This window comes from Squalius cephalus (assembly GCF_949319135.1).
Source record: "Squalius cephalus genome assembly, chromosome: 10".
Taxonomy (NCBI): Eukaryota; Metazoa; Chordata; class Actinopteri; order Cypriniformes; family Leuciscidae; genus Squalius; species Squalius cephalus.
The window spans coordinates 4,285,244-4,429,422 of NC_137131.1; the positions used below are offsets into that span (position 1 = coordinate 4,285,244).

Consider the following 144,179-nt stretch of genomic DNA (forward strand, 5'->3'; position numbering starts at 1 on the left):
AAGGAAAGAGAGTGCTTATGTGTATAGTGTAACGGTCACCAGCTGGAGTGCCCTTGAGAGCCACCAGAGGGCACTCCACACCAGACACTCACAGACTACATCTCCCATTATTCTCTGCCTGGACTCATCAGCACTCATTATCACATTCACCTGTATCTCATCTTCTTGTTTAGTTCACCCCATATAAGCCTGGTTCACCCCTTCACTCACTGCGAAGTTTTGTATGTTGTTGCACTGCACTTCTGAGTGTGTTCCCTGGTTTTCTTGTCTCTTGGTTTTTTGGATTTCTTGCCTGTCCCGTGGATTACTCTTGTGCCTCTGACCCCTGCCTGTTTTGGTTTGTTTGTTTGTTTGTTTGTTTGGACTGTCTTCCTCTGCTTGTTGGATTACGATTCTGGATAACCCCTTTAATAAAAGCTGCATTTGGATCCTCTACCCTCGTGTCTCGGAGCAGTTCGTAACATATAGGGAGCTGTGTGCTGACCACACATTTTTCACAAAATAAAATATTTGTCAATGACGCTTACGATCTGTTGCGCACCATATTCTCCGCCATGGCACCATCATCTTGTCAGTCATCTCTCCTTATGCACGGCACACATTGTACGATTTTGGGCTGTCCCAGACAAAAGATGACAAATCTTGGCAATTTCTGTGGTCGTGGCTCCTAAACGTTAGTACTACGTCAGTGTGAGAGGTTCAAAGACGGCCATTGTTTCGCTCTTGCGACCAAAGATAGCCTGCGATAATTTTCTAATGTCAAACTCGCAGTGTGTTTGCTGCTACGACCTACGTCCACTGAATAGCCAATAAAAATGCAACATGAAATGGCTTATTGATCAACGTGACATGACGTTAAATCTTAAACCTAATTACCTCAAGCTCCATTTGCAAAATTGGCATGCCAAGTTGGCCTCTTTTCCCTAGCCATGACTGTGTCCATATTCTCTTTTGCCACCTCTTTTTTTTCAGCACACATAAAAACCACAATTGCCAAAGTGCGATTCATCTTGCTCTATTTGTTCACCATTAGGGCATGCTGATGTTTTATTCATCTATACTTACTTGTAGGGCTGTCACTAATGATTAATTTGGTAATCGAGTTATCGTCTATTATTTTGATGATTAATCGAGTAATCAAATTATTTTTTCTGGTAATAAAAATAGACCTAAGGCGAACAATAGCCTTTAAAATTACTTAAAATGCATATAACAATGGAGCAATCAAAAACAAGAAATCATATGGTTTTGAACAACACCACTAAAATACATAATGTAATATACATAATAGATAAAATCCTTGTTTAGTATTGGTCAAACAACATTTCATTCAAATGTCCACTTAATATTTAGTATTGGGCCACTTCTTTACAATAGAAATGCCACAGCCACTGTAATTTCTTGAACAAGAATATGTGGACATCAAAACATGCAAACTCAGAGTGAGGGTTTAAACTTTTGCTTTGAAATCGCAATGAAAGAATTGGAATAAGCCACTTCCGATATTTTGCGGTTACTCAACACAGGTAAATTGCAATCAAAGTTTTTTTTAAATTGAGTACTCGAATTTAATCGAGGAATTGCATCATAGCCTATGATTCAATGTGTCATCAGCGTACAATCTGCGTACATACATGTTGTACCCATATTTATTAGATCCATGTTGTCACAGTGTGATTTGTAACGATCTTAAATGATTGCCAAAATCGCACAGTCTGTAGCAGGGATTACTCTCGTCACGTGATTCACGAGTTCACACTTGTTCACACGAGTTCACACATGTAATTAAGTGGAGTAAAGGTTATGCGTATTTGGCGTGCTGTCCGGGGGGAGCACTCCGAGCTCTGAATTTTTGCCCGAACCCAGAGTACACCGGTTGTTGTAAGAGTAGTTGGGACTAGAAGTGAGGAGATGGGGTGGTGGATGGATGCTGTTAAACTATTGACGAACAGAGGTAAGTGCTCCTCTTGAGTTAATTTAGGTTAATTATCTGAACATGCTCCTCCGGAACTTTGTTAATAAAACATAATTTCACAAGTTCACACTTACATGTAATTAAGTGGAGTAAAGATTATGCGTATTTGGCGTGCTGTCCGGGGGGAGGGCTCCGAGCTCGGAATTTTTGCCCAAACCCAGTGTACCCCCCCAAAAGCAAGAAGAGCAAAGGACAGCCTCCAGACTAAAGACCCCCCACCCCCCAAAGATTTGGTGGCTCATGCACCGGGCAGACGGGCCTTGCTGGGGAGCAGCCTTAATTTGGGCTCGCACCATTTCATGCATATTTTTGTAGATGTGTCCAAAAAATATGCATATCTTTTTACGTTTTCACATGATTGTTTTAAACCCGTGTTTAGACCCGTGTTTATCCCATGTCCGACCCGACCCGCGGGTACCTGAACCCGTGCAGGACTCTGGCACTGTGCTGCGACTCTGCAGAATCTTTCAGTTTATAATTGTAGCGTCCATTGTCAAACAGAACTAAATGGGTTTTATTTAACCAAGTAGTAGTCAGTAACAGATCCGCACACCGAATAAGCTCCCATTCAAAAAATGTTTTATTAGTGACGTTTCGGGCCTCACATGGCCCTTCCTCAGACTAACGTTAGTCTGAGGAAGGGCCATGTGAGGCCCGAAATGTCACTAATAAAACATTTTTTGAATGGGAGCTTATTCGGTGTGCGGATCTGTTACTGACTACATGGATTATACTTGTGATCCAGTACCCGTAATGAAAATAAGATGTGCGTGATTTACTCCTGTGGATTTTATTTAACCAAAACAACAGCGGGGGCGGTGCCACAGTGGGAAAGTAACCCGTGTACGGCCAAAAACTGTGTTATACTGGTAACACCTACTACCGCAGCATTTTCTACTGCAAATACATAGACACGCTACTGTGAGCATGTAAGACATGCTGCTGCTGCACAATGTAGCATACATGAATTACCCATAGCAGATCTACACAGGTGGAGCTGGGGAAGGTGGGGGGTTTCTGAAAGCGTGCTGCAAACTGCTAGTACAAACAATGAACAAATATTTTAAAGCATATAATGCAACACGGACCAATCAGCTGTGCCCTGAGAATGATGCGATTGCTAGCAGATTGAGTTAAGGACTTATCAGTCTGCGCCATCTTGTGTTTCATAACAGAACTTTGTATTTCATAACAATTCTCTGAGTGAGTATGGCAATGGGATTGAGAATTTCTAGAAAATTAGAATCTTTCTAGCCCCGAAAGAATTTAGTCTAGCCCCGAATGTTTGTTTTTTTTTCTTTGTTTTTTTTCGTGGAACTGGCAGGAAGTTTAGTTGAAATGATATACTGTACATGACACCTGTCACGTATAGGTCCGATGAAGATGACAAAGATGCAAAATGTTCCAAAACAAAAGTATTTATTAAATAACACATACTCCAGTAATCCACAGGTACAAAGAAGGCAATGAAACAGCATGTTGACTTGACAATACCGGACAACTTAACTGAGAACAAATAGGAACTTAAACCCCATATCATTTTTAGCTGGAGTGTAAAAAGTTTTTTTTAATCTGTGTTCCCAGAAAAGTAGTGAACCCATGAAAAAGCACCACACTCACTAGCTGAGCTACAGGCTTAAATAAACAATAAACAATAAAACTAAGAATTTTTCATGTTTGTATATAATTGTAGGATAAACACAAGATTACAGTCCCTTCCAAAATTTTCTGTAATGTATTATGACTGCACAAAAACATACAGTATGTAAGCATTAACAAAGATGGCTAATATCAGTATTTCTGCAGAGTAAGCAAGTAACAAGAGTAAAGAAAACAAACTAGCAAGATAAAGTCATTTTTGCTTAATATTTGGTTGATTCAACCTTTGCATTAGGTAATTTACATGAAAAAAGTCCCTTTATATGTTTATAAAAATGTTTATCCCGTACACCATAAATCAGAGGTGTAAGAAGTCTTGGTACAATGTTTGTTAAAAGATAATTGAAAAAGAAGATTTTCTTCTGCTGATCAGTAACAATTTGGAGAAAAATTTTGTCTAACACAGGAGTAATGTAGGACAACATACAGAGCAGAAGCTGTGCTCCATGTAACAGGATGGTGCTTTGGGCCTTTTTTGCTGAGGATTTATCAGTGGTGGCTCTTCTGGCCGCAATAAGCACTCGACAATATGTGAATACAAGAATTACCCACACAACAGATGTATAAAGCCCATTCATAAATTTGCTTAGTTCTCCATGATACGCTGTGTTATAAAGAGATGCTGAACTACAGAATGTACCTGTTGTAAAGATAGATAAAGGACGAACAATTGAAAGGAGAATCAATTCAGCCAATCCAGGTAAAACTCCTACACCCCAAATCAGAGAGATAAGGATGTACGTCCTGCGCACTGTGCAAATCTGATGGTGATGCAGTGGTTTGCAGATGGCAACGTAACGTTCAACGGCCATACCGGCCAAAGTCAGAGGAGTGTTCTTATGAGCTGTTGAGGCTATTATTAGCAGTGTAACACAGAACGGGAGAGGTACAGTTTGCCATGCAAAAGTCATGACAAATAGAATTACACTGAAACAAACCATGAGCATATCATTGATAACCAAGTGAATGTATAATATATATCTCGGATCATTGTAGAAAATTGAACTCCTAAAGAATATGAATACAAACATTCCATTTATGGAGATAATTATGACTGCAAGAAAAACAATGGTAAAATTTTTTGCAAAAGCATCTGCATATCTTTCTTGTAGACTATATAAAAGCATTGTAGAGTTCATTGCGCTTTTGCACTGGTGTCAAGCTCAGTTTAATATAAGTGACAGTCCTTTTTTCTTGGGAAGTAAGATTTTTGACAGTTGTTGTTTTCCCTTTTCTTTTCCTTAAAAATATCTTTATGGCTGTCCAAAGAACATCAAGCTGTAATACAATCTTTTTTATCCTGAGGATTTTTCCATTTATTTAATCTGATAGGAAAATTAAATGAGAAAGAAAATTGCAGGTTAACAATTAAATGAAGAATATAAATACAAAATTAAAGACATTGCTGAAAGAGTGAACTTACCGTTTGCTTAGTAAATTGTTTTGGGTCCAGATGTAAACGGACAAGTTTATATGCTCACTTAAGATATAAAAGCGGGAGGAGCAAAAAAGAGGGGATGGGAGTGATGATGAAAGAAAGAATGATGGGAGTGAGAGAAAGAAAGAAAGAAAGTACATTTTTATTACAGTATATTGCTCTCATGGTGTAATTATGGGTCCATCTGATTTTAATACAGCATTTAGATTTTGATGTGACATGGAAAAGAATTTATGGTAAAGTAGTAAAGTATGGTCTCCACAACCTCGGCCCCTCAGAGGCCAAACCAACAGGTTCCAGAGCAATCGGGGGAAAAGCGTACAGACGGAGCCTCAGCCAAATCTGTACCATAATGTCCAGCCCCAAGAGAGCTGGGTTTGTCATATCCTGAGGTGCAGACAGATCCCCTTACGCTTGGCCAAAAAAAACTCCCATATACACTTCACCACCTCGGGGTGAAGTCTCTATTCCCCTGGCCTCAACCCCTGCCTGGATAGGATGTCTGCTCCTAAGTTTTGGTATCCTGTAATGTATACTGCTCTCAGGGTTAGCTGTTTTCCTTGGGACCACAGGAGGATCTGGTGTGCCAGTTTGCATAGCGGGCACGGACACAGACCCCCTAATGCTTTATAGAAGAGACCACTGATGTGTTGTCTGTGCGAACAAGTACATGATGGCCTCTCAGGCCTGGGAGGAAATGCTTCAATGCTGTGAAGACAGCCATCATTTCCAGGCAATTTATGTGCCACGAGAGATGATGACTCCTCCACAGACCCTGAGCTGAGTGGCCTTCCATAACTGCTCCCCAGCCCTTGAGGGAAGAATTTGTCGTGAGCATGAAGCAATGACAATGGGCTCCTAACATGGGACCTTGGAACAAGAACCAAGGCTTCCTCCATATCATCAAGGTGCAAAGACCTTGATCATGTGGAGTGGGTTCCCCTCTGGGAAAACCCCATTGGTCTTGAGCCACCACTGCAAGGGTCTCTTGTACAGCGGGCCAAAAGATATCGCTTTTGGGTCTGATGGCAGCTGTGTCCAAAGTCTCAGAAAATGTTTGACAGTGAGTGACTGGCCTAGCTTTATCTTGTTTATGGCAGTGAGAATCAAATCGATACGTGCAGGAGACAGACGTGCCTGCATCGTCGTTGAGTCCCACACCACGCCTAGAAAAGTGGTTCTCTGTGCCGGAGAAAGCACACTCTTCTTGGCATTCAGCCTTCACCCTAACTCTTTCATAATGGCGAGGATGACATCTCGATGCCGAACCACCATCCGTTCAGATTGTGCTGAGATTAGCCGATTGTCAACATAGTTTAACACGTGGATGCCCGGAGTCGCATCGGAGCTAGTGCTGCATCCACGCATTTCATGAAAGTGCAAGGTGATAGAGCTAGACTGAAGGGAAGAACCCGATATTGGTACGCTTGCCCCCGAAAACGAAGCTCAGGAATTTCCTGTTCTTTGGAAGGATGGATACATGGAATTATGCCTCCTAAGATCTACCATGACAAACCAGTCCTCAGATTTTATTTGAGTCACAATCTGCCTGCAATATAGATGGTGCAGATGTAAAAACCGCAATCCGCCTCGGGAGGAGGAACACATTATGTCCCAACGACACAATGTCAAGGGACTGTCTCAGATGCACAGAAGCAATGTCTTTGAAGGCTGTGCATAGCAGTACAAGGTCCTTCCCTACGGGTTGTCGCTGTCACTTCGTGTCTTTACCAAAGTCGCTGAGGGCACCCTTGCCCCTTTAAGGGTAGCAGGCATTCGCATCCTCAACTATCTTACCACTGGCTAATTTTAGCACACTTTTGAGAGTTGTTGTGTGTACATAGGGACATGGTGCACAAGCACCTAGTCCGACTGGGCCTTCAGGTCAACTGGGAGAAGAGCAAGCTCTCCCCTCTGCAGAGACTCCCTTATCTCAGTGTAAAGTTGGACTCGGTCACAATGACAGCACGTCTTTGGTGGTTGATGTAAGCCAACGGTGATAGATACCATTACTTTAGCCAGAGCCCCCTCAACGAGGCGGTTGTATGCTTTAAAGTGGCACCTTTTTGTCGCTTGGTATTCTTTCTGAGGAGAAGACCCACGGAGATATGGTATTGGGTCAGTGCTGTCCTTCCTCCAAGAGGGTTTGGAGAGACACTTATCTGCCTCCACCTTGAAGGTATATGTGGCTGCAATAGCAGCCAATCACAACACGTTGATGGCAGGTCAGTGGGGAAGCACAACCTAATTATTAGGTTCCTAAGAGGCACTCTTGGGATCTCTTAGTGGTTTTATAGGTCTTACAGAAAGATCCATTTGAGCTTTTACAGTCAGTCGAGCTTAGTGCCGTCTCTATGAAGACGTCCCTCCTGACTGCGCTCACTTCGGTCAAGAGGGTGGGGGACCTTCAAGCCCTCTCTGTTGATGATACAAGCCTTGAGTTCAGACCAGTAGACTCTCACATGGTCGTGAGACCCTGGCGCGGCTATGTGCCTAAGGTTCACACTACCCATTTCAAGGATCAAGTGATAACCTTGCAAGCATTCCCTCCTAATAAGGGAGATCCAGTCCTATCTCTGTTGTCCAGTGTGCACTTTGCACATTTATCTGGATAGCTTTAGAAAATCAGATCAGCTCTTTGTCTGCTTTGGAGGACAGCAGAAGGTAAAGGCTGTCTCCAAACAAAGAATGGGCCACTGGATTGTGGATGCATTTCTCCTGGCTTCTCAAGGCTCACCATTTCCCCTGGGAAAGAGGGCTCACTCCACCAAGGGTGTCGCTGCTTTTTCGGTTTTGCGAACGGTGCCTCACTAGTAGACATCTTTAAAGCTGCAGGCTGGGCTACACCCAACACCTTTGCAATATTTTATAATCAACGCATGGAACCAGTTCCATCCAGTGTTCTGGGAACTCAGACGACTGGTAGGGTGTAGTTCTTACATCAGCGCCTTTCCCTTTGCTAAGGCAATATCATGCATGTTTAGGTTTAAGCTAAAGTTTCCTATAATGTTGAAACTTGGACCAACCTTGCATCATTTAAGCACATTTCGGTAGATGAGTTTGGAGGAGGAACTAATCACCAGACCCATTACCTGTGGTATGCCCCTTTCAGGTGAGCCCTTGAATTTGGGTTAGTGCTCCATATGTAGTGACTCCCTAATGGTGGACCCATATGTGTATTCTCCACTGTTCGGTTCCCTGGCTTGAACCCTGTGTCTTCCCCTGGACAGAGCTTCGTCACCAGTCACTGTGATTTCTCCCCCTTAGGTGGAGCATTACACAGAGACTTCTCTAAGTTGTACTACCTCCGGTAAATCTATAGGATGTATTCTTCACATACGGACCTCCCAGTCGGGTAGGATGTGTTTCCTTTGCATTGAGAAGGAGAATGCTTCTCAACGTAAACAACCAGGTCAAGTCAAGTCAAGTCATCTTCATTTATATAGCGCTTTTAACAATGTAGATTGTTCCAAAGCAGCTTTACATTGATAATAGGAAATTAAAGTAAAGTGTTTTGGCTTTATAGCAGCTCTAGAATAAAGCTATTGTCCAGCTAATGTTAGTTTGATTGATTCACTTCCAACGCAATGATCATTAGTTATTAACTTAGGGGCCGCTAACACGACACCGTTTTAACAGAAAACTCTTAAGTTCTTTCTGCGCAAACTTCAAAAACGCGAAGCAGTGAAAACGCCGATGGCGTGCACATGCGTATTACGAGTTCAGTCTACAGGCATGTGCGCTTGAACACATGTGCGCAGGCGCGCAGTCCCTCCCCACAAATCAACTCTCAACATACTACATGTCTGGCCTTAAAATAAGTAATACAGAATTTTTATCGCTTCCACGTAGCCACGCGAACCGGAATTATCCCGACAACACTTTATCTATAGATAGGTAAAGGGAGGGGAGGGACGCCTTCACAGGGAAGAGCCTAGTTGACATTTCAGCACTGCACTGTCATCGCGTCCAGGCGCAGGTCCTTCATCAGATCTGGATACAGCCTGGATCCGGCGGACTGTGGTAAACCTCGGAATAAACAGAGAGACTAATATTAGCGTAGATGCCATTCTTCTTATGATGTAAAGAGTACATCAGGATTTATGGGAAGTGTTCCCGGTTCCGGCTGACCTAATCTATGCAGCCAAACATTGAATTATAAAAGTCTATAATGTGTTATGTGTATGCTAGGTCAAAGAGATGTGTTTTTAGTCTAGCTTTGAACTGACAGAGTGTGTCTGCTTCCCGGACAATGTTAGGAAGACTGTTCCAAAGTTTTGGTGCTAAATAGGAAAAGGATCTACTGCCAGTAGTTGATTTTGATATTCTAGGTATTATCAACTGGCCAGAATTTTGAGATCGCAATAGACGTGAAGGACTATAATGCGTTAAGAGCTCGCTCAAGTACTGTGGAGCTAAACCATTTAGTGCTTTGTAAGTAATCAGCAATATTTTAAAGTTTATACAATGTTTAATAGGGAGCCAGTGCAGTGTTGACAGAAATGGGCTAATATGGTCATACTTCCTGGTTCTTGCTGCGTTTTGGACCAGCTGTAATTTGTTTATTAAGCATGCAGGGCAACCACCCATAATAGCATTACAATAATCTAGCCTTGATGTCATGAACGCATGGACTAATTGTTCCGCATTTGTCAATGAGAGCATATGACATCATTTAGATATATTTTTAAGATGGAAAAATGCGGTTTTACAGATACTAGACACGTGACTTTCAAATGAAAGATTGGTATCAAAGAGCACACCCAGGTTCCTAACCGACGACGAAGACTTGACAGAGCAGCCAAGTGTTAGACAGTATTCTAGATTATTACGTGAGTAAGTTTTTTGTCCTATAATTAGAATCTCTGTTTTTTCAGAATTAAGTAGTAGGAAATTACTAGTCATCTAATTTTTTATATCACCTATACATTCCGTTATTTTTGTGATCTGGTAAGTTTCGTCAGGGCGTGAAGAAATATAGAGCTGAGTATCATCGGCATAACAGTGAAAACTAATTCCATGCTTCCTAATGTTATCTCCCAAGGGTAGCATGTACAGAGTGAACAGCAACGGTCCTAGTACTGAGCCTTGTAGTACGCTTTAACTTGTGATCGATGAGACATCTCTTCATTTACTGCTACAAACTGATAACGGTCAGATAAGTATGATTTAAACTATTGCCAACATAATTTTCGAGTCTATCTGGGCTTCTTCGTATTATAGTCACACTTAGCTTCCTCCCGCCCGAAAACGGGCGAAGCCTTAAAATCTTACTTTACTTTGTCCCAGGATAACCAATCAAATATATTTTTGTTCTATAATGTTTTCTGATTATTATTTAGAATTTTTGGAATTTTTTATGATATTTTGCATTAATTATATAATTTTTATGAGCTATTTTTTCCATTAGAATTAATATATTATTTTTTATTTTTTTTATTTTTTTTTATTTTTCAATAAATGCAACATTTCACATCAAAATAGAGTGCAGGCCTAAAAAAAAAAATTTTTCAACTGAGAAGAGCGCCATCTAGTGGCTTCAAAATGTATTAATTTGTGTCATGTCCTATAACCGCCTATAGGCGGCCTATAGCTTTTTTATTTATTTATTTGATTTATTCCCATTCGGAAAGAAAAAAAATATTACTAAGCAACCACTGAATGGAACAACACAAATTATATATCATTTTAAAGCTTAGGATCTCAGCTTTTTAATGCATCTAATTACATTTATTAACTCCTAACGAGTGCTGAGTAATCCGAGTGTACCGCCAGCAGGCGCCACCTAGCTGCGAAAATATTCTTTACCATATTTTTTAAAAATCTTGCCTTGATTAACACAAAGTTGATGTCATTTGAAAGCTTAGAGTCTGAACTTTACAGTGAATGTATCCACTTTGAAAAACTCTTAAGTATTGCTGAGTTATTTGCTGATAAATAGAATTTCTTTTTTTTTCATAATCTATAAAATAATGTACTGCAATGTGTCAAAAACATCATACAGCTCATGAAACATTCTCAGATAATTGAAAATGGCACTTCATTTTTTACAGCATATTATTACAATTAAAATGAGCCCAAAATTAACATAATCTATTGCTTTTATGACAAGATATTCTTCATGAAGAAAAAATTGCCCATGAGGGGGTATCAAAGACTGTACAAAAAGGCTATCTCTTTTCCAAATGCTGTAACTTTTGATTCTTTTGTCCAAAAATTATTATTTTTTTATCCAGATGCAGCTAACATGTAGGGGGACTTCACTAAAAAAGAATTTTCCTCCTACCTTATTTCCTTCCTGAGTTATTCCATGACAAATAAGAAAGATATGCAAAATCATAATAAAAATTATATATATATATATTGTCTTTTATCCGCTGTTTCTTGGCAGGACAATGTCCAAATGTAATGTAATTTATATTTTCAAAAAATTTAAAAAGAGTTCTTTCAAACGATACCTACCTTTTGACTCTCCTTGCTATAGTTTTGGAGTTATTATGATTATATCATTTTTATATAGTTTGGGGCAAAATTTGCTGTTTCAGTCTTACCAGTTCATTTCTCTCTCTGTGTGTGTGTGTTTGTGTGTGTAGGTGTGTGTGGGGGGGGGGGGGAGGGTGTCTTATTTGCACTCTTGATGTTCTAGAGTGTCACCCCTTCATTGCTGTACACTTTTTTTAAGCACAGTGGCTGATCTGGAGCTTGTACCACCAAAAGTTTCTCTGAGTTTTCCTATTTTTTCGTATTTCCCATTCATTTCCTATGTCGCCCGTTTTCGGGCGGGAGGAAGCTAAGTGTGACTTTTTTTTTTACGACCCTTTAACATATCAGAATCATCTCCTTGATTTTTTTGTGTGTTCATATAGGTAATAAAACAAAAGTCACCAAGTTTCACCCCCATCCGATGAAGCAAAAAAATTAAACAATTCGAAACGTTCAAGTTTTCGCCCGTTTTCGGGCGAAGAAGCCCAGAGGGTTAAAAGAATGTTGTGGTCAATAGTATCAAATGCAGCACTAAGATCAAGTAACACTAATAGCAAGATACAACCACGATCGGATGATAAGAGCAAATCATTTGTGACTCTAATGAGTCTCAGTGCTATGGTACGGTCTAAATCCTGACTGAAAATCCTCACAGATATCATTTCTTTCTAAAAAGGAACATAGTTGTGAGGAATACCGCCTTTTCTAGTATCTTTGACAGAAAAGGTAGATTCGAGATCGGCCTGTAATTGACTAATTCTGTATGATCAATTTGCGTTTTTTTAACAAGCGGTTTAATCATAGCCAGCTTAAAAGTTTTTGGACCTCTGGAAGCATCTCTTTCAGTAGCTTAGTCGGTATAGGGTCTAACATACGATGATTTAATGAGTTTAACGAATTCTTCCTCTTCTATAGCAATGATTGAATCAAATTTTTCCTTAGGGACACTACAACGCACTGCCTGATGCGATACTGTAGTAGACGGTTGCATAGTTATAATTTTCTCCCTGATATTATCAATCTTATAAGTGAAGACGTTCATAAAGTCATTACTGCTGTGCTGCTTGGAAACTTCTGGGCTTGAAGCTTTATTTTTCGTTAGTTTAGCCACTGTTTCAAATAAATACCTAGGGTTTTGTTTATTTTCTTCTAATAGGGTTGAAAAATAAGCAGATCTAGCAGCTTTTAAGGCCTCTCTTTATGCAATCGAGCTCTCCTTCCATGAAATGAAAAATACCTCTAGTTTTGTTTTCTTCCAGTTGTGCTCCATTTTTCTGGCTGCTCTCTTAAAGGCTCGAGTGTGCTTGTTGTACCACGGCATTGGACTATTTTCTTTAATCTTCTTTAAGCGCAGCGGAACAACTGTGTCTAAAGTGCTGGAAAAGAGAGAGTTAAAAGTTTCTGTCGCAATATCGAGTTCTTCTAAGCTATCTGGGATGCTGAGATGATGAAACTGATCAGGAAGATTATTAATAAAGCAATCTTTAGTGGCAGAAGTGATAGGTCTAACATATTTGTAACACGGAGTCGGCTTTGCAGCCTTGGCTAGCTGAAGTTTACACAAGACTAGATAATGATCTGAGATGTCATCGCTCTGCTGCAGAATTTCAACGGCATCAACATTGATTCCGGATAATAATATGAGATATGATTACGACAATGAGTAGGTCCTGACACATGTTGTCTAACTCCAAAAGAGTTAAGAATGTCTTTAAATGCCAGTCCCAATGCATCTTTTTCGTTATCTACATGTATATTAAAATCACCAACAATTATGACTTTATCTGCAACCAGCACTAACTCTGATAGAAAGTCAGCAAAATCTTTCATAAAGTCTGTATACGGTGCCCCGGTGGTCTGTATACAGTAGCCAGCACAAATCTCAAATGTGATTTATCATTTACACTATATATTGCTATATTAAGCACCAACACTTCAAAAGAATTATAGTTGAAACTAGACTTCTTAGTAATTCTAAAAATATTACTATAAATTACAGCTACACCTCCCCCTTTGCCTTTCAGACGAGGTTCATGTTTATAACGGTAATCTTGCGGGGTGGTCTCATTTAAAGTAATGTAATCGTTTGGTTTTAGCCAGGTTTCTGTCAAACACAGCACATCTAGATTATAGTCTGTAATCATATCATTAACAATAAGAGCATTTTAAGTAAGGGATCTAATATTCAGCAACCCAAGCTTTATCATTTGCTCATTTGTATTATATCATGTTTTTTATTTGTTGAACATCAATTACATTTTTACCCTTAGGTTTGGAATTTTTTGTATGTCCTAATTCAGGGAACAGACACAGTCTCTATATGATGATATCTAGGTGAAAGAGGCTCTATGTGATGGGATTTATCAGACCTTGGTGACGTGAGACAGCTAGCAGACGGTCGGTTTAGCCAGTCTGTCTGCTTCCTGACCTGAGCCCCAGATTGTCATGTTTGAGCTCTAAGACTATGTGCCATATTACTAGAGAGAAGAGCATCACCATCCCAGGAGGGATGAATACCATCTCTTTTCAAAAGATCAGGTCTGCCCCAAAAACTTTTCCAATTGTCTATGAATTCTATATTATTTTGCGGACACCACTTAGACAACCAGCCATTGAGTGAGGACAATCTACTATCTCATCACTCCTGCGAACAGGAAGGGGGCCAGAGCAAATTACAGGTGTCCTCAGCTGTACATAAATATTCAGCAGAAAAGGCAGCTGAAGTGACCTTCATTGTATGGTAAGTCTGTCTTGAAGGAAGACTGGAGGCCACGCCCCCTGGTCGTTGGAAGGTTGCAAGTGGGTTGAGTACATTGGTCACTGGCACACTTTAATTTTGTCAATTCGTGACAGAAAAGCATGACAGTATTTTTTTAATTAACATTCATTCACTTGACATACACTTTCATTTAAAGTAAATTCCAGTGTATTCAAGATTTACATTTATTTAATATTTTATTACATTTATTATTGTTTGCGCTACACTTGAGGTACAGTAATTATGCCATATCATCAAGTCTAAACTTTGCATCAAGTGTTGCAAATCATTCATCTAAGTGCAATACACTTACATTAACAATTTACAAAGTTTCTATTATGTATTATAGTATATAATCAGTTCCCTATCGAGGGAACTCAGCTCCCTTAGCGTGCGCCTCTGAAGTATGAATGAAACTAATCCAATCCTGATTGGTGTTGCGTCATGACGTAACATGTGACGCCATAACTGGATGCATAAAAGTGACGCCGGTACACACACACATTAGCTTTCGCTCTTCAGCAAGCGTTCTCTGTGAAACTGTCTGTCTTATTTGGTGTTGTTTGTCTGTTGCAAAAAAAATCAGTATGGCGAGTGAACAATACACGAAGTGTGTGCACCCTTGCCCTAGAAATATCATGGGTGGGGACATGCATCAGTTGTGTGTGTATTGTTTAGGGGCGCAGCACGCACAGGCAGCTCTCGAGGGGGCTCGATAGCCCGTGTTGCGGCTTCTTCTGCCTGCGACGAGTGCCCGATGCTCGAGCTGTCTGCTTCTGAGGAAGTGCATGTGCTCAGCATCGGAAGCGAGGAACATGAGTCATACTTGCCGGCTCATGTTCCCGCTTATGAGGAGCTAGTGGAGGTTGTGACACGTGCTGTGGCCAGACTCAACATCAGCTGGCCACAAAATAAGCAGGATGATCCTTGTCAAAGCAAGCTAGACGAGAGATTCCTGCAGCACCGTTCACAACCTCAGCGCCGGGGTTTGCCGTTTTTCCCAGATCTTCATAAAGAGATCTCCAAATCCTGGGAAAAACCCTCTTTTCGCATCTCATCACCTACTTTATATAATTACAATAATGTGGTGGGTGCGAGAGAGATGGATATGGCAAGATGCCGCCGATGGAGGAAGCTTTAGCGAGCTGTCTTTCTCCTGAAGCGGCATCTTCGCTTATAGCCCCGATGCTGCCCAGCAAACCGTGCAGGGACACTTCTGCACTGGTTGGCCGGGCTTATATGGTGGCTGGTCAGGCTGGTACGTGTCTGCACTCAATGGCGATTTTGCAGGCATACCAGGCTGACCTCCTTATAGACCTGGATAAGGGTGAGGGACCGACTCCTGCAGATATTGCAGAATTAAGAAGAGCCACAGATTTATCTCTCCGGGCCACTAAAGAGACTGCACGCGTTATCGGCCGCTCTATGGCAGCTATGGTGGCCACGGAGAGACATCTGTGGCTGAATCTGTATAAGTGCGGGTATAAAAGAAAAAGATAAATCTTTTCTGCTGGACGCACCTCTATTGCCTTCTGGCCTGTTCGGCGACGCAGTCACCACTGTCGTCGACAGGTTTCAGGAGGCAAAAAAGCAATCAGCGGCGTTCCAGCAGTATCTCCCTTGCCGCTCAAAATCTGGGTCTAGGAGGGCTGGTCCAAGCGGCCAGCCCCAGCCGTCAAATAGCTCCTCCCACTGCCAGGAACAGAGAGAGAGCGATGCCTCTAGAGCCCCTCCTGCGGGAGTTTGGCAACAGAGGAAACGCTCTCAATCGAAGTCCTCTAACCAGAAGGGCGACCTGAGGCCCGTCCTTCAGGTGAAGAGGGCTTCGGGAAAGAGGTCCTAACCGAAGTGGTAGGACCTCTGAGGGCTGCCCCTGCCCCCCCCCCCCTGTTGTGGAGCAATCAAGGTTGTTCTCACAACGGAACCCTCTGGAAAAAGATGTTCTCCCGCCGTCCTGGACGCTTCGGGCTGCATCGATTTCGCCCCAAAAGCTTGCAAAAGAGCACCGACTATGGTCACAAAATCCTTCTCGACTTTTTCCTGCCGGTCCTCCGTTTCAGGAGGTCGAGAACAGTGCTCGAAAAACACCCGAGGCCAGTCTCGAGAGGCTGGTTCCCTTAGTAGATTTTGTGAAATAATGGCAGCGCCTTCCGAATATATCTTTGTGGGTCCTGAATATAATAAAAAATGGGTACAGACTGCAGTTCGGTCACCGACCCCCCCAAGTTCGCTGGGGTGGTACCGACTGCAGTGGTTCCAGAACAGGCTCGGGTTATGGAACAAGAGGTACAGACTCTACTGGTCAAAAGGGCCATAGAAAGTGTTCCCCTACCAGACAGGGAGTCCGGGTTTTACAGCCGGTACTTTATAGTTCCAAAGAAGGATGGCAGGCTGAGGCCGATTTTAGATCTGAGGCAGTTGAATCGTTCTCTGAGGAGATTCAGGTTCAAGATGCTCACTATTCCCATCATCGTGAATCAAATCAGATCCGAGGATTGGTTTGTCACGATAGATCTAAAAGACGCCTATTTTCATGTCTCCATCCTTCCATGTCACAGGAAGTTCTTGAGGTTCGCTTTCGGGGGTGAATCGAGATGTCGTCCTTGGCCACATTCAGAACCTGGGGTTGAGACTCAACACGAAGAAAAGCGTGTTGGAACCAGCTCAGAAAACTTACTTGGTTACCTAACGTAACCTCGGTTCTCTCTAGAAGAGGGAACAAGTATTGCGCAAGTTGCTTACGCTACGGGTAAAGTTGTCTTTTCTCGAGATCTGAAGCCAAAAATGATCCTTAATTTTGTATTTATTGTCAGCGCAGTGCGGCAGCCAGCAGACTATAGCAGGCTGTATAAGCGTGCTCATTGGCTGTCCTGCGGCAACTGCAGCAGCCTACCCGTGAGCCCTGTGTGACGTCACGCCCAATGAGGGCGCTTCGCGCCCTCCACGTGTCACAGCCCACCTGAATGGGTGTGGCTAGCGTGTATAAATGAAGCGCTCACAGGCTGAAACTCTGGTTTTCATAGACTGAAGCGAATAAGCTCGTGGCGCGGCACGGCAGGTTATGCAATACTCGTTCCCTCTTCTAGAGAGAACCGAGGTTACGTTAGGTAACCGAGTACGTTCTCTTATTACGTAAGTTGCTTACGCTACGGGAACCCCTTGTCAACGCTGTGCACGCCGAGCATCCACCTCATGAGTCCCAGGGGAAGCCCGGGGAACACAAACATGCGGGAACAGGCGGCCAGCAACGCGGGCCAGCACATGTAATAAGCACTTCATAGGAATACAGAGCGGCTCTGCCGGTCTATGTATAAACATGTGGAGAAGGCGGCCAGCAGCGAGGGCCAGCACAGTACATAAGCACATCATAGGGAGAATACAGAGCGGCTCCGCTGGTCTATGTATAGAGAGTATCAACCCCTTGCGCAGCTGTGTGGAGAATAGGCGGCCAGCAACACGGGCCAGCACAAGTGCACAAGCGCATGACGGGGAAAATACAGAGCGGCTCCGCTGGTCTGTATATAGAGAATCTCACCCCTTGGTGCAGCTCACCAGAAGAGCTAGCAGTACATGAGAGTAGTCTGCACATGAACAACTGGGCAGAACATACATATCACTTAGACTGATAACAGTTTAGCCTGCAAGATGGGAACTTCCAGGTTATAAAATCTCACGAATGTAGAGGGGGAGGCCCAGCCTGCCGCCATACAAATGTTGTGGATAGAAATCCCGCTGGACCAAGCCCACGATGAAGCCATGCCTCTCGTGGAATGGGCTCTGATGCCCATAGGGCACTGCAGGTGTTTGGACGCATAAGCTGCTGCGATAGCATCCACTATCCATCTGGACAGGCTATGTTTCGAGGTGGCGAGACCCTTGGTGCGCCCACCAAACGAAACAAAGAGCTGCTCAGAACGCCTGAAGGCGGTGGAGCGTGTGATGTAAACTCTCAGCGCCCTGACGGGGCATAGGAGGTTATCACTGTCCTCGCTATCGGATGCTGGCAGAGCCGATAGGGAGATGATCTGCGCCCTAAAGGGAGTGCCAATCGCCTTGGGGATGTAACCGTGTCTCGGTTTGAGGATGACTTTGGAGTCATTTGGTCCGAACTCGAGACATGCGGGGCTAACAGATAGCGCGTGTAGATCCCCCACGCGTTTTACTGAAGACAGAGCTATCAGAAAAACGGTTTTGAGCGAAAGGTATTTCAGATCCACAGATTCTAACGGTTCAAAGGGAAACCCCACACGTGCGTGGATCCAGGCTCTTATTAGCGCACCATTTGGAGAACAGTGACCATTTAGACGCGTAGAGTCTTCTCGTAGAAGGAGCTCTAGACTGCGTGATCGTGTTCACGACCCCTTCTGGCAAATCAACAGGTAACCGTTGATTATCCACGCATGCAGAGACCAGCGCTCTGAATGGGGATGCCAAATTGATCCACCGGCTTGAGAGAGAAGATCTTTCCTCACCGGGATCGGCCATGGGGCTGAGTGCGACAGCCTCACTAGCTCTGGGTACCAGATTTGGTTCTCCCATCGCGGGGCTATGAGGAGCACTGAGTGGCGCGTTTCCCTGATCCTCTTGATTACCTGTGATAACAGCAAGATTGGAGGGAAAGCATACAGTGGGCAGCGGGAAAGCATAGCGCATTCTCGACCGCTATCATCTCCAAACAGTTTATATGGAGGCATTTCATCCCGGTCTGACCACAGGCCAAAGACCGGTTTGCCCTCGAAAAGAGCGCCCCAACCTAAGTTGGAGGCGTCCGTCGAGATAACTTTTCGGTGCGAGACAGCTCCCATTGTCACTCCCCGCTGGTACCAGTCGGCCGCTAACCAGGGCTTCAGTGCTGAAACGCAGCTCTGAGTCACTCTGATTCGTATGCCGCCGGACGCCCAGGCTCGGTGAGGCACTCGAGCGTTTAACCAGCGTTGTAGCGGGCGCATACGGAGTAGACCCAGCTGAAGCACTGCTGCAGCTGATGCCATACAACCCAGCATCCTCTGAAATGTTTTTAGAGGTAAGGCGCTGCCCATCTGGAAAGACGCGGCCAGGCGTTGAACACGGCGCGCGCGCTGTGTCGACAGCTGGGCCGTCATTGCCACAGAGTCCAATTCTAAACCCAGAAAAGAGGCTGACTGACTGGGCAGTAATGAGCTCTTGGTCCAGTTGACCGTGAGACCCAGGCTTTCCAGGTGGCTGAGAAGCACTGCTCTGTGAGAGATAAGTTCTTCCTCTGACTGTGCTAGAATCAGCCAATCGTCCAAATAGTTCAAAATCTGCATGCCCTGACTTCTCAGGGGAGCGAGAGCCGTGTCCATGCACTTCGTGAATGTACGGGGTGCCAAAGACAGGCCGAACGGCAGGACGGTGTACTGATATACCTGACCATCGAAGGTGAATCTCAAGAATGGCCTGTGACGGGGTACTATCTGAATCTGAAAGTAAGCGTCTTTCAGATCGAGGGAAATAAACCAGTCTCTCGGGCGAATCTGCGCGAGGATCTGCCTGGTTGTGAGCATTTTGAATGGTCTTTTCAGCTCCGTCCTTCTTGGGCACGAGGAAGTAACGGCTGTAAAAGCCTGACTCGCTCAGAGAAGGAGGTACCGGTTCTATGGCCCCTTTGCACAGAAGTTTCACTATTTCTGCACGAAGTAGGTGTGCTACTTCCCCATTCACTCTCGTCTCGGTTCGCGCTTGAAAGCGCGGGGGACGGCACAGAAAGCGCAGATCAGGTGGCGGTCTCTGTTGCTGAGCGGGAAACGCTGTACTCTGTTGCTGAAAACGCCTCGCGCTCTTTTAGACAGAGAGAAGTGTGTGTCGCGACGGCGAACACACACGGCAGAAAAGGATATGTCGCCGGATGGCGTAGCAGGCACGGATGGCTGAAGGCGGCGAAGGCGGCCGGCTTCCTCAGACACTTCCTAGGCTTGCTGGTCGCTAGATTCAACGGCGGCGGCTCTCAAGATCCAGCGATGCGAAGAGCTTCGCTGAAGACATGAAAATCAGAGTTTCAGCCTGTGAGTCCTTCATTTATACACGCTAGCCACACCCATTCTGGCGGGCTGTGACGCGTGGAGGGCGCGACGTCACACAGGGCTCACCGGTAGGCTGCTGCAGTTGCCGCAGGACTGCCAATGAGCACGCTTATACAGCCTGCTATAGTCTGCTGGCTGCCGCACTGCGTTGACAATAAATACAAAATTAAGGAGAATTTTTGGCTTCAGATCTCGAGAAAAGACAACTTTACCCGTAGCGTAAGCAACTTACGCAATACGAGAGAACCTCTCGTAAGAGAACTACGTTTCTGGGCTTGGTATGGAATTCGGTTACGATGCGGGCACAAATGTCTCCAGCACGTGTCGAATCAATCCTGGCCATGGTGTCCGGGATAAAGCTAGGCCAGGCCATCACTGTAAAGCAATTTCAAAGACTGCTGGGCCTCATGGCAGCGGCATCCAACATAATATCTTTGGGCCTTCTACACATGAGGCCCCTTCAGTGGTGGCTGAAAGCCAAGGGGTTTTCCCCGAGGGGAAATCCGTTCTGTACAATCAGGGTCACGCGCAGATACCTTCGTTTCCTATTAATATGGAAGAGACCTTGGTTCCTGTCCCAAAGGGCCAGTGTTAGGAGCGTCATGTCGCCGGAAAACCGTTTCGACAGACGCCTCCCTCACTGGCTGGGGCGCGGTCATGGACGGCCGCTTTGCCAGGGGTCTGTGGCAGGACCATCATCATTCTTGGCATATAAATTGCCTAGATATGTTGGCTGTGTTCAGGGCTCTGAGGAGCTTCCTCCCAGACATCAAGGGTTACAACGTCCTGATACGTTTGGACAATACATCAGTGGTAGCTTATCTGAACTGACAAGGGGGACTCAGATCGCGCCCTCTATCCAGACTGGCGCATCAGACTATTCTATGGTCCCAGGAGAGAATATTATCTATCTGGGGCCGTATTCACAAAGCATTTTATCTTACCACTAGGAGTACTCCTAAATCGCACTAAAAGATTTTAGCTAGGAGTTTTCTCTTAAAAGTTATTCACAACGCCTTTCAGACCTACTCTTAGTAAAGAAAAATGACAACTCCTAAACTAAGAGTGAGTCTTCATTGCTATGGATGACGTCATTACTCATGCACGAGCTTGAATGAAGTGACCACCTTGATTGGCTGATGATTGTAACGCGGGAATGATTCCAAACACCTCCCCTACGATGATGAGTGACAGGTGACAGGTCTGAGAATGCGTGCGCTACACAAGTAGTGCGAAGGATGGAAGATGATGAATAACTGAATAAATAGCCTAAATGAATAAAGAGTAAGGCAAAACAAATAGCCTAGTAGCCTAATGAAACATATGGATTGATGCAATATCTTTGCAACATTATTGAATTAATCTGTCACTATATGACGTATATATACCCGAATAACCCGAGACGTTTTTTTTTTTTTTTAGAAACTTCATAATTTATGATTGCAGTAAAAATATGTTTCCAAAGATGTTTAATATTCAAGAAATTAAAATAGCATTGTTTTTCAGCAGAGTAAATGAAGAAAACAAACAGCAAGATTGAGGTTTTTTTTTTTTTTTTGCTCATTGTTTGGTTGATTCAACCCTTACAATTAGTCATTTTCATGCAAAAAGCCCCTTCATGTGATTGTAAAAAAGTTTATCTCGAACACCATAAATCAGTGGGGTAAGCAGTCGTGGTTATAAGTTTGTTAGAAGATAATTATTAAAGGTAACTTTTGTCTGATCAGCTAGGAAAAATTTAGCAAAGATCCTGTCAGTGACACCAGTAATGTAGGACAACATACAGAACAGAAGCTGTGCTCCATGTAACAGGATGGTGCTTATATAATTGATAACCAAGTGAATATAATATATATCTCGGATCATTGTAAAAACTCCTAAAAAATGTAAACACAAATACTCCACTGATTGAGTTAAATGTGATCCCAAAAAGAACAAGGATGAAATTTCTAACCAAAGCGTCCATATATCTGTCTTACAAAAACAAAATTAATAAAATTAATAAAAAAAATGTTTTTCGGCATTTTTATTTATGTTGTAAGAGTTACAGAGAAGAAAATTAGCCTGAATTGATTTGCAAATGAAAATATAATTCCTACTGAGACCATACAATAAATTATGGATAAACTATTTTTTATGTATCAAAAAAAGTGATATACAGTAAAATAACAAATAAAGCACTCAGATGTAATTTCACAATTGTAATATATTCCATAAAACATAAGTCTGTATTTGAGCGACTATGCATGTGTTTATTTGTAAAATGTACAACAGTTTTTTAAATGCTACAAACATGATTTTTTTCCTCTAAATTCCACTTTGCCAAGAAGTTATAATTACAAAATCAGAATAAGAAAATAACTAAGAGAAAAGCACTTATTAAAAATATATTTTGCATAGTGAGAATAATAAAATAATTACTAATGATGCTTATATGATGATACCTTTTTAGCTCACTGCTTAGTTGTTTCAACTTTTACATTAAGTAACCTACATGAAAAAAGTCCTTTCATGTATTTAAAAAATTGTTTATCTCGAACACCATAAATAAGGGGGCTAAGTAGTCTTGGTAATAAGTTTGTAAGAAGATAATTGAAAAAGGTGATTTTTGACCGTAGAGTAGGTACAAGTTGGCTATAAATCTTGTCTATGATAGGAGTAATGATGGACAACATACAGATCAGAAGCTGTGCTCCATGTAACAAGATGGTGCTTTGGGCCTTTTTTGCTGAGGATTTATCAGTGGAGGCTCTTCTGGCCGCAATCAGCACTCGACAATATGTGAATATAAGAATTACCCACACAACAGATGAATAAAGCCCATACATAACTTTGCTCAGTTCTTCATGGTATGGTGTGCTATAAACATTTGTTGAGCTACAGACAGAACCTGTTGTAAAGATAAATAAAGGACGAACAATTGAAAGGAGAATCAATTCAGCCAATCCAGGTAAAACTCCTACACCCCAAATCAGAGAGATAAGGATGTACGTCCTGCGCACTGTGCAAATCTGATGATGATGCAGTGGTTTGCAGATGGCAACGTAACGCTCAACGGCCATACCAGCCAAAGTCAGAGGAGTGTTCATATGAGTTGTTGAGACTATTATTAGCAGTGTAACACAGAATGGGAAAGGAACCTTTGGCCATGCATAAGCCATCACAGAAAGACTTACACTGAAAAAAACCATGAGCATATCATTGATAACCATGTGAATATATAATATATATCTCGGATCATTGTAGAAAACTGAACTCTTGAAGAACGTGAAAACAAATATTCCATTGACGCAGTTAACTATGAGCCCAACAAGAACAGTGGTGAAAGTTTTTGCAAAAGCTTCTTCATATCTGTCTTTGGTGTACTGAACCATTGTAGAATTCATTATTCTTTTGTACTGGCATAAAGGTCTGTGACTCTTGTGTGTGAAAATATTTTTTCTTGGCTTTTTGGTTGTTTTTGTTTTTCCTCCAAATGATGTCCACAACTTTCTGTCCATCAAGGAGTGAGATGAATATTTTCCATCTGTGTCATCTAATCTGAAAATAAAATAGATACACTTTTAACAGAATATTTAAGAGTGAGAAGCTATTAGCAACACATGAACACAACATATTATGTATATTAAAACATGTGTTAAACAAAGAGTGCTTACCTGTCCACCTTGTATGATCGACTGATTTGCCTCAAGATGTAAAAACTGACAAGTTTAAATACTTTAGATGTGGAAGAGGAGACAGTCAGGGAGTAAGAAAGGGAGTGGGGAGTGGGAGGGAGAAAGAAATGGAGTGGGGAGGGAGAGGGAGAAAGAGCGAGCAGCTGGTAATATTGAGAGAGGCATAAAACAGGAATACAGTGAAATTATGGTGAAAAGTAGTTTTTTTAAATAATCTCAAATATTTAACAAACGATTTGATTGAGAGTAGTAGCTTTTGAGTCAAAGTTGTTCAGAACGAGGAGCTCTAACATATGATATGAATATTGTGTGTATGTGTGAAACACAGTATGATATATGAGGCTTAAAACCCTATAGCGCCACCTGTTGGCTGATTTCTTTCAAATTTTGCACAGACCTCTATGTCCATGAGTCAAACAGGCCCACTGAGTTTTGTTCCGATTGGTCTCCTTTGACCTTGTCCGATATGTGCACAAACTTCATTGGCTGACGGCGGCAGTGTTTTTCGAGATCCACGAATGTCCTCATAGACAGTCACGGCACCTTGGACAGAAATTACACCTTTCACCTGAATGTTGTTTAGCTATAACCGTTTTCGTGTTTGTTTGTTCATTTTATTGTGCCACCAACTGGCCAGTCGCCACTTTTCCTCCTTTTCCTTGCGACCACAGACTGAGCCTGTACATAGGTGTATTGAGTTTTGTGAAATTAGCTCATTCTGTTCAAGCGTGATAGCCATTTTAATAAAAGTAGCCTCGACCACTTCTGGATCCAATCGTGGATGTGAATCAGTTTCTCTTTTTTCTTTTTTTGATAATTATTAACAATCAGACTCAAGAGAATCTTTATGCGCTGGTTTGGTTCCGGTCGGGTGAAAACCCTAGGACTAGTTCACAAAAGTAGGTTTTTCAAAAAGTCCAAAATACCCCAAAATTCCACCAACGTGCGTTTTGTTCATCTTGAACCAAGGACGATATAAGACACTTGAGTCTGTGACTAACAGTTTAGCTGTTAGCGATTTCATACTGTTGATCGCTGGGGCGACCTCGGTGACGTTATAGATGGCAGTGGCAGCTCATCAGGGGAGGCAAGGGAGGCCCAGCCTGTATACCCAACATTTTGAAGGACAATCTAATGTTAATAAAATTCCCAGTTATTCATTTCATGTCTCAGAATGTATATTTATTGTTAGTACATTCACCTCTGTAAGTGTAACCACCGTGCTCTTCCTCGAATGTGCCAAATCTGCGAAACGCGAGTCTGTGCTTCCGTTGGTAAACATTTTTTTGCCAATCACCATCGAGTATTTCATTTCAGCAATTAGGAGTGTTGAGAAAAGTAACATGGCAGAGGAGGCTATCTTCCCTTGGTATATCAACCAATCATCGACGAGACGTAAATTACATGATATTAGTTTGAACTGCTACCGCTGATGTAACTATGGAGAGTGGAGATATTAAATATTTGATTGCAAACTAATTTACTAAACTACCATTCAAACAACAGCTACAAATTAAAAATGAAGGAAGACCCCATGCCTAAGTTGGATATAGGCTATACAGCAATCAGCTTCACGGCCGGACATTTAAAAGGATAGAAGAATGGATTTTGGATTTTGCTTCAAGTGATCGGCTAGAACTAGGTGAGTGAACTTATATTTATATTGTCTTGATGTATGTGTCATTTTCTATGAATATTCTGCCTATAAGTGACCAAAAAAGCAATAAAAAAAACCCCAACAGCTAAATTTGTGTGTGCCTCCTCTATTTTAAAGGGGTGGTATAATGCCGCTTTTTACAGGATGTAAAATAAGTCTCTGATGTCCCCAGGGTGTGTATGTGCAAGTTTAGCTAAAAATACCTCACAGATAATTTTTGATAGCGTGTTAAAATTGTCCTTTTTTGAGGGTGAACAAAAATGCGTTGTTTTTTGTGTGGGCTCTATAAATGCAAATAAGCAGCTGCTCCCGGCACAGAGGGCGGAGCTTCAACATCTCTTTCTTAGCAGAGCAATTTATGGCCCTATTTTAACGATCTGAAACGCAAGTATCAAACGTGAAACGCAAGTAACTTTGTGGGCGCTGTTGCTATTATACCGGCGGGATAAATTACTCTTGCGCCCGACACAAACGGGCGTAATGTGAAATAAACCAATCAGAACATCATCTCACATTCCCTTTAAGAGCAGGCGCGCTTGTTCCAATGGCGGATTGCTATTATAACGGCGAATTTGCCAGACGCACGCTAGGAGCGGTTCACAGCCGAGGAGACCGTGTTGAGCACACACTACATTATGGCCAAGCATGCGCCCTTAAAATAGCATCTGAACGCACCAATGAAAACGCGCCACTGACTTTAGACAAGGTTTTTTCTGGTCTGTGGCGGAATTGTTTTCTGGAACTGGAACTGGAACTGGACTTTGAACTTCCATCCCTCAAAGTTTAAAGTCTCTACGATTTACTATTTGGTCTACCCAATCACTTTTAGGGCAGAATGCTGATCTTTGAAAATCCTATCAAATACAATAGGGTTTCCGCGTTACACGCTTGAACACCTGGAAATCTTCCTGTGATCCAAAGGACCTTTTAAAATAAGTTCACATGTTGGCAAGCCAACAATAGTGTACAGCATGGAAGCTACAGCACTGACTCAAAGACAAGCAGATGTCTATGCACTTTCTTTAAATGCAACACCTTTATATATTCTGAACTATGGTTGTCCGTTCAGTTTGAGGCAGGGGCGTTTCCTCCGAGGTGGAAAGGGAGGCAGTGCCTCCTCCAAAAAATTGGGAGAGATTTATTTTACATCTTGTGAAAAGGGCATTATACCACCTCTTTAATAATACCATACCATACCATACCATCTTCTTCTGCTTATCCGGGGCCGGGTCGCGGGGGCAGCAGTCTAAGCAGAGATGCCCAGACTTCCCTCTCCCTAGACACTTCCTCCAGCTCTTCCGGGGGGACACCGAGGCGTTCCCAGGCCAGCCGGGAGACATAGTCTCTCCAGCGTGTCCTAGGTCTTCCCCGGGGTCTCCTCCCAGTGGGACGCGCCCAGAACACCTTCCCGGGAAGGCGTCCAGGAGGCATCCGAAACAGATGCCCGAGCCACCTCAGCTGACCCCTCTCGATGTGAAGGAGCAGCGGCTCTACTCTGAGCTCCTCCCGAGTGACCGAGCTTCTCACCCTATCTCTAAGGGATCGCCCAGCCACCCTGCGGAGAAAGCTCATTTCGGCCGCCTGTATCCAGGATCTTGTCCTTTCGGTCATGACCCACAGCTCATGACCATAGGTGAGAGTAGGAACGTAGATTGACCGGTAAATCGAGAGCTTCGCCTTGCGGCTCAGCTCTTTCTTCACCACAACAGACCGGTACATCGACCGCATTACTGCAGAAGCTGCACCGATCCGTCTGTCAATCTCCCGTTCCATCCTTCCCTCACTCGTGAACAAAACCCCAAGATACTTAAACTCCTCCACTTGAGGCAGGAACTCTCCACCAACCTGAAGTGGGCAAGCCACCCTTTTCCGACTGAGGACCATGGCCTCGGATTTGGAGGTGCTGATTCTCATCCCAGCCGCTTCACACTCGGCTGCAAACCGTCCCAGTGCAAACCGTCCCAGTGCCCTTAGTAAAGGACCCCGGACCCCATACTCCCGGAGCACCCTCCACAGGCCGCCGCAAGGGACACAGTCGAATGCCTTCTCCAAATCCACAAAGCACATGTGGACTGGTTGGGCAAACTCCCATGAACCCTCTGTAGAGGGTATAGAGCTGGTCCAGTGTTCCACGGCCTGGACGAAAACCACACTGTTCCTCCTGAATCCGAGGTTCTACTATCGGCCGTATTCTCCTCTCCAGTACCCTGGCATAGACTTTCCCAGGGAGGCTGAGAAGTGTGATCCCCCTGTAGTTGGAACACACCCTCCGGTCCCCCTTCTTAAAAAGAGGGACCACCACCCCGGTCTGCCATCCCAGAGGCACTGTTCCCAACCGCCACGCGATGCTGCAGAGGCGTGTCAGCCAAGACAGCCCCATAACATCCAGAGACTTGAGGTACTCAGGGCGGATCTCATCCACCCCCGGTGCCTTGCCACTGAGGAGTTTCTTGACTACCTCGGTGACTTCAGCTTGGGTGATGGACGAGTCCACCTCTGAGCCCTCAGCCTCTGCTTCCTCAATGGAAGACGTGATGGCGGGATTGAGGAGATCCTCGACGTATTCCTTCCACCGTCCAACAACATCCCCAGTTGAGGTCAACAGCTCCCCACCTCTACTGTAGACAGCGTTGGTAGGGCACTGCTTCCCTCTCCTGAGGCGCCGGACGGTTTGCCAGAATCTCTTTGAGGCCAGCCGATAGTCCTTCTCCATGGCCTCACCGAACTCGTCCCAGGCCCGAGTTTTTGCCTCCACAACCACCCGGGCTGTAGTTTGCTTGGCCTGCCGATTCCCGTCAGCTGCCTCAGGAGTCCCGCAAGCCAACCAGGCCCGATAGGACTCCTTCTTCAGCTTGACGGCATCCCTTACTTCCGGTGTCCACCACCAGGTTCGGGGATTGCCGCCTCGACAGGCACCGGAGACCTTACGGCCACAGCTTAGAAGACCCATGGAGATGTGGTTTTGGGTCAGTGCTGTCCTTCCTCCAAGAGGGTCTGGAGAGACACCTATCCGCCTCCACCTTGAAGGTGTATGTCACAACACGTCTATGGCAGGTCAGTGGGGAAGCACATCCTAATTATTAGGTTTCTCAAGGCTCACTATATCCCCTGGGAAAGAAGGCTACTCCACCAAGGGTGTCACTGCTTTTTCGACTTTAGCGAACATTGCCTCACTAGTAGACATCTTTAAAGCTGCGGGCTGGGCTACACCCAACACCTTTGCAATATTTTATAATCGACGCATGGAACCAGTTCCGTCCAGTGTTCTGGGAACTCAGACGAACTGGTAGGGTGTAGTTCTTACATCAGCGCTTTTCCCTTTGCTAAGGCGATATTGTGCATGTTTAGGTTCAAGTAAAATTTTCCTGTAATGTTGAACCTTGGACCAACCTTGCATCATTTAAACACATTTCGGTAGATGAGTTTGGAGGAGGAACTAATCACCAGACCCATTACCTGTGGTATGCCCCTTTCAGATGAGCCCTTGAATTTGAGTTAGTGCTCAATATGTGTTCCCTTTGCATTGAGAAGGAGAATGCTTCTCAACATTAACAACCAGGTGTCCTCAGCTGTACATAAATATTCAGTCGAAAATGCAGCTATTGTATGGTAAGTCTGTCTTGAAGGAAGACTGGAGGTCACGCCCCCTGGTCGTTGGAAGGTTGCAAGTGGGTTGAGTGCATTTGTCACTGGCACACTTTGGCTAAAGAACAGTAATTTTGTCAATTCGTGACAGAAAAGCATGGCAGTATTTTTTATTTATTTACATTCATTCACTTGACACACACACACACACACATATATATACTGTATATATACATTATTGTATACAAAGTGTGCATTTAATCAGGCTATTAAGGCATATGTATACAGTGTGCATACAAAAATAAAATTAATAAAAAATGTTTTTCAGCTTTTTTATTTCTGTTGTAAGAGTTACAGAGAAGAAAATTAGTCTGAATTGACTTGCAAATGAAAACATAATTCCTGCATAATTCCTGACGTCCTCTACTGAGACCATACAATAAATTATGGATAAACTATTTTTATGTATCCAAAAAAGTGATATATAGTAAAATAACAAATAAAGCCACACTCAGATGTAATTTCACAATTGTGATGTATTCCATAAAACATAAGTCTGTATTTGAGCAACAATGCATGTTTATTTGTAAAACGTACAAGTATTTAAATGCTACAAACATGATTTTTAATATTCTTTAACAATTTTTCTCTAAATTCCACTTTGCCAAGAAGTTATAATTACAAAATCAGAATAAGAAAATAACTAAGAGAAAAGCACTTATTAAAAATATATTTTGCATAGTGAGAATGATAAAATAATTACTAATAATGCTTATATGATTCTATATACCTTTTTAGCTCACTGCTTAGTTGATTCAACTTTTACATTAAGTAACCTACATGAAAAAAGTCCTTTCATGTATTTAAAAAATTGTTTATCTCGAACACCATAAATAAGGGGGCTAAGTAGTCTTGGTAATAAGTTTGTAAGAAGATAATTGAAAAAGGTGATTTTTGACCGTAGAGTAGGTACAAGTTGGCTATAAATCTTATCTATGATAGGAGTAATGATGGACAACATGCAGAGTAGAAGCTGTGCTCCATGTAACAGGATGGTGCTTTGGGCCTTTTTTGCTGTGGATTTATCAGTGGAGGCTCTTCTGGCTGCAATCAGCACTTGATAATATGTGAATACAAGAATTACCCACACAACAGATGTATAAAGCCCATGTGTTATTTTGCTTTTGTCTTCATGGTATGGCGTGCTATAAACATTTGTTGAACTACAGAGAATACTTGTAAAAATAGATAAAGGACGAACAATTGAAAGGAGAATCAAGTCAGCCAATCCAGGTAAAACTCCTACACCCCAAATCAGAGAGATAAGGATGTACGTCCTGCGCACTGTGCAAATCTGATGGTGATGCAGTGGTTTGCAGATGGCAACGTAACGCTCAACGGCCATACCGGCCAAAGTCAGAGGAGTGTTCTTATGAGCTGTTGAGGTTATTATTAGCAGTGTAACACAGAATGGGACAGGAACATTTGGCCATGCATAAGCCATCACAGAAAGACTTACACTGAAAAAAACCATGAGCATATCATTGATAACCATGTGAATATATAATATATATCTCGGATCATTGTAGAAAACTGAACTCTTGAAGAACGTGAAAACAAATATTGCATTGACGCAGTTAACTATGAGCCCGACAAGAACAATGGTGAAATTTTTTGCAAAAGCTTCTTCATATCTGTCTTTGGTGTACTGAACCATTGTAGAATTCATTATTTTTTTGCACTGGCATAAAGTTCTGTGACTCTTATGTGTGAAAATATTTTTTCTTGGCTTTTTGGTTGTTTTTGTTTTTCCTCCAAATGATGTCCACAACTTTCTGTCCATCAAGCAGTGAGATGAATATTTTCCATCTGTGTCATCTAATCTGAAAATAAAATAGATACACTTTATACAGAATATTTAAGAGTGAGAAGCTATTAGCAACACATGAACACAACATATTATGTATATTAAAACATGTGTTAAACAAAGAGTGCTTACCTGTCCACCTTGTATGATCGACTGATTTGCCTCAAGATGTAAAACCTGACAAGTTTAAATACTTTAGATGTGGAAGAGGAGACAGTCAGGGAGTAGGAAAGGGAGTGGGGAGTGGGAGGGAGAAAGAAATGGAGTGGGGAGGGAGAGGGAGAAAGAGCGAGCAGCTGGTAATATTGAGAGAGGCATAAAACAGGAATACAGTGAAATGATGGTGAAAAGTAGGTTTTTAAATAATCTCAAATATTTAACGAACAATTTGATTGAGAGTAGTAGATTTATTAGTAGATAGTAGTAGTAGTCAAAGTTGTTCAGAACGAGGAGCTCTAACATATGATATGAATATTGTGTGTATGTGTGAAACACAGAATGATATATGAGGCTTAAAACCCTATAGCTTTCAAAATTTGAAAGAATTCTGATTTCTTTCAAATTTTGCACAGACCTCTATGTCCATAAGTCAATCAGGCCCACTGAGTTTCGTTCTGATTGGCCTCTGTTGACCTTGTCAGATATGTGCACAAACTTCATTGGCTGACGGCGGCAGTATTTTTCGAGATCCACGAATGTCCTCATAGACAATCACGGCACCTTAGACAGAAACTATACCTTGCACCTGACTGTTGTTTAGCTATAACCGTTTTCGTGTTTGTTTGTTCATTTTATTGTGCCACCAACTGGCCAGTCGCCACTTTTCCTCCTTTTCCTTGCGACCACAGACTGAGCCTGTACATAGGTGTATTGAGTTTTGTGAAATTAGCTCATTCTGTTCAAGCGTGATAGCCATTTTAATAAAAGTAGCCTCGACCACTTCTTCATCCAATCGTGGATGTGAATCAGTTTTTCTTTAGTGTTTTTGATCATTATTAACAATCAGACTCCAGAGAATCTTTCTGCGCTGGTTTGGTTCCGGTCGGGTGAAAACCCTAGGACTAGTTCACAAAAGTAGGTTTTTCAAAAAGTCCAAAATACCCCAAAATTCCACCAACGTGCGTTTTGTTCGCCTTGAACCAAGAACGATATAAGACACTTGAGTCTGTGACTAACAGTTTAGCTGTTATGAGCGATTTCATACTGTTGATCGCTGGGGCGACCTCGGTGACGTTATAGATGGCAGTGGCAGCTCATCAGGGGAGGCAAGGGAGGCCCAGCCTGTATACCCAACATTTTGAAGGACAATTTAATGTTAATAAAATTCCCAGTTATTCATTTCATGTCTCAGAATGTATATATTTTAGTAATTTCACCTCTTTAAGTGTGACCACCACGCTCTTCCCCGAATGTGCCAAATCTGCAAAACGTGAGTCTGTGCTTCCGTTGGTAAATGTTTTTTTGCCAATCACCATCGAGTACTTCATTTCAGCGATTAGGACTGTTGAGAAAAGTAACATGGCAGAGGAGGCTATCTTCCCTTGGTATATCAACCAATCATCGACGAGACGTAAATTACATGATATTAGTTTGAACTGCTACCGCTGATGTAACTATGGAGATCGAGTGGAGATATTAAATATTTGATCGCAAACTAATTTACTAAACTACCATTCAAACAACAGCTACAAATTATAAATGAAGGAAGATCCATGCCTAAGTTGGATATAGGCTATAGAGCTGGTAAGTCCCGCCCATCCGTAAAACCCCACTGGACCTCTACATTGAAAAATCGTCAATGCAAGTGAATGTGAGAAAATAATTATTTTCTGGTCCCGTTTGAATTTTGCCATGTGAACATATGTTGTCTGTGAATTTTTAATATCATTTTTCGTGTGAAGAATGCTACAATTTAGCTGGTAGAAGCTTGATACGGTTAGACTTTGTGTGAGAGCACGTTGTGGACTACAAATCTTCGCTGCTTTCGACGCGTTTCTGAAGAAAGAACAGCCCATTTGGTTTGAATGGTGACATTTGGGTACAAAACACACAGGCATCTCGATCTGTCTCCATAGATTATGGCAGCATTAGCACCGTGATTTGACAAGTGGAGGGAAAATGTGTTATGGGGTGACGTCACATAGGCGACATGTAGTCTTTCTCGTTATGTCTTTTCCACAACTGCTAGCCAAAGAATCGTACAATATACTGTCAAACTCGTAACATGAAAAATTATATAAAAAATTCACAGACAACATATGTTCACATTCATGGCACAATTCAAACAGGACCAGAAAATAATTATTTTCTCACATTCACTTGCATTGACGATTTTTCAATCTAGAGGTCCAGTGGGGTTTTACGGATGGGCGGGACTTACCAGCTCTATACAGCAATCAGCTTCACGGCCGGACATTTAAAAGGATATAAAAATGGATTTTGGATTTTGCTTCAAGTGATCGGCTAGGACTAGGTGATTGAACTTATATTTATATTGTCTTGATGTATGTGTCATTTTCTATGAATATTCTGCCTATAAGTGACCAAAAAAAAAAACAAAAAAAAAAAAAACAACAGCTAAATTTGTGTGTGCGTCCTCTATTTTAAAGGGATGGTATAATGCCGCTTTTTACAGGATGTAAAATAAGTCTCTGATGTCCCCAGAGTATGTATGTGCAAGTTTAGCTAAAAATACCTCACAGATAAGTTTTTATAGCATGTTAAAATTGTCCTGTTTTGAGGGTGAACAAAAATGCGTTGTTTTATGTGTGGGCTCTTTAAATGCAAATGAGCTGCTGCTCCCGGCACAGAGGGCGGAGCTTCAACAGCTCCTTCTTAGCAGAGCAATTTAGGGCCCTATTTTAACGATCTGAAACGCAAGTATCAAATGCGAAACGCAAGTAACTTTGTGGGCGGTTCTCGGGCGCTGTTGCTATTATACCGGCGGGATAAATGACTCTTACGCCTGACGCAAATCTAAAATGGGTTGGTCTGAAGTAGCTACATTACTCATAGGTGTGGTTTGGGCGTAATGTGAAATAAACCAATCAGAACATCATCTTACATTCCCTTTAAGAGCAGGCGCGCTTGTTCCAATGGCGGATTGCCATTATAACGACGGATTTGCCAGGCGCACGCTAGGAGCGGTTCACAGCCGAGGAGACCGACGTTCTCGTCAGGGCCGTAAAACACAGAGAAGTGACATTGTATTGGGATGGAGAAACCCACCCAAATTAGCTTTGGTTAAACAGGCATATAATAATTTTGGTAAATGTGTAAGCTAGATTTATGCCTATTTTTTTTCACATCTTCATGGACACCACAATGATTTCCCTCATGTGGAATATTTTTCCTTGTAATTATGTATGGTTTGCAAAAATGGCAACTGCTGCGTCTGTGTGTAGATGAGAGAAGCAAAGTGTATGCGCGTTGTGCACACGCTACATTATGGCCAAGCATGCGCCCTTAAAATAGCATCTGAACGTGCCACTGACTTTAGACAAGTTTTTTTCTGGTCTGTGGCGGAATTGTTTTCTGGAACTGCAAAATAGCACCAGGGAACGTTTGCGCCGGAACACGCCTGCTCTTTTCACTGAACCGACCCCGGGAGCGCAAGTTCATTCCCTAATTTACCGACGTGCGTCTGTGGAGGGAAAAGTCCGCTGTGCGTCAGGTGCAAAATAGGAATGATACATGCGTCGGTCTACAAAGTCAATTGCGCTGGGTGCAAGATAGGGCCCATAGAGTCCTTTGTTGCGAGGCGGGGATTATGTAAAGTTTAGGGTTCGTGATGTCACTAACCCTGGAGGAATGTCGTGCAGTCCCTATCAGTCGTTTTTTGTAGTCCTTAAAAAGTGATTTCTGTAAAATATCTCCCTTAGCTTTGAACTTAGAGCTTTGTAACTTTGCAGATGTTGTTTATGCTCAAACAGCAACATTACACACTAACTAATGTTAAAAAATTGAAATCATAATCAATCACCCTTTTAAAACCCACCAGCCACCACTGGTAGATGGGGGTGGGTACTTCCATCCCTCAAAGTTTAAAGTCTCTACGATTTACTATTTGGTCTACCCAATCACTTTTGACCCCAATGACATATGACCCCAAACATATGACATATGACAATGACCCCAAACATACTTCAAAAAGCACCCAGAAATGGATGGCAACAAAGCGCTGGAGAGTTCTGAAGTGACCAGCAATGAGTCCTGATCTAAATCCCATTGAACACCTGTGGAGAGATCTTAAAATTGCTGTTGGGAATATATATATGAAACTTTGACAAGTTAAGGTATTTTTGTACTATAATGTTGGCACCATAATGTTGGGAAGACACATTATTGTATACAAATAGTGTATTTAATCAGGCTATTAAGGCATATGTATACAGTGTGCATACAAGAATAAAATTAATACAATTAATAAAAAATGTTTTTCAGCATTTTTATTTATGTTGTAAGAGTTACAGAGAAGAAAATTAGCCTGAATTGACTTGCAAATGAAAACTATTCCTGATGTCCACTACTGAGACCATACAATAAATTATGGATAAACTAATTTTATGTATCCAAAAAAGTGATATACAGTAAAATAACAAATAAAGCCACACTCAGATGTAATTTCACAATTGTGATGTATTCCATAAAACATAAGTCTGTATTTGAGCGACAATGCATGTTTATTTGTAAAACGTACAAGTTTTTTAAGTGCTACAAACATGATTTTTAATATTCTTTAACAATTTTTCTCTAAATTCCACTTTGCCAAGAAGTTATAATTACAAAATCAGAATAAGAAAATAACTAAGAGAAAAGCACTTAAAAAAAAAAATAAAAAAAAAAAATGCATAGTGAGAATGATAAAATAATTACTAATGATGCTTATATGATGATATATACCTTTTTAGTACTGAGAACAGGCGCGATCAACTCCCAAACCGTTTATGGGTGCAAGTTATAAAGAATTATACCTTTTTAGCTCACTGCTTAGTTGTTTCAACTTTTACATTAAGTAACTTACATGAAAAAAGTCCTTTCATGTATTTAAAAAATTGTTTATCTCGAACACCATAAATAAGGGGGCTAAGTAGTCTTGGTAATAAGTTTGTAAGAAGATAATTGAAAAAGGTGATTTTTGACCGTAGAGTAGGTACAAGTTGGCTATAAATCTTGTCTATGATAGGAGTAATGATGGACAACATACAGAGCAGAAGCTGTGCTCCATGTAACAGGATGGTGCTTTGGGCCTTTTTTGCTGAGGATTTATCAGTGGAGGCTCTTCTGGCCGCAATCAGCACTCGACAATATGTGAATACAAGAATTACCCACACAATAGATGTATAAAGCCCATTCATAAATTTGCTTTGGTCTTCATGGTATGGCGTGCTATAAACATTTGTTGTGCTACAGAGACTACTTGTAAAAATAGATAAAGGACGAACAATTGAAAGGAGAATCAAGTCCGCCAATCCAGGTAAAACTCCTACACCCCAAATCAGAGAAGTAAGGATGTACGTCCTGCGCACTGTGCAAATCTGATGATGATGCAGTGGTTTGCAGATGGCAATGTAACGCTCAATGGCCATACCGGCCAAAGTCAGAGGAGTGTTCTTATGAGTTGTTGAGGTTATTATTAGCAGTGTAACACAGAATGGGACAGGAACCTTTGGCCATGCATAAGCCATCACAGAAAGACTTACACTGAAAAAAACCATGAGCATATCATTGATAACCATGTGAATATATAATATATATCTCGGATCATTGTAGAAAATTGAACTCTTGAAGAACGTGAAAACAAATATTGCATTGACACAGTTAACTATGAGCCCGACAAGAACAGTGGTGAAAGTTTTTGCAAAAGCTTCTTCATATCTGTCTTTGGTGTACTGAACCATTGTAGAATTCATTATTCTTTTGCACTGGCATAAAGGTCTGTGACTCTTATGAGTGGAAAAAAAAATTTCTTGGCTTTTTGGTTGTTTTTGATTTTCCTCCAAATGATGTCCACAACTTTCTGTCCATCAAGCAGTGAGATGAATATTTTCCATCTGTGTCATCTAATCTGAAAATAAAATAGATACACTGTTAACAGAATATTTAAGAGTGAGAAGCTATTAGCAACACATGAACACAACATATTATGTATTAAAACATTTGTTAAGTAAGGAATAATTGACGACAGGCCGTTGAATTATTAGAAAAATAATGCACACCCGAGGTGGTAATGCGGTCACGACGCGAAGCGGAGTGGCCGTTACACCTCGGTGTGCATTATTTTTCTAATAATTCAACGGCCTGAAGTCAATTATTCCGCTTATACTACAGTTACCACACCTCGAAACATTGTTCAGATTATGTATTTCAATACGTTTGTAAAGTTGTTGTCATTAAAACGCTCTTGTATGACTAATTTCTTACGCATCTAATCCAATGCCTCCGTTGCTAATTCCAAAACGTCATTTTAGAGTTAGTAACGGAGGTTTGAGCCACTGATAGCAGACTAATGCTGAGGACACACGACTAGCTGACACATTCTCTGACTGTTTTCATCGACTGCAGCAGATTTTAAACACCGACTTTGAACACAGACTGAACGCGCTGAACACGCGTTTGGGCATGATCAGTCATATCAAATTACATTCATAACCGGCCTTAAAGTGTGTCCCCGGCTTTATTCAGTTATTAATGTATTCAGTTATTAATGCAGTTATTAGAGAGAGAAGTTGTAATAATGAGACAGAAAAGCATGTGCGTCAATATTATTATTTATTTATTAATTCAATTCGTTAATTAATTTGTTCATTCTTTTTTATATTATTGACAGATGACAGTAGACTAGCCAAATAAATGAAACACAAAACCATTTTAACAAGTAGGCCTATCAATAATTATTTATTTGTTATATATATATTATTATATATTATCTGCAATAAAAATCCGTGCTGCAGGACTATCCATTTATTTAGCCTATTATTCAGTTTAATTTTCTATTGATTATAGATAGCCTAGGACTATATACTTTATTTATTAAAATTAAACTGCATGTTTCCATTGATTGTGAAGCTAGACATTGAAAATTGCAGATCAAGCGCATGGGGCTGCATGTTTTTTCTTGTTATGAATTGTATCCTATTTTCCGTTATTACAGTTATTACAGTTATTACTACGCGAAGTGATATGGAACTGTAATGCGGGCAAGACCTGCCTGGAACTACTTTAGCTGTGCGTTTCCCTGAAAATAATGCACAACTTAGAACGTTCTTCAACCAATCAGATTCAAGCATTCAACAGCCCTGTAGTATAAACAAAGAGTGCTTACCTGTCCACCTTGTATGATCGACTGATTTGCCTCAAGATGTAAAAACTGACAAGTTTAAATACTTTATATGTGGAAGAGGAGACAGTCAGGGAGTAAGAAAGGGAGTGGGGAGTGGGAGGGAGAAAGAAATGGAGTGGGGAGGGAGAGGGAGAAAGAGCGAGCAGCTGGTAATATTGAGAGAGGCATAAAACAGGAATACAGTGAAATGATGGTGAAAAGTAGGTTTTTAAATAATCTCAAATATTTAACGAACGATTTGATTGAGAGTAGTAGCTTTTGAGACAAAGTTGTTCAGAACGAGGAGCTCTAATATATGATATGAATATTGTGTGTACTGTATGTGTGAAACACAGCATGATATATGAGGCTTAAAACCCTATAGCGCCACCTGTTGGCTGATTTCTTTCAAATTTTGCACAGACCTCTATGTCCATGAGTCAAACAGGCCCACTGAGTTTTGTTCCCGATTGGCCTCCGCTGACCTTGTCCGATATGTGCACAAACTTCATTGGCTAAAGGCAGCAGTATCTTTCGAGATCCACGAATGTCCTCATTGACAATCACGGCACCTTAGACAGAAACTATACCTTGCACCTGACTGTTTAGCTATACCGTTTTCGTGTTTGTTTGTTTTGTTTGTTCATTTTATAGTGCCAGCAAGTGGCCAGTCACCGTATCCTTTTCCACGCACCAAAGACTGAGCCTGTATGTCACATGCCTGTCCTGTCTTGTGCTGCACATGGGTGTTTTGTTATTTTGGGCCATGTGCTTGTGTCTATTATCTAGCCCCTCCCATCTTGTTATCTGATTATTGGTTAATTTGTCCCACCTGTCTGTCTTCTCGTTACCCTCCTTTGTTTGTTCCCCTATTTAGCCTCCTTGTGTTTGTAGTCTTGTGCTGGTTCGTTTGTCTGAGTTTCTCGTTCCTGGAGTTTCCTGAGTTTTTGTTTTGTACCTTGTCTGAATGTCACTAATAAATTTCCTCTGCATTTGTATCCTTGTCTCATGATCATCTATTCCATGACACTGTACATTGGTGTATTGAGCTTTGTGAAATTAGCTCATTCTGTTCAAGCGTGATAGCCATTTTAATAAAAGTGGCCTCGACCACTTCTGGATCCAATCCTGGAAGTGAATCAGTTTCTCTTTTTTTTTCTTTTTTTTCTTTTTTTTTTATAATTATTAAAAATCAGACTCCAGAGAATCTTTCTGCGCTGGTTTGGTTCCGGTCGGGTGAAAACCCTAGGACTAGTTCACAAAAGTAGGTTTTTCAAAAAGGCTAAAATACCCCAAAATTCCACCAACGTGCGTTTTGTTCATCTTGAACCAAGAACGATATAAGACACTTGAGTCTGTGACTAACAGTTTAGCTGTTATGAGCGATTTCATACTGTTGATCGCTGGGGCGACCTCGGTGACGTTATAGATGGCAGTGGCAGCTCATCAGGGGAGGCAAGGGAGGCCCAGCCTGTATACCCAACATTTTGAAGGACAATTTAATGTTAATAAAATTCCCAGTTATTAATTTCATGTCTCAGAATGTGTATTTATTGTTAGAAATTTCACCTCTGTAAGTGTAACCACTGCGCTCTTCCCCGAATGTGCCAAATCTGCGAAACATGAGTCTGAGGGGATAGAGAAAGGTAGGGGAGGCAAATCCATAGCTGGAGACTTGTGCTTCCGTTGGTAATTTTTTTTTGCCAATCACCATCGAGTATTTAATTTCAGCCATTAGGAGTGTTGAGAAAAGTAACATGGAAGAGGAGGCTATCTTCCCTTGGTATATCAACCAATCATCGACAAAACGTAAATTACGTGATATTAGTTTGAACTGCTACCGCTGATGTAACAGGAACTAAAATAAGTCTCTGATGTCCCCAGAGTGTGTATGTGCAAGTTTAGCTAAAAATACCTCACAGATAATTTTTTATATCGTGTTAAAATTGTCCTTTTTTGAGGGTGAGCAAAAATGCGTCGTTTTGTGTGTGGGCTCTTTAAATGCAAATGAGCTGCTGCTCCCGGCACAGAGGACAGAGCTTCAACAGCTCCTTCTTAGCAGAGCCATATAGAGTACTTTGTTGCGAGGCGGGGTTTATGTAAAGTTTAGGGTTCGTAATGTCACTAACCCTGGAGGAATGTCGTGTAGTCCCTATCAGTTGTTTGTTGTAGTCTTTAAAAAGTGATTTCTGTAAAATATCTCCCTTAGCTTTGAACTTTGAGCGTTGTAACTTTGCAGGTGTTGTTTATGCTCAAACAGCAACATTACACACTATCTACTGTTAGAAAAGTGAAATCATAATTAACCACCCCTTTAAAACCCACCAGCCGCCACTGGTAGATGGAGGTGGGTACTTCCATCCCTCAAAGTTTAAAGTCTCTACGTAATTTAAGTATTTCAGATCTTTGTATGACACATATTAGCCTATCTCTCCTTTATCATTTATCACATGAAACAGGGATGAGCGAGGCACACACAAACGCGGGCTAGTTGTAACACACATGGTTTAAAACTTTCCACACATGCCAGCATGACGAAATTTAGTGTATTTACTAGTTGCCATATCAAGACGATATAGATAAAAAAAATGCCAAAATAAAAAAAATCTTTGTAAGATATCACTGAACATTTATTTAACCATAGTAAAGGTAAATTTCTTACTTAAATTCATTATTCAAATCAGGTTTTTTTGTGTGTTCATTTAAATTTAGACAAATCTGATATGAATTGAATCTTATTTCTGTTTTTAACAGTTGAAATAGTTCTTTAATGCTGTAACACTGCATTACAATGTGCCCTATTAAAACTATGCTATTCTTTACTTTTATGAATTATATTGAGAAACCATGAGGAAAAAGGTGAATAAAGACTGAGAGTCCATGTTCAGAAATTATGAATTATTATTATGTTTTGAACTATGCTGGATAGCTGTTTTGTGGAGTCTTTGTTGTCAAACTCAAAAATTGTCTTTGTTGTCAAACTCAAAAATTATTTTTTATTATTAAAAATGCCATTATTTTATATGAAAAAGTTAATAATTGTGTTTTACTGACAAAATATTTTAGTTTGTCTTGTATATGTTTTGGATTAGATAACATTTTAATTTGTCATATGGTCATGTTACAATGTACCCCACATATGGGGCATGTTGTCACATTTCACGTCCATTCTTTCAGGGTAAATCAAGAAAAAGTATACACTGTATTAATGGAACAAAACCACATCATTGTACTTGGGACATGTGGGAAATTAATGTGGGAAAAAAATTATATTTTGAACCCCAAGTGGATTTACACAAACTGAGAAAGTCAAAAAGTGTTAGGTTGTGCCCCGCCCTCCTCTAAATCACGTGAAATAAAATTACTTATCAAATATAACTAATATGACCAAATATAAATATTAAACATATTCTTCTCCTAGTTTACTTCACTGGCATAATCTGTGTCCTTCTTACTTGTTTGCAACTAAAATACACTTTGACACGCTCAGCAAATTGTTTATCCCTCAACCCGTAGATCATTGGGCTTAGTAACCTTGGTAGAACATTTGACAGCAAAAACAGAATAAACAGAATAGTTGATCGACTCTGAGGAAAAAGATCTACAAGCGCTGTACTCATGAACGGGGTGATATAGGACATCATACACAGCAGAAGCTGAACTCCGTGCAGTAGTATCGTGTTCCGGGCCTTTCTAGCAGACACTTGATCTGCACTAGCAGCGCTTGCTGCGGAAAAAACCTTGAAGTAGCTGACGATCAACGTAGTCCATACAAACGACAGATACACAACATTCACCACAGTTTCTTTGACTGTGTGTTGCAAAGTGTTGTAAATAAACAACATGTGGCATAAAATGGCAGTTGAGAAAAAGCTTGCTGGTTGATTTGATAATGCGATGAATATATCACTCAGAGCTGCCGCTGCTGACGCAGTCCATATGAAACAGATGAGAATGTAGGTCCTCTGAACTGTACATATTTGCGAGTGATGTAGGGGTTTGCAAATGGCAATGTAACGCTCAATGGCCATGCAGGCCAGATTTAGTGGAGAGTTCTTGGTGACTGTACTAAGAAAAAGTAACACAACACAACAAACAGAGACATTGAAGAACCGCAAAACATACGTTGTGACTTGTAAGCACACAGAAGCTGACATCATGAGCATGTCATTGATTACCAAATGGATGTATAAAATATATCTTGGGTCACTACAAAAAATTGTATTTTTGAAGAAGACAATCACAAATGTTCCATTGATATAGTTGATGATTAGGGCAAGGACTACACTGATGAAGTTCTTGATGAGTAAGTCATAAAACTGATCCACTGGAATGGTGCTGTTCATTGTTATGATCCTGTAACCTGCAATAGTTGAAGAATTCTGGTGGTTACTTATACACTTATTTAGTTAGTACACTGACATATGTTGTAAAGTCTCAAAACTCAGTGTTAACAATTAAATTATCAGTATAAAGTTGTACAAACTCAGTTGAAGTATAGATAATAATACATAAGAATTATGAAAGCACAATTAAAAATTTATAGCTGAAGAGAAAATACATTCACATTTTGTAAGACTGTGGTAAAACTTTACAAATTTCAAGACAAAGAGTGCATAAACAAACCTGTCATATTGCTATTGCATCTGACCTCAAAGCAATGCATGATAGCCTATATATAAACTAATGATGATACAATTGCTGTGCTCTCACAGGGGCAAATTGCACAACGGAGGGGCTGAATTAATGAGCTTCTAAAAGTAATAAATCTAAATGTAATATAATGTCATGTAATGTGAGTAACCTCATATTACTTGAGAAACTGCATGGAATATTATAACTTCATTTGTTAAACTGCAGGACTATTTAAGTAAATGGTAAAAAACTTACATGAAGACTTTTGCAAGACAATGATTTTGTCAACACTTTATTTTGCCAAGTAAGACATGTTCCTGGATTAACATATTTTATTGATCCTGGAACAACATTCCTGTCTGAAAATGTAGTCCTAACCCTATCCATAACCCTACCCATAAAGTCTCCCTAAAACCAGAGGGAAATGATAGGTGAATAACACTGATGTAGAAGCACCTAACCTTGGTTGTAAGCCTAAACTTGACATAAACTGTAAACTTAAATCTGATTGGTTGATTGGAATGTTGTTTCAGGATCAAGGTCGATGTTGTACTTGGTGAAATCACATTCACCTTGTAGCAACTAAAATAGCAATATAATTTGCTCATATACAGGTACAGATGCATATAGGCCTATACATATTAACTTAAAATCGTGAATTTATGGACATGGTGTTAACTACCCGTGCAATGTTTTTTCTTATATATTCAAATCTTTAAATCAAATGTTGATGGTGCCAAAACTTTGTTCAACAGTTACACAATGTGCAGGGAACATGTTTTCTTTTCATACAGTTATTTTTCGTTACTTCAGTGCATGATTATATGTATTTGTTCCACTGAAAAATAATGTCCTTTCAATAATATCAGCCCTTTCTTCTAATGTCCTGTTGAATGTTAAAATGTCTCCTACACATGAAATCTCTCCAGAAATTGGCGTCACCCACAAATCATTCATGTGGAATATCATCCAAGCTTTTGAGCAAAATGGCTGACTGGTTTTACTCTCTGTGCTTTAGAGATAAAGAATTTGACCCAATACTTGCGAAACTTCTCATCCCTGAATCCATATATCATTGGACTGAGAAATCGTGGAATGATGTAGACCAGAAGAAAATTAACATAACGTATCTCTAGGCCATACATCGGAAACAGTTGTATGAGCGGAGCCTGCATGGACGGCACGACAAACGCCAACATGCACAATAGCAGCTGAACCCCATGGAGCAGGACTGTGTTACGGGCCTTCTTGGCCAACACCTGGTCAGTGGAGACCGCACGGGCCGTCAGCATGATCTTACAGTACGTATAAAGTAAAGACAAGAAGACAAAAGAGAAATACACACTATCAAACACGCAGTTCTTGTAATAGATCGAGCGGTCTCGGAATAGGAGCGACTGGTCGCAGAAAATGGACGTGTGGAAGAACAGTGGTGGTTCTTTGGCGACAGTGATGAGAAGATCGGTGAGCGGAGGAGTGAAGCTCAGGAGGAAGATCCCCCCGATGATCCACACGGTGCGTGTGACTGTGCAGATGTGGCTGTAGTGGAGCGGGAAGCAGATGGAGATGTAGCGCTCCAGGGCCATGCCGGCCAGGATGAGCGGTGTGGAGCGGGTGGTCATCACAGCGGTCATGATCAGCGGGCAGCAGGCCGATGCCAAGATCTTTGAGAAGGCATAACTCACCTACAACAGGAGGAAAGGGCCACAAACAATATACATATTAGACACTGACAATGTTTCATTATACACTCATTATGTATTAGCATCTTTGTTTTCATCCATTAAACTTCTACTCAGAGTTTTCAGAGTTTCAACTTGATTTTCTTCATTATTAAGTAAACTTAAACAGAAAAAAGAAGTTTTTTTCAGTTTTAATAAAATGAAAATTGTATTTAGCTTCCTAAAAACAGACAATATCAAAACAAAATAATTATTTCACAAGTTAGACAGGGTATATTCATTTTACAGACTTTTATAACATTTTTAAAAACACTTACACTAGTTTTCAAAAGTTTTGGGTAATTATGGAGTTTATTGGAAAGAAATGTATGCTTTTATTCTGCAACAATGCTTTAAATTGATTAAAAATAAATGTCAGTAAAGACATTTAATATGTTACAAAAATTTCTATTCATCAAAGAATCCTGGAAAAAAAGGCCTCACGGTTTACAGCACAACATTGATAATAATAATAAGAAATATTTCTTGAGCAGCAAATCATCATATTAGAATGAATTCTGAAGAATCATGTGACACTGAAGACTGGAGTAATGATGCTGAAAATTCAGCTTTGCATCACAGGAATAAAATACATTTTACAATATATTCAAATAAAAAACAGTTATTTTAAATTGGAATAAAACTTAAGAATATTCACAATATTTTTGACCATATAAATTCAGACTTGGTGAGTATAAGAGACTCTTTTTAATGGCAGCATACTTTAAACTGACTAAACAAAATACATGCTTTGATATTTTGCTTCCAATGCAATGACATTCAGGCATTTATAAGTGTAGCTTAAGTGTCTTAAGTGTCACATATTTAATCTTAATACTTACCACATACAAGGCGGTTACCAGTGTCAGTTGTACGGCATCATTAATGACCATGCAGATAAACATGATATAACGTGGATCTTCATAGAAGAAACTGTGCTTGCGGAAAGTGGACACCATACTGTAATTAAGGCCACTGAGCGCCAGCCATACAAGCATGGCCACAATGTTTTTAGCGAGAGCAGCGCTGAAGCTGTCCCGCGGTATGACGTTCAGGAGGAGTAAAGTAGAGTTACCATACTCTGAGACAGCACTGGAGTTCATGTTCTCAACCTGACATGATAAAGCACACATTATAGACACAGTATGTGCAACTACACTCAATATAATTAGCGATACATTCTGCATCTTTTAATCAGTAAGTAAAGCTAAATACAGAAAAAGCCATATTAGAAGACATGCATGATAATGATTTATTATAGTACCTTATAAGCAAGTATATAATACAAAAAAACATTTATATTGCTAGAGCTACTGCTGCACAATTAAATAAGAACACATAATTAGACATGTTTTTGTTTCCTGAAAGAATGAATGTTATTAGCCAGCCTTGTGGCAAAATATGTCCCTGTTTCATGGGTATTATCCAAATTGCTTCATTTTAAGAATGCTAAATAGAGTACAGCAATGTTGGTTAGTCAAGTCCCCTCTCACCTAAAACACTGCCCTTCCCTGACAGTCCCAGTCTGTGCTGAATCTTATATACTGTATGGATGTGATATACTGTAGATCAAGGTGGTTGATTGGAGAATGCCCTGGAAACTCTTCAGGGGTTTGACATTTTACTCCATAGCACTGATTTGTTTTTCCCATGCATGGGGAAAAGGATGTAAACAGAGGTGTAAACCAACACGTTAAATTAGCTTTTAAATGATTTTTTTTTTTTTTTTTTGTCTGCCAAATCAAAAAAATGTATTTATAAAGCTGTCACGATACACACACTGGGGAAGACAGATCCAAGTGCAGTTATTTATTAGGTTAATCCGTACTCACAACAGTCCAGGCAAAGGTCAAAAATCCAACAAGGCAATCCGAGGTACAAGACACAAACAAGAACTGGGTAAACACAGACATGAAGTGTGGTGACATATAACAAGGACTCCGTGACAGACACTAAACAGGCAGGGTATTTAAACACAGAAACTAACGATCATGATGGGGAACAGCTGGGTGCAATGAACAGTGATGAGAGCAGACAAGGATTGTGGGGAATGCAGTTCCTAATGTGACAGACACCGTGGGGGAAGGAGGACATCTAGTGGTGACCCAGGGAACTCAAACCAGACACTGTGACATAACCCCCCCTCTACGGAGCGGCTACCAGACGCTCCAAGACATGACAGACAAAACAAGAGTCCAGGCGGGAGGTGGACTGGTGGAGGATCAGGGGGAGGGATGGGGGGCCAGGTCCATGGAGGGAAACGGGGACAGGGAGTGACAGTTCATCGGGCGGCCAGGGCGGAGACGACAGTCCATCGGGCGGCCAGGGCGAAGCAGACTCTCCCTCGAGTGGCCAGGGCGGAGAAGGTCGTGCAGGCGGCCAGGGCTGAAACGACAGTCCATCGGACGGCCAGGGCGGAGACTCTCCCTCGGGCGGCCAGGGCGGAGACAACAGTCCATCGGACGGCCAGGGCAGAGACTCTCCCTCGGGCGGCCAGGACGGAGACTCTCCCTCGGGCGGCCAGGGCAGAGACTCTCCCTCGGGCGGCCAGGGCAGAGACTCTCCCTCGGGCGGCCAGGACGGAGACTCTCCCTCGGGCGGCCAGGACGGAGACTCTCCCTCGGGCGGCCAGGGCGGAGACGACCCCTCGGGCGGCCAGGGCGGAGACGACCCCTCGGGAGGCCAGGGCGGAGACGACCCCTCGGGAGGCCAGGGCGGAGACGACCCCTCGGGCGGCCAGGGCGGAGACGACCCCTCGGGCGGCCAGGGCGGAGACGACCCCTAGGGCAGCCACGGCGGAGACGACCCCTCGGGCGGCCACGGCACAGGAACAGACACCGGCTCAGGAACAGGAACAGACACCGGCTCAGGAACATTAACAATCACCGGTTCAGGGACAGGAACCACCGGCTCAGGAACTGGAACAGACACCACCGGCTCAGGAACAGATACCACCGGCGGCCATGGCACAGGAACAGACACCGGCTCAGGAACAGGAACAGACACCGCCGTTCAGGGACAGGAACCACCGGCTCAGGAACTGGAACAGACACCACCGGCTCAGGAACAGACACCCCCGGCTCAGGAACAGACACCACCAACTCAGGAACAGACACCACCGGCTCAGGAACAGACACCACCGGCTCAGGAACTGGAACAGACACCACCGGCTCAGGAACAGAGACCACCGGCTCAGCGGCGGCCATCTTGTCTGAAGACACAGGTTCGGCGGTCAAAGGTCAAAAATCCAACAAGGCAATCCGAGGTACAAGACACAAACAAGAACTGGGTAAACACAGACATGAAGTGTGGTGACATATAACAAGGACTCCGTGACAGACACCAAACAGGCAGGGTATTTAAACACAGAAACTAACGATCATGATGGGGAACAGCTGGGTGCAATGAACAGTGATGAGAGCAGACAAGGATTGTGGGGAATGCAGTTCCTAATGTGACAGACATCATGGGGGAAGGAGGACATCTAGTGGTGACCCAGGGAACTCAAACCAGACACTGTGACAAAAGCACAGTAGTTGACCACTGTGCCTACAGCCATACTAAAATAGACATCAAAACATTAAAACTGCATAAACACTATAAAGCACAAGAAAGAGAGAAAAGAGACATTAAAACACTGATAAGAGGACTTAACCTTAGACTATAAGAGCAGTAAAAAGCCTGGGTAAAATATTTTTTAACTTGGATTTAAATTCAGATTCTGATCAAACTATTGCACTATTGACTATTACACAGTTTTGGCCTAGCAATGGAAATGGAGCACGATCACCCCTCAGTTTTAGTCTGGAACTTGGAAGGGTTAACTTTGCTCAGATCAGACAACCTCAGAAATCTAGCAGATGTATTTGGATTAAGAAGGTCAGAGAGGTATTGAGATGCCGATCTGGTCAGAGCTTTAAATACAAAAAGTCAAATTTCTTGGAGCCAGTCAGAAGCCTGGCGGCTGCATTTTTCTCCGATTGAAGACGATCAATATTAGATTTACTTATATCGTAGTAAAAACATGGTTAATTTTCGTAAGGGACGTAATACACACATGACGACAGGAGGGTGACGGCGATGCACAAATCTAGTTACTATAACTAGATACTAGTTATACCTCTAGATACCTCTAGTTACTCTTCCCACTTCTGCTAGTTTACTGAGATATCTTATCCCGTGCGAATTGGCTATTACTATTACAGACGTCCTGTGGTAAAATTATTGTGGTAAAATTACAATTTCTCATAAGCTTAATTGAATTGGCCTCGAGAGAAAAATTATAATGACATTTTTTGTCTAAAGACTACATATAAAATAGCTACCAAAATTAATTTCGGTAACTGCAGTTTGACTAAAAGTAATGACTAAAAGTTGACAAAAAATGCAATGACTTTTCGTCAACTAAAACTAGACTAAGACCAATAAGCATTTTCGTCTGAAGACGAAGACTAAGACTAAATCAAAAATGGCTGGCATAAGGAACACTGGGTTGAAAGTCTCTTCACATCGTGATAGCAATCACCAAGTTAATAGGTCTGTCTGATTATATATATATATATATATATATATATATATATATATATATATATATATATATATATATATATGTATGTATATGTGTGTGTGTGTGTGTGTGTGTGTGTGTGTGTGTGTAAATATATCTTCTGTGGAAGGCGTAGGACCATAAACTGTTCATCAAAAACCCTATCTTTAATAAACAGTTTATAACATAAATTAGCTACTACTTCTGACTATAGAATGTGATTACACAATTTTTTAAAAATAATGTTTATTGGTTTGAAAGAATTTTCTTGGCAAATGTACAATTTACAACTTTATTGAAAAAGTTCGTTTTTTTAACATAGGCCTATATTCTATTTATAGACGATAAAACCAATGACTATTATACACTTTAAAAAGTGGTAACCTGCAGTTGTTACCTTAAACTATTCCACCTGATTTAAAACTAAAAATTTGTTTTGTTGGTATAGCTTCATGTATTTAGACTGACTCAGTGATGCTAAATAATATTTTTGACATGAATAAAATCAGTTAATATTATGTTACAATTTTAGGCTACCATTAAACAAACAAATAAATAAATAAAACCATATAGCACAAGTCGACACTTTAAAAACAAGGATGGTCTATATGCATGTCTTATTATACTATATAAATAAATGTATAAAGCTCAGATTTATTCAAAATAATTAGGAGTAAACATTTTCAGAATATCTGGGAATTGCTAAACAATACATGTGGAATCATTTAAAACAAAAAATTTGCCAAGACAGAAACACAATGCGTCACATATTAGATTCCAAACCCTTGGCACATTATAATATTAGAAAACTAACGATCCATTTAATCTTCTTCACCTTTGCATTCTACTCTTGTGTCTACAGGGTGACCACACACAAAATACATCTTTAGATACTTGCGGAACTTTTTATCTCGCATTCCATATACGATTGGACTCAAAAAGCGTGGCAAAATATAGACAATCAGATAGTTGGCAAAGCGGATTTCTAGGATGCGTCCCGGGAAGATGATGTGTAAAATGCCCTCCACACCGGGAGCCACGTAAGAGAGCAGGCACATGAGCAACTGCACCCCGTGGAGCAAGATGGTGTTGGTGGCCCGCTTGGCGGACGTTCTCTCGGTGGAGAGCGCACGAGCCGCGAACACGACCCGCAGATACGTGCACAGCAGCGTGAGGAACACCAGCGAGAAATAAATCCCATCGAACGCCTGCCGCTTATACAGCAGCACCGGGTCTTTGAACACATTCGGCCTGAGACAAAAAACAGTGGTTTGAAAGAAACTCAGAGGTTCTGTGGCTAAGGTCACGAATAGGTCAGTGATGTCAGGAACCACAGATACGAACCAAATGGCCCCTATGAGCATGTAGGCACGGCGCACGGTGCAGATCTGGGCATGGCGTAGAGGATAGCAGATAGCGATGTAGCGTTCGAGGGCCATGCCGGCCAGGTTCACAGGTGTGCTGCGGGTGGTGAACACTGCCACCAGGATAATGAAACAACACACTCCTACACTGATAGTGTACAAGGCGTAACTGACCACAAATAGAGCAATGGTTACAGTGAGCTGCACTGCGTCATTAATGACCATATGTATGAACAGAATATAGCGAGGGTCCTCGTAAAAGATTTGGTGTCTGAAGAATGTGGCCACTACACTGCCGTTGATGTAGCTGAGCAGGAACCACACCAGGACCATGATGAAGTTCTTTATGAAGGCCGTAGTGAACGTGTCTCGCACGAGTTGTTGGCCCACTGTTGAATTCATCATTCAGGGCTTGAGTCTGAAAAAAAAAAAAAAAAAACATAAACGCATGACAAGATTGCCAATCATAAAAAAAAAAGGTAAAGCCTTTTTTAACAACTTTTCATATTTCAAGATATTGTTTGTGGGGTTTTAGACATACATATTTATATTTATAAATACAAATATATTTATATTTTTAAATATAAATACTTTTTTTTTAAATGGAGTTTTTAAACAATGATTAATATTTCAAGATATTATTTGGTTTACACAATATTTATAAATACAAATATATGTGTATTTTTAAATATAAATAAACTTTTTAAACGTTTAAAAGTTTAGCAACAACCGTTGTATTGTTTGGGGGTTTTATACATAATTTACATATATTTTTCAGTTGGTTAATGCTTTTATCCAAAGTGACATTGCATGCAATATACATATTTGATCATATCTACAAGAACACACATGAATATGGTGGTGCACCAAATAAACCACTGAAAAACATATTGCATTAAAACATTCAATATTAATCTTATCACATGTTTTTAAAAAGCAGAAGAAGATGATATTCCTATAAAATTCTTGTATAAAACTCAAATAATGAATTATGCATACAGGTCATTTAAGCAAAGAATGTGCATGATTTTGTATTTTGGGTTAATGATGTAGAAAAAAAACATCAACTACATTTTTTTCTTCTGTTTTTAGTGCTTTTGAAAATAAGCAACCATCCAGAAAATAAGTAATGTAGCAGAAATCACTATTCAGTCAAGATTTCAGTAGCATATCATTCATAGTTAGCACAGAATTAATGAATAGAAATAGAGCGAATGAATGGAAAAAAGACCTGCAATTAGGTAACTAGTCAGACCCCAGTACTCACCCTTGTCCAGCACTCGCCCCTGTCTGGCAAGCACCAGCACCGGTGAAGACATGGCAGCTTTTTAAATGTTCACACACTCTGATTGTAGATAATGACATCAGTTAAGCCTTATGTCACTGGGGAAATAAAGGGGGAAAAAACACAAAGGCGTAGGAAAATGTATATTGGAAGAATTCAGACAGTTCTTTTAGTAATTCATCATGGTTTCTTCTACAGCAGGATCAAGTCAGACAGAAATAAATATCTGAATCTACTGCACTTCATATGGAATAGGCCATTTTTGCATGGCCTCCATATATAGAAAAAGGTTAAGCAGTTGGAGGATGAGAACAATATATTTGGAGGCCATGGAAAAAATGGCATAATAATTGTCACATCCTCAGTCACCAGTCCATCACCTCTGCACACTACATTTCCCAGAATCCTCCCTGCTCACCACCTGCACACACTTCACTATCACCCGCACCTGCGAGCAATCACCCTTGTTATCTCACCCATATTAGCAGTCACCATCAATACCACAGTTAAGTCGTCAGTCACTCTCCTTTAGCTCCCGTTCAGCCATCTTTAATCACATCAATATCCCTGTTATCACCCAGCTAAGTTACCTGCAAACTATCTGACTGCAGTTATACTCAACCTTCTCACTCTCCTGCTCACGCTTCCAGTTCTTGCAAAGAAAACATCTGTGTTCCGCTACTTACCTGTGTTGTCTCCTTCTGTACTACTGTGACAATAATCGGCCATTTTTCTATATCTATCTGGTCAAAAGTTTGGAAATGTTACCATTTTTAATGTTTTTGAAAGCCTCCTATGCTCATCAAGCCTGCATTTATTTGATCAGAAAACGGTAATATTGTGAAATTGTAAAACTTAAAATAATGATTTTCTATTTTAATGATGTTTTATTAACAAAGTTCGGGAGGAGCACGTTCAAATAATCAAGCAATCAATCAATCAATCAACTCATCAAACAATTACCATGTCTACCCTATCAGCATGAGAGGAAGCATATATATATATATTCACTCTGTCAACTCACCTAACTTCCTTGACAGTTTTCAGCATCCCTCCACCACCCCGACTCCTCACTCTTGGCTTGTTCTTCACAGCCAGGAATACGGGGGGAGTACTCTGGGTTCGGGCCAAATACCAAGCCCGGAGCCCTCTCCTCGGACAGCACGCCAAATACGCATTTATTCTATCTGACTTATTTGTAAGTGTGAACTCGTGAAATATACTTCAAAACATAATTTATTCCTGTGATGCAAAGCTGAATTTTTCATCAGCCATTACTCCAGTCTTCAGTGTCACATGATCCTTCAGAAAAACTTTTGACATATAACACACACACAAATGGAGGTAATATCAGCTGGGGTTTTAGTAATAGGTTGGTAATGTTTTTTTTTTTTTTACAAAAAACATTGTATGTGATCTGATATGTGATGAGAGAATTACAGATTATTACAGTTCCCTTTCGAGAACGGTTCACTCGTATTGCATCTGCTAGACGCTATGGGAACTCCTTTTCTTGAGAATATTGAAGCCTTTATATTAAAACGCAGTGCAACTACACAGCCAGCACAGTGCAGAGCTGTATAGCATGCTGATTGGCTGGGCTGTGGAAACTGCACGAACCTATGGCGAAGCAGCGAGGACGTGCAAACCTATCAGGGCACTTCCCGCCTTCAAAATTGGTGTGGCTGCTGACTATATAAGCGGCCCATTTTGCCATAGGAATCAGATTTAATCTCCTTCAGTGACGGCTCACCTCTTCACTGATTTTCTCCTGCTCAAAGCCTTCGCACTGTAGACGAGCTCACGGGTGCACACGCAAAAAGAGCACACAGCATTGTTGCAAATGCCGCGCTCGGACTGTGTGACATGCAGAGCCCCTCTGCATGCCTCAGACGAGCATAGTGAGTGCTTTTCATGCCTGGGCAGTAGCCACGCTGCAGCTGCACTCACTCAGGGTGGCTGTTCTCACTGCGAGAACATGCCACTCTCCTCTCTGCGCTCGCGGCTAGCTTTCTTCTCAGAGAGCGACCCCACCCCTCGTGCCCTCCCGTTTCCCACCCTCCTCGAACTGTGGAGGAAGAAACGGCGGGTCAGAGGATGAATGAGCGTTCAGAGACGAGTAAGCCCACGTCGGCCCTCCCCCGCGTGCCTAACTCTCTCCAGAGAGAGACATTTCTCCGGTGCTGTTCATCAAAACGGACCAGCGCCTCTCCCTTGAAGCGGCCGGCCTTGTTTACTTTGGTAGATCGGATGGGGATAACGACAACAGCCTGTCATTGGCAGTGTCCGAAGGCAGGCTCAACCACTGACCCCGCCCCCCCCATCTCAGTCCAGCAGAAGTGGCGCCAGGGTGAGCACAGACGCCAAGCTTATCCACGTTCTCACTAGAGCCGTCGAGGACCTCGGCCTCGATTGGTCTTCACCAGAAGAGCCAATTAGAAGCCGCCTCGGCGAGTGGTTTCTGCCGGGGCGCCAACAGGGCCCTCGCCAGCAGCCAGCGCCGTTCTTCCTTGAAGTTCATGACGAACTGATGACGAAGTCATGGCACGCCCCCTACTCGGCCCGCCTACGCACTTCAGCCTCTGCAGCGCTCTCAACCCTCGATGGCATAGAGAAAAAGGGGTATGAAAAACTGCCCCCCCAGAAGAAGCGGTGCGAAGCCATCCTCGATGTGTCAAAATGGGTACTGAACACGATAAAACGAGGCTACTCGCTACAATTCGCTTGCAGACCTCTGCACTTTCATGCCGTGGTCGAAGCATCGGTAAGGAGCAACGTGGCTCACGTCCTCCGCACCACTGTGTCAAATCTAATAGCGAAAGGAGCTCTCGAGACTGTTCCCCTGTCACAAAGCGAGTCAGGCTTTTACAGCCGTTACTTCCTCATCCCAAAAAAGATGGCGGCCTCAGGCTGATTCTAGATCTCAGACACCTAAACAAGGCCCTCATGAAGCAGCCATTCAGGATGATAACAACAAAAAAAATCCTCGCGCAGATTCGCCCAGGAGACTGGTTTTTGTCAGTGGATCTGAAAGATGCTTACTTTCACATCCAGATAGCCCCTCATCACAGACCATTCTTGATATTCGCCTTCGAGGGGTGGGCTTATCAGTACACAGTCCTACCATTCGGACTGTCGCTGGCACCTCGTACGTTTACGAAATGTATGGACGCAGCTCTCTCCCCCCTGAGACAGCGGGGAATGCGTATTCTGAACTACCTCGATGATTGGCTTGTTCTGGCCCAATCGGAGGCCGAGTTACAAACCCACAGATCCTGGCTCCTCAGCCATCTAGAATTCCTTGGGCTCAGGATCAACTTCTCCAAGAGTGTACTGTCCCCCAGCCAGCGTATAACCTCCCTGGGAACAGTTATCGACTCTGTTCAGATGAGAGCTTGGCTCATGCCAGACCGCGCTCTCTCCATTCAACAGCTAGCTGCTTGGTTCAAAGCGGGCTCTGACCTGCCCCTCAGAACATTTCAAAGGGAACTGGGCCTTATAGCCTCCGCATCGTTAGTACTCCAATTAGGCCTACTGCATATGCGTCCCCTTCAGTGCTGGCTGAAGCCCAGAGTCCCGGCTCATGCGTGGCGGTTTGGCCATCTACGCATCAGGTTAAACCATGGCTGTATCAAAGCCCTGGCCCCTTGGAAAGACACCAGCTTGTACCAGTAAGCATGGGTCTAGTCTCGAGGAGCAAGGTGATTTCGACGGACGCCTACAACCTAGGCTGGGGGGGCTCTGTACGAGGGCAAGCCAATCTCCGGCCTCTGGTCGAGCTCAGAGAAGCGCCTATATACCAACTGCCTCGAAATGAGAGCAGTCTTTCTAGGCTTAAAAACCTTCCTCCCAAACCTGGCGGGACACCACATCTTGGTCCAGACGGACAACATGGCAGTGGTGTCATATATAAATCGCTAGGGTGGTCTTAGGTTGAACAACCTGTACACCATGGCCAAACAGTTCCTTTTATGGGCACACGCCAACCTGTGCTCGCTAAGAGCAGCGCATGTACCAGGCATACTAAACCAGGGTGCAGATATGCTATCTCAAGACAATGTCCCCCCCGGGGAATGGTCTCTCCACCCTCAGAAAGTTAATTTAATTTGGAATGTCTTCGGGAGGGCAGAGGTAGACCTCTTCGCCTCAGAAGACAACTCTCACTGCCCAGCATTCTTTTCAAAGAACAGGGATGCGCTGCCCACGAATGGCCCAGCCGTCCTCTTTACGCATTCCCTCCGGTCTCGATGCTCCCTCAGGTCGCAAACAAGAAGTAAACAGCTCTGGTCATGTGACAATTTACAGTAAACATGCGACACTGCACATATTTCAATGAGACCCTTTATTATTTCAATATCTGCTGGAAATGCATTGATAGATCATTCAGTAACATTTTTATAGCCTTAGAAATGAAACTTTTTTTACGGTCACTATTGTGACCGGTGGGATTAAATGGGTTCAGTTGGATTAAATATTAGACAAATGTATTAAACTGAACGAGAAGAGATGCAAATAAAAAGTTTTATAGTAAGAGATTTATGAAAGGCAGTTACCGTGAATGAAACATTTATATAGATGAAACACTTATTTTGTGTTGTGAAAAGGATACTTGAGTCTGAGATTTTCCATGTAAAAGCTATGAAAATGGAAAAGGTTGAAACTGCAGATTTAAGTCATGTATTATATGTGTGTTTTCTTTTTCATAAAGAGACTTTTACCATTGACATTTTTTATGTCTGTAAAGTGCCACATACAGCTGCCATGCATACACTCAAATTATCATTTGCTTTTCACGTTATATGCTTTAATCAGTAATCACCGCATATGTAGACCAGTATATTAATTTCTTTCACACATGTCTACAAATCAGATTAATTCACAAATGTTGCTTTCTTTACAATATTGTGATATAATGAAGCTTCATATGGATTTATCGGAAACTTTCGCCAAATTCTTTTTGGGTTGGGTTTTTATCGTACTCCTCATCCCAAACATTGTACACAGTAAGTATCTTTTCAGGTACTTACAAAATGTTTGATCTCTCATGCCATACACAATAGGACTGACAAACCTGGGCATTATGTGGATTACTACATAATTTAAAAATCTTATCTCCAGAATAAGCATCGGAAACATTTGCGTCAGCAGCTTGTCCAAGAAGGGCCCGGCAAACGTTAGCAAGCACATCAGAAGCTGGATCCCATGCAGGATGATGGTACTTCGAGCTTTGCCAGCATCCAAACTTGTGGACTTTGCAACAAACATGATCTTTATGTAAGTATACACTATAGTCAGCCAAACAAATGCCAGGTAAATAATATACATAACATTTCTATTCTCTATCATATATGGGTTATTGAACACATAATCTCTGAAGCAGAAGATATTGCTGTAGAAGAAGGTTTGTGGTTGTGTAGCCAACAGGACAAACAGGTCTGGTAGAGCCTGGATGGCATTCAGGCTCCAGATTAGGCCGATAAGGATGTATGTTTTAGATACGGTACAGATCTGAGCATGACGTAAAGGGTTGCAGATAGCGATGTAGCGCTCTATAGCCATGGCAGCCAGGTTCAGTGGTGTGTTGAGCGTTGTGAATGTAGCGGTCATCAATAGAACACAGCAGAAAGAGACATTGATAGTAAACACAATGTACCTCAACACATGAAGAAGGACTGTAATAATCAGCTGAATCATATCGTTGAACACCATATGAATGAAGAGAATGTACCGAGGGTTTCCGTTAAAGATCGCATGCTTGATGAAGGTGTGGATGAGCGTGCCGTTGATATAGTTGATGGAGATGCACAAACTAACCACTATCACATTCTTAGCCACCGCTGTGCTAAAGCTGTCCCGCAGGATTGTGGGTTGGGTGATGTTACCCACCAGTGAAACATTCATCTTTTAATAACACAACTTTCTAAAAAAAAAAAAAAAAGAGAACATGAAAGGTTAAACATTGTTCATCAATATTACTAGAATGTCTAGATAGAACAATGTTATTCTCAAAATAAAATTCAATTGCTTCAGCAAATTAACATTAAATTGATCAAAGAGTCACATAAAGTTCAGATGTTTTACAGTAATACCTCTGCAGACTTCCCATCCTGTTATAATAGAGTCTGGCGAAAAATCTCCTTTTATATCATGTGATGATCGTCTTGGTAATAGAGGTTGGTGTCTGCGCATGACTAACCTCATGTGACATCAGAAGAGTGAAGCAAATATTTATTTTAAAGCAAAATGGCATGACCTCTTGAAACTTTTAACTTGAAAACATGGAGTCATGTTTTGGTTACACTCTCAGCTTGTCAGTGGGGTAGTACCCTTAAGGAACATCTTTGTACCTTATTACCTTAAGGGTACATATTACTACTCAAATGCACCTTTTAGGGCTACATAAGTAACAAAGTTGTCCTCCTCCTGTCCCAGTGATAAGCTATTGTACCCCTAAAGGTGCAATTTTTGCCCATTTTTTCTTTTTCCAGGAAGTTCTGTGATTGCACCATTGTGCTGCCAAAAAATATCTTTCTCCACTGACAGCCATTCAAAAGTAGCTGTATATTCTGCTAAAGACCAATGTTTGCAAGCAACATACAGTGAAAATAAAATGCGACAATAAGTCTTGAATAATGATCCCACTGTTTATCAAGGCTTCAAAGGTTTTCAAATGCAAACATTGAATATCATATTTCACATTTTAAAGTTTTATTTTGTTTAATGTAGTGATGTGGCATGCACATTTTCATCCCAGTGCACTTTTGAATTTGCAGCCTGTCTGTGCAAATGGGTTTTCAATATTCATACATTTGTATATTTCATTCTTATATATTGATTAATGTAGGATTCTAAACTGGAAACCAGCCTACTCTTCGATTCTGATTCAATCTGTATAGTACAGTCACCATCAGCTCAGTGAGGCCTAGGAAAACCTAATACTCAAGCTCCTTTTGTCACAATATGCTGCAACTATCCTTTGGCCATATGAAAATAATAAAGAAAAAGTCAATTTGATGTGGCAAAGAAAGCACCATGATCAAGACCTTAAATATCTTTATTTCCTCAGATCTTTAAAATGCATTTTTAACAATTTAGGGTGTGATATTACACTCTAGAAATGCTGGCTTGTTTTAACCCATGTTTGGGTCAAAGATGGCCAAACCCTAGCCTGGCAAGCCAGACCTACATCAAGATGTTAGGTCTGGCAACTCACCATAGACATGGCTCAATCCGAGGGATGGGATAAACGGCTGTCTTTCAAATTCACTCTGCACGCAATAGGACAGCGCTTTAACCAACCAGAGCGTTTTCCCAACAGCGGAGCTAACGTTAGTTGATAGATTCAACTTTTGAATCTGGCTGGCAAAACTACGAACACATCTTCCTTTTTTTAAGAATGACTTAAGTGCCGTTCTTTGCTCTTTTCTCAAAGAAAAACTTAACTCCAAGTCCTCCAGAGTCGCGGCCAAAGCCGATTCGAAAGACTGTTCTCCAGCAGCAGCAGCAGTTCTTTGTTTTCAAGTAGCAGGGAACCGTCGCAACTCTGTCGTCATTATGTTAAGCCCACCCCGCCTACTCTATACATGATGTGATTGGCCTGACCCAATTTAGGTTTTTACAGCTCGAAAGTCAACGGAGAGTTGCTAGACTACCCTGGCTGCAAAATAAATTTTGCTGCCGCTAGGGTGCGCCTAGATTTCTAGGCTAGCCAAACCCAATTGTTGGTTTAAATTAAACATTTTAAAAGGTTAATTTAAACCAGCAGTTGGGTTTGTCCATATTTGACCCAAATATGGGTTGAAACAACCCAGCATTTTTAGTGTCTAACATCCAGATCACCATTACATTTGAACCTTTATCTTATTGTAGTTTTTATAGATAAAAACACCTCAACTTAAAATCAATTCTCTGGAATAGTTTCTACTATCTTTTATCACTACTGGAAAAGAAAAATCATAATTAAAATAAACAATTAAAGGAGAACTCTGGTCAATTTTAACATTGAGCTCATTTTTTTGTACATTTGGAGTGCTGTCAATACAGAGAACAACGACAAAAATCGGTGTTGCCTACACCGAGTTATTCTATTTTTAAAATTTGCACCCTGTTGACTTCAATGGGGCAAGTACTAAACCTGCTTTTAGCCTCTTAACATCCTTGATGTGTCATTACAAGTGCACAGAAAATGTGAGTGATTCCTTCTGAGTGAACACGAGTGAGTCTGACTGCAGTAGATGTGAAAGAAATGTATAAAAATGATGTTATTTAAGCCAGCGCAAATACCTTTGTTTACATCCTGTTTTTCGGTTGAAGTCCAAAGTAGTCGATTGCAGAGTTCACACGCATAGGTTTAATACCTATGATCACGCTCGTGAACTCGGCAATCGACTACTTTGGACTTCAACCGAAAAACAGGATGTAAACAAAGGTATTTGCGCTGGCTTAAATAACATCATTTTTATACATTTCTTTCACATCTACTGCAGTCAGACTCACTCGTGTTCACTCAGAAGGAATCACTCACATTTTCTGTGCACTTGTAATGACACATCAAGGATGTTAAGAGGCTAAAAGCAGGTTTAGTACTTGCCCCATTGAAGTCAACAGGGTGCAAATTTTAAAAATAGAATAACTCGGTGTAGGCAACACCGATTTTTGTTGTTGTTCTCTGTATTGACAGCACTCCAAATGTACAAAAAAATGAGCTCAATGTTAAAATTGACCGGAGTTCTCCTTTAATGCAACAAAGAACATCCTTAGTAGTGCAGCAGATTAATGGCATATTTCGAGAGAATCGTTCAAATTGGTATAGAAGCATGAAATTTGGCACAGATACTCTCTAAGGGTCACTCTTTGGGAAAAAGGCGTTGGCCATCCAAAAATTCAACATGGCGGCCATTTTTCAAGGTGGCCGCTATTTCTGTCAAATGCTCATTATGTCAATCGTTCAAACAGTGATGTAGGCATAACATTTTGTGAAAATACTCTCTTCAGAATGTTTTTTTTGGAAAACGGTGTTTGTCCCTCAAAAATTCAAGATGGCAACCATTTTTCAAGATGGCCACCATTTTTCAAGATGGCCGCCATTTTTCTTGAATCCTTAATTTTTTTTTTTCAAATGGTGATGCTATCATGAAATTTGGTACAAATATTCTTAAAGGAACATTATCATGGAAAAAGATGTGTGCCACTCAAAAATTCAACATGGCGGCCATTTTTTCAAGATGGCCGCTATTTCTGTCAAATGCTCATTATGTCAATCGTTCAAACAGTGATGTAGGCATAACATTTTGTGAAAATACTCTCTTCAGAATGTTTTTTTTGGAAAACGGTGTTTGTCCCTCAAAAATTCAAGATGGCAACCATTTTTCAAGATGGCCGCCATTTTTCAAGATGGCCGCCATTTTTCTTGAATCCTTAATTTTTTTTTTCAAATGGTGATGCTATCATGAAATTTGGTACAAATATTCTTAAAGGAACATTATCATGGAAAAAGATGTGTGCCACTCAAAAATTCAAGATGGCGACCATTTTCAAGATGGCCACCATTTCTGTCAGAGCTCAATTTAATGTGTTAAGGAAGGTTTTGTTTAATAGAGTGAATGTCATTACACAACCAGGGCACACTGGTGACTTCACTGCTGTGGAACTCAGCATGGGATTCAGTGTCAGCTGATCTAGTTTTACTTTCACTGTAGTTCTTGACTAGTAGTAATAGTATAGCTAAGTTTAGTGTCCCAAATGCTTTCTAACAGCCCCTCATCAATTAGCTAGTAATAGATGTTTTTAGATAGCCGCACCTGAATTGACAGGTTGTGCCAGCGTGGGAGAGCCGAGCCAAGGGTAAGCGGGGCAATACATGACTTGTTCATGTATGCTTACCTGGAAGGTGTACAGATCACACGGGACTTAAATGGCACTGGATGAATGATCGGGCTAGGTGTAGGTGACCCGTACCTAGTTGTATCCCATACCTGAATGTGTACTATGTCTATGATTGAGGTGGTAAAAGGATAACCCCTCGGCCTTAATCAGACAACAAACCTCCAAAATGGCAAATGAAAATCCCATGTCAGCCAAGAGGCCAACTGATTGGATGAAATGTTGTCTTTGTCAGACAGACACAAAGGAACCCCTCCAATCACCACCTACCCATCGTTTCTCAACATGATGGCTATAAAATGATTGCCACCAACATTCCACTCTTTCACAAGTTGAACAAAATGTCAATGACCCTGGACCTGGAACGACTGGATGAAGGTGGTGGTATAGAAGCTACTTTGAGAAGGAACCAAGCGAAGTATCACTACAATTGTCGACTTCGGTTCAACAACACAAAGTTACTTCGTGCCCAGAAGCAACAATCCGATGCTCAATGTAGTGAGACAGATGAAGGCCAAACAAAGCATCGCAGAACCATGATGCAGAAAAGTCTAGATGATCAGGTTTGCTTTTTTTGTGATAACATATCTCCTGAATCTGACCTACATCAGGTAATGACACTGCAACTGAATGACAGACTACATGAATGTGCACAAACACTGAATGATGCTAAATTATTGTCTCAACTAAGTGGTGCTGATGCCATTGCACAGGAGCTGAAATACCATCATTTGTGTCTCATTCATCTTTACAACAGAGAGAAACTCCACCTCAGAAGGCTTGAGAAAGAGTCACAGAGTGAAATAATTCAACCAGCCATCTTTCTTATGGCTCTTTCTGAACTGGTCACCTATATTGTTGAAACCAGTCTTAATTCTGATGGTCCTTCCGCCTTCCCTCTCGCAGATACAGTGGGGAGAACAAGTATTTGATACACTGCTGATTTTGCAGGTTTTCCCACTTACAATCTAAAACGGAATCTAAAACAAAAATCCAGAAAATTACATTGTATGATTTTTAAGTCATTAATTTGCATTTTATTGCAAGACATAAGTATTTGATACATCAGAAAAGCAGAACTTAATATTTGGTACAGAAACCTTTGTTTGCAATTACAGAGATCATACATTTCCTGTAGTTCTTGATCAGGTTTGCACACACTGCAGCAGGGATTTTGGCCCACTCCTCCATACAGACCTTCTCCAGATCCTTCAGGTTTCGGGGCTGTCGCTGGGCAATACGGACTTTCAGCTCCTCCAAAGATCTTCTATTGGGTTCAAGTCTGGAGACTGGCTAGGCCACTCCAGGACCTTGAGATTCTTCTTACGGAGCCACTCCTTAGTTGCCCTGGCTGTGTGTTTCGGGTCGTTGTCCTGCTGGAAGACCCAGGCACGACCCATCTTCAATGCTCTTACTAAGGGAAGGAGGTTGTTGGCCAAGATCTCGCAATACATGGCCCCATCCATCCTCCCCTCAATACGGTGCAGTCGGCCTGTCCCCTTTGCAGAAAAGCATCCCCAAAGAATGATGTTTCCACCTCCATACTTCACGGTTGGGATGGTGTTCTTGGGGTTGTACTCATCCTTCTTCTTCCTCCAAACACGGCGAGTGGAGTTTAGACCAAAAAGCTCTATTTTTGTCTCATCAGACCACATGACCTTCTCCCATTCCTCCTCTGGATCATCCAGATGGTCATTGGCAAACTTCAGACGGGCCTGGACATGCTTCGGCTTGAGCAGGGGGACCTTGCGTGCACTGCAGGATTTTAATCCATGACGGCGTAGTGTGTTACTAATAGGGATCGACCGATATGGATTTTTTAGTGCCGATGCCGATACCGATTTTTTTTCATCGGCCTTAGCCGATGACCGATACGGGCTGCCGATTTTCTTGGGCCGATATTTGGAGCCGATACTGCTTTTGCTCACTCAGTTTACATCATAAAAATTACACATATATAATATATAATGATAACGACTGTTACAAGTCTCAATTAAGAAAGGAACATTTATTGAACTTAAAAAAAAAACAATATTTGACAAATATTAAAAACGTGAGGTAGAACAAGTAAAAAAAAAGTTCAGTGCTGAAAATACTGAAAAACATTTAAGCATAATTCAAATTCTGAAAATAAATTCTGAAAATAAATATTTAAGCATAATAAATAAAAAATTTGACTGAAACATGTTATTCTGTGTAGTTGTCTGATATATGTAATCGTGATCTCCATTTTAAACAAAACAAAAACGATTTTAAACCAAATAGATTCTAAGTTTATTATGAATTAGGGATCGCGTCTAAAACGTGTGGAAAGCACGGCCGCGCCACTTCTACAAGCGGTTGCGTCTGTTGTTGCTATGCAACCACGAACTGCTCTCTCCATGATGACGAGGAAGTAAGGATTAATTTATTTCTAGCCCTTTACAACTACATATATTTATGGAGATGAGAAATAAAAACCCGCCCTGTCCAGCTATGATCCGTTGTTCGGCCGAGCTTTCGATGTTGTCATGGAAAGGTCAGTTGTTTTTTTGTCACATGACCTGCGTGCGCTTGCGGCATTCTGAAAAGTTTAGATGTTTTCATCTCACCACGGCATAGGAGCGCCTGGACAAACGAGCACGCTGCATCGCATCGTGTCGCAACCGCGTCTCTTCTTTTATGACCGAACAACGTCGGCATTATTTAATCCTATGACCAGTGTTAGTAACAGCTGCCGTATGCATATGGATAGCCTCAAACTTAGCTATTTGCAGCTCCCTAAATACAATGACAAGTAGTTTTATAGATGAGGCATTTGCGTTTTCCATTTGGGCCCACAAATTTGCTTAGCTATAGTTGCACGCACATATAGAGCAACGTGTTTTCCAACACAGAGCTGCCTGTGGACGCCTGTCTGTAATTAATGCCGGGAAAAAAAACTATCGGCGAACACAGCAGCCACGTATCGGCCGATGCCGATACACGTCAAACCCGCAAATATCGGCCCGATTTATCGCCCGACCGATATATCGGTCGATCACTAGTTACTAATGGTTTTCTTTGAGACTGTCGTCCCTGCTCTCTTCAGGTCATTGACCAGGTTCTGCCGTGTAGTTTTGGGCTGATCCCTCACCTTCCTCATGATCATTGATGCCCCACGAGGTGAGATTTTGCATTGTGCCCCAGATGGAGGGAGATTGACCGTCATCTTGAACTTCTTCCATTTTCTAATAATTGCGCCAACAGTTGTTGCCTTCTCACCAAGCTGCTTGCCTATTGTCCTGTAGCCCATCCCAGCCTTAAGCAGGTCTACAATTTTATCCCTGATGTACTTACAAAGCTCTCTGGTCTTGGCCATTGTGGAGAGGTTAGAGTCTGTTTGATTGAGTGTGTGTACAGGTATACAGGTAACGAGTTCAAACAGATGCCGTTAATACAGGTAATGAGTGGAGAACCGGAGGGCTTCTTAAAGAAAAACTAACAGGTCTGTGAGAGTCGGAATTCTTACTGGTTGGTAGGTGATCAAATACTTATGTCATGCAATAAAATGCAAATTAATTATTTAAAAATCATACAATGTGATTTTCTGGATTTCCGTCTCTCACAGTTGAAGTGTACCTATGATAAAAATTACAGACCTCTACATACTTTGTAAGTAGGAAAACCTTCAAAATCAGCAGTGTATCCAATACTTGTTCTCCCCACTGTATGTGCAACCTGTACCAGCAGCGTATCCTTTTTTCTAACAGTGGCCCTTCCTCTCTGTGGACTACACCTTGCCGTGGTGGAGAGGCTTGTGTATGAACTCCATTGAACCTGAGAGCTATGCCGGCGGGGATTTTATATCCCTGGCAAGTTTAACTAAGCTGGACAGGTCAAAGAAGAGGAGGCAGACAAAGCAGACATTATAACTATTTGACAGAAATGGTGGCCATCTTGAAAATGGTGGCCATCCTGAATTTTTGAGTGGCACATACCTTTTTCCAAGAGAGTGTTCCTTGAAGAGTATTTCTGCCTAATTGTATGCTTGCATCACCATTTTAACAATTTAAATAATTAAGGCGAGACACTACGGGTGAATAGGGTAAAAATTATAACTAGCAGATATCACCATGAAACTTTCCCAGTTGATTACCTAAGATGAGAAAAAAATGTATTAAAAGTTTTCTGTAATTTAATGTTTAAATATGCAAATTAGGCAATATCTAATTAAATATGCGCTAATTTGTATATATTTAAAAAAAACGAAATCTGAGTATTGGATAAAGCCAGATTAAAAATTATTTTTTCATTGTGTTCACATATTAGATGGGGAAAAAATACAGAGGCATTTATGGATATCTACTTTTGTTATCCTGTAAATCATAATATACTGTCAATAGCCTTAAAAAATGATTTTCGCCATGTTTTTTGGAATAAAATGTTATATAAATCAGGCTAGGAATAATATATTTACAGATCCCTCTGTAAATGTCTTCATAATATAACTAGGTACAAGACTGGAAAGATTGGTGTATATAGGTGCTACTGAAGTGGAGATTTCAGACTTGGAGTATGAGAGAAAGGTCATTTTGAGAAAACGGGCTTTAAAGATTTATCATCAGCCAATGAGATTGCGCATTCAGCCCTTTTACTTTCACGATTGGTTGCTGATAAAAAGGAAATGACCATATTTGGATCCGACAGCATTGTACAGTGAAGAGAGAGCTTTCCAGCGGTGCCTGTGATGACAGAGAGCAGACAGAGATTGCGGATCGGCAGGAGGATTTACAACGACAACTTTTGTTGAATTTACGCGAAATCTACAGACGCAAACAGACAAAGTGTAGTAAAATAAAGAACTAAATGTGTATTTCGGACTTTTTTTCACCACAGTCTGAAAGCAGACATGTTATTGAAGACAAATATCCAAATATTTGCCTGCCATGTCTCACCTTAATATTCGACAGGAACAGTGGCCATCTTTAAAAATGGCGGCCATCTTGGATTTTTTGAGGGACAAGCATCTTTTTCTATTAACATGTCCTTTAGAGAGTATATTTGTATAAAATTGTATGCTTGGATCACTGTTTGAATAATTGATATAATAAGCATTGAATAGCAATGGCGGCCATTTTGAAAAATGGCCGCCATATTGAATTTTTGAGTGGCCAACGCCTTTTTCCAAAATAGTGGCCCATAGAGAGTATATGTGCCAAATTTCATGCTTCTATACCAAAGTGAACGATTTTTTTACTAATCTGCTGCACTATAGTAAGTATGCATTGTCTTAGTTGTCTTCAAAGAAACGTTTCTTGAGCATCAATTCAGCAAATTTGAATGATATAAATTATATATGAAATATCATTGGATTTATTTTGTTTTTGGCTTTGACAGGTTTAGCCAAATCCATGATTGTGATATAGTCTTATCATCAGTTAAATAAATATTAGTGAATATCCCAATAAGGCTGTAAAGTTGCATCACCTTGTCTTCACATCATCTTCATATCACACGGCTGTTCAAAAACAAACAAACAATTAACTCAATCCTTTCTGGAAAACTTACAAAAGGGAGCATCGGAAGAGGATAGAGAATCGAGTCTACTCTGCCTTGTTAGGGCTCTCAGGGTTTATTTAGAGAGTTCTGCCCCCTTCAGACAGTCAGAACAGCTCTTTGTATGTTTCGGCGGCCGCACCAAAGGGCTCCCGGTCACGAAGATTGTCACGATGGACAGTGGACGCTATCTCTTTAGCCGAGTTACAAACCCACAGATCCTGGCTCCTCAGCCATCTAGAATTCCTTGGGCTCAGGATCAACTTCTCCAAGAGTGTACTGTCCCCCAGCCAGCGTATAACCTCCCTGGGAACAGTTATCGACTCTGTTCAGATGAGAGCTTGGCTCATGCCAGACCGCGCTCTCTCCATTCAACAGCTAGCTGCTTAGTTCAAAGCGGGCTCTTACCTGCCCCTCAGAACATTTCAAAGGGCACTGGGCCTTATGGCCTCCGCATCGTCAGTACTCCAATTAGGCCTACTGCATATGCGTCCCCTTCAGTGCTGGCTGAAGCCCCGCGTCCCGGCTCATGTGTGGCGTTTCGGCCAACTACGCATCAGGTTAAACCATGGCTGTATCAAAGCCCTGGCCCCTTGGAAAGACACCAGCTGGAACCAGTCTGGTGTAAGCATGGGTCTAGTATCGAGGAGCAAGGTGATTTCGACCTAGGTTGGGGGGCCTCTACAAGGGCAAGCCAACCTCCGGCCTCTGGTCGAGCTCGGAGAAGCGCCTACATATCAACTGCCTCGAAATGAGAGCAGTCTTTCTAGCCTTAAAAACCTTCCTCCCGAACCTGGCGGGACACCACATCTTAGTCCGGACGGACAACATGGCAGTGGTGTCATATATAAATTGCCAGGGTAGTCTTAGGTCGAACAACCTATACACCATGGCCAAACAGCTCCTTTTATGGGCACACACTAACCTGCGCTCGCTAAGAGCAGCGCATGTACCGGGCATACTGAACCAGGGTGCAGATATGCTATTTCAAGACACTGTCCCCCCCCCCCGGGGAATGGTCTCTTCACCCTCAGAAAGTTCATTTAATTTGGAGTGTCTTCGGGAGGGCAGAGGTAGACCTCTTCGCCACAGAAGACAACTTTCACTGCCCAACATTCTTTTCAAAGAACAGGGATGCGCTGGCCCACGAATGGCCCAGCCATCCTCTTTACGCATTCGCTCTGGTCTCGATGCTCCCTCAGGTCATCAAACGGATCAGGGAGAACAAGTGTGCAGTCCTCTTAATAGCCCCTCTCTGGCACACCCAAACATGGTTCCCCGAGTTGATGCAGCTGCTAGAGACATCTCCCTCGCCTATGCCGCTGAGGAAGGACCTCTTCACGCAGGCGAACAGAACAGTCTGGAACCCCCGTCCCGACTTGTGGGACCTCTCGGACAGAGTCCTAAGCACTATCACCGAAGCTAGGGCTCCGTCAACGAGACACCTCTATGCCCTTAAGTGGTCAGTGTTCACCGGCAGGTGTGCAGCTCGGAACCTAGACCCCTACTCGTTTGAAGTACCACTGGTACTTTCTTTTCTTCAAGAGCTGCTGGACTTGGGTCCATACTCAAAGTATACGTGGTGGCCATAGCAGCCTTCCATGCTCCTGTGCCCAGCCAATCCTTCGAACGACCTAATTGTGCGCTTCCTCAAAGGGGCCAGGAGGCTTAACCCACCTCGACTCCAAAGTCGTCCTCAAACTAAGAAATGGCTATGTACCTAAGGTGCTCTCGACTCCGTTCAGAGCCCAGGTCATTTCGCTATTGGCCCTTCCCCTATCGGAAGATGATAGAGAATCAAGTCTACTCAGACTTTTTAGGGCTCTCAGAGTTTATTTAGAGGGTTCTGCCCCATTCAGACAGTCGGAACAGCTCTTTGTATGCTTCGGCGGCCGCACCAAAGGGCTCCCGGTCACGAAGATTGTCACGATGGACAGTGAACGCTATCTCTTTAGCCTACGCCTCAATGGGCCTTCAATGCCCTATAGGCATCGGGGCCCATTCCACAAGGGGCATGGCTTTTTCATGGGCATGGTTCAGTGGCGTACCAATTGAAGACATTTGTGCGGCGGCCGGTTGGTCTTCACCATCCACATTTGTAAGATTTTATAACTGGGAAGTGCCAGCTCTGCAGGCATGAGTCCTTTCTATCTAAACCTCTAGGTATCCTTTCGCGGGCTCCAATATTGGTCTGGTCCCCGTTGAATTTTGACTTTTAGTTCTACTATAAGCCTTGGGCTTCACAGCTCCAGACGGTAGTTCAGAGTGAATTCATCAGCTAATAGCACGTCATTTTGAAATGGGTTCCCATAGCGTCTAACAGACACAATACGAGTGAACCATTCTCGAAAGGGAACGTACTTGGTTACTAACTTAACCTCGGTTCCCTGAGCGTAACGGGAACGAGTATAACGTAGACGGCCGTGCTATTAAGCTTCACATTCAGGTACTGTCGCTTCAGTCGATTTAACCTGACTCCTATGGCGAAATGGGTGGCTTGTATAGTTAGCAGCCATGCCCATTTTGGCAGTTTTCGGCACACGCGAGGCGGGAAGCGTCCTGATAGGTTTGTGCGTTCTCGCTGCTTCGCCACACACACACACACACACACACACACACATGTGTGTGCACACTTTGAACATAGTGGTGGTTATTATAAATCACTTATGTAAAAAGAATTCATTACATTTAGTTATACATATCGGAAATTGTAAACAAGTTGTACGGAAATTGTCTATATAATCAATATCTATAGAAATCTATAGGTTTACCAAATGATTCATTGATTAACCATTAAGTTCAGTTGGATTAAATATTAGACAAATGTATTAAACTGAACGAGAAGAGATGCAAATAAAAAGTTTTATAGTAAGAGATTTATGAAAGGCAGTTACCGTGAATGAAACATTTATATAGATGAAACACTTATTTTGTGTTGTGAAAAGGATACTTGAGTCTGAGATTTTCCATGTAAAAGCTATGAAAATGGAAAAGGTTGAAACTGCAGATTTAAGTCATCTATTATATGTGTGTTTTCTTTTTCATAAAGAGACTTTTACTATTGACATTTTTTATGTCTTTAAAGTGCCACGTACAGCTGCCATGCATACACTCAAATATCATTTGCTTTTCACGTTATATGCTTTAATCAGTAATCACTGCATATGTAGATCAGTATATATTTATTAATTTCTTTCACACATGTCTATAAATCAGATTAATTCACAAATGTTGCTTTCTTTACAATATTGTGATGTAGTGAACCTTCATATGGATTTATCGGAAACTTTCGCCAAATTCTTTTTGGGTTGGAGAGTTTTTATCGTACTCCTCATCCCAAACATTGTGCACAGTAAGTATCTTTTCAGGTACTTACAAAATGTTTGATCTCTCACCCCATACACAATAGGACTGACAAACCTGGGCATTATCTGGATTACTAAATAATTAAAAAATCTCATCTCCAGAATAAGCATCGGAAACATTTCCGTCAGCAGCTTGTCCAGGAAGGGCCCGACAAACGTTAGCAAGCACATCAGAAGCTGGATCCCATGCAGGATGATGGTACTTCGAGCTTTGCCAGCATCCAAGCTTGTGGACTTTGCAACAAACATGATCTTTATGTAAGTATACACTATAGTGAGCCCAACAAATGCCAGGTAAATAATATACACAATATTTCTCTTCTCTATCATATATGGGTTATTGAACACATAATCTCTGAAGCAGAAGATATTGCTGTAGAAGAAGGTTCGTGGTTGTGTAGCCAACAGGACAAACAGGTCTGGTAGAGCCTGGATGGCATTCAGGCTCCAGATTAGGCCGATAAGGATGTATGTTTTATATACGGTACAGATCTGAGCATGACGTAAAGGGTTGCAGATAGCGATGTAGCGCTCTATAGCCATGGCAGCCAGGTTCAGTGGTGTGTTGAGCGTTGTGAATATAGCGGTCATCAATAGGACACAGCAGAAAGAGACATTGATAGTAAACACAATGTAGCTCAACACATGAAGAAGGACTGTAATAATCAGCTGAATCGTATCGTTGAACACCATATGAATGAAGAGAATGTACCGAGGGTTTCCGTTGAAGATCTCATGCTTGATGAAGGTGTGGATGAGCGTGCCGTTGATATAGTTGATGGAGATGCACAAACTAACCACTATCACATTCTTAGCCATCGCTGTGCTAAAGCTGTCCCGCAGGATTGTGGGTTGGGTGATGTTACCCACCAGTGAAACATTCATCTTTTAATAACACAACTTTCTGGAAAAAAATAGAGAACATGAAAGGTTAAACATTGTGTATCAATTTTACTAGAATGTCTAGATAGAACAATGTTATTCTCAATGTAAAATTCAATTGCTTCAGCAAATTAACATTAAATTGATCAAAGAGTCACATAAAGTTCAGATGTTTTTACAGTAATACCTCTGCAGACTTCCCAGCCTGTTATAAAAGAGTCTGGCGAAAAATCTCATTTTATATCATGTGATGCTCGTCTTGGTAATAGAAGTTGGTGTCTGCGCATGACTAACCTCATGTGACGTCAGAAGAGTAAAGCAAATATTTATTTTAAAGCAAAATGGCATGACCTCAGGAAAAACTTTTGACTTGAACATGAAGTCAAGTTTTGGTTACACTCTTAGCTTGTCTTAAAGGTACCTTAAGGGTACATATTGCTACTCAAATGCACCTTTTAGGGCTACATAAGGTACAAAGTTGTCCTCCTCCTGTCCCAGTGAGAAGCTGTTGTACCCCTAAAGGTGCACATTTTGCCCATTTTTTCTTCTTCCAGGAAGTTCTGTGATTGCAACATTGTGCTGCCAAAAAATATCTTTCTCCACTGACAGCCATTCAAAAGTAGCTGTATATTCTGCTAAAGACCAATGTTTGCAAGCAACATACAGGGAAAATAAAATGTGACAATAAGTCTCTAATTATAGAGAATAATGATCCCACTGTTTATCAAGGTTCCAAAGGTTTTCAAATGCAAACATTGAATATCATATTTCACATTTTAAAGTTTTATTTTGTTTAATGTAGTGATGTGGCATGCAAACACATTTTCATCTCAGTGCACTTTTAAATTTGCAGCCTGTCTGTGCAAATGGGTTTTTTAATATTCATACATTTTTATATATCATTCTTATATATTGATTAATGTAGGATTCTAAACTGGAAACCAGCCTACTCTTTGATTCTGATTCAATCTGTATAGTACAGTCACCATCAGCTCAGTGAGGCCTGGGAAAACCTAATACTCAAGCTCCTTTTGTCACAATATGCTGCAACTATCCTTTGGCCATATGAAAAATAATAAAGAAAAAATCAATTTGATGTGGCAAAGAAAGCACCATGATAAAGACCTTAAATATCTTTATTTCCTAAGATCTTTAAAATACATTTTTAACAATTTAGGGTGTGATATTACACTCTAGAAATGCTGGGTTGTTTTAACCCATGTTTGGGTCAGATATGGCCAAACCCAATTGTTGCTTTAAACATTAAACATTTTAAAAGGTTAATTTAAACCAGCAGTTGGGTTTGTCCATATTTGACCCAAATATGGGTTGAAACAACCCAGCATTTTTAGAGTGTAACATCCAGACCATCATGACCTTTGAACCTTTCTCTTATTGTAGTTTTTATAGATAAAAAAAAAACTAAAAACTAAACTTAAAATCAATGTAACCTCTGGAATTGTTTCTACTATCTATTATCACTACTGGAAAAATCATAATTAAAAGAAATAATTAATGCAACAAAGACCATCCCTGCAAATTATGCATTCAACTACTTGTCTTCAAGGAAACGTTTCTTGAGCATCAATTCAGCAAATTTGAATGATATAAATTATATATGAAATATCATTGGATTTATTTTGTTTTTGGCTTTGACCGGTTTAGCCAAATCCATGATTGTGATATAGTCTTATCATCAGTTAAATAAATATTAGTGAATATCCCAATAAGGCTGTAAAGTTGCATCACCTCGTCTTCACATCATCTTCATATCACACGGCTGTTCAAAAACAAACAAACAATTAACTCAATCCTTTCTGGAAAACTTTGACCTTTCCCTCAGCATGTGTTTGTGTTCCTAAAAAAGCCAATCATTCACAAAAGGGAGCATTGTTGGGATAACAAGACATTTGTCCTTTCAGCATCTGAGCTGCAGTGTGTTTGGGGTAATTAGCGCTTCCACTGAGACTAGCGGGAATCTCTGACATTTCACAACCTCCACTGAGTCTAGTCTGAGCAAGAGCGATGGCAGGAGAGACTCCAGCGTCTCACGCCCTTGAGATCCGCGGGCAAAAGGTCAAAGCAGTCAGGAACACTTGTTGTTCTGAAGCTTGTATTCCTGGGAGTGATTAGCACGTCTATGGGGAGATGCAGAAAAGATCATGGAACATAATAAGAGAGATTGTTTTAGACGTTTAAAGGTCTGTTGGCATCAAGAGAGATCCTGTTTTGAAATGTTAATGCTAAGGGTCTGATGTAAATGTTGATCAATCAGCAAATCTGAAAAAAAATTGAGAATGCATGTCATATTCAAGTAATAATAAACTTCATCGTATTTAAAAATGTGTCCTAAACAATTTTGACAATGAAGCCATGCTTAAAAACACTTTAATGCTACATAACATGTCAAACCAAGTGACAATTATTTTAAAGATAGATAACACAAGTTTACTTTACAAGAAAAATATTTCTGGAAAAAGACGGTAGATATACTTATAGAAATAAAAAAGTATAGTGGTGCTGTGTTTGTGAAGTTTCAAAATGTATTTGTGAAAGTGGTTTGATTTGGTTGCTCCTATTGAGACATTTGACCTCTTTTGACATCCCCTGATATAACCAGAGTATTATATTTAACACACATATATATATATATATATATATATATATATATATATATATATATATATATATATATATATATATAGGGTTAGGGTTATATGATCTTTTCTGCATCTTTTTTATTCTTTAGGAACACAAACATATATATATATATCAATTAAGTTATGAAACTTGTTCTATCTAAATACATCATTATACCTTTTTTATTTCCCAATGTGAAATAATACAAACACACTTTAATTGTTTTAAAAAAGAGTGTTATTAGGAAATATCCAAAAACATAGAAGAATTCACATATAAGAGCCTTATAATGGGGCTTTTTTGCAAATGTCTTGAAAACATAAAAACTGAGGTATCTTATCTGGATTCTGTATGTGTAAATTACATTTCAATAATAACAATAATAAAAAAAACTGCAATCTTAAGGGGCACTTGCACACACTACCCTGTTTACACAAATCTCATTTTAGTGTTAACAAACCATTCAGGCCATTCTTGAGTCCAAAAATCTGTTTGCAGTCCAGTTAAACAATTAACAAATATCAGACGTGTTCCTCGGAGTATTTCAAATATTCAGGCACAACATTGACGGGAAACAGCTTTGGTAATATGGAGTGCTTCATTTGCCTCATTGTGTCTCTCTCTTTTGGTATCAGTATTTTGTCTGTAAACTAATGATTGTAAGAGTGTCATTACTAACTAATTGTTTTTTTGTAATATAGCCTATATGTGCATAAAAGGAAGGTTTTATAGATCCACACAAATTTGGTGCCAATAAAAAACAGATGCAAACATTATAATGATGACAATACTTCAGAGTGGTACCAAAAACTTAATTTCCCTTTTTAGTGTATAAATGCTAATATCAAATTTGCCATAAATACATACCTCTCTATAAACCATACAATACAGATCATGTATAAATAGAGAACAATATTAGCCATGTCCAAACATGGCAGCAGAATTATTTGGCCTCATGCCTCAGACATCTACACCTGTAGATCTTTTGACTGTAGGGCCCTTGACCCCCAGCGGGCCCCTTCCTCCTCCAAACGGTTGTGTGATTTGCTCTTTCATTTTCTTGTGAGCAACTGGTTCTCCAGCACCTCCAATCGCTTGGTCATAGCTGACAGTGACATATAGTTAAGGAAATATACTATAATAAATGATCATATAATCATACTTAGCATCTTACCTTTCTGCATTTTTGGCTGTTGTAGGCATTATATATTTTTACATTTTCTTAAGAAGATGTGAGAGATGTTTGCCAGTGCAAAACTTGCTGATACAAGTCTAGTGTGTTCTAGGTGGTTTCTAATTGCTTGTTTGCACATCCTGGGTGTTTTTTAGGTGGTTCCTTAGAAGCACAGCTAGCAAGGTTCATTTTAATACAGTAGTGACAGTTTCATATTGTGTCCATGCCCAACCATTGATGTCCACAATCACCTTGTTTTGGTGGTGGCACATTATCACTGAAGTAGTCATTAAATTGAGCAAAATGTTCCATGTCAAATGTTCCGACAAGATTCGCCGAACGCAGTGCATTTAAAGCATTAGCCACCTACTGAGTACTCTCATTATCATCCATATCCATTACAAAACAGGGATATATTGATGAAAAATTTAAATAAAAGCTTGAAAATTACTTTTTGTGTTTTCAGAGGATGGATGCTTCCATGATACCACAATGCGCCACCGCGCGGGGTGTTTTGACTCATCACCAAAGGTGTTATTGCGACTGGTTAGCAACAAGCTGGTTTTGTTAACATCAGCATGGATTTGAAAATCACATTTCATTGGTTCAGACTCATGCCATCTAGAATTCGCTATGAATATTCACAAAGTTGGAATGTTGCGAGAAGAGAGTAGAGAAAAACTGCAATTTTTCATTATTTAGGAAGGTACACCTCTCAGAAAACAAACAAATATAGATACTTTTAGATGCTTAATTGCTATTTGGAGCATTGGGATCACTAGACGATGGTTTAATGAACTAATTTTTGTGAAAACCTAAAATTCGACCAAAATTGACATATTTCACTTGTTTTGCCTGTAGCTCATAATCAGCCCATGTGCGCATTCTGGTTTTGCCAGCATGGGTCACATTTGCTTCTTTTGAAGCCATCAGTCTGCATTATTTTAATTTCACTTATTTTTTCAAATAATCCTGCTTAACAGAAGAATTTGTGGTGAAAAACGACATTACCCATGATGCTGTACAGAAAATACCACTAATCACAGCGTCACAAGAAGCAAAGCGCGCCTATGAGCTCTTTACCTCCACCTACACCCAACTACTCACCTACTACACAGTCTTGTATTTTTTTTTTTGTCCGATTTTAAAATACTTTCTTGCTTCAAATTAAAGTTTGTGATGTTGTGATTCACCTCATAACTGATTGGCTTGGTTCAAGTCCTATAACGCTTTAACAAAGCCAATTTATGTTTTAAATCCCTATGTGAGAAAAAAATTGAAAAAATGCTTCCGGAACCAACGCTGCCGAAAAAGTGGGCGGGCACTAATGCACTCTATAGACCTAATGTTGTAGCCCCGCCCCTTTTCAGCACTGCGCTCGTTGTGTTCTGTCTTCCGGTTTGTATTTCCACAGGATGAAGGTAATATCTTACTGATTTATGAATGAAGCGCTCGTTTTAAAATCTTCCTAGTCTACTGACATCTGATATGACATCCGCTTCAAAGTTCAAACATTACAATGCTCATGAAAACTTTCATTAACTCTACAATAAGTAAATCCACTTCACCAGCTAATTACTCTTCAACAACGATGCCATAGAAATATACAGAGCTACCGCAAAAAACTGAAGTTCAAAGACAAAATTTTAAAGATGCTGTGTCCTTTTTTCTCTGGCGCATTAAGTCTATAGTGTTTTGTTTTAGCTTGCACCACTAATAAACAATTTACATATTTACACCAAAAGGTAAATGACAATGGGTCTCATTCACTAATAATTGTGTTCATGGATTATTTTGTATTTGTACGCAAAGGAGAACTTCTCACGAAAAATCTCCGGCTAATTCACAACACGTTCGTATGCACATGAATTTGTTCTTAACATCATTCTGATCTTAGTGAATTCGGAGTACTCTGCACACGCTTTCCTTACAGCCTTTCGTCAGGCTCGTCAAACTTGCCGCTGTTTGCAGACACACTCTCGCCCAATCGTCGAGCAACGCCAAGTGTGCCATTCTCACCAGTTCTTACAATAAACACCTTTTATACAGACCTCTCATTAGCCAGCTGGACATACGCGTATATCTGTGTTATTCAGAGAAACCTCGCAGCTGAAGCTATAACACAGCTTTTCTTACTCTTTAATTATATATGATGGAATGTATTTTAGATGAAATTAGATTGTATTATTTAATCATTTTATTATATAATTTTACATATGGATTATATAATACAATTAATGCAATACTTCAATATAATTATAGTCATGTTAGGATGAAATATCACTTCTTAACATGATTATAAAGCCATATAGAGTTGTTCCTATATTTTTTTTGTAAATTTAGAATAAATTTTATGACGAAATTTTTGGTAATTCGTGATTTGTTCTTAAAATCGTTCGTACTCACATTTCACGCACAAATTTGTGCGTATGCATGCTTAGTGAATGAGACCCAGTGGCCTTTTGGCCTCTCTGGCACTTTAATTTGACGCAGTAGAGAGAAAAGACAGACGATGAGAAGATGTGGGAATTAGATTGGGAACTGTATCACTTCAAAGCAAGCATGCAAACCACTACATCCAACTGTGAAGGACATCTATCAGCAATATCTAACTGTGATGAGAGCCATGAAGCATCATCCTTCCTTAGTAATCTCGTCAAATTCTAGTTAAATGGATCCAGCGGAGACGTGCATCTGCATCTAGTAGTTCAGAACCATCTGTTTCTGGCCTCAGACACGGACAAGGGCTCTTTTGAGCTTGGATAAATGATGCTGAGTGAGAGATCTGAAACAAAGAGCCATTGAAGCGTGTGGTCACAGAGGTTTATGTCAGAAGCCAAAGCAGAGGGGCCAGTCTGGAACAGATCAGACCGACAGACACAATCTAGACTCTCTCCGTACAGAGGGGCTTCTGTTAAACACTTTAGCTGGTTGTAATAATGCGTAAATCCACTAGTTATACACTACCGTTCAAAAGTTTGGGGTCTGCAAGATTTTTGATGTTTTTGAAAGAATTTTCACCAATTATTCTCACCAAGGCTGCATTTATTTGATAAAAAAATACTGTAAAATATTAGTGAAATATTATTCATTTAAAATAACTGTTTTCTATTTTAATATATGTGACCCTGGATCACAAAACCAGTCACATGTCGCACGGGTATATTTGTGGCAATAGCCAACAATACATTGTATGGGTCAAAATTATCGCTTTTCCTTTTATGCCAAAAATCATTAGGACATTAAGTAAAGATCATGTTCCATGAAGATATTTTGTAAATTTCCTACCGTAAATATATAAAACATTTATTTTTGTGAGTGAATGCAGCACAATCGCGAACATAAATGGACAACTTTAAAGGAGATTTTCTCAATGTTTAGATTTTCTTTGCACCCTCAGATTCCAGATTTACAATAGTTGGTTCTCGACCACATATTGTCCTATCCTAACAAACCATACATCAATGGAAAGCTTATTTATTCAGCTTTCAGATGATGTATACATTTCAATTTCAGAAAATTGACCCATGTGACTGGTTTTGTGATCCAGGGTCACATATTTGAAAATGTGATTTATTCCTGTGAATTTGTCAGCATCATTACTCCAGTCTTCAGTATCACATGATCCTTCAGAAATCATTCTTAAGGTTAGGGATTTTTCAAAATAGTAGAAATGATGCTGGCCTTAATAAACAGCACTAATGAGCAAAAAAATAGAGTTTCATGGTGTAGTTGAATGTGCTGAAAAGAAAGCATTGTTTAAAGGATTTGTAATAAATATATAAAGGATATGTTTCTGGGTGAGCTGGTCTAGGGTGGACATCGTAACCTGTTGGAACTCCACAAGACTTTCACAAGCGCAGGGGTTCTTAACCTCGATCTCTCCTTGACTCTCAGCTGAAAAATGTTGCAATAAGTGAGAATGAAATAACCAATCATCATTATAAAAAGAATTTCCCTCAAATTTGCATTTGCATTTATGCATTTTGCAGAAATGCAAATGTGAGGGAAATGCTTTTTATAATGAATATACTGTGTGTATAGGATTCTCATTGGCACCTTCTTATGTAAATAATGCATGTGTGTGTGTATATCAGGCTCTAGATGGTGCTAAAGAACAACATGCTGTGTAAATATGTTTGCCATCTAATCCAGATCTATGTGTGTGTGTATTCTCAGTGTTTCAAACGCACCTGCGCAGACATTGAGTTTGAGGTTCTCTGCGATCTGGCTGATGGCAGTGAAGTCGGCGCTGTAGAAGAAGTGTTTTTCCACAGGCTCAGAGGCAATCTCTCTCAGCTCATCCTCAACAGCTTTACCCACACCAACAGCATACATGGTGATACCTGAAACACACAAGACACATCGAATGTTCCAAAGGACAGACCTTTCATGTTAAGGAGTAAAAAAGGTATAAATTAAGAAAACATTTTTTTTCAATAAAATGGTAAGAGAGAAGATGCTTGTGCTTTAAGCTTAAGCTTTTTTGACTGTCAATTTTTGTTAAAATGTATATCTTTATTAATTATATATGAGTTCACAATTTTTTTTGACAATTAGAGACATATCTGATGACATTAAAAAAAGAATTTATCTAATATCTTTCAATCTATCCTAGAAATAAATAATCTAAAATATTTCAAAATATATAGGCTAAATGAATATATTTAAAAAAAAAAAAACCTAAATGTTACAAAGCTAAACTAGACTAAATTTGACTTTTTTTTTCAAGTTTGATAAAGGAAAAATTTTTTTATAATTTTTGGAGAATTTCCATTCTAATTTCTAATAATCTAAAATTGTATAATTCAAATCTATCTAATTTGTTATAATCTGTTCTAGAAATAAATAAAAAAATATAAAACATTTAAAAATATATAAAAGATTATAATATTTACACAAAAAAAAATGTTAGCTAGACTAGACTAACATGTGATTTCTTCTATTTTGATAAAGAAAAAAATTAAGAAAAATTAAATCATATTTTTAATATAAAAGATAAATTCTTTAACTACAATCTGTGTACAAAAAAATATTTTTAAGTGTTTGTATCATTTCTGTGACTGTAACACTTTGGTCACTGTTACACTTTTGTAACACCCCTAAATAATAATACCTGCTTCCTTGGCCTTCTTGGCCCACTCTTGAATATCATCCTGTGAACGGCCATCCGTAAAGACCAGGCCGACCCGTGGGATGTTCTTCCCAGCAGGACGGGCTCCATCAGCCTCGGTGAAGCTGTTCTCCACCATGTGTTTGAGAGCCAAGCCTGTCATGGTACCCTTCTCCATGTATTCCACATTCATCACAGCCTTTTTGATCTCTTCTTTTGTCTGATACATGCTGAGCGTGAACTCTGTCCGCACTCGGCTTGAGTACTGGACGAGACCCACACGTGTCCCTTTAGGGGAGATGTCCAGCTGATCCACCACCTGGTTGACAAACTGCTTGACCAGCTCGAAATTCTGTGGCCGCACACTCTTGGAACCATCGATGAGGAGGACTAGGTCGATGTTGGAGGATCGACAGGCTTGAAGAGGGCATAAGAAACAAAACATGTATTTCTGAACTGTGACACATATTTTTAATGCTTAGCAGAGAAAGTGGGACTTTTTTAGATTTATAAAGGTGTCTAAAAGTGTTTTTAATGTGTAAAATTGTTGTGCCACAAAATAGAACTGCAAAAATATGTTTTCATATTCTACCAGGTGCTGCACTGTGCAAAACTTATTGGTGAAATGTGCAAAGTTTAATATTTAGCCTCGGTTTAGAAACAAATACGATAGTTTTCATAAAAGTATGAGCAATAGTAAAACTAATGGTAATACACCTTACTTAAAGTGATCTCTGAAAATTAAACCGAGATAAAAAAAAGTATTTCAACACTGAAAAAAATACATACTTCACCTTTAACAACAAAGCATGCAGTTCTTGCAGACACCAATCTATACATTGCAAATAGAAACTTTTCCAGCTTTAGGAATTCAGCTTTAGGCATTTCCCCTTTTAAACTAATGTTTAGGACAATCTCATCTGTAATATGGGTCGTCTGAATGAAAGTGTTCCTTACTTCCGCAGGTCTTGCCGTCGTCCTGAAGCACATGGCCCTCAGGACATATACAGTGGTATGATCCCGGAGTGCTTACACACTGGTGTTCACAACCATGTTCGACTGTGTTGCATAAGTTATCCGCTGCAGAAGACATAAACATGAAGAGTGTGCCTTAAACCACATCAAAATCATTTAGGAAGAATATTTTTCTTCAGCAAGGATGCATTAAATTAATCAACAGTGACAGTAAAGACCTCTATGGTAAAGACATTCATATTTTGGTTTCCACAAAATATTAAGCAGCACAACTGTTTTCAACATTGATAATAATAAGAAATGTTTCTTGAGCAGCAAATCAGCATATTAGAATGATTTCTGAAGGATCATGTGACACTAAAGAGTGAATGCATATTTAACGCATAAATGCATATACATGCATAATTTTAAGAAATGTTTTTGACACTTATTCAAATAGAAAAACAATAAAAATATGACATTGTTAGCAGACAGAGAGGAAATCTGGTGAAAAGATGACTGGACTCTTTAAAGCAAACGTCCAGAGCCTTTAGGTAAACTTAAAAAGTGATAAACGACACACTTGATATTTTTGGTCTTTCCAGCTGTTCATGGCCAAGGTCTGGGAAGGTCATCAAGCTTAAAGAGGGGGCGCTTCACTTCCTTGCCAGCTGATTTTGAACAGTTTTAAAGGTAACCATACAGTGTTGAGCAATTTGAGCGCAGTTTGGGAACAGAAAATATTTATGAGGTGGATTAATCTGATAATCAACTCGGAAGGTCAATAAATCTTATCTTATCTCAAATGTTTTGAAAGCAAAAAAGTTGGAAAGTTGGAAAAGTAAATGTTTTGCTCTTGAAAAGCAAGCTGTTGTTGTAACCAATAAAATATAGACATTAATATGTACTAAGCTAATTCTACCGCTGCTTAGAACTATTTTTTTTTGCAATTGTTTTGGGAAAACCTACTAACAGCTGTTTCTGTGCATTACACTAGGAAAAGAGAAAGTATATTAATACCAAAACTTCTTTAAGGGGACATATGCTCTTTTTCAAAGTCTTGATTTTGTTTTTGGGCTCTATTAGAATAGGTTTTCATGCTTGAATGTTGAAAACACACATTAGTTTTCACATATTTTACATTGTTGCAGCACCTCTCTTCCCAGTCTGTCAGTAACGCTTTTTCTGTCAGGATCACTATCGTCAAATACGATTGACAATTAGCATACAGTTTGGATTGGGGGTATGGTTCTGTTCTGGGCAAGAACTCCCATGCAGCCTAGCATGGATAAGAGCAGGGAGAGCAACAATAACCCCCCTTAGGGTAAACAGAACAGAACCAACATGAATGTATTGTAGATTTCATTAATTAATTTTAATGTGCAACATAATTAGAGAATTTTAGTCAGATTCAGGGGGAATCAGAATGCCAAATCGTGACTGACGAGAGGAGCTGGGGATGGAGAAGGGTAATTAGCTCCTGAGAAACACTGTTGATAATACTGATGAGCTTATATATGTATGCAGTGATAGGCGTTGTATTCCTATAGGTAGACATGGATCAGCTTAGAGTCAGCTGATGCGAGTTTGCTAACGTGACTTGCCAGAACTGACACTACACTTAATATTTAGTTCCAGTCTTTACGAAGCCCCTCCTTCCAAAACATGCAGTGTGCTCAGTGGTCAGCCTCAGTTTCAACACACTTCGCAACTATCGCACAGTGTGTTCTGATTGGTCGGCTAACTAAAGCAAATCAACAAGGCCTCGGCCCTTTTTTTTGTATATGCTTTGGGTGGGAATTATTTAAATTAGGAATACTGTGACTGAAATAGAGGCGTTTCAGAGAATAACGTCCTTTGGAGGAACTTTGGGTTTTGTAACTTTGCAGACCTTTTTCATGCTCAAACAGCAACATTACACACTAAAGAAAGTTGAACATAAAAAAAGGCATAATGGGACCCCTATAATCCACTTTAATGCAGTCAATATAACAGGATCAGTGCGGTGCTTGATACATACACTGGCAGGTCTTTCCGTTCCCCTGAAGAGTGTATCCCTCATTGCAGCGACAGTAGAAACCATTGAGCACACCAACACAGTGATGATCACAACTGTGATTCCCAAATGAACAGTAATCGATCACTAAGAGATAAAAACAAAGGAAATAGTGTTTTAGTGAGCAAATATCCACTTAATTGGAAATGACTTTACTTGAGGGGTCTGATCATAATGCAAGCATTTTCCCCCATAAGCAAAGATTTATACTTAAAGGGCATAGGGTAGAGAACATCTCCTTAAAATATCTCATGCAAAACTAACTACCATCAGAAGTCAATTTCTTCAAAAAGGTATTAAATATTATATTTTAATGATTCTGAAAGGTACAATTTTAAAATCATAATTAGAACTAAATATTTTATGAACAGCACCCCCTGTTGTGAACAAAAAACGAAACATGCAAGATCATGATGTAGCTGTCCATTTTAAGAAATTATTACGGCAAGAAAAAACAACATAATGAGAGCTAAACGATTTAAGAAGCCTGTTGCCAAGTTAAACAGAGCAAGCATGCATGATTAGCATTGTGTTAGTTTTGTGTGCATAGATCTGGAACAGTGATCGTGTGGACCAGTTACTCTCACTAACTTGTGCAGGTCTTCTTGTCATCATTGAGAGTGTATCCGTCCTTACAACGGCAGTTAAAGCCTTTGAGGACACTCACACACTCATGCTCGCAGCTATCATTCCCAAATGAGCAGTAATCGATCACTGGAACAGGAAGAGGATGGCAAGAAACACACTTTACAAAAGCAGAGAACACTGCCATCGATACACAAGTTGTATGCACAGAGAAGCACCCATAAGTTACTGTTTTTAAGTTGTTGTTAAATGCTTAAGAAGTAGACTTTTAACATCTAAAGGTTTCACAGACAAGGCTTAAGCCTAGTCCCAGACTAAAATGGATGTATTAGCTGTTTTAACTGAAAGCAAACTTGCACTGATATATCTTAAAATATGTCAGTGTCATTGTTTTGTCTCAAGATGCACACCAGTAATGTTTTTTTCTAAGGCACGTTTATAAAAGCTACTTAAATGTCCTAATTTAAATATGGCCTGCTCCTGGCTTAATCCAAGCCCTGTCTGTGAAACCTGCCTTAATGTAACCGATGTGTTTATGGTTTTTTTGTTGTCCTTGCAATGTTTTACATTTACATTTATTCATTTAGCTGACGCTTTTATCCAAAGCGACTTACAATTGCTATATATGTCAGAGGTCGCACGCCTCTGGAGCAATTAGGGGTTAAGTGTCTTGCTCAGGGACACATTGGTGTCTCACAGTGGATTCGAACCCGGGTCTCTCACACCAAAGGCATGTGTCTTATCCATTGCACCACCACCACCACATTTTATTGATTGATTGTTTTGTCCTTGCTGTTAATTCTTGTTTTGGTACTGGTTGCTTTTTACCAGCAAACCCAGTGGAAGCCAATTGCTGCCTCATAAAAAAAAAAAAAAACATAAATAATAATAACTTTGTGACCTGACTTTTTACAATTGCAACTTTATCTCCCAATTATTTCAGATTTACACTTCTGTTCAAAAATGTGGGAATGGGTTAAGGTTTTTTATTTTTTTATGTTTTTGAAAGAAGTCTTTTATGCTCTCCAATGCTGCATTTATTTGATAAAAAAAAACAGCAAAAACAGGAATATTGTGAAATAATATTACAATTTAAAACAAAATTTCTATTTGAATATATTTTAAAACGTAATTTATTCCTGTGATGAAAAAGCTGAATTTTCAGCATCATTACTCCAGTCTTCAGTGTCACATGATCCTTCAGAAATCACTTAATATGCTGTTTAATATTTTTGTGGAAATAGTGATTTTTTTTTTTTTGTAACAAATACTGTCATATTTGATCAAATGAGTACATATTTACTGAATAAACATGCTAATATCTTTCAACAAAAAAAAATCTTACTTGGCCCCAAACTTTTGAATGGTAGTGTATATCTCATTTTATTTCTAATTATTAGTATATTTGTATGATATGTTGCCCTCACTAACTTGTGCAGGTCTTCTTGTCATCGTTGAGTGAGTATCCATCGTTACAAATGCAGTGAAAGCCTTTAAGGACACTCACACACTCGTGCTCACAGCTATCATTCCCAAATGAGCAGTAATCGATCACTGGAACAGGCAGAAAGAAGCAGAGAAGCTCAAAATATGGAGTAAGACGAGCAGCCAAAGTAGTTGGCAAACAGCAAAATGTTTTGTAAGAGGAAGAAGCATAGAAAGGAAACTTGAAAAAATGTTATTACATTTATTTTTCTACTGAGATGTGCTTGTTTTATGGATTTGGAGTTAAGCATGGACTTACTGGAATTATAAAAGATATGAAATATTTTGGTTTTGTACTTAAGTATCAAATTGGGCTGTGTGTGTGGATTTGAATCATGTGGCCTTCACTAACTTGTGCAGGTCTTCTTGTCATTGTTGAGTGAGTATCCATCGTTACAAATGCAGTGAAAGCCTTTGAGGACACTCACACACTCGTGCTCGCAGCTATCATTCCCAAATGAGCAGTAATCGATCACTAAATATGGATTAAATGGATTTAAGGACATGACCAAACAGGATAAACATTTCTCTTTTATATAAACGTTATAGTTCAGAAATTTCCGCTGTTCTTTAAATCATGATTAGATTATAACAGATAAAACCACAGCTCTTTTTGTGACCATGTCTGTTGGAGATCAGTTTGGAAACCTATTACACTGAAAAGCTATTATAAGTTTAGCAATGGATGGCCCAAAAATTGATACTAAACAACTGAGAAAAAAGCGAGGAAATTAAACGAGTGAATGTAGAAATGGATTGTGAGCCTTCACTAACTTGTGCAGGTCTTCTTGTCATCGTTGAGTGAGTATCCATCATTACACCGGCAGTGAAAGCCTTTGAGGACACTCACACACTCGTGCTCGCAGCTATCATTCCCAAATGAGCAGTAATCGATCACTAAATATGGATTAGATGGATTAGAATTCAAGGATATTACATTCTGTGCAGAATATAGTAAATATTTCATTAATCCCTAATTAACATTTTTTCAGCATTTGGGTATTTTAAAGGAAAGTTTCTTCCAAATGTTTCACAATATTTCTCAAGTGTCTACCATGAATTATTGGAAAGCCTAAATAAGTCCACTACAAATGGTGCATTACACAAGATGGGTGTAAGAGACTTTTTGGTCTCAATCAACATAGAAAAAGTAAAGGATTTTTTTCCTGACAAGCAAAATCTAAAGAGCATCTCTGTTTGAACAGTTAGTGTGTTCAAGTCCTCCTGGGAAGATTGTATTTATGAGTCGTAATTACAACGTCAGGTGATTTCAAATAACTTTGCTCGGAGCAAAATGGCAATGCACCTCTTCTGCATAACATTCAACAAGATTTTTATAAACTCTAAATCTACAAAATGATGCATAAAATGTGCATTGTGTGTTTTTACTTTATGTTTTTATTACAATTTTAATGGCCTGAATCATTATGTATTCTACCGTAACTGTACAATACTGTCATATTTTGTCCATGCAACGTAGATTTTATTACAAATGAAAACAAATTTGTTCAATAATTTTTACAAATTTACCATTAATACAGATACAGACTCTCACTGACATGCTCCTAACTTGGAATCTCAGGGCTTAAAGAAAATCCAGTTTCCCCACTCGTAATTACGACATTGTGGTGAAGTTCGTGTGCGTTTAACTCGTAAATACGATCTTTCCAACATGACTTGAATGTACCAAGTGTTCAAACTGGAAAAACGCCACTTGTTTGGAAAGCTCTTACAAGCTTAGCAATCAATGGCCAAAATATTGATGGTAAACAATTGACAAAAAATGGAAGGGAATTGATTTGTAAGGAAGGTTGATTGTGAGCAGAATGATATTCTGCCTTCACTAACTTGTGCAGGTCTTCTTGTCATCATTGAGAGTGTATCCATCATTACAGCGGCAGTGAAAGCCTTTAAGGACACTGACACACTCGTGCTCGCAGCTATCATTCCCAAATGAGCAGTAATCGATCACTAAATATGGATTAGATGGATTAGAATTCAAGTATATGACATTCAGTGCCGAATTTTCGAATTAATCTCACATATAACTTGTGATTTACAGCATGTAAATGCTCTAAGTTAAGTTTCCTTCTAATTGTTTCTCAAGTGTCTACCAATGATCTTGATTTGGTCATCATATGCTCACATTGGGGACTTATATATACTGTTTTTTTGGGGGGGTGAAACAGGAGGACAGGGTTTTGGAGAGAGGCTGTGTGGCCTAATTTAGCAGCTAAAACCTTGTAGACAAACATCTAAAATCCCTTACAAAAGCTGTAAGTGCTTTGAGAAAAAACAGACAGCAGTGAGAGGAAGGATATTAGACCCTTTGACCCTTTTGGATCCACATCTGTTGGTGTTCAATCTAGCAGCTTTGCAAGATTGAGCTTTGCAGGGTTGCCGCAATACTAACGGTAGACAATTAAGAAAAATAGAAGGAAAACAGATTTTGAAGGAACACCGTTGATTCCATGAATGTAAAAACTGACGATGGCCTTCACTAACTTGTACAGGTCTTCATGTCATCGTTGAGTGAGTATCCATCGTTACAACGGCAGTGAAAGCCGTTGAGGACACTCACACACTCATGCTCGCAGCTATCATTCCCAAATGAGCAGTAATCGATCACTGGAACGGGCAGAGAAGAGTTAGAAAGCTTTGGCAAAGCAGGAAGAGCAAATAAATCACATCATAGTAACATACAAGCTGTGTTTCAGAATAGTTAAGCTGCAAAAACGATGTGCATGTGTCTCTTTAGAGGTGCTGGAGAGTAACTAGCTTCAGTCAGAGATAACTTAGCTTAGCTGTCTTCAAAACAGTTTAGCTTTTCCAGTAACAAGCTACTTTTGCCTACAAATTGCAGTGTAGCATGGAAAATAATTTTTTTTTTTTAATTATTGTTTGCAAATTTTGTTCCAGTCCACAAAACTACTGCTTTGTCACGAATAGCCTTAATTTAGTTTGCTACTTTTTGATAGTAGCTTGTAGCACAGCTAACAAAAAGTAACTTGATTGTAGCTTGCTAAGATAATAGGCTAATCAATTAGCTTCTCCATACTGCTTATAAGCAGCTCTTGATTGTTTTGCAGTTTTTACTGTATACTATAAAGTCTGTGTGGAACTATAAGCTAAAACACTAAAACACTTTGTTTTTGTTCAGTGGCTTAACCAGCTGGTAACAGCAGGAATGGATAGATAAGTAGCGTGTGCTTTATAGCAGCATAACGCAGCCATGCGGAAGCTGTGATGACATTTCAAACTTTCCCTTTGCATGAGAGACTGTTCCATGTGCTTGAAAAAATGTTAGTTAGGATAATGTCTATGTCTAGCATGTAATTATAGGCTTGTAGTGTTGTGGGTATATAAAACGTTCATATGTGAATTGTGTGTGCCCTCACTGACTTGTGCACGTCGTTTCATCCTCATTGAGTGAGTATCCTTCACGGCATTGGCAATAAAAGCTCTGAAGCACGCTCACACACTCGTGCTCACAGCTATCATTCCCAAATGAACAGTAGTCGATCACTGGAACAGGCAGACAAAAGCATGAAACTTTGGTGATGAGAAAACACATGCAAGATTCATCTCTAAGTTTGCATTTGGCTATGCAAACATCCAACAAATGTCAGTTTCTCTTTAATCACCTGCTCTGCATTAATATGGTATATGCAGTGCATACTACTAATGTAACATACTGCATACTAAACAGCATATACCGTATACTGCATACTAATTTTAAAAAGTGTTGTAAGTGCAGAGAGGAAATATTTGTGTCCCAGTTGCTCTCACTAACTTGTGCAGGTTTTCAGGTCATCGTTGAGTGAGAATCCTTCTTGACAGCGACAATTAAAACCGTTGAGGACACTCACACACTGGTGCTCACAGCTATCATTCCCAAACGAGCAGTAGTCGATCACTGGAACGGGCAGAGAACAGTGAGAGAAGTCTGAGTAATTAGGTGTTAAAGACCCCATGCTTTCTGGATTTTAGTCCATGTCTATTTGTTTCGAAAGGCTAGTGTACTTCCTGCTTCACTCAGTGTTGTTAACTAAAACTAAAATGGTAGCTCTTTATTTTACAGTCCTGTTCCGCATGTACATACTATGTACTAATAGTAATTACAATAACTGGGTTATAACTAGGTGCTAACCCTGAACCTATCCCTAAACCTAACCTTAACCCATGTAGTTACCTTATATTACCAGTACTTTCTTGGGTAACTACACTGTAAGTACACTGTACATGGTCTGTAAAATAAAGTGTAACCACAAACTATTCAAACATGTTTTTGTTAATTAAAATAAAGCTTAAATAAAATATAATATTAGATGTAATACTTAAAACCTAAAATTAGATATGTTGCTTTGGCAGTTAAAGTACTAAAATTACTAAAACTGAAATAAATAGAAATTAAAGCTAAATAGAAATATATATATATTTTTAAAACTACTAAAATGACAAAAATCACATAACAAAATGACTAAAACTTAAACTAAAATTAAAATGAAAAGCCAATTAAAAAAATGAATAATAAACAGTACTTAAAAAATTCTAAATAACACCAGTTTCAATAGGAAAATATGTATATACAGGAGAGAAATTCACTCTGTGATTTCTTGGGATCTTTAAGTTTGGATTTAAGTATACAAGTAAGCAAGCATACTGTACTTGCATACCTGCAGAAGAGGTGTATATTTAGTATACAATGATGTTCCTTCAGCTATGTTCGGAATGGAATGCTAGTGTACACACTACTGCATGCTGCATACTGTACAGTATATATTATATACTGCACACTTTAGTGAATGCAGTCCAGATATTTCATGCATACACAAAATTTGCATTCTGTAATCAGTATACATAATACTGTTTAAATAGTATGGTATTATGCTATTCCGAATGTAACCCTTGTCTGTATAGTCTACTAAAATATTAGTTTATGTAAATTTTACAATTCACTCAAATTGTTACGGAGATATAATTTGTAATCATTATTTTTTAAACTATAAAAATTTAAGTATTTTCACTAGTCATCTCAAACTGTACAACAACAAAAGCAGCTCATAAACACAACAAAATATAATCAAGCACATGCATCACTAACTTGTGCAAGTTCTCTTGTCGTCGTTGAGCGTGTATCCCGTGTTACAGTCGCATGTGAATGACCCAGGGGAAGCGATACAAATCTGCTGACAATCATGCTTCCCTTCAGCACATAAATCAATGGCTGCAGGAAGCAAACACACACCTGTTGAGCACCACTGGAATGATAATTATGTCATACTTCTGTGATGTGTAGTTTGTAAGTGTACACACGCGTGCAGGTCTTGCCGTCCTCATTGAGCGTGTATCCAGGCAGACACAGACAGTGGTAGGAACCAGGCGAACTCTCACAGATGTGCTCACAGCCATGATCTGACTCCAGACACAAGTCCATCCCTGCAAATCCAATGCACATATGAGAACTGCGAAAGCAGGAACAACTAAATCATAGTGTTCACAATCACAGGGCATAAAAGCAATAGCATTAATATGCTTAAAGTCAGCATAAGATTTAAGCATTTGAATCCTTGTTGAAATAGGATATTCAACGAGAAAAAAATTAAAGGTGGGACTGATTTAAAGATCAAAGGACAATGTGAACCAATGTTCATGACAAATGTTTTTATTTTGTTTTTACTTTTGACAAAAATGTCCTTTAAACTAGTCAATTTCTCAAAATCAATTATCTTTAGTCAATTTTACTCTCACAAAAATGGCAAATCATTTTTGTTGAAAAAAAATAAAGAATAAAAAGGTTAAGATTGTAATAAATTGGATTAAATAATTTTTAAATATTTTTTAAAAGAATTTTAAGAATTAATTTATTTTATATTTAAATATATATTATTTCACGATGTATCTTAAATGTATACAGTACAATTTAAAAGTTTGGGATCAGTAATACTTTTTTAAAAGAAATGTATACTTTTATTCAACATGGATGCATCATATCAAAGATGACAGTATCATTTCTAATGAAAAAGATGGTCACACTTTAGATTAGGGTTCAATTCTCACTATTAACTACGACTTTTGCCTTAATAAACTCCTAATTACTGTTTATTAATAGTTAGTAAGGTAGTTGTTAAGTTTAGGTATTGGGTATAGGATTGAGGGATGTAGAATAAAGTCATGCAGAATAAGGCATTAATATGTGCTTTATGAGTACTAATAAACAACCAATATCCTATGCATGCTTATGAGCAACAAGTTAATTGTGAGAATTGGACACTAAACTAAATTGTTAAGATTTTCAAATCACATAAATCACAGTCACATATATAAATTACATTTTTAATTGTAATAAAATGTGGTAATAATACTACATTTTTGGTCAAATGCAGCCTCAGTGAGCATAAGAACCTTCTTTCAAGAGCTTTAAAAAAAATTACCAACCCAAAATTTTTAAACAGTATTGTATATCTTTTGTTATTGCTAAGGAAAACTTGCAACTTTGAGCTGAGGTTTGAGGTTAGAAAAGAATCCGAAAAGTTGAAAAGTTCAACACAAATGTCTAGATTCATTCACTGGGGTTCTTGAGCATATATCACATGGAGAAACACTTTACCACAAAGCTTGTCTTGGAACTGAAGCCCAAACTGGTGAATAAGGTCAAAGCTCTCCACGAGGAACACGTGATCCTCAAACGGTGGTGATGCCATTGCTCGCAGGGATGTCATATCGGCCCTGGCGACACCAATGGCGTAGATCTCAATCCCAGACTCTCTCGCAGCAGCTGCCACTTCAGCCACGCGGTCCTGAGGGCGGCCGTCCGTCACGATAACAGCTACGTGGGGAACGTTGGGACGGGCGCCTTCCTCGGCAGAGAAGGCTACACTCATGGCGTAACGGATGGCCAGGCCGGTCATTGTGCCCTGTGCCAATGGAATGATCTCGTTGATAGCTTTGACCATCTGCGCTGGCTTGCTGAAGGCTTTGAGGGAGAAGACGTTCTGGACCTGGCTGGAGTATTGGACCACACCAACTCTTGTAGCTTCCAGACCAATGTCCATCTCATGGATGATGTCAATCATGAACTTGCGCATAGTCTCAAACTCATGGGGGCGAACACTGCGGGAGCCGTCGATGATAAACACAAGGTCAACCGGACCAGATTTGCACTTTGGTTCAGCTGTAAAATGTGGGAAAATAGAATTAAAAACCACATAATGACAATACTGACACAGTTTAAAGTGAGTATGAGAAAACAAGGTTCTTTATTGGCATCGATGGCTCCATGAAGAACCTTTAACCTCCACAGAACCTTCCCAGTGTGCAAAAGGTTCTTTATAGTGGAAAAAGATTCTATAGATTACTAAAATATTCTTGACACTCAGGAAAAAAATGGTTCTTATAAGAACTGATCACCGAAAGACTATTTAGGGAACCCCAAAATGTTTTTTGTAATCAAAATTTTGCTTTTGTAATCATTTTTAAGAGGGAGTAGAAAACACTATTATCTTTTGTTCCTGACATTAAATGTTGTCCAATCAATCTCTTTTCAGGTCCAAATTAATCTGTCATTTAGTAGTCAAATTAGGAAGATGGTTGACCTGCTCCTTGGTCACCATGAACAAAATTATCAGAAATAAAAGATCTAGTATACATTAAATAAAGGTTCACCATCAAAGCAAGGATAAACATGCTTTGTGTGGTGAATTAATGGCTGCTAAGAGCATGAAACCAGCGAAATTTAAGAGGCATTTAGAAACCAAACACTCAAATTATAAAGACAATATTATGCAGTCCATTTGACTTTTCAGCCTAACCTCATGTGAATAATTTTGCATATTGAGCCGATGCAGTTCATGTAATTATAATACATGTTGGTTTATCTTTGCATGTAAAATCAGGATCCTGAATCATTTGAGAACAAGATCTAGCTGATAAAAAAAAAAACATGCTCTACAATGGCCATCTGATTTGCCAACACCAACACAATTGTGCCACCACTAAATGCTTAGTGTAATAAACAGACTCTGAGGTAGTGTCTACCGCTGTTACTGTCAAGATTGAATTATTAGTGTTATAATGGCGGTTTAACCAACCTGATTTAGGTCTTGCTTCTGTTGCAGCCATTATGGCTATTAGCACACCAACATACACCAACACATGTGTCATGTTTCGTCGACAAAGGCCCAATCTCGCCGTAAAAATCCCACTGGCTGTAGGTGGAGAAGAGAAAGAAACAGAAAAATGGCAGGTCAAGGGAAATCTGTGCTTTAAAGGCAGCCATACATTCCAGTCTGAGCTTGCAATAAAACGGCGACACCAAACAGATGGTCCACAGCAGCACTTCTAAACAGACTGTTAACATGGAAGAGTTAATAGACTTTTGGGCCAATCACATCACCACAGGCTCCGAGTTCAAACGCTGTGTGAAGTAATTGCTGGAAAATAACTGCGTCTGGGACACTGGCGCTGTAAACAGAGTGCTGTCAGTCACTTTGAAAAGGGATCTACCTCTCCAAGGGCCTGATAAGGGTTATCACTATCAGTGGTCATGGTATCACTAGAGTGTGTCATGATTTGGCATTCATTTGACTGTCTCTGAACTCAGCAGATAAAACAGCCAGACGGATTACTGCTGTGCTGCATTCCTATCTATTCAATCAAAAACAGGATTTTCAGCAGTACAATTTGCAGAGTTGAAGCTGATATGCTTACAGAAAGATTTAATACAAAATTTTAAATTCTGTCATCATATACCTACCTTCGTGCTATTCCACTCCACAAAAGTACCATAAAAGTTGATGTGCACTATTGCAAATATGAAAGCTTTATGCAATGAACAGACACAAATTTAAGATATTATTTGCTAATAATCTATAGCTCTCAAATGCCATTCTTTAAGGCCATACACAACTGTTCAAAAGTTTGGGGTAAGTAAGCTTTTTTTGGTTACACTTTATTTTACAGTATGTGTACTTACAGTGTAGTTACCGTACTGGTAATATAAGGTAACTACATGGGTTAAGGTTAGGTTTAGGGATTGGTTCAGGGTTAGTACCTAGTTATTACCCAGTTATTGTAATTACTATAAGTACATAGTATGTAAAATAAAGAGCTACCCTTTTTTAAATACTTTTTTCAGCAAGGACACTTTAAACTGATCAAAAGTGACAGTAAAAACATTTATATTGTTACAAAAGAAAGACGTTCTATTCATTAAAGAATCCTGTAAAATTCAGCATTATTTCTGAAGGCTCATGTGACTGAAGACTGGAGTAATGATGCTGAAAATCACAGGAATTAATTACATTGTAAAATATACTCAAATAGAAAACACATATTTAAGTTTATAATAACATTTCACAATATTACCGTTTTTTTACTGTATTTTTAATTTAAAAAAATGCAGCCTTGGTGAGGATAAGAGACTTCTTTCAAAAACCTTCTAAAATTACCGACATCAAACATTTGAACACTAGTGTCCGTCACGCTTCCGATGTGAACGCTCTCATTTGTTAGCATTGGTGCTAGAAAAATATACACTGCTTCTACAGATTACATATTCAAACGTGCCTCGTTGACATTAAACATGCATCTTTATGGTCATTTTTGGTCAATCTGGAAGACAAAATCATAGAGTTTTGAAATAATGACAGAATTTTCCTTTTAGGGTGAATTTACCCCTTTCAAAAAGACAAAGACGGGAAAATATATTGCACATGCATCTCTATATACCACTCTCAGCATGAAATAGAGTGACCTCTATGACCAGTGCTGGTCTGTGGTTTCTCCAAGCCTTGATTAAGATTCTGCACATAACTGTCGGTTTCAGTGGCATCCAGGTAAAAGGCAGACTTCAGTCCCCTGTGTGCAAATACAATGAAGCCTTCTGTGCTATATGTGTGCATTAGGCTTTAAGTGTGTGCGTATGAGCTGCCGAGACCCTTAACTCAGCTTTGATTATTTCAGCACTGTATGGTCACACACATCATGCTGGCAGAGAGCCAATAAATTCAGAAGATTAAAGTGGTTATTTAATGTTTACAGAGAATATAGCACCATGACTGGCTTTTGGATGGCAGTCCATGTCATCTTTAACTACACTACATTAAGCACAACATAGCAGACATTAAAAGAGGAGCTGTTATTCCAGTCCATTTGTATGTACTGATCTAAAAATTTGACTTTGAAATTGCTTCCATTAAACTGGCTTTGAAGAACATGCAGGATCTTGTAAAAGGGGTTTGCTGGTTTAATGAACACATACCCCCCATATTTAAAAATGTTCGGCCCTGCATCTGCAAAATCCATATGACTACCAAGTTGTGTAAAATCACTTTTCAATGTGATTCCTGTTTGCTTGTTGGTAGTAACTGAAAAGCCAGATGGTTTGGTGTCCATGCTTTCTCTCCACAACATAATCAGCAATAAATGTCACCCACATTTATTTCTATTTGGACTTTACGGCTCATTCCATGTTCACTTGTATCAGTAACTGCTTGCCACGTGGAGGGAGGCGTGAGAATTCAGCACCTGAGTACAGGTGACTATCTCTCAAAACAAACATGTATATAGATTTACAAATACTCCTGATAACACAGTTATTGGAATTGGAGATGGAGAAGTCTTCTTACAACAGAGCTCTGACAGTTACACTGTCGTCACATTGCGAAAGGAGAGAATAAAGTAAAACCAGGTAGCATGAACAACAGTGGAGTGTCTGGCACAGTAGAGGACTTTATGAAGATTTCAAAACGGCTGTTGTACACCTGAGCGTCATGCAGGACCAAAGGAAAGGAGACAGAGAAACAGGTCAGTGTGGGAAATATGCTAACAACGGTGGACATTATTTTAAGCAAAATAAAAAGAAAAGAAAAAAATTATATTACATAATATTTACAACATATATTACAACATATTATGTAACATTTTTATTTATTGATTAAAAATAAATAATACATTAAAAGAGAAACATGCTTGTTATCAATGGTGGGCATTCATTCAAGAAAATAATAAATTGTATTTTATTTATAATCATATTTTTATTTGTATTATATAATATTTATTATTATAACAAATAATTAAAAATAATTTTTAAAAAATCTAAAATTCTCATTACTGTAAAGCATTAAAATGAATAAATATTAATACTCAAATCATTTATCAGTATAAATTAAAGGCAGTACAAAACTGCATGGTGGGGGAATGCTCTTAATTGTTAAAAATGGCCTTAAACTTAATGGCACCAAAAATATGCTTTATATTCTTTAAGCAAAGTATTAGTTTTGACTCTGGCGTGAAATATGACCCTATCATCATAGGTTTCCGTTTCAGCAATCTCTGAGCATTAAAATTTAGGAGAGAAAAAAAAAAAAAAGTCTTGAGAGATTGATAGTGCCTCCCAACATAGTAACGTGGAGGAGTGAGAAAAGGTGACAGGCAGTAAAAAAAGAAGAGTGACAGCACATTTCTTTCAGAGTGCTGAGTATATCTTTAGAAGACTGTTCAAGCTTCCCAGATCCCAGCTCTAGCCCAATGGGATCTCCATGGGTTAAAGTCTCACAATGTAAACATTTCTCTCAGACAGACCAAAGAAAAACCCAGTGTGAGGCAGTGAGAGAGAAGACAGGATCATTAGAGGAAGAGGGCAAATGGAGGAAAATGACAAGCGTGGTTTCTTTGGCAGTAGGTTGACTGACAGCTTCACAGTTAGATTAACCAACAGCAGCTTCTTGTTATAGAAGGATTGAAAGCAGATGTGATGCTTTGCTACTAATAGCGGTTTCGCCTCCAGCCAACCATTGCGCACCTAAAGCATGTACTGGTGTCCCAAAACCAAGGGAGCTGCCTATCTAGACAGCACTGTGGAAATTCTGTTTAGGTTGGCGGCACGGCCAGTCTGTTACACGCTGATCTATATTTAGATTCGTTCAGCTCTTGGCTGTGTTCAGAATGGAGTAATTACTGCACAGTATAGGCTACTGTTTACAGTCACAGTTGCTTTAATATTATGTTAAACGGAATAAAATATGCAAGAATAAAAGTTTCAAACATTAGTAAACTGCATTCTTGTCATATAACCTCATGATGTTGCATGTTTAATTCAACGATTCAGGTCATCAATCAATCGATCATTAAATAAATGTTGCAATTTATATTCAACTTTTGTCTAGATTACAAATAATGGGTTGAAATTAACATAGCTTTGACAGAAATAACTCCTATTACTCTCCTGCAGAGACCTATACTTGGAAATCGTAGGCCAATTTGAGACCATTGCATTGTGGGAGACAGTATTCCACAGTGCTCTTAGTTTTATATTGCAAACTATAATGGATACATTACAGAACAATTACATAGGCTACTGTGCATGCTACTGCTAGGCCTACATACTGCAGAAATAGTATGAATAGTATGTTAATATGCTATTTTAAACAAATGCACTTTTCGCAGGTATAGGAGCACGACATGCGACCATAACAATGCTTTTATCTTGAAAATGGGTCACATAACATGTAAGAATGCACATAGATCGTAGGCCTATATATATATTCAACAAATCAAGTGTTTTTTTTTTTTATTAAATATCGCTACAATTTTTTTAGTATTTTCCAAGTAATCATTCTCAAACTTCTCAAAAAATAAAAAATAAACTATTTTTTTATTATTTAGCCTTAATTAAAAAAAAAAAAATCCTCAGGAAAAATTGCAGATGTTTAGCCTGAAAGCACTGTTTTAAAAAAATAGCGCGAAAATATTCCTCACCTAAGCACATTTACCATGTTGCACACATTAAATAATTTAACCATTTCACAACTGCTAATAAGTAATAAAAAAAAAATTTAGAAGGCCAGTCTTAATGTCATTAAACAAACAGTTTCAGTAGTTTTGCTTAATTTACAACTGAATAAAACTAGTAAAACACAAGAAACAAAGATAGTTTCCTCTTAATTCTCCAGGGTTGGCCATCGTGGACTCTACTGAAGCCTCTCACCTGTACACATCAGACGCGTGCTTCACTCACCTCAGGTAATGACACAGGTACAAACTCTCCTGTAGTGTGCAACGGTATCCAAAAGAACGACAAAAACGACGCTGAAGTGGTTCAGGAAGCCTATTAAAAGTGTCAAGCCGTTGCTTAAGGTCAGTAGTAACCTCTCCAGGCGATTATTCTGGGATAGAGTGAACAGTCAGGACATTGGCCAGGTATTAAATCTGCAGAGCACGTTTGAAATGTAGATCCCACCCCCGTCCGAAATGGGAAGAGCAGGCAGGATTTCTTTGGGGGGTTGCTTGCAGCTGGAGAGAGAACATTAGCTTTCTTTTAGTGAGCCTTCAGAAATTCCTTGCGGTTCTGCTTTAGTCCACGATTGATGCACGAGCTCTTGAAGTGCCACTTGTGAACACAGAGCTGACTTTATCATTTTGAATTTCATTCAAAGTGATGCTATTTTCTTTATATGCTTTCAATGAAATATTAATAGTGCCTGTATTAGGGTAGTCGACAAATAACGTTTAATATCTTAGAGTGCAGTTTAAATGAAAGGAAAGTGTGTTTTAGATAGGCCTACTGGAACTTGTCATTTAAAGGGATAGTTCACCCAAAAATGAAGATTCTGTCATCATTTACTCACCCTCAAGTTGTTTCAAGCCTGTATTATTTCATTTTTGTGCTGAACACAAAAGAAGATATTCGGAAGAATGTTGGTAACAAAACAGTTTCTGGTCCCCATTGACTTTCGTAGTCCCCCCCCCCCCCCCCCCCCCTCCTCTTTTCTATGGAAATCAATGGTTACCAACATTCTTCAAAATATCAGCCAAACACAGGGATCCAATTTGATCTCTATCCTATGCGCTCAAAGTAGGAAGTAACATTACTGCCTTTGACCCCAAATCCTCTTGGGAATGCCTCAAATAAAAACCCAGGCAGACAGACTGAAACATTCTAAGCCTTGGGAATTATGTGAGTTTTCAATTAAAGCATTTTACTCTTTTGGGAAATACCACATTTATATCATTGGGCTGCTAATCAAAGAAATTAAGACTCCCAGAAAATTATGCACTGTTAAAAATACTGAACAAAATTGGGGCAGGAGATTACCATAATATTAATTAAATCAACCATTTCAGATTGAGTAATAATAAAACAAGATATTTAAAAGTGAAACGAATAACTGCAAATATGAAACAATTAATTAAAGTCAAATAAATTAATCGTTTTTCATGTTTCAAATGTACATGGAGAGCAAAGTGCTTAATAGTCCAGCCGAAAAATGAAAAACATCATGAGTCATTTACTCATCCTCTTGTAATTCCAATCCCATGATACTTTCATTCCTCTGTGGGACATAAAATATGCTTTCTTAACATTTTAATAAAACAAGCATTATAAGATTATTCTTCTGTGCCTAAAATTATTTAAAAGGGAAACTGTGATAAAAGGGATTTATTTTTATAAATATTTCCCCAAATCTGTGTATCAAATCTTCTAGCTCTATATAACAATATTCTTTTTCAAAAATGATGGGAAAGTGTCATGTTCTGTCCTCTAACTGTCTGCATCACTGTCTACACATCCAGCCCACTATTTGCTTCAGTATATCTATCATTATAACTTTATAATATCTATTACTGAATCATACTGCTTGGCATTTGTGGTTAGTTCTGCTGAGCTTTCTGACATTAACCACAGCAACAAGAGCAGCCAAAAAGGCTGTTAATGCCCCTATTTAAATTGTGTCCCAATATAAAGAACTATTCCATGATATGATCTTTGAGAACAGCACATATAGTTTACTTTGGAGAGGATGCCAGTTTAAAATAAATATTTTTGTGCATCACTAGGGAGGAACAAAATTTCTCCTTGTTGCAAAAAGTAACCAGAGATTCAGTGAGGCAATACCTTCAATTCAGACCTGACCAATCAGTGATCATCCTGCATGCCAAAGTTGCTCAGAAGTCTTATGGGAATGAGAAAAGGTAAAAACGATTTACATCTGTGCATTTACATGTTCAAAAAGTGAACTACACATGCATTCACATACACACACTTTCCATAGACATAACGATTTTTATACTGTAAAAACTGTATATTCTCTCCCCTTACACTAAACCTACCCATCACATAAAACGTACTGGTTACTTTCGTAACCTCGGTTCCCTTAGAGATAAGGGAACGAGTACTGCGTTGCAAACGCTTATGGGAAAACTCCTTTTCTCGAGAATATTGAAGCCTTTATTTTAAAACGCATTTGCTACAGCACAGGCGAGAGCATCAGACCCACGTGAGTGAGCTGATAGGCTGTGCTGTGGGCAACTGCACGAACCAATGGCGGATAGACAGAAGCGCGCGAGCCAATCAGGGCGCTTGGCGCTCTGTCACTGTCAAGCGCGCGAAACTACACGTGACCATAACATATAAATACAGATAGAATCCGCCATTTGACAGGTATAATCGACTGAAGCGACAAACCTGCCATAAGAAAAATAGCACGGCAAGGCAACGCAGTACTCGTTCCCTTATCTCTAAGGGAACCGAGGTTACGAAAGTAACCAGTACGTTCCCTTACGAGAACGTTCTCTCGTACTGCGTTGCAAACGCTTATGGGAACGTTTCCATTTAAAACGCCGTGCTATTAATCTTTTGGCCGCTCTGACTCACCAGAGTTCCGGGAAGTACAGAATAGCCAGGATAAAAAGAGACCGAACATCGGGCCCATCAATTATCCGTAATAAAGACTGGCCAGAGCCAGTCATTTAACCCACAAGGTGATAGCCGTGTGTTTAATATCAAACTAGTCTGGGTCCGCAGAGCCAGAGTCTAGACTGAAAAGACTGTAACTGCAAAGCAGGGACATTAAAGTTATAATTCATCGGATCTGGCCAAAGCCAGTCACTTAGTCCACAAGGTGAAAACCGTGTGTTCAATATCAACTAGACTGGGTCACAGAGCCAGTGTCTAGACAGAAGAACTGTAGCTACAAAGCAAGGGCATTAAAGCTATAATTCAACAATGTGGACGGAGCGGATATCCGGCCGCCGCACATATGCTATAGATGGGAATACCCAAGTGACCATGGTTCAAAACTAGTCTGGATCCACAGAGCCAGAGTCTAGACAGAAAGAACGCATGTCTGCAGAGCAGGGACATCCAGATTATAGAATCTCACAAATGTGGACGGAGCGGACCAGCCGGCCGCCGCACAAATGTCTTCAATGGGAATACCACTTGACCAAGCCCACGAAGAGGCAACACCTCTCGTGGAATGAGCTCTAACACCTATGGGACAAGAGAGGCCCAGTGAGGTGTAAGCCAGGGCAATGGCGTCAACTATCCATCTGGACAGTGTGGTTTTAGTGACCGGGAGGCCCTTGGATCGGCCCCCGAAACACACAAAGAGCTGTTCAGACTGTCTGAAAGAGGCCGAACGCTCCAGATAAATTCTCAAAGCTCTGACTGGGCAAAGCATGAGAGAATCGCTATCCTCCTCGGAGGAGGGGAGAGCTGACAGAGAAATAACCTGGGCTCTGAACGGAGTTGAGAGCACCTTAGGAACATATCCATGTCTTGGCCTAAGAATGACCTTGGAGTCATTAGGACCAAACTCCAGACAGGAAGCGCTGGTAGACAGCGCCTGTAAATCCCCTATTCTCTTTACTGACGCCAGTGCTAGAAGCAGGGCGGTTTTCAGAGAGAGAGACTTAGGATCAGCTGACTGAAGTGGTTCAAAGGGAGGTCCCTTAAGAGCCCGCAGGACCAAGGAGAGGTCCCAGGCCGGAACAGACGGTGGCCGAGGCGGGTTAAGCCTCCTGGCGCCCCTGAGGAAGCGAACTATAAGGTCGCTTTTTCCTAAGGAGGCCCCGGCTTCCAATACGTGAAAAGCAGCAATGGCTGCCACGTACACTTTGAGAGTGGAGGGGGAGCGACCCGCGTCCAACATCTCCTGTAGAAAAGACAGTACTCTTGGTACTTCACAAGTGTATGGGTCGAGGTCTCGAGCTAAACACCAGCTGGAAAACACTGACCATTTACTGAGATAGAGGCGTCTGGTAGACGGAGCTCTAGCTTCCTTTATATTATTCAGGACGCCCTCTGGGAGGTTCTGGGGTACCCGTTGAGTGGCCATACATGTAGGGCCCATAAGTCGGGACGGGGATGCCAGATTGTCCTGTTGGCCTGAGTCAGGAGGTCGCGCCTCACTGGGATTGGCCACGGGTCTGCTACAGACAGCTGCATCAACTCTGGGAACCAAACCTGGGTCCGCCAGAGAGGAGCTACTAATAGCACTGCGCTTTTCGTGTTCCTGATCCGTTCGATGACCTGAGGGAGCATCGAGACCGGGGGGAACGCATAGAGAGGAAGGTTGGGCCAGTCGTGGGCCAACGCATCCCTGCTCTTTGAGAAAAAGATTGGGCATTGACAGTTGTCTTCTGAGGCGAAAAGATCTACTTCTGCCTTCCCGAAGACCTCCCAGAGTAGGAGAACTGTCTGAGGGTGGAGAGACCATTCCTCTGGGGGAACTCTGCCCCGAGAGAGCATGTCTGCTCCTGTATTCAACGTGCCTGGCACGTGAGCTGCCCTGAGCGAGCGCAGATTGGTGTGAGCCCATAGCAAGAGCTGTGAGGCTATGGCAAACAGGTTGCGGGACCTGAGGCCGCCCTGGCGATTTATGTAAGAGACCACCGACATGTTGTCCGTCCGTACCAACACGTGGTGTCCCGCCAGGTATGGGAGGAATGTTTTTAGGGCTAGAAAAACTGCTCTCATTTCGAGGCAGTTTATGTGTAGGCGTTTCTCCGAGCTCGACCAGAGGCCGGAGGCAGGCCTGCCCTCGTACAGAGCTCCCCAACCGGAGTTGGAGGCGTCTGTTGAAATCATCCTCCTCTCTGAAACTACCCCCATGCTTACGCCCTGCTGGTACCAGCTGGCGTTTTTCCAAGGGGCCAGGGCTTGAACACAGCGCTGGTCCACCTTGATAATCAAGTGGCCTGAATGCCAGGCGTGGGGTGGCATCAGAGGAGCCAGCCACAGCTGAAGAGGACGCATACGCAGTAGGCCTAGTTGGAGTACTGATGATGCAGAGGCCATCAGGCCAAGGATCCTCTGAAACGTTCTGAGGGGTACAAGAGAGCCCTCTATGAACGATGCCGTGAGCTGCTGAATCGTTAGAGCACGGGCCGGTGTGGGCCATGCTCTCATAAGTACGGAGTCGAGAACTGTTCCCAGGAACGTGATACGTTGGCTGGGCAACAGAACACTCTTTGCAACATTGACCCTGAGCCCTAGACATTCTAGATGGCTGAGGAGCCAGGCTTTGTGAGTATGTGACTCCGCCTCTGACTGGGTCAGTATGAGCCAGTCGTCGAGGTAGTTTAGGATGCGCATTCCCCGCTGTCTCAGGGGGGAGAGAGCTGCATCCATGCACTTCGTGAATGTACGAGGCGCTAGTGCCAGTCCAAATGGAAGAACTGTGTACTGGTATGTCTGCCCCTCGAAGGCGAATCTCAAGAATGGCCTGTGGTGGGGGTTCACTTGAATGTGAAAGTAAGCGTCTTTCAGATCTACTGAGAAAAACCAGTCGCCTGGGCGAATCTGCGCCAGGATATGTCTGGTCGTGAGCATTCTGAACGGCCGTGACATGAGAGCCTTGTTCAGATGTCTGAGATCTAAAATGGGTCTCAGGCCGCCGTCTTTCTTTGGAACAAGAAAGTATCGGCTGTAAAAACCTGACTCGCTCAGAGAAGGGGGGATCTTCTCGATGGCCCCTTTCGCCAGCAGACTTAACACTTCGGTGCGGAGGACATGACTCAATGTGCCCCTTACCGTGGTTTGTATAACCGCGCGAAAACGCGGTGGTCTGCGGGCGAACTGAAGCGAGTAACCATGCTTTATGATGTTCATCACCCATACTGAAACTCCGGGGATAGCTTGCCAAGCTAGAGCCCGCAGAGCTAGAGGCATTATCATATCTGGAACACCCAGAGTGGGGGGCTCGGACTGACATGTATGCATGTGAGAAATTATGCTCGATTTGTGCTTTGTGTGGGTCGCTGTTAAAACAGCGTTTGTTTGCAGGGGTGCGTGACATGTGACGGGCCCATGAACTGCATTTAGAACTGCTGCAGCCACCTGAACTGAAGAGGGAGCCGTGAGCAGTAGTCGAGCGATTTTTGGGGCTGGTCCGGCCGCAGCGGGACAGTGACCCCTCTTTGTGCCGGTTAGGACGGCTTCTTGGGCTCGTGATCGAGCGTCAGCTTCGGCCGCGGGCCCTGGCGCTTAGGGAACGGGAACCGTTTCGCTGGCTTCATGTGCTTACTGGTCTCAGCCGCTGGGCGGGGCTGGAGGACCTGGGACACCACTTTCTCAGGTCGCGGCGTGCTCTTGGGGCGCCGTTGGACTGAGCTGGAGCGCTTTGGTAGAAAGTGTCTCATGGCGCTGGAAGCCTTCTGAGCTTCAGTGAAGCGATCGGCGAAGCCGCTGACAGATGGGCCGAAGAGACCTGAGGCTGTGACGGGCGAGTCGAGGAAGGCAGTTTTATCCGCGTCCCTGATCTCGGTTAAGTTTAGCCAGAGGTGGCGCTCCATTACCACTAGGCTGGCCATATTGCGGCCCAGGGCTTGAGCGGTGGTCTTCGTGGCCCTCAGTGCCAGATCCGTGGCACTCCTGAGGTCTTTAAATGTGTCTGGGTCCGGGCCTGACTCATCCATGGAACGGAGAAGTTTGGCCTGGAAGGCTTGAAGCGTCGCCATGGCGTGAAGTGCAGAGGCGGCTTGACCGGCGGCAGCGTATGCGCGGCTGGCAATGGCCGAAGTAGTTCTGCACGGCTTAGAAGGGTGCACCGTCTTAGACCTCCAACTACCTGCAGTGGGGGGGCATAAGTGTGCAGCGACCGCTTCCTCCAGTGGGGGGAGAGACACATATCCTTTCTCTTCAGCGCCGTCAACAGTGGAGAGCGTAGAAGAGGCAGATGAGCGCGTTCGCGCTGAAAAGGGCGCGCGCCAGCATTTTGTGAGCTCTTCGTGAACCTCAGGCATAAATGGAGCGGCGCGCTGACGAGGGGCCTGCTGGCGCCCCGGCAGGTACCATTCATCGAGGCGGCTTCTGGCGGGCTCAGCTGGAGAAAGCCAATCGAGTCCCAACTCGTCAACAGCGCGAGACATGACACGGAGAAGTTCGGCGTCAATGCTCGCTCGAGTATCAGAAAACTCTAGCTGAGAGGGGGGGGCGGGGTCCGCGGAGCCCGACCAATCCTCGCTCTCAGATGCCGCCATAGAAAGTGCGTCATCGACGTCATCCGGAGATGCGCCGAAAGAGACGAGTCCAGCCGCTTCAGACGAGGGGCGCTGCTCGCTCCGAGAGAACAGGACAGGCGAAGAAGGCGTGGGCGAGGCACGAGGAGAAAGGCCCGGCGTGCACTCGCTAAACTCACCGCGCTCAGGACGCCTCTGATCGCGCCGCTTCTTCCTACGGGGCTCGTGGGGCGCCGAAGACGGAAGGTGGGCGGAATCGGTCACCGTCGAAGACAGCCTTGAACGGAGAACGGAGACAGGCATCCCGTCGCAGAATTGGCAGCCGCCTTTCATGAGCGCTGCCTCGGCGTGCTCAGGGCCGAGGCAGGCCGCACACTGGGTGTGTCCGTCGGATGCATGCAGGGAGACCCCGCAGCTCTCACAGATGGAGAGAGGCATTATGCCGCGCTGTGAAAACAGCGGTTTGCTCTTTTAGATAAATATGCAATGAAAAGGATATAATATTTCGTCGGATGCCACAGGGAAACGCTCAGCTGGCGAGATGCCGGGATGCGAAGCTGTTCCGCTGGACGGCTTTTCCACGACGAGGGCTTCTTACGACCGGAGAAAATCAGCGACGAGGTGAGTCGAGCTGAAGGAGATTAAATCTGTCAAATGGCGGATTCTATCTGTATTTATATGTTATGGTCACGTGTAGTTTCGCGCGCTTGACAGTGACAGAGCGCCAAGCGCCCTGATTGGCTCGCGCGCTTCTGTCTATCCGCCATTGGTTCGTGCAGTTGCCCACAGCACAGCCTATCAGCTCACTCACGTGGGTCTGATGCTCTCGCCTGTGCTGTAGCAAATGCGTTTTAAAATAAAGGCTTCAATATTCTCGAGAAAAGGAGTTTTCCCATAAGCGTTTGCAACGCAGTACGAGAGAACGTTCTCGTAAGGGAACTTTCTGCATTTTTACATTTTCAAAAAACATCACTTAGTATGCTGTTTTCCTCATAGGGACCAAAAATGACCCCACAAAGAAAAGGATTTCAGATATTGCCATCTTTGTGGGGACATTTTGTCCACATTATGGTAAGGTTTACCTGGACACGCACACACACACACACACACATACACACACACACACACACCACTATGTACTGAAAATCAGCTGGTTTAGCTTTTGGGAAAATGTCTAAACCAAATCTTTGCTGGAAAAATCATACCAGCTTAAACTTTTTTTTTGGAACATGGAAGCTGGTTTGTTCCTGGTTCAAGATGGTCTACCAGTTCTGTCTAGCTTGATAAAGATTGACTAACCAGCTTGGACCAGATTATGCCTAGCTAGAAAACATCTTGCATGTTCCAAATGGTTGTTTTAGCCATTATTTCCAGCAGGTTATTTTATCACTCACAGGAACATAATTTACAGAAAGTAAGACTCTTTCTTCATGTCTCATTCCAAAAATAATGGTTTGTGTGTTTCCACAGGTTTTTCTGTCCCCCTCCTTGTGTGTACCTCACTGGGCACGGATGGAAACTCAGACAGGAGCAGCTTAAAGGTCAGTGGCTCAGAGTATCTTCATTCTTAACATTGTAATTCACTCTAATTTTTCCATTTATATTCACTCAGCATCAGGTCTAGGTGAGTCCAGTTGTCAGCTTTTCGGGTACATGGGTCTGGACAGCTCCACTGATCCACGGACAGACAGTTTCAAGCTGAGCTTTGAGGAGCAGACAGACAAGAGGGTGAGACATTGCCAAAATACAGCGATCAAAGAGGAGAGAGTCTGTCAGGCTTATGAGAGAACACGACTCCTGTGTGTTCAGAGAGATTTGGAGCTGGGATCATATGTTTATTCTACCTGGATTACAACTAGGTTTATGTAAGGAGGGCAGTTGGATGAACAAAGAATATGGGCTTGATCTTTTAGTTGCTTTATTCCTGCCCACAGGAAATAATAATCATAAACAAGATCTCTTTAATATCTCTCCAAAAACAGCAATGAGATTAAATGGTTTTTTGAGTTCTCAGATTTGTATTCTATGGAAAAATGTCTCAAACTATGTTCAGATTTGCCAAGAAATCAAAGTCTGCTACCAAAAGTCAGAGATCTAAATATTAATTGACATTTTACAGTATTTCTTCTAAGACTGTTTATACATCTGAGAGTTAAACTACTGTTCAAACGTTTGGGGTCAGTAAGAAATTAATACTTATATTCAGCATTGATGCATTCATTTGATCAGTATAGACGTAAAGATGTATAATGTTACAAAAGATTTCTGTTTATAATAAATGCTGTTTTCTTGATTTTTCTATCATTTCCCACAAAAACGTTAAGCAGTTTCGGCATAGATAAGAAGAAGAAATGTTTCTTGAGCAACACATTTGCATATTAGAATGATTTCTGAAGAATCATGTGACACTGAAGACTGGAATGATGATGCTAAAAATTCAGCTTTGCATTACAGGAATAAATTACATAAAAAAAAAAAGTCTAATTATAATATTTCACAATATTACAGTTTTACTAAAAATTGTATTAAATAAATGCAGCCTTGATGAGCAGAAGAGACTTTTTTTACTTTCAAGCCCAAGCTTTTGAACTTTTGTAAACGTTAACAACTGACTCATTTGTGTCTATTTCATTCTTTCCTTCAGATGTTTGCCTGCGCTAAAACCTTGTATATCTCAGATACTGACAAACGAAAGCACTTTCGCCTGCTTCTACACCTGTTTCACAGCGGAGGGCAAGAAATCGGCACGTTTAACAGCAGGCTCATTAAAGTCATCTCCAAACCATCACAGAAGAGACAGTCCATGAAGAATGCTGACCGTGAGTCTGTGCATGTGTGTATTTGTGTGCACTTCTGAAAGTCTATATTTAATTTGATGCAAGCGATAGACATTCAGTCCACTGAAATTCAGTTTTAAGGTTATAGGTCATGACTAATTTTCACAGCCCACAGTTTCCCATGTTTTTTCCCCCATTTTATTATTATTATTATTATTTTAGTTTTGTTAACCTATTGAATGGACTGTTGATCTATCCCTCATTTGGATCAAATGACGTCTACCCTGACTAAGGGCTGTTATATAAAAGGGTCATCCGGAGTAGAAACTGAACCCTTGTAAGTTTGTGTTGCCGTATCTTCATGTATGAGAAGTGAGGTCAAGCCTCTAAATAGTGTCACCCAGCAGCCATTGCCACAGAAGTCAGACATTTGACCTCTAACCTTTTGATCCTAAAGCACACACTAAGAGGGCAACTGCTGTTGACATTGACTATTGGATCCACAGAGAGGTTTTACGGGGAAGAAAGAGGCGCTTGACATCTGAGCATCAGTCAAGTGACGTTGAATTCCTCACCGTCTTGTGGGAGAGACAGACAATGAGACAAAGTTCTAGAAAAAGAACAGACTGGCATTAGTCAAAGTATATCAGTCATTTGTGTTTGCTTTCTTCTTGTCAGTCTGAATGTGTATGCATATATGTCAGTGAGTGTTTGAATATTATGGTGTTTCTTTTGTTTGCCCATAGTTTTAGTTTTTGTAAAAATGTATGTTTGTTTCTGCAGTGTGTATTTCCTCAGGCTCAAAGGTGTCGTTGTTTAACCGCTTGCGGTCACAGACGGTCAGTACACGTTACCTGGCGGTGGAAGACGGGGCTTTTGTCGCCAGCGCGAGACAGTGGACGGCATTCACTGTCACTTTAGGTTTGAGATGCAATGCTTTTTCTATTTTATTCTACTTTTAATCCTTTATCTCAGTCCTTCATACATATACAACAACAACAACAACAACATTTATTTATAAAGCATATTTAAACACAATATAGATTGATCCAAAGTGCTGTCCATAGTACAAAGCAGGTCTACACTATCAAAAAGCAAAAAAAAAAACCCAACAACAATAATTACAGGTTTCCAAAAGCTAAAGAATAAAAATTAGTTTAAAGGGTAGATTTAAAAATGGCTAATGAAGGAGCAGACCTCACATGATAAGGGAGACCATTCCAAAATGTTGGAATATAACTGAATAAAACCATGTTTAATGACCAAAACTATAAATTATGAGCTTTTCACACATGAAATTGCTAACACAGGGTTCATATTTCACACTGGCTAGTAATGAATCATGTCAAGATTTCACACTACATGTTTGTGAACCCTAGGTTAATGGTCTTTTATATACTCCTGAGAGTCAGCAATGGAGTTTTTTCCTCTGTAGAGGACATTATATTTACGCAAATTTCTTTGAGACCATATGAGCAACAGTTTTAAGTCTGGATGTCTTGTAAAGAGCACATTCAGGTCTTTTCAGAGATATGATTGACATTGAATCATAGACTGAATGACTAAATTCAGCACTCTTATGGGAATTTGATGATATTTGTAATTATAATCATGTAATTTTCTGACTAATTTTCATATTGTTTGTCGTAAATTAACATCTCAAAACAACTTTAGTAGGGTTTTAAATCAGAATATGACTTTCTGTTATAAGACATGCATCAGTTTCATATATGTCCACTGTAAACGACACCAGGACTCACAGCATGCTTATCCGGCATTTTAGGGTGACATAATAAGTGAATAGGGAAGAGATTTTTCATTTCAACATTTGTTTGAAATATGAGATATTATCAAGTTATTACTCTCATTTTTATAGCTACTTCTTTTTTTCTTTACATTTTGCCCAAAGAAGACCATTGTATGTAATGGGAAAACCAATTTTTCACCATGTTTACACACATATTGTGTAAAGTAAAAATAGAAAAAATAGAAAAAAATCAAATCATTCTCTAATATCTTTCATACCATAGTTGAGAATCTTTTTAAAAGTCTTTGTGCATAGTTTGGATGCATACAAAATTATTTTCTCATATCTGTTTTACAGAGGACAAGTTATAGAAAAAAATTGCCTGGAAATTAAAAATGGAGTGGTATACTGAATATAAAAATGTAATTCATGTCATAGGAAATATCATAAAATGTTATTATTATTTCCAAACAATGTAATGATGTGAAAAAAAGGTATATGTGTCTATAACAGTCATATGTTTTACAAGGTTAACAACATTGGGACTCATTTAGTAATTATTGCATGCAAATGATGCAGAGACTTCTAAAAAAAATTGGCGCATATACAACACACCTAACAGTATTATTATAACAACTTTTTCTGCACCTTCTAATGACATTTGAAACCCCTTTTGCGGAAGTATTTCCTTTAGCCCGGGTTCACCCATGCGTATACACAGTATGTTGTTAGGACTAATTCACCGTTCACCACAGTAGCTAAAAAAACACAAGAAACCCAAACAAGTCTAGAAACAACTGGCCAAAACTCCATGCTGGACGTCCAGCGTGAAGAAGTAAATAAACTCTCACAAACGCTTATAGTGCCTCGCTGCATTTGAGAGTAAAATCAGTTTTCCAAAATACAACACTTCATTCAAAGAAAAGAAATTCTAAAAGCTTCAATTGTAAATGTCAGCAACATGTGTTCAGCAGCTGGTATAAATGTAGCATAAATGTTTAACCCCTGTACAGCGCCCAAGGCCAAATCCTGGTCTGAGTAAAGTCTAATTTTCTCTCTCGCCCCCTACAGTGCCGTACACTAATACTCACTCTGTTTCAACTCTGTTCGTAGTGGAGGAGATGCAAGCGCTTCATAGTGAATACACCATGTGTGACAGCTACATCTGTTACGGCTGTGTGGTTCAGCTGGTATGCACTGACTCAGGAGTGGCGCTGCCACCAATGGTATGCAAGTATAAAACGTTTTTCTTTCCATTACAATGTCAAGTCACCTTTGTTTATGTAGCACTTTATAAAAAAAGCAGTGATAAACAAGAAAATAATTATCAATAATCCAAACAAAGTTCAATTATGTTGTAAAGCAGCTCTAAAAAAAGTCAGTTCAGAATTGATTCAGGTCAGTTCAATAACTGTTAAAGTCACTAATAATGAAATAAGTTCTATTCAGCTATAAGCAGCTCTACAGAAGACAATAGTGTTGTTATTCACTTCTGAGTCCATTCAGTGTTTAATGCAATTTAGTTCAATAAGAGTTGATTCAGCTCTAAAGCACCTCTGCAGAAAACACTGGTGTCCTCATCTAGCTCAATTCAGTTCAAGTTTTGTTCTAATCCAATTGTGTCATTTCAGTTGAATCAATAATATTAAGTCAAGTCAAGTCAAGTCAAGTTTATTTATATAGCGCTTTTCACAATACAGATTGTATCAAAGCAGCTTCACAGTATTAAATTAAAATAATACAACAAGGTTTGTTTCTAGTGAGATTTATTGATTGATAAAATTAAATTAAATATTCCCAAAATATCCCCAACTGAGCAAGCCAAAGGCAACAGTGGCAAGGAACCGAAAAAACTCCATCAGGTGACCTAATGGTGAGCTGAAACTCCATCAGGTGACCTAATGGAGAAAAAAAAAAAAACCTTGGGAGAACCCAGGCTCAGTCGGGGGCCAGTTCTCCTCTGGCGTTTATGAACTAGAGGCCGGATTGTAGTTTAAACTGTAAGATTAAGAATATTATATGAATGCCTGGCTGAAGAGATGCGTCTTTAATCTAGTTTTAAACTGGGAGAGCGAGTCTGAGCAACGAACAGTACCAGGAAGGCTATTCCAGAGTTTTGGAGCTAAATGTGAAAATGCTCTCCCTCCTTTGGTGGATCTGGATATCCTAGGTATGACCAAAAGCCTCGAATTTAGTGATCTTAGAGAGCGCGATGGATTATAGGGCGATAGAAGATCCGTTAAATAGACTGGAGCTAAGCCGTTTAGGGCTTTATAAGTCAGTAGCAATACCTTGTAATTAATACGGAACTTTATAGGTAACCAATGTAGTGATGATAAAATCGGTGTTATATGGTCATATTTTCTTGATCTAGTAAGAACTCTAGCGGCGGCATTTTGGACTAACTGTAGCTTGTTTATTGAGGATGCAGGACAACCAGCTAATAAAGCATTACAGTAATCTAGTCTCGAGGTCATGAATGCATGAACTAACTTTTCTGCATCAGAAACTGATAGCATGTTACGTAGCTTAGCAATGTTTCTAAGGTGGAAAAAGGCTGTTCTTGTAACATATGAAATATGATTTTCAAAAGACAGGTTGCAATCTAGTATAACACCCAGGTCTTTTACTGTAGAGGATAAAGTAACAGGACATCCTACTATGCTAAAGTTGTATTGTGAGAGGTTTTGTAGGCGGTTTTTTGAACCGATAAGTAGTACCTCTGTCTTGTCTGGATTTATTACTGAATATTAAGTGCAAAAGCCTTGCTGCCACTTAGAACACCCTTGCAACATCATCGCAACACCCTAGCATTATGGCTACAAGTGTTATACATGTCAGAAAATATTAAAATCTAGTTGATTTTACAATTCTGTTTGGTGCTACAGAAATTGCACACCTTAAACTGCAAAATGTGCACTTGCAGAACTTTTTTTTTTTTTTCAATGGAATATTTTAATCAGTTTCCTGGTGTTTAGTTATTTTTAATGTGTTCACAAAATCTTACTGGAATGTACTTGGTGCTCTACTGCATGCTAACAAAGTGTTAAAACCATGTTTTTTTTGTTTTTTTAACCTTGTTGAGTTGAATCTGCATGTTCTGTGTATTTTTAATCTATATATTTTTTCACCCATGTCTCTGAAGTCTGTTTTGTACAAATTTCCATCCCTGTGGTGTTTTTTGGAAGCTGGTCTGCTACCAACCTGTGCCACAATTTGCTGATAAAGCACTTGATCAAAATGCCAAGGACAACGTTTAAATACCACATTTAGCAGACTAGCAAACAGAATAGACCTTCACACTGTTGTTTTAGTTGTTTGAAATCGCTGACTGGTTTGTTTTGGTTTGCAAGGGTGTATTTGAAGCCCTCATGCAGCAGGATTTTTGATCCCCGAGCTGCAGTTTTGGAGGAGTGTGAACAGTCAGGCATATTGTGCAGCACACAGATGTTGCGGGGGCCAGTCAAATGAGACCAGGTGCATGGTGCATGATAGAAGGGCGATGAATCTTTTTTTTTTTTTTTTTTAGGTCTGCTCATATCATATTTCTGAGAACGAAAAATGAAGAGGACTTTATACTCTTAAAAATAAAGGTTCCAATCACAATGGTGCCATAGGAGAACCATTTTCAGTTCCCCAAAGAACCTTTCAGTGACCAGTTTTTAAAAAAATTGTGAAGAACAATTTTAATAATCTAAAGAACCTTTTTCCACTATAAAGAACCTTTTGTGGAATGGAAATAAAGAACCATTATTTAATGTTTTTTGGAAATAAGTCAAAAGGCGCACCAAGTCAAAAAATACAGTAAAAACACTAATATTGTGAAATATTTTTACAATTTAAAATAACTGTTTTCTGTTTTAATCTAATTAAAAATTGTATTTATTATTGTGATGCAAAGTTGAATTTTCAGCATCATTACTCCAGTCTTCAGTGTCACATGGTCCTTCAGAAATCATTCTAATATGCTGATTTAGTGTTTAAGAAATATTTCTCATTATCAGTGATGAAAACAGTTTTTCAAAAAAAAAAAATGTTGTTGTTGTGGAAATCATGATAAATATCATTCAAAGTTGTAATATATATATACTACTGTTAAAAAAATAATACTATTATTTAACAAGGACACATTAAATGAATAAAAGGTGACAGTAAATTAAGACATTTATATATTTAAAAAAAAATCTGATTTCAAATCAATGCTGTTCTTTTGAACTTTCTATTCATCAAAGAATCCAGACGAAAATGTATCATGGTTTCCACAAAAATATTAAGCAGCAAAAATGTTTTTCAACATTGATAAAAGTAAGAACCATTATTTATAATTGAGCACCGATAATAATTGATAATTGAGCAGCAAATCAGCATGTTAGAATGATTTCTGAAGGATCATGTGACACTGAAGACTGGAGTAATGATGCTGAAAATTCAGCTTTGCATCACAGGAATAAATTAGATTTTAAATTATATTAAAAGAGAAAACAGTTATTTTAAATTGTAATAATATTTCACAAAATTACTGTTTTTTGTTTTTGTTTTGTTTTTTGCTGTATTTTTAATGAAAAAAATACAACCTTGGTGAGCAGAAAATAATTTTTTCAAAAACATTAAAAATGTCATTAAAAATGGAAGTAAAACTCATTATTTTTCTTTACAGAATAATTCCCTTTTTAACAAAACCATATAAACGTTTCTTAAGAGAACTACCATGATCTCTTATGATTAAATGCTTCTGTACAAGCCATAAGTATAAGATTTCAGTTTCTTTTTAAACTGAATTTAAAAAAAAAAAAAAAATCAAAAACTTTCAGAAGCAAGAATGAGAAAAGGTTGAGGCTCACTGTTGCTCTATTAAAGTTATGTCAAATGTAGAAAAAAGGTCAGCTGTGTGAATAGCTACCCGATACGCTTTTCTGTCTTTGCAGGTAATACGTAAGGTGAACAAGCAGCATGTATGTCTAGACGTGGATGAGCCCGTGTCTCAGCTTCATAAATGTGCTTTCCAGTTCAGAGACAGCAACCACATGTACCTCTGCCTGTCCAATGAGAAAATCATACAGTTCCAGGTGAACACAGGCAATGACATTTAATTAAAAGAATAGTTCACCCCACAATGAAAATGCATTTACTTACCCTCATGTGATTCCAAACTTGTAGGCCTCTCCATGTCCTAAGGAAAGTAATAAGGTGTTGTTGAATGATGGATCCTGTTGGACCATCATTGGAACAGAGGTGGTTGAATACACCTTCAGTGAGAGTCTAGCCTGTCACCCGACCACCATCAGCCCCGTGCCTGTGATCAATGGACTAGAGGTCAGAAATCAAGCACTCAATGATGTTTCTTCATTACACCTCTTCAAATCAATTTTAAAGATGAATTCAAGTGAAATCGAATGCTACACTCTTCAGAGTTCACTGGGGTTCTATATAGAACTCTAGGGTTGTTGAACTATTAATGCCAAACAGGTTCTATAGCAGGAGAATTATTGCATAATATTTTTATTTCTAGTGATCAAATGTTTACGAGGTCTCTCTAAGAGTGTAATTTAATATCAAACTGTAAATATGAGCTGTACGTTCAAGAAAATATGGTTACTTAGCTAAACAACACTAACAAGTGTTCATGGTTTTTGTGATTTAGCTAAATGGAGGGGGACATGTGGCCATGTTGGAGCTTCACGGAGAAAACTTCAGTCCACACTTAAAGGTCTGGTTCGGTGACATGGAGGCAGAGACCATGTTCAGGTTAGAATTTATCATAAATAGCGGGATTAAAGGTAGGGTAGGCAGAGAGGCTAGCAATAGCGAGCTAGCTTTGACACCATAAGATCTTTATTTATAAGTCTACACAATGTAAACAGTTAAGCTACTGTCACACAATTTAGCTGGTAAGATTGCTTAAATCCCTTAAATGTCCGCCTAGTTTGAACTTGCCGCGCTGCAACTGCTTTATCCATGGAAGCTTTGCGTTTAAAGAGCTAATAAAATACTTTGACTCAGATCATTATTTTGTGTCTAATTATTTACTTATGTGGCAAGTAGCCGTGTAATAAGTGGGATAATGTACATCCAGCTGGTTGTTATCTCAGAATAAACCCCTTCAGGCTGATGCAAGACCCCTCCGCTGATCGACCTGTCAGGGTTTATTCTGAGATAACAACCGGCTGGATATACATTATCATTTACTTAAAAAAATACAACTTTTAATTTTAATCATGTATTAGTAAATGTTGAAATTAACATTAACAAAGATTAGTAAATGCTCTAGAAGTGCAGTTCATTATTAGTTTATGTTAACTAATCTAATCTAATATGTTAACTAATGAAACCTTACCATTACTCCTCAAAACTGTTCAAACAGTACATAAATACAGGAAAACTTTAGGCTATTTGAGTCAGAATACGACATGTTTTGTGAATGTGCTGCTCTTTTCAGTTTATGACTTCCTGTTCTTGTAAACCACAGAAGGTTCTGTGTAACACAAGATTAGGGTCTGAAGTGTTCCTCTACAAAGCACAGATCTCATCATTTATCATAAAGCACAAATGTCACAAGGAAGGATTGGAAGGAAGTTATACACACCGAAACAACAGGATGTTACAGAATGTGGTTGATGTTTCTTATATTGTGCTAATTTGAGGCTAGTTACTATACCAAAACAGTATAAACCACTTGAGGTCATAATTACAGTGAGTTTATCACAATAAATGGGGTATCTAAGTGCTTAAAACATGGTATACAGTTTAAAACACTGCCCATGGTGGCTTATTGCTGTATAAATCAATGCAACAGCAACGTGATAAAGACAACAGTTTTCAATAAACAATTTATAGTAATTATCTCAGTATGCACTAAATATTGCAGGTCATTGGCTGAACCCTTCAGTGCAAGGCACCACATTTAAATCTGCATTCATTTCCAGAGCAGAAATCTGAACATTGGATGAAGCTATGTTCAAAATGATCTTTTCTTTTTGTTGACATAGAGTTAAATGTTTTTAAATATATTAAAATAATAATACTGTTATTTAGTACTGTTAAAAATGTTATATGCACAAAGCCCTCAGAATATAGACCTGCAAAGTGTGGCGTATGTAAGTGCTTCTGAAGTGGAGATTTCTGACTCAGTGCATGATGAACCAATGCTTTTGTCTTTTAAAAAAAACATGCCACATTAGTACTGAAATAAACTGATATTTTTAAGTGGCTTTGAACATGGCTCATCAAATCATTAACTATTTTAGAATCATTATCTATTTTATAAATTGAAATTAGTCACTATGTAGTAAATAATACAGCACAGGTGCATGCAAGTTCATAGCAAGGCAAAAAACTAACTTCCTTCTCATACTAAACTTTTCCCTGTGCAATTATTTTGAGCCCCTTTCACACAGCGCGTTGATCCCGGGAATTGCCATAAAATTGCTAGAGTGCCTTCTGTGTGAACGCAAACACGTCCCGGGATTGATGCCGGGATCGATGCCGGGAAGGGGACCTAGTAACATTGCCGGGATCAGACAGGAGTTATCACATCCTGACGTCACCTGTCTTTACGGGATCTTTACGGGATGTGTGTGAACGCACTCACAGATTCCGGAAAATCACTGACAGTGTGAATGAACCAAAATCAAACGATCCCGGGACAAATCTCGGGACACATTATCTGTATATTTTCCAGAATCTCTGTGTGAAAGGGGCTTTAGTTTGTTGTGTCCACCTTGCCAAGGCTCCAGGGATGCCGTGGTGTGACATTCCTGTCTCAGCAGGCTGGAGGGGAATGATGGTCTCTCTCAGGTCCTTGTAGGGAGGTTCTCAGAGCTGTAGTCAAGTGTCAGGAAGGTCAGCGGGTGATCTGCAACTGAAATGACTGCAAATCAGTGAGGTGTAACTTCCTTCATCTTAAGTTACAGGAAGAAAACATTCAAAGTTTTACATTGATTGCACTCAATATATATAGTCATTATTGTTAACTAAAACTACTAAAAACATTTTAATTGAAATAAAGCTAAAATAAAATATAAATATTATTAAAAATTAGAAGTTGCCTTGGCAATAAACTGAAATAAGTTGAAGTTGAAAGACTAAAATTATTAACTTGAAATAAATAAATACAAACTAAAACTAAAATAAAAATATATATATTTTTACAAAATGCACAATGGAAGATAAGAGTATTTAATCAAAGTAAACATGTAAATATGACACTTTGTCCATCTCAGGTCCTCTAGGTCTTTGCTGAGTGTCGTTCCTGATGTGTCTATATTGAGTGGCGAGTGGAGATGGATGAGACAACCAATCACAGTGCCCTTATCTCTGATCCGATTTGACGGGCTGATCTACAGGAGTTCATACTCGTTTACTTACACACCAGAACACAGCGCCCCCTCTCAAGCAAACGCTACAGCGGAGAGAACCGCAGACTCGGACTCGCTCATAGACACCATACACCAGGAGTTCACTCGGATGAACTTTCACCTATTTATGCAGAGCTGAGAACACACACACACACCTTGAACCAAGGATTAATCCAGGCGAATATTTATGTCAGATTATGTCCAGCCCTGGTTCAGACTCTAATCTCTTGTTAACACTTACGCTAACGAGAAAAACTCTTCCAGCATGGAGTCACATGAGCTTACACACTAGAGACAGCTCTGATGGAGCGTTTGACAATTATGAATGCACAAGATCCATGTATTGAGGCTGTGGAGAGAGCCGAGTCAGTCTGAAATAAAGCTGGAATACAGTTCATTAGCTTCATGACATCTGTGAATTTCTCATCGGTCAATGGATGCTTATGTCAGAGTGTGTTGTAGCAGTAGTTCACTTTAGCAAACCTTTATGTTTTCTATGCCTTGACAGTAAAGACATTTATAATGTTACAGAAGATTTCGATTTCTTTTGAACTTTTTATTCATCAACAAACCTTTACAGTCACTTTTGATTAATTTAATGCATCCTTGCTAAATAAAAGTATTATTATTTGTTTATTTTTTTTAAGTACTAACCCCAGACCTTGGAACGGTAGTGTATATGAATGTACAATTCATAAAGTATGAGATGTATAACAGAATATAACAGAAATGATGTTGTTTTCATCAAGAAGTGCATCAGTGCAAGAGTCCAACCCTCTGTAAAGCCTCCTCCAGCACATCCCAAAGACTTTCAATGAATTCTAAGGTCTGGACTCAGAGGTGAAAATGATTCTTCATGCTCCCTCTTAAACATTCTTTCACAGTTTGAGCCTGATGAATCTTGACATTGTCATCCTGGAATATGGCCATGATGAGTCTTCCTACATGGGTGTTTAAGAAATGAAGAGCTACACACTCAATCAATTAGGGTTAGAAGAACTGTTGCCAAACATATAACATGGTAGAAACAATAACGACTGCAATAATGATCCAGTCATAAACTGCTTATTTAATTCCAAGCAGCAACTTTTTTTTTCTTCCCAGGCAGTGTATTTTAAAAATGTCTAAATTTATCAATTTTACATTTGATTATACTTGTTAATTTGTGACTGCGTACAGGGTTTTGGACCCCGACACTTTAAACACTAACAAACACCAGTACTACAACGTTTTGAGTAATTAGATCAGAATTGCTCATATAGTATAAAAAACAATAATGCAGTAATGTATTTGATGTTATTATGTTGTCTATCTCGACTCACTCTGCTGCTGATATCTTTTACACAACGCAACACAAAGCGGCTATTATACAGCATCACTACCACATCCAAGATCATCTTCAAAGGATGAAAGCTTAGAACATACTCTATAAATTGTGTTGAAAAGTGTGAAACTGTGTCTGCGCATATTTTTTAGGGGTCTTAGAGGTCTTTGGCTTGTTTCCTCCTAATTACTAAAGAAAATATGCGTGAGAGATCAACTAATCTTTATCATGTGTCCACCATTGCCAGCGGGCCCCTGGAATTTATTTTCACATCAATCCATTCCACTCTGAGACGAGATATGAAGGGACCTATTCTTCTATCTGTATCCGTTCTTCACACCTCTTATGTAACAGGACGGATAGTATTCAATACCATAAAAAGGAAATTTCTTTCAGCTTTTGCTTCCTGCTTGAAATGAAACTCTCTGAGTGGCTTAAACTTAAACTTCGGGCATGTGTACGTGGCGCATCAACAGTCTCCTTATGCTCGGAGCATAAAGAAACCTCTGTCCCTTTATTTTGGCCAAGCATTTGTCTAATATATCACCACTCTCCCATCATTCCACTCCGATCGGCCTTCTGCTCCAATCAGTGAAGTGATCTAGCCTGTGATTGACAGCTCATTTACAGCTCTGAGAAGGGCCCTTTAAGGTCTGAGAGGCCGGTGCCTGGGCAGAGAAGATGGGAGAAGCATGAAAAATATGTTTGTACTCATTGTTCCGAAGGACTTGTGTGTTCAGGGGCCAAATGTGAGCCAATTAGTGCGTCAAGGTGGAGTGGACAGGTTTGGAATAGATCAAACCCTTTGCTATGGTAAGAAATGGATTATTGTAAATGCTTTGAAGGATTTGCCATGTTTGACAACATAGAATTTTCCTTAATATTTCTTCTTCCTGAACATTGCACAAAAGCAAAACGTGCAACGTATAGTTCAGACTTGAAAGTCAGTCTGATTTCAAAGTATTTTTTGAAGTGAGGTACTACATATAATATAATTTTTTTTTTTTTAAATGATCAAAATTGACCATAAAAACATTTATATTTCAAATCAGTGGTGTTCTTTTCAATTCTCTATTCATCAGAGTATCCTGAAAAAAATATGGTTTCTACATTGATAATAATCAGAAATGTTTCTTCAGCAGCAAATCATCATATTACAATGATTTCTGAAGGATCATGGGACACTGAAGACTGGAGCAATGATCTTAAAAATGTATTAGTAAATGTAAAGTTTAAATTAACTAACATCGACTAAGATTAATAAATGATGTTGAAGTATTGTTCATTGTTAGTTCATGTTAACTAATGAAACCTTATTGTAAAGTGTTACAAAACACACAATTTTGTAAGTCTGTGCGTTACCGTGATATTACCATTGTACTGCTGTAAAATCACTGTAATACACAGCCTCTTATGGCTTTTAAAGGGTTAGTTCACCCAAAAATGAAAAAAAAAATTAATAAAAGGCTAAATTTAATCTGTTCATCATATAAAGCAATCATGTCTCTTCAGAAAATTTGGACTAAACTGCTCAATTCGGATTAGTTTTATGAAAAGTTTATGAACTTTTTGAAGTGTCAACGTAGTAGTTGCGTATCTGTCAATGGAGGGACAGATAAAAAAAATAAAAATCTTCATTTGTGTTCCGAAGATGAACGAAAGTCCAGTTTGGAACAACATGAGGGTGAGTATTAATGATATTAATAATAATATTCTATTAATGATAGAATTTTAATTTTTGGGTGAACTATACCTTCAATGCCTATTAAAAGCAACTTTTCTCTAGAGTTAACTAAGCCATTCATAACTCATTCTTGTGCACCTGCAGGACATATTACGAGTTAATAACCCTACTTTATGACATTGTGTTTGACTGTGAATAACTCAATATGATACATTCAGTCCTTATTATCTTCATTTATCAGCATGACTGGTGTGTATGACCCACATGCAGTTCACTATTAGTTTGACATGACACCTTAGCAAATGTAGTGACCGATTCCAGATGTTTGCCATATTTTACAAACAGACTAGATGACTAGACTGCAAAGAATGAGGCACATTTGCCAGACCAACAAGATGGATACATAGAGAAAGCCTTAAAAGGTCATGGTGTGATTTCAATGCACACTTTAAAGACTTTTAGAGGATATTGAATGAATTAATGCTTGCTTTTTAGTAATTGCATTTATTTGACATCACATGTCTCTCTAAGGCCCTGTTTACACCTGGTATTAAGATGCGTTTTGGTCGATCGGATCACAAGTGGACGACACTAAATACAGGTGTAAGTGAGGTCTAAAACGTTTGGAGCTTGTCCACTTTCCTACACCTACAGAGGTTGAAAACGCATTCAACCGGACTGCTTTTGTAGTGTAAACGTTCATGTGGTCGAATCTGTTCATTCAACAGCCACAAAAGACAGTCTACTCTGCACCTACTGACCAAATGCGCGCCAACCAGACGGGGTTTAAACTTTGTCGGCTGGAGACCCAAGGTTAGTTTGAAGACGAAAAATGTACCAAACACAAAGTTTTCTCACCATTCCTGATTTCTAACACACACTCACAGCGTTCGGCTGGTCTTGCGTCTGTCAGATCAGAAATTAAAGCTGATGCTCTCTGTATGTTTCTCAGTCGTCTACAGTCATTTTCATATGTAAATTGTCAGAGCTTATTTTGTCAATTAGATGGAAAGATCTGAAAAACCCATACATTTACCCGCCCATAAACCCTCTCCTTGAAGAAATCAGAAATCAGTGGACAAAAGAGACGGATTAAAACACCAGGTGTAAACGGGTAGGCCTGTGTGTCTCCCTCGTAAACTTGTAATCGGTCAAAATGCATCTTAATAGGTGTAAACAGGGCCTAAGTGTGAGATGGAGTCTCTCTTTGTTCTGACTGCATGAGAACCTGGAAACGGTCCATTCTAGGAAGCCCTTCTGCCTCCGCAGGATGTCTGTAATGATGCCTGACTTGAAGGGGAACCAGCTGACCTCGCATCCTTCCGCCATCCGGAACAGAATCGCTCCCTACAGCAATCCCACAAATGTTCCATGTTGTCAGAATGTCTTAAATCCAAGTGGATCAAAAACATGGGCGGAAAGCCCAGAACTTTGTAAAGAACACCGCTTTGTTCATGCAGAATGAGAATATTTTCCAGCATCCAAGTTTTGTTAAAGAGCATACCTGGTGTAAACACCAGCATTCCCATGTAATCAAGACAAGAGTCTGCTCTTTTGAGATCTTATTTAAGTGTCAACGAAGTCTCAGATGTTCCACGAAGAACCTTTAATATCAATGGAACCTTTCAATTGCACAAAAGGAAAAGGTGGAAAAGGGTTCCTTAGATTATTAAAATGTTCTTTACACTAAGAAAAAATTTTTTTTTTATAAGAACCGTTTACTTAAAGGTTCTTTGGGGAGCCGAAAATGGATCTTCAATGGTATCGCTGCGAAAAAAAACCTCATTTTGGGACCTTTAGTTTTAAGAGTGTACAGAAAAAGGGTAAAGATATTCAAATGAATGTGGATATCAGTGCAAATAATTTAGTCTTGGAAGAATTTGATGAGAAATGTTAGAGTTGTCTGACTTCTGATTGCAGACTTGGTCTGATCATTTCTGGGAAGTGTCCAAATACATTTAGGGGCTACTCTATCTGGCAGAAACAAGATATTAGATGCCATTTGTGATTTTCCTTTCCTGTGGGTTGAAATGAGATTTCAAGGGAGAAACATCTATAAGTCCAGAGCAGAACCTCATCTCTCAGCATGGCTCTCCTTTCCTTGTACCTCCTCTTTGCGGCAGTATGCTGGTATTCCTGTGGGAATCTCTTTCCTCTCAGAAAGCAGGTTTCCTTTCAGAGTCAATAAGCCTTTCTGCTCAGACCCCAGCCAAGCATGTGCACTCACATGTACAGCAGTGTGAACGCGTAGGTCTGACCGGCAGCTGTGGGTGTGTGGGCTCTTAGGAGCCACTTGTTTGAAGGGTTGGAGGACATTCCACCATCAACTGCTTTGTTCACTAGCACAGAATGATGAAAATACTCCATTATTTAAACTACAGATTAATGCAGCCATCAAACATAAAGCAAGATAGGGTTTGATATTTTGTCTATTTTTTGTTATTGTATTAATATAAAACTACTACTGCTTCCATCTTGATAATAGCACATAACTTTGATTTTATCAAATGCAGCAAAATATTAAACTAGTATGATTTAAACTTGTTGCAGCAAGACACATAAAACCCAATTATTGACACCAAGCACTACATTTTAAATGTTTTTTATAGCTATTGCATAGGGCAAGATTTTCGGTTAATAATGAATTATTGTCTTTTTGCTCAAACAAGAGGACGCAAACACATTACAACATCAAGACAAAAAAAACATACAAGAGAAAAATGGAGGATAGTAAAATAATAAATACTATAGTGCTGTCAAATTTATTATTATTTAACAAAAGTTTGTAAATATAATATATGTGTTTATAGAAATATAAATATATGCATCCATATTTACATCCATACATACAAACACAAACATACACACACACATTATACAGTCTTTTTTGTTAGAGGTGATTAATCGATTTGACAGCACTAATAAATACATAAACAGGGTGGTTAATTATATATATATACACAGTATATATATGTATATATATATACACACAAACATACGGATTGGCGACTCTCAGAAATGCATAAAGTAACTTTTTCCACCAACCACCGTAGGCCACAATATGGATCTCAAGCTTCAGAGGATGGACCAAGAGTGAATATTTTCCCATTCCTGTTATCTGAAAAGCATGACCATCAATATTATTCACTTTGGAACCAAGTATAAAGAGTCACAAGTGAATTGTGACTATGCCCAGGACATGCTTGTAAAACGTAATCTTTCATTTAATGTTTATTTCCCATACTCCATTATAGCCAAAAATAATATAACTGAATATTCCAGCTAGTGCAGAACGTTTGCACTGAAATTGTCCATTTAAGGCAGTTAAGTCGCAATCTTACTTCTGTGTTTTCATAGTAACTTTCCTCAGCTATTATTCTAAAAATAATATCCTAATTATTTAGGTATGCAGAAACTGAGAATCAGACACCCAGATAAAAGACGGAAACCTCATACTAACCAGCCAAATAGTGAAATTTAATTTAATTTAATTTCATTAGTGGTGCTTGCTAAAGCAAACATCACTATACTGTTGCTCATACGTAAGCTTAGGGAACTTAGCACACTGGAAATTAATTATATTGTTGAAGTAGAGGTGTGCTATTACTTTTACAATCAATCAAAATTATGTTTTTCTACTGTCAGTCAGACAAAAAAAAAAAAAAAAAGGGTGAAAAATGTAGACTTACAATGAAGGAGGGACGTGAGCTCTACGAAATGGGCTTGAAGTTCGGTTCTTTTGACAACCACTCAGAATACCCTAGCAACCACCCATACCACCCAATCACCTAGCAACGTCGTTCTATCCCCAGAACACTCTAGAAACACCCTAGCAACCACCCAGAACACCTACCCCACAGCAAGATTAGCACACTGTCATTAATTACTTACTCTCACGTTGTTCCAAACCCGTAAGACTTTCAATCATTATTGGAACACAAATGAAGATCTTTTTGATGAAATCTGGTTAATTCTCGTGTGTTAAGCAGCACATTTGAGCTTCCACAAGAACCAATGAGGTTCATTCTCGTGTTACGCAGCACGTTTGAGCTTCCACAAGAACCAATGAGGTTCATTCTCGTGTTACGCAGCACGTTTGAGCTTCCACAAGAACCAATGAGGTTCATTCTCATGTTACGCAGCACGTTTGAGCTTCCACAAGAACCAATGAGGTTCATTCTCGTGTTACGCAGCACGTTTGAGCTTCAGCAAGAACCAGTGAGGTTCATTCTCATGTTACGCAGCACGTTTGAGCTTCCACAAGAACCAATGAGGTTCATTCCCGTGTTACGCAGCACGTTTGAGCTTCAGCAAGAACCAGTGAGGTTCATTCTCATGTTACGCAGCACGTTTGAGCTTCCACAAGAACCAATGAGGTTCATTCTCGTGTTACGCAGCACGTTTGAGCTTCCGCAAGAACCAATGAGGTTCATTCTCGTGTTACGCAGCACGTTTGAGCTTCAGCAAGAACCAATGAGGTTCATTCTCGTGTTACGCAGCACGTTTGAGCTTCAGCAAGAACCAATGAGGTTCATTCTCGTGTTACGCAGCACGTTTGAGCTTCCACAAGAACCAACGAGGTTCATTCTCGTGTTACGCAGCACGTTTGAGCTTCAGCAAGAACCAATGAGGTTCATTCTCGTGTTACGCAGCACGTTTGAGCTTCAGCAAGAACCAATGAGGTTCATTCTCGTGTTACGCAGCACGTTTGAGCTTCAGCAAGAACCAATGAGGTTCATTCTCATGTTACGCAGCACGTTTGAGCTTCCACAAGAACCAATGAGGTTCATTCTCGTGTTACGCAGCACGTTTGAGCTTCCACAAGAACCAATGAGGTTCATTCTCATGTTACGCAGCACGTTTGAGCTTCCACAAGAACCAACGAGGTTCATTCTCGTGTTACGCAGCACGTTTGAGCTTCCACAAGAACCAATGAGGTTCATTCTCATGTTACGCAGCACGTTTGAGCTTCCACAAGAACCAATGAGGTTCATTCTCGTGTTACGCAGCACGTTTGAGCTTCCACAAGAACCAATGAGGTTCATTCTCATGTTACGCAGCACGTTTGAGCTTCCACAAGAACCAATGAGGTTCATTCTCATGTTACGCAGCACGTTTGAGCTTCCACAAGAACCAACGAGGTTCATTCTCGTGTTACGCAGCACGTTTGAGCTTCCACAAGAACCAATGAGGTTCATTCTCATGTTACGCAGCACGTTTGAGCTTCCACAAGAACCAATGAGGTTCATTCTCGTGTTACGCAGCACGTTTGAGCTTCAGCAAGAACCAATGAGGTTCATTCTCATGTTACGCAGCACGTTTGAGCTTCCACAAGAACCAATGAGGTTCATTCTCGTGTTACGCAGCACGTTTGAGCTTCCACAAGAACCAATGAGGTTCATTCTCGTGTTACGCAGTACGTTTGAGCTTCAGCAAGAACCAATGAGGTTCATTCTCGTGTTACGCAGCACGTTTGAGCTTCCACAAGAACCAATGAGGTTCATTCTCATGTTACGCAGCACGTTTGAGCTTCCACAAGAACCAATGAGGTTCATTCTCGTGTTACGCAGCACGTTTGAGCTTCCACAAGAACCAATGAGGTTCATTCTCATGTTACGCAGCACGTTTGAGCTTCAGCAAGAACCAATGAGGTTCATTCTCGTGTTACGCAGCACGTTTGAGCTTCCACAAGAACCAATGAGGTTCATTCCCGTGTTACGCAGCACGTTTGAGCTTCAGCAAGAACCAGTGAGGTTCATTCTCGTGTTACGCAGCACGTTTGAGCTTCCACAAGAACCAACGAGGTTCATTCTCGTGTTACGCAGCACGTTTGAGCTTCAGCAAGAACCAATGAGGTTCATTCTCGTGTTACGCAGCACGTTTGAGCTTCCACAAGAACCAATGAGGTTCATTCTCATGTTACGCAGCACGTTTGAGCTTCCACAAGAACCAATGAGGTTCATTCTCATGTTACGCAGCACGTTTGAGCTTCCACAAGAACCAATGAGGTTCATTCTCATGTTACGCAGCACGTTTGAGCTTCCACAAGAACCAATGAGGTTCATTCTCGTGTTACGCAGCACGTTTGAGCTTCAGCAAGAACCAATGAGGTTCATTCTCATGTTACGCAGCACGTTTGAGCTTCCACAAGAACCAATGAGGTTCATTCTCGTGTTACGCAGCACGTTTGAGCTTCCACAAGAACCAATGAGGTTCATTCTCGTGTTACGCAGCACGTTTGAGCTTCCACAAGAACCAATGAGGTTCATTCTCGTGTTACGCAGTACGTTTGAGCTTCAGCAAGAACCAATGAGGTTCATTCTCGTGTTACGCAGCACGTTTGAGCTTCCACAAGAACCAATGAGGTTCATTCTCATGTTACGCAGCACGTTTGAGCTTCCACAAGAACCAATGAGGTTCATTCTCGTGTTACGCAGCACGTTTGAGCTTCCACAAGAACCAATGAGGTTCATTCTCATGTTACGCAGCACGTTTGAGCTTCAGCAAGAACCAATGAGGTTCATTCTCGTGTTACGCAGCACGTTTGAGCTTCCACAAGAACCAATGAGGTTCATTCCCGTGTTACGCAGCACGTTTGAGCTTCAGCAAGAACCAGTGAGGTTCATTCTCGTGTTACGCAGCACGTTTGAGCTTCCACAAGAACCAATGAGGTTCATTCCCGTGTTACGCAGCACGTTTGAGCTTCAGCAAGAACCAGTGAGGTTTGTTCTCACGAGTCAAGCAGGTTTGGTTGAGCTTCTGTTTATGTTCGCTGATCAATGTTTAAATGTAAATGATGAACAGATTTAATTTAGGGTTTTATTCAAAGTGATTGAGTCTCTTCAGAAAATTTGGACTAAACCGCTCAATTCATATGGATCAGTTTTACAATCTCTTTATGAACTTTTTGAAGAGTCAAAGTGGTAGTTAGCTGTCAACGGAGGGACAGAAAGCTCTCAGATTTCATCAAAAATATTTTCATTTGTGTTTCGAAGATGAACGAAAGTCGTACAGGTTTGGAACAACATAAGGGTGAGTAATTAATGACAGAATTTTCATTTGAACTATTGAACTATACCTTTAAGTCTTTAAGCAGCACAACAATCTCAAATCTACAGTATGTGGGCAGGAAAGCCTTTACGTTCAGCACACAACCTCAACATCCATAAAAACCTCATGAGAGAGCTGAAATCTGATGATTTTAAAGAAAGCTGTGTAAAATCCCTCCTCCATTTCAAGCCCATCACACGGGCGCCAGAGTGAAAGCGCTGGAAGAAAAGGCTGCCATTGTGTTAATGAATAGAGGCCTGTAATATGCACCATGCTTTGACATTTCTATAAATTGAGAAATGATGGTTTATAAAGCTTATACGTTTGTTTTCACAAGCATTTGGTCTAGAATGAAGGCTCCTCCGAGAACCTCAAGAGCTCAACAATGCAGCGTTTGTCTTTGCCTGGCCTAGTGGAAATGACTAAACAGAAAGATAACCTCTAAACACTTCATTATTACCCATCACTGTGCTTTCAGTGCTACCGTTTGGGCTTCAATCTTTCAAGCTAGGATAAACTGTCCTCCATCAGCTGTAATTGTGAAGCTCAGAATTCCTCTTTGTGTTTAACAGTGTAATGTGATATATGGGGTAAAATTCAATAAGATGAGGAATTTTTTTTGATTGGGAGGAACCTCATTCCTAATCACTGCAGAGAACAGATAATCTTTTCAACACATGACAGATTGCCCTTTATTTAAACATTGCTCTTCACAAGCACAAACATGTAGGCTACTACAGCACCATCTGCAGGCGATAGCCAGAAACTGCAACATTGTCCAAAATCTAAATGGACAAGGCCATTTTATTAATGGCAGTCAACAAAAAAGCAAATAATCAAATTGTATCAATCAGGGCTGTGTTTCTCAAAAGCATACTGAGCTAAGTTGAGACCATAGAGACCACTGGCGCCAGTGGTTCTACAATCTACTTAGGCTTACATGCTTTTGAGAAACGCAGTCCAGTTCTTTCAAAGTCTAGCACTAATATTACCCATAGTGTTGGGTAAGTTACCATAAAAAGTCATTAATTACTAGCTACTACTTACATCTTCAACAGTGTAATTAGATTGGTGTACTAATTACTCTCCCTAAAAAGAATTGGATTACTTATTACTGTAAGTTACTTGTATAAATCCCATATCAACCTCTATCAGTTGAACAATAGAAGGATATACATGAACCTGGTCTTTTAATGCTTTTAAATAAACAATTGCATACATTTTTCTTGAACAGACCAATAGAGTATAGAGAAGGGAGACGGATATATTGTGTGTGTGTGTGTGTGTGTGTGTGTGTGTGTGTGTGTGTGTGTGTGTGTACAGTATATATATACCCTCTTTTTTCTATGACACGTTTATAAAAGCTACTGAAATGTGTGTGTGTATGTGTGCGTTTGGTTTATATTACATTGTGGGAACCAAATGTCCCCACAAGGATAGTAAAACCTGAGATCACCTCCATTGTGGGGACCAGCCAGCGGTCCCCATGAGGGGAATGGGTTAATAAACATCCTAAATTATATATTTTTGAAAATGTAAAAATGCAGAAAGTGTTCTGTGATGGGTAGGTTTAGGGGTAGGGTTAGTGTAAGGGGATAGAATATACAGTTTGTACAGTATAAAAACCATTAAGTCTATGGAAAGTCCCCACAAGTGTGTGTGTGTGTGTGTGTGTGTGTGTGTGTGTGTGTGTGTGTGTGTGTGTGTGTGTGTGTGTGTGTGTGTGTGTGTGTGTGTGTGTGTGTGTGTGTGTGTGTGTGTGTGTGTGTGTGTGTGTGTGTGTGTGTGTGTGTGTGTGTACAGTATATATATACCCTCTTTTTTCTATGACACGTTTATAAAAGCTACTGAAATGTCCTAATTGTACTACAGTAAGGCCTAATCCTGACTTAAGACCTGTCTGTGAAACCATGCCTAAAAGTCTTGGCATTTCCCATAATTACAATTTAAATGCTTGAACATGCTGGGAATTTCACAGCTCATTTCCCTTCAGATTTTATGTTTTCTGCAAGATCAAACCCAATCATGAATAGAAGGATGAGGAAAGTGGACGATAAAATGCTTTTTTTTTTTTTTTTTTTTTTTACGTAAAGTATTTGTGCCACAAGCGCAACACTTGGTCTGCATGTGAGATCCTGCCCACACCCGACACGTTTAGCAGACATTGGGGTTTTAGGGCTTCCTATGGCTTTCTCCGAACATAAACTCATGCACATGTGTGGAAAAGAGTAAACAAGAGATCACCAAACTTTTTCCATTCCCCAGGGATCTGGCTTTAATGTACTTTGCATCTGTTAATGTTTTTTTTGTTGTTGTTGTTGTTGTTGTACAGTTGTACAAGTGGTTCTTCCATGGCAGCCTTGCTATAAATTCCAGCTTTATGATACACTTTGTGTCTGGCTTCTTTACAACTCAAAGCTTCCTGTTTTCAACTGCAAGCAGGCTATTGGAGATGAAGGCCTTGAGACAATTCACTTGATCACCACAAGAGGACACCAGTCAGCAATGCGCACTGCTTCTGATTACAGAAACACAATAATGGCTGAGATAGCGATGTAGAAAATGGTCATGGTTCAGGTATAGCTTTTAAAAAAATATCTTTATATTATTGCACATATATATATTATATATTCTATATATAATTGCATCCTTCAAAAAAAAATAAAAAAAAATTACAAATTAAAAGGCACAACCCGAGAAGCTTCTATGAGCATTTTCGTAATATGCTGACGTTTGTGCGTACGTGTACTACGTCATCAAGATCTGCGTTGTTGCAGAGTCACTCTTGAGTGGTTGAGTGTAAACAAGAGACTAGCGAGAGAAAAATCTAGAATATTGTGTATGCTTTATTGATTACTTCTAATAATTGTGAGTAGTTACTACATTTACGTAGTATCTAGGTCAAGTTATGCCCGACGACAGCCTGTTATCGGTCAATTTAAAGCGAGTTTTTTTCACAGATATCGTTTCTGCATGCTAACTGGCTAACGTTAGCTTTGTGAACACACAGACCCTCATAACAGGAGAAACAAGCTCCTATATGTCTAAGCTTTACACGGGGTTTGGTCCTTTGGCCGTGAGTATATTTCTCTAATGGTTCATTGTTGTTGATTTATTTTGGTCAAGCAAAATTGACATTGTAAACCGCGCCACCTTGATGGACTCGATGCTAAGCTAAACTTCATTATGCGAATTGTGTATGTGATCAGAGTTTCATAACATGAGAACTTGTCAACTACTGCAGTGTGATAAAAAATATTAGTGTTAAAATAAATTACAATGTTGGAGTGTATTTGAAAAAAAGCATTTAATTAAGTCAATATTTTATATTATAGTTTTTTATAACCTTCAGGGGGAAATTACAATGTCTGTTATTTTGAGTAACGTTATATATTCCGCCATTGCAGTCTTTCTTCTTTTACTAGGCTATATTCTCCTGATTGTTTTAAAACCTTTGTTAGTGGGCAAAAGTAACTGAGTGCGTTAAAATAGGGAGTTAATGTTATTGAGATCTATAGTTAGTAACTTGCTATAAATACTTGGGTTTGTCATAACTGCTCACTTGTATTATTCTCTATGGTTTTGGTTTCAGTTTTAGGCTGTCTAACATTATGGCTGCTGTGGAGAAAGTAGAAAAGGAGTGTGAGGAGGAGACCCTGCAGACCGCTTTTAAGAAACTGCGTGTGGATGCTGAAAGGTTTGTTGCCTTTTCATTTGTTTCAGCTCCAGATTGTCCGACAAGTGAAGTGGATGCTCACTATTTTGGCAGAGAGGGTTTTTGTCCTCTGTGAATAATTGCACGTTTTTCTTTCCAGTTCCACAAACACAGTCCGCGTCTCTGAGTCTTTGGCTTCCAGATTGGTTGTTCGAGGCAGTCCGGAGGGAGCCAAATCCAAGATGACCTCCTCGAAAGATAACTGGCTTGGGTAGGAACCTCTTTAAGATTCCATAATTAACCCTAAAAAGCCTGATATATGAATGATCAGTTTGAATTTTTGTTTTTAAAATAGAGATTATTGAACCTCAAATCTAAAGAAAAAGGTTTGGGTGTCATATTTGATACTTCAGGCATTTATATGTCTCATATATAGTATTATATACTGAGAATACTGATCTCGTATTCATTATTTTACTGAGCATGCATATGCAATTTGGTGCAGATGTTATTAATATGGCCAAAGGTAAGATGAAATTCTGATAGCTTGTAATGTAGATCAATAAGATTTTTATAACTATATCACAAATTACTTGCATAAAAAAAACAGGCAAATATCCATTGTCTCTCTATATCTCCCAATAAAATGTCTTGGCAAGATGATATTTAAATGCTTAGTTTTATAATAAAAGCTCTGTAATTTTAATTGTGAGAGGCAAAACATATGTGGATATGTAGTGCAGTACAATGACGATTGAGAAATGAATCCTCAAATGCCTGATGCATCATGTTTCATTCATTTTAAAATAATTTTTTTAACGATTTATGGATAATTATGTAAATCTACATAAGAGTTTATCTTGAAATATTGTTAACAATATAATAGGGTATTCTTGTGCTTACTTTATGAGAATAAGTAAAGATTTCACAGCAGAAAGTCAAGTGAAACCTTAAAGGTGGTATCAGTGATTTCAGGCCCAAAAATATTTTTATCACATTCATCTAATCTTTCCTAACGATCCGCTAGCTGCCCGCCCCATAAGCATGCCGTCAAAAAAACGCGTCTCTGTAGGCAGCCTAGGCTCTGAGATCTGCACACAAAAACAATTGGTTTAGCCAAACACTCAAAACCAAAACAAATAGTGTTCCAACCAATCACCGACAGGGGGAGGGTGTTGTGAGGTTTTCTGCTCGTGCACGGCTGCACGCGAAGTCAGAGCTGAAGAAAAAGCTGGCTCAAAACCTCACAACACCCTCCCCCTGTCGGTGATTGGTAGGAACAGAGACGCGGTTTTTTGACGGCATGCTTATGGGGTGGGCAGCTAGCAGATCGTTAGGAAAGATTAGATGAATGTGATAAAAATATTTTTGGGCCTGAAATCACTGATACCACCTTTAAAGGATTTTTTACAATTATACTAAAAGGCCTTTTACTTGCAAACAATAAACTATAAATCAAAGGGCGGAAGGCATGTAGTAGATCATGTGCAACAGTTTTTCAGCAATGTTATGATCATGTTAATTATTTAGAGACCTTAGAAATTAAAGGGATTATTCACTTTGAAATTAAATTTTGGTATGTTTTAGCTTACCTCAAGGGCATCCAATATGTAGGTGTCTTTTTTTCCGCAGTAGTTTCAATTTTGATATTTTTAGGTCAAACCGTTCTTGTCTGACAGTCATATCATGCAGGTCTATGGTCACTGTCTCAAAGAGCATGCACAGAGTCCAAATTAAAACAATTCCCCATCGTCCAAATTAAACAATTCCCCATCGTCCAAATTAAACAATTCCCCATCGTAAGTACACATTGATGGCCTAAGACACGAAACGAGCGGTTTGTGTGAGAAAACGAACAGTATTTATATCGTTTTTACCTCTTATACACAGCCACGTCCAAGTGATCTGAGGGCGCGCGTGTGCATCCTGGTGTGTGACATGTACGCAGACTGGTGCATAGATATATACACTAGATGTCGCCTTAAAGACATTCATTCCAATGAACTGCCGTAGACAAGGCGACATCTAGTGTATCTATGCACCAGTCTGCGCACACGACACACACCAGGATGCGCGCGCGCCCTCAGATCACTTGGACTCTGTGCATGCTCTTCGAGACAGTGACCACAGACCTGCATTAAATGACTGACAGACACGAACGGTTTGACCTAAAAATATCAAAATTGAAACTACTGCGGAAAAAAAGACACCTACATCTTGGATGCCCTTGAGGTAAGCTAAAACATACCAAAATTTAATTTCAAAGTGAACTATCCCTTTAATGTTTCGAATATGATACAGTAGGCTTTACAGGGTTAAAGCAATAACAGCAAAAATATACCAGTAAATATATATGTTTTCACCTTTGTTTTTTTGCTATAGATGCACAAGAAAGTCATCCAGAGGAATCGTGAGAAGCCAGCGACGCCGACGATCAAAATCTCCAATCCTTCATCCTCCGAAGTTTACCTACTGCAGCAAAATGTCCCCTTCTCCCGGACACCTGAAACACAAGACCCCGCCAGAGCCGGACGACACCAGCGGCGTCAAGAAAGAAGTGCCGTTCTCTGCCCCGTGCTCCACTGTATTTGGGGTCGTTGGGTATGAAACCCATCTCCCTTATCCTAAGGGTCAGGAATCACCCCTCAGTCCGAGAAAGCCGTCGGATGACGAGAGCGCTCCCGAAAACAGGCCCGCTTTAGGATGTGGGCCGGGATCCCAGGAGGCGGGCGAAGGTAAGGCTGTTCCGCCTGACTTTAAAACTCTGTCCAAGTTGCAGGAAGCCGGTCAGTGCCCGTGTGGGCAACGAGAATGCCAGTGTCCCGGTTGGCAGGGGGTCGAGGTTTACTCATTCACCGGCCTTCGTGACGTGATCTCCGAATGTGAACTTCCGAACAGCAGAACTTCCATTGGGAATAATAACGGAACTTCCAGCTCCCCTCGTTCTTGTTCCGAACAGGCCCGCGCCTACGTGGATGACATCACAATAGAGGACCTTTCCGGATACATGGAATATTACCTTTACATCCCCAAGAAGATGTCGCACATGGCCGAGATGATGTACACCTGAAAAATTTAATTTAACGAAGCAAATTGAAGCATTATTAAAGATGGATAATGGGTACTTGTAAGAAAAAAACCATTGATTTATTTAAAAAGAATACTAAAAAAATTGTAATGAAGATGTTATCTAAAAGCAGTTCTACTTGTATTGAGGATTTATGATGTTTGTTCTTTCTCCAGAACATCCGGACAACATGTGCTGACTAAGAATCATGGGAGCATGACTCATTCTGTGATTTACTGCTAACTTTCATTTGTTTTTTGTTTGATTTTTCTTGATAACTGTTATGTTTGGTTTACATTTTAAAGTTGCCAAAGGTCTATCCCAGAGACTGCAGGTTTGATTTCACTGATATATGCAAACTTCCACAATGCCATGTAATAATTCTGTTCACCATGACCGAGGCTGTGATGTCATCTTAACTCTCAATAAAACGGCATTTTGGGGATTGTTCATGACTTTGTTGTCTTGGACATCTTGCTTTGTATCTTACTGCTGCTTTTGTGACTGAGCTAACAAGGTGTTTTATTTCTGTAGGAAAGGAATAATAAATGATATTGCTGTATGTATTTTAAGTAATAAATTGCTTTTTAAAAAGTAAAAAATTGAATTTTAGTCAAAACAATTTTAAGACTTGGCACTACTTTGCTGTCTTCACACATAAATGACTTTAATTTTAAAAAGTAATTAGAATGAATAAAAGTTTAGCATAAAAATAACATGATGCATTATAAAAAATTGAAAGGATATAATGTAGAAGTAGTTATACTTGCATGGGTTTATTATACAAATAACCTTCAGTTTTTATTTTTACTACATAAAGATAGCTGTTACATGGAAAGGAGCTTCCTCTTTAAAACATGTAAAGTTCTGAAGTAAACTGGAATGAAACGACCTGATAATCCAGTGTGTAACTAGTACTCTCTTTTTTTTATTGCAAGAGAACAAAACAGCACTGCATTGAAATATAACATAAAAGGAAAAGGGAGATAGAAAAAACAATAGCGCCTCAATCAGTAAGAAAAATATGATCATAATTTTTAAGAAACTTGTTATTCAATGGAGATAGTACTCCATGATTATGTAATCCTCAAAAAACAAGTCCTTTTCTGACGTAATTTTAATCATGTTCCTGTAATGGACACTAGGGGGAGACACTGGACCATTCATTCACTTTCACTCCAGTCCACACACACAGAGGTTCTGCTTAACTCGGTAAGTAAAGTAGGCCTTTTTAAACTTTATTTTGTGAGCCATTAGAGACCATACAGTGATTCCAAATATCAACAACATGCATATTAATAATGTATAATATGAAATGGCCTGTTTAGTAGCTGATATGAGCTCATTGTTTTAGCCTACTCTTTGCCTTTTTGACACAAAATAAAATTGAAATAGCCTAGTTAATGGACATCTCACTTAATCACATAAAGAAATCTCAAACATCACACAAACCACAACATCTGCATAACATTCCATGAACCGATTTTCTTAGTGTGGAGTTGCATGGAGTCTTGATCTTAAGACCACATAAATGTGCTTTTTTTTCCCTGACTCGGACTCGAAACAAAAATTATGTTCAATCTTGATCTGGATCTCAGCTTCTCCGTAGTCAATTTCAATTTGATTTGAAATTCTGCAATAAATGGAGCATTTTCTCTATTTTAGGTCTTTCTGGTTTTTGAATTGACAGGATTTGGTCTAGATGGGCCTCAAGTGTCGATGTAACCATATACTCCAGGATGGGCAGACCAAAGGTAGGCTAGTTATATTAATATTCAACCATTCAAACCCCCATTACAGTCAATTCGCCTTTATTTCAGCAGAAGTCAGCTCAGTGTTGGTTCAGTTCCATTGAAGATCATCAATTATTAAATTATGAAGCAGAACTATAAAGCAGTTCTTCAGAAAACAGTGTCATCATTCAGTTCAGTTCAGTTCTCATCCAATAGTGTCAGTGCAGTCAAATCAGCAATAGCCTATTGTTGAATTATTAAGTGTCAAATTCACAATTAAAGTCAAGTAATAATTTGCATATTCACTGTTTATGGTGGTTACGGGGTCACCAACTCAGATTTACACAATCTTCTTCTTTCTCTCATATGTAAACGTACAGAAAGCACAAGAGCGAGGGAATATAAATATCCCTGTAAATAGATTGACTTATTCCAGAATGGTCCCAGTGTTTACTTCCCCTAGCCCTGCGCACATGTGCCGGTCAGGTGACTCTGTCCCTGTCAATGGGTGAGACGCCCTAAAGGACATTCCAGTGACGCATACCTTGTGTTTTCAACCACGTCACAGATACTCCATATCATCACATGTGCTCAGTGTCACGGCAGAAGTCATCTCTCACTTATCTGTAATGTTTGTATCGTATGTAGATGCAAGTCTAAATCTTATTCAACAATCCACATTTTTCTGCTTTACTGGTTTCAATTCTGTCTCTCTGCTCCTGTGAGAATGACTTGTAAGGTTGTATGGATTTTTACAAAGGGGAACCTCATCAAAGCATACCAAGAAAAGCTATGGAAACACACAAAAGAGTCTGTTGGATGTTGCCAGTCAACAAAAGCTGCCCAGCTAACCAGTTTGCCTAATAATCAAGCCTTTTGTGAACCAGATTGAGGAAACACAGGGAATTGTGCTGGGAGAACATGTGCCACTGCTTGTGTTGTGGTGTGGTGGTGTGCTTGTTGTTGGTTTGTCTGAAATTGCTTGAGGTTGTCTCATTCAGAGCTCATCAACTTTGTCTCAGATGTTTCTATTAAAATGCTTAAAGAGAAATTAAAATAGAGACGAATGAAACGCTTGTTATTAAGAGTCCAGAGCTATAAAATGAGTGTGGATAACAGCTCAGAGGATTTGAGAGAAATGTTTGAGTTCATTCTGTGAGTCTCGGTAAAATAAAATTTGAGACAATTTTAGGTTCTGAAACTCTAGAGGATTTTTTTGTTATTATTTTCATTATTATTATTTACACCAATTATTCTCATACTTATTTGAGGTCATTTTCTAAGGAAAACATCTAAAAATCAGGTGGCTTTAACAAAGATTTCTGTATTTGCTCTCCATTCAATCTCATTGCTGTCTAGAAGAGGCAACTGAGATATTAAAGAGAGATTTCATTTCTTGTTCCACGTAATAACATTTCTGTGGTTTGTTGGTGGACATTTCTGGCTCACACATCATGTATTTCAGTTATGCATGTTTTAACCCTGCAAAGTCTGACATGAAATAATAGTCAGAATGTTTTTTAATGGAACAGTTTATTAAACCTTTAGAAAAAAAATATATATAGGAAAAAAAAAGCTTTGCATATGTGTTTTTTGTTGAGAAAATGGCTCATAATCACTTTTTTTTCTCATATTTAGGCATTTCAATGAATAGTAAAATCTATCAAATTGAATGGAATAATCCTTGCATATTATTCATATTAAGAATTTTAAATGAGAAAAAAAAAAACTAGAGCGTAATAAAACATTTTGTAACTTACAAATACAATACAAATCACATAAACTAAATGATTATGTAAGGATTATGCAATACAATTTGATGGAATTTTACTATTAATGATCTTGAATAAAGGCGTAAAACATTTTTGATTGTAGTAAGAATATGGAGCACAAACAAGCAAAAATATGCAATTTGGTGCAGATATTATTTATGAGATCTTTTATTCTCATTATTATTAATGAGATCTGTATAACATACTTTTATAAAATGCATATAAATATCAGTTGTCACTCTATATCTATCAATATGTCTTAGTAAGTCTTACTAACCATGACCTGAAGGTGGACATTTTTACAAAAGGCCTTATGAACTATCAGTCAGACGACAGAAAGTGTGTAGTAGATTGTGTGCAACAGGTTTTCAGCAAAGTTTTGATCATGTTGATAATTTAGAGCTTTGCGTATCAGATCTGATAGAGTAAGCTTTACGGGTTGAAAGTGCTGCTGTGCACGGACTGGTTCCTGTAGTGCTACTGTGCTGGTTTTGTCGAGACTTGTCTCCTCACCTGCGGTCCCTCACCCCCGCTCATTCCCGGCCCTCCCGGCTCTGCTCCTTTTGTACGCTGGAATGTTTGTACTTGAATCCTCGGCTCATTCAATCACGGGCTCAGGAGAGGGAACGCCATTGTTCATCCTGGTGGGGTTGCGTCCCCTCGGGAGACTTATTTCATGTAATACAATATGTTCTTTTTTTTTAGATTGGCCGATGATGAGATTCTCACTATCTTCTAACACATGCAGGCTAATTTTCAGATTTCCACTTTTATATGTGGCAATGCTATGGAAACATTTGATCGAAGCGTAGGGGAAAATATATGTCCGTGTGGAAAAGATTATGCACCAAAATTGAAGGGGTTTTGAATGAACTATGTAAGCACTTGTAACAGTGATGCTTTTCTTAGCAAGACCTACTAATAATATAAAGAGACATTTTACAATGTTTAGATGGACTTTTTGACCCGAGCTACTTTTTCCCATGGTGTAGGATGAACGGTCATATGGAAGTGTTTAGAACGGCACAGCTATAGCGCGGCTCTGTCGCCACTCAACCCACAGCCACCCTCACAGGGGCATGATCCTAGCAACTGGGGGTCAAAGGTCAGCAGAGTTGAGTGAGACTGGAAAGATCCAGATCTCACCCCTTCTAGATCGCTCTGATGAGTTGGTATGTGTTTTTGAAGGGTTCAACCACTTATTTCTCATTTCTCTTCAGCTGGATTCTGGGAAATGCTCAATTTTTTTTTTTTTAGATGGATCACATGGCTTTTATATTTCTATGTATATAAAACACTCTACCCTGGCATGTTCATAATAATGTCATCAACAAATCTCATGATAGTGCATATCTAAAATAACGTATATTAACCATTTGCATTACAGCTGTTATGAAATGAAAATTCACATCTATTTTGTAAATGCAGCATGCGTTGGATGATAGATCTTATTGATGAACAATTCATCTTCGCAAAAGATTCTTATTATTACCTCATAATGTTTAATCGAAATAGACCTTTCGATGAAAATGACACTCTCCCTGTTTTATCACTGATTAAAGCAACAATTTGAGGATTTGAGTACTTCAAGTGTTTGAGTGCTGCAAAAAAAATAAAATCTTAATCAGTAATTTTGTCTTTGAAATAAATTATTTAATTGTCCAATCTTCATATTCCATTTGTAATATTAGAAAAATATATAAAATATTTAATAGTAAATATGTTAAAACATAATGCCAACAAAACACTCACTAATCTATTTTGTTGTCTTTATATCTTTCAAATACATATATTTGATCATATTTCCAATTTAGTTTCAACAGACACAAAAAATGGGGTTAAAATAGTCATTTTATGTAACATAAATCAATCCCTTATTTACTCTGTATACCCTCTGTTTGTCCTTTTAATACTTTCCATTTGAGCATGTGGCATCTTTAAACCCATTTTAAATAAATATGTAAAAAATGCATGATGTTCCTATATTAATTAGATGTATAAGACTCAATTACAGGTTTCACAAGCATACCAAATCCAGATGAAAGCACTCGTTGACTTTGATCTTCAATCGAATGCATATTAAAAAGGTGAATCAACATATTGTGTTCTAATTAACAGCAATTCATTTGCAAATGAGAGTGCTGGCATTCATCTGGCTTATGATCAAAGATAAAGTTGTTCTGATTACTTTCTAAACTACCTTCTAATGAGCTTCGTAATGTGAGAGGAAACGTGTAAAATCTCTGTGTTCACTGACTGATGAGGTGAGACTTTCTATGCAGTGAAGCTTAGCAGAACATTGATTGCATCAAGCACTTCATCATGATCATGACTGCAAGCTCAATGCTGGTACATGCTGGCTCCTTTTTAAGTGTCATCATCGCTTATCTATTCTAGTTCTGCCTGGCAGACCAAAACATCAGTATCAACTTTTTCAAGGTCAGAAACACTGATTTGCAAAGACTCAATGTCAAAAAACATTTCTCATTAAATACATTCAAATCTCTTGACTCTATAAGAGTACATTTCTCTCAGTTTGTTCTATTTTATTTCATTCAAAAGGAAAAAATAGCAACATCTGAGCAATTCATTGTACCTCAGATGTCCACATTATCAAAGACTCAAACCCCCTAATTAGAAATACAAATGAAGCATAGAAGCATATCCACCTTATTTTGCAATGCGGAACTGAGCTATTTTTATACTTCCAATTAGCCTTTTTCACACTTCCTTGTTTGTGGCTTCTGGATAACTAGAAGAATAACAAAGTGCCGTGAATGGTAAAATTGGAACTTCTTTGCATGTGATATAGAAAACAACAAAGGCATTGCTTTAATTTTATCTGCTGAAAAAATATTTTGAAGGAAATTATTTTTAAAGACCCACTGAAGTGAAACGCGATACATTATTCAAAATTATTGATACATGTTGGCGGAAGTGAGAGACTGTAAGTTTTGAATGCTTATTTCTTCTAAATGTGAATTTTGTCATTGTTTTGGCGCACATACTGTATCTTATAGATAACCTTAAGGCTAACATATTCATACTAAAAGCCAAAAAATAAAGATTTTGATTTCATAGGGACTTTAAGGATTTAAAATATTTTGAAGGAGAACATTTTTAATTTTCATCTTTATATTTTCAGTTATGTGTTTTTTTTTTCCTATTTCTTTTTAGCTTTTATTTATATTTACTTCACTTTCAGTTTTAGTAATTCTTAGAACTTAAACTTATTTTATTTCAGTTAGCTGGCAAGTAACATTTCCCCCAACCCCCAAAAAATCATCTAATATATATATATATATATATATATATATATATATATATATATAGAGAGAGAGAATTTTTTTTTTTTTTTTATCTCAGCTGGTGTTCAGTTAATAAAAACTATTTGTAATAGTTTTAGTTTTGATCAACAATCACAACACATGAGGTATTTCATATATCAGCAGCACAAACATTAGAGCATGAGTTACACATGGTGCTTGCTTTAGCAAAAACCACTGACGAAAGCAAGAAACTTGAAAAAATGAAAAGTGCCTAATATTAGCAATAGAGCAATATTAATAGAACACACCAGAAACTCTTTTTATTTTTTCATGAAACCACAGAGAGCACCTGCCGTCTGCTCACTACCAAAAAGCAGAAGAGAAACCGACTCGGTTACATGCTGATCTTTTGCCAAAAAAAAAAAAACCCTGATTCATTGTAATAGTGGAGAGAACACAGAGAATTATATTGTGTCCTCATCAGAATCATGTGGCTTGTAAAATAGAAACGCTCTTTGTGTTTTGAAATGTCACACCTGGCCGAGAGCAGAAACGCGGCAGCAGGTGAAACAGCAGAGAGACGTGTTAAGTGTCTATATTGTCTCCTGGGCATATAAACACTCTGAAATGGTAAAATGATCCATGTCATGAGTTTTTGCCTAACAAAGGCAGTTGTGGATAATCCTCCAGTAAAATTTGGAGTAGTATGACTCTATTCATCCAAACTCCACACCCTGAAACACATACAGTACATGCATATTTCCCTCATTTAACTCAATGTTTCTGATACTTCAAAGCATTGCAAAACAATTATTATTATTTTTATTTATGACATATTATGAAGAAAACAAGTGGCGTTGACTCGGGTGTTTTGTGTGGTTGCCAGGGTGTGTACAGGTGGTTGCTATGGTGTTGCTGGGAAGAATTTTGGTTTCTCCTAAAATGCATATCTAAGTGGGTTTTTTTCATCCATTTTAGCAAATTGGAGCAAAATGTTAGCAAAACTCTCATTTAGAAAAATCTCAAAAGTTTGGGGTCAGTAAGATGTTTTTGAAAGAAGTCTCTTCTGCTCATCAAGGCTGCAAAAATACAGTAAAATTAAGAGTAATATTGTGAAATATTATTACAATTTAAAATAACTGTTATATGTCCTGTATTATGAAAATATATATTGTAAAATGTAATTTATTCCTACACTCCTATTCCTATTATTATATCATTACTCCAGTCTTCAGTGTCACATGATCCTTCAGAAATCATTCTAATATGCTGATTTACTGCTTTAGACACATTCGTTATTATTATTATTATCATGTTGAAAACAGTTGTACTGCTTCATGTCTTTGTGGAAACTATCATGCATTTTTTTTCCAGGATTCTTTAATGAATAGAAAGTTCAAAAGAAAAAAAGCATTTATTTGGCATGGAAATCTTTTGTGAGATTATAAATGTATTTACTGTCACTTTTTTTATAAATTTAATGCATCCTTGCTGAATGATTTGTCTTATGGACCCCAAATGTTTGAAAACAGTTGACATTGATTTTTTTATGAGAAATGGTTTTGAAAAAGTAGAAGCACCTCTAACAATCTTTTACTGTGGATTTTAAGGTAAAAAAAAATTATGGTTCATGATAATCAATATGAATAACTTTATAAAATAAATATAAAACTATTGTCTAATAAATTCCCAGAGGAATTACACCACAAGATTTGGCAGAGCGCTGAGGTCAGATATCATTCCTGTGAAATCTTTTGACTCATCATTTATGGTTATAGCTTTCTCATCAGGCAGTAAACTGTGGCTGACCAGTGCAACACATGTGACGTTTTCAGCAG

The 144,179-nt window shown here is 39.8% G+C and overlaps 11 protein-coding genes across 17 annotated transcripts; 2 read left to right on the plus strand and 9 right to left on the minus strand.

Annotated features, from left to right (window-relative positions):
- Positions 1-3,837: 3,837 nt before the first annotated feature.
- Positions 3,838-4,773, minus strand: LOC307165967 (odorant receptor 131-2-like; the record flags this gene model as incomplete). The annotated part of the gene is made up of 1 exon (XM_079884051.1): positions 3,838-4,773. The coding sequence occupies one exon, from the start codon at positions 4,771-4,773 to the stop codon at positions 3,838-3,840; it is 936 nt and encodes a 311-aa protein (XP_079740177.1).
- An 18,034-nt stretch (positions 4,774-22,807) lies between these two features.
- LOC307165970 (odorant receptor 131-2-like) lies at positions 22,808-23,740 on the minus strand (the record flags this gene model as incomplete). Its single annotated transcript, XM_079884054.1, has 1 exon — positions 22,808-23,740. The coding sequence occupies one exon, from the start codon at positions 23,738-23,740 to the stop codon at positions 22,808-22,810; it is 933 nt and encodes a 310-aa protein (XP_079740180.1).
- Positions 23,741-30,072: 6,332 nt separating this feature from the next.
- On the minus strand, positions 30,073-31,002 carry LOC307166149 (odorant receptor 131-2-like; the record flags this gene model as incomplete). The annotated part of the gene is made up of 1 exon (XM_079884325.1): positions 30,073-31,002. The coding sequence occupies one exon, from the start codon at positions 31,000-31,002 to the stop codon at positions 30,073-30,075; it is 930 nt and encodes a 309-aa protein (XP_079740451.1).
- Positions 31,003-36,122: 5,120 nt separating this feature from the next.
- On the minus strand, positions 36,123-37,052 carry LOC307166148 (odorant receptor 131-2-like; the record flags this gene model as incomplete). Its single annotated transcript, XM_079884324.1, has 1 exon — positions 36,123-37,052. One exon carries the CDS (start codon positions 37,050-37,052, stop codon positions 36,123-36,125), a length of 930 nt encoding a protein of 309 aa, XP_079740450.1.
- Positions 37,053-41,883: 4,831 nt separating this feature from the next.
- LOC307165971 (odorant receptor 131-2-like) lies at positions 41,884-42,807 on the minus strand (the record flags this gene model as incomplete). Its single annotated transcript, XM_079884055.1, has 1 exon — positions 41,884-42,807. The coding sequence occupies one exon, from the start codon at positions 42,805-42,807 to the stop codon at positions 41,884-41,886; it is 924 nt and encodes a 307-aa protein (XP_079740181.1).
- Positions 42,808-44,061: 1,254 nt separating this feature from the next.
- LOC307165972 (uncharacterized protein) lies at positions 44,062-57,913 on the minus strand (the record flags this gene model as incomplete). The annotated part of the gene is made up of 4 exons (XM_079884056.1): positions 44,062-44,781; positions 45,660-45,929; positions 53,766-53,801; positions 57,341-57,913. 4 exons carry the CDS (start codon positions 57,911-57,913, stop codon positions 44,062-44,064), a joined length of 1,599 nt encoding a protein of 532 aa, XP_079740182.1.
- Positions 50,064-53,805, minus strand: LOC307166159 (odorant receptor 131-2-like). 3 transcript variants are annotated; one of them, XM_079884336.1, is made up of 3 exons: positions 53,766-53,805; positions 50,708-51,145; positions 50,064-50,614 (listed from the first exon to the last, which is right to left on the minus strand). In XM_079884336.1, exons 2-3 carry the CDS (start codon positions 51,130-51,132, stop codon positions 50,185-50,187), a joined length of 855 nt encoding a protein of 284 aa, XP_079740462.1. In that variant the 5' UTR covers positions 51,133-51,145; positions 53,766-53,805; the 3' UTR covers positions 50,064-50,184. The 3 variants fall into 3 exon arrangements, with proteins under 3 accessions (XP_079740462.1, XP_079740460.1, XP_079740461.1); XM_079884334.1 differs by having other exon boundaries at positions 50,064-51,145; XM_079884335.1 differs by lacking the exon at positions 53,766-53,805 and adding an exon at positions 51,995-52,058 and having other exon boundaries at positions 50,064-51,138.
- Positions 57,914-71,094: 13,181 nt separating the features above from the next.
- LOC307165944 (odorant receptor 131-2-like) lies at positions 71,095-71,661 on the minus strand (the record flags this gene model as incomplete). Its single annotated transcript, XM_079884029.1, has 1 exon — positions 71,095-71,661. A coding segment is annotated over one exon (567 nt), but the record flags the coding sequence as incomplete, so codon positions are not given.
- Positions 71,662-74,726: 3,065 nt separating this feature from the next.
- Positions 74,727-98,843, minus strand: matn4 (matrilin 4). 5 transcript variants are annotated; one of them, XM_079883559.1, is made up of 19 exons: positions 98,684-98,843; positions 93,756-93,872; positions 92,276-92,839; positions 90,982-91,104; positions 90,770-90,892; positions 89,459-89,581; positions 89,068-89,190; positions 88,171-88,293; positions 87,514-87,636; positions 86,440-86,562; positions 86,018-86,140; positions 85,612-85,734; positions 84,187-84,309; positions 83,560-83,682; positions 81,543-81,665; positions 80,589-81,002; positions 79,666-79,818; positions 79,265-79,369; positions 74,727-75,409 (listed from the first exon to the last, which is right to left on the minus strand). In XM_079883559.1, exons 2-19 carry the CDS (start codon positions 93,826-93,828, stop codon positions 75,351-75,353), a joined length of 2,844 nt encoding a protein of 947 aa, XP_079739685.1. In that variant the 5' UTR covers positions 93,829-93,872; positions 98,684-98,843; the 3' UTR covers positions 74,727-75,350. The 5 variants fall into 5 exon arrangements, with proteins under 5 accessions (XP_079739685.1, XP_079739686.1, XP_079739687.1 ...); XM_079883560.1 differs by lacking the exon at positions 88,171-88,293; XM_079883561.1 differs by lacking the exon at positions 84,187-84,309.
- On the plus strand, positions 96,266-119,352 carry rbpjl (recombination signal binding protein for immunoglobulin kappa J region-like). Its single transcript, XM_079883564.1, has 12 exons — positions 96,266-96,471; positions 98,619-98,688; positions 100,504-100,638; positions 107,380-107,450; positions 107,522-107,637; positions 108,554-108,728; positions 109,470-109,607; positions 111,547-111,659; positions 115,359-115,499; positions 115,591-115,746; positions 116,075-116,178; positions 118,653-119,352. Exons 1-12 carry the CDS (start codon positions 96,438-96,440, stop codon positions 118,924-118,926), a joined length of 1,527 nt encoding a protein of 508 aa, XP_079739690.1. The 5' UTR covers positions 96,266-96,437; the 3' UTR covers positions 118,927-119,352.
- A 12,201-nt stretch (positions 119,353-131,553) lies between these two features.
- Positions 131,554-136,022, plus strand: oser1 (oxidative stress responsive serine-rich 1). Its single transcript, XM_079884209.1, has 4 exons — positions 131,554-131,921; positions 132,438-132,542; positions 132,661-132,771; positions 134,883-136,022. The coding sequence occupies exons 2-4, from the start codon at positions 132,457-132,459 to the stop codon at positions 135,568-135,570; spliced, it is 885 nt and encodes a 294-aa protein (XP_079740335.1). The 5' UTR covers positions 131,554-131,921; positions 132,438-132,456; the 3' UTR covers positions 135,571-136,022.
- Positions 136,023-144,179: the final 8,157 nt, after the last annotated feature.

Excerpts from the sequence above, each read along its gene's own strand:
- LOC307166159 (XM_079884334.1), bottom strand. The coding sequence starts at position 51,132 with ATGATGAATTCAACAGTGGGCCAACAACTCGTGCGAGACACGTTCACT.
- matn4 (XM_079883559.1), bottom strand. The coding sequence starts at position 93,828 with ATGACACATGTGTTGGTGTATGTTGGTGTGCTAATAGCCATAATGGCT. Across the intron at positions 89,582-90,769 it reads CGACAAGAGAACTTGCACAA|TGATCGACTACTGCTCGTTT; the intron begins GTTAGTGATGCA and ends TGCCCGTTCCAG. Across the intron at positions 88,294-89,067 it reads GGATGAAACGACGTGCACAA|TGATCGATTACTGCTCATTT; the intron begins GTCAGTGAGGGC and ends TGCCCGTTCCAG.
- rbpjl (XM_079883564.1), top strand. The coding sequence starts at position 96,438 with ATGCAGGACCAAAGGAAAGGAGACAGAGAAACAG. Across the intron at positions 108,729-109,469 it reads GTCCATGAAGAATGCTGACC|TGTGTATTTCCTCAGGCTCA; the intron begins GTGAGTCTGTGC and ends TTGTTTCTGCAG. Across the intron at positions 115,747-116,074 it reads CTGTGATCAATGGACTAGAG|CTAAATGGAGGGGGACATGT; the intron begins GTCAGAAATCAA and ends TTTGTGATTTAG.
- oser1 (XM_079884209.1), top strand. The coding sequence starts at position 132,457 with ATGGCTGCTGTGGAGAAAGTAGAAAAGGAGTGTGAGGAGGAGACCCTG. Across the intron at positions 132,543-132,660 it reads CTGCGTGTGGATGCTGAAAG|TTCCACAAACACAGTCCGCG; the intron begins GTTTGTTGCCTT and ends TTTTCTTTCCAG. Across the intron at positions 132,772-134,882 it reads TCGAAAGATAACTGGCTTGG|ATGCACAAGAAAGTCATCCA; the intron begins GTAGGAACCTCT and ends TTTTTGCTATAG.